This window comes from Cajanus cajan, chromosome 9 (assembly GCF_000230855.2).
Source record: "Cajanus cajan strain Asha chromosome 9, NIPB_CcT2T_4, whole genome shotgun sequence".
Lineage (NCBI taxonomy): Eukaryota > Viridiplantae > Streptophyta > Magnoliopsida > Fabales > Fabaceae > Cajanus > Cajanus cajan.
This window is the reverse complement of record NC_138525.1, coordinates 25,980,001-26,097,112: the sequence shown is the minus strand read 5'-3', so window position 1 is coordinate 26,097,112 and position 117,112 is coordinate 25,980,001. Positions and strand designations below refer to the sequence as shown.

Sequence of the window (117,112 nt, the reverse complement as noted above, 5' to 3'; positions counted from 1 at the left end):
TTTATTTTGAACTTCAAATTTCAAAAATAATAAGAATAATAATAAAGAAAGTTATTCTTTATAATGCAAAAAAACGATAATAGATAATAATTCAGATTTAAGTTTTTTTTTTCATGAACATAGTTTATACAGTATTCTGAAATGAGTTAATCATCTATATATTGTCAGTGTAAAGTTTTTTACACTAGTAATCAATCATATCTTTTAAATTATTTTATTTTATTAAATGAGCAACTGACATGACACTATTAAAAGATATGATTAGTTGTCGGTATAAAAAACTTTACACTAGCAGTGTATAGGTGATTAACTCTTCTAAAATTTATAACTAAAGACCAATATATGCTCATATGTGTACATTTTGTTGGTCAAGCATTATTTTAACATAGATAATAATCGAACATGTAAACACAAGGTCGATCGACTCGTGATTATAGCTGTCAAAGTGGGCTCCAGCTCATGGGTCAACCTGGCCCACCTTAAAAACAGGTCTGGTTAGGCCAAAAAAATAAAAAAAAATTATGATGGGTCAAAAAATGTGACATGGCCCACTTTCAACCCGGCCCACCCGGGTTGAACTCGTGGTGGGTCGGGCAGCCCACCAGACTTACTTACCAACCCATCAACTTAACCCACTAACAACTTACTTAACTATTTATTATTATATATGCATTATTTTAATAAGATATCATTTTTTTATAGATAAAGATAAAATCAATGTTAAACAATATGAAATTGCTATAAATTTATCTACCCAAACCTTCAATAAAATTTAATATTGATGAATAATCACTCTTATGAAAGAATTTTTATTTTTTTTGTTTTAATTTTTTAAAGTTGTACACTTTTTAATTTAATTTTGATGTCGTATCTATGATATTTAGTTTGATAATTTTTACTTTAGATTAGATGTTATTTTATATTAAATTTTATTTTAAATTATAATTTTAAAAAAAATAAGGTGGGTTGGTGGGCGGCCCGTTTAGCCCACCAACCCGTGGTAGGCCAGGACGGGCTAGAAAAATTTGCATGATAAATTTGGTGGGTCAAGCCGGGTTGGCCCACTTAAAAGGTGGGTTGAGGTGGGTTGGGTCAAACGGGCCAGGCTGACCCGTTTTGACAACTCTACTCGTGATATATAAATATGCTTATTTCCCTTTGTTAAAAAGGTAAATTCTTAAAATATCTTTAATTTTGTTTATTTTCTAATTTTTAAATTTTACACCTTCAACATTCAATTTAACATTTTCTCCTTCTGTTTTATACATACCACCTTCCTTTCCCTTTTAGTTTTCACATGTGTCTCCTTGTTCACCTCCATCCCACCTATTTCAGTAGATAATTTTAATTATTTTCACATTATTTTCTTCCATTCTCTCATTTCAATTCTTATATTGTTACTCTCTCCCTCCCCTCTTTCAATTTTCATATGCACCTTAATCGTAAAACATGTACGCATCGACATTGTAGGGGAATGTGTTGTTGAATGTACCAAGCCATACAAAAGCTCATTTTTTTTCTCCAAACATTTCCTCTTCTTTCACACTTTCAGAAAGCACAATATTAAATTTGGGGATGTTTGGTAGAACTGTCAAAACGAATCAGCCCAACCCATTTGGCTCGGCCCACCTCAACCCACTTTTTAAGTGGGTTAACCCAACCCAGCCTACCACGGGTTGGTGGACTAAATGGGTCAGTCCATCAACCCGCCTATTTTTTTAAAAAAAAATCTAATTTAAAATAAATTTCGATCTAAAATAATCTATAATATAAAGTAAAAATTGTCAAATTAAGTATCATGCATACAACATTAAACTTAAATTAAAAAGTGTACAACTTTAAATAATCAAAAAATAAAAATAAAATCATTTCATGAGAGTGATTATTCATCAATATTAAATTTTATTATAGGCTTGAGTAGATAAATTTATAGTAATTTCATGTGTTTAACATTGACTTTATCTTTATCTACAAAAAATAATGGTATCTTGTTAAAATAATACATATATAATAATAAATAGTTAAGTGGATTATTAGTCAGTTGGGTTAAAAGGGGTGTAAGTGGGTCGGTGGCCAGCCCAGCCCACCACGATTTCAGCCCAGGTGAGCCAGTTTGAAAGTGGGTCAAGTCACATTTTTTGACCCATTATTATATTTTTCATTTTTTTAGCCCGACCCGGCCAGTTTTCAAGGTGGGTCAGGTTAACTCACGGCCCGAAACCCACTTTGACGACTTTAATGTTTGGTAAGGGATAAGTTTTTAGTTTCTTAGGAATCTAAGTTTCCAATATTTGGTATCTATTTTAAAAAACAAAATTTTCAAGAAATATTGTTTTCTAAAAATATTTTTATTTCATTTTCTCACAAAAACATTCTCACGAAGGAGTTGGGATTCTAACTTTCCCGACTAGGAGGGAAAGTTTTAATTATATAAAAAAAAATATTCTTTTTAAAATAGAAAATATATAGTTGAGTTTCATCTTTCTAAAATATACATCTTTTTTATTTTTCTTTCTTCATGTTTTTTCTTGTTGTTTCTAATTGTCTTTCTCACTCTCACTTTTTCTCTCTCCTTCTCCCTCTCATTCTCACTCTTTCTGCCTCTCCCTCTCCCTTTCTCCTTCTTTCTCCCTCTCATATCTCTATTTCTCTCTTTTTTATATCTCATTATTTTTTTAACTAGTTATTTATTCTTATTATGCATGAGTAATGTTAAATAATTACCAAAAAAATATAAATAAAAAATATAATTTAACACATTCATTTGTACCTTGTATTGAATATAGGGAACAATGAAGGTTAATGAACAATTAGGGTTTAAATAATTATAGAGTTGGAAGTGAAAAATAGAATTTAAAAAATATAAAGATAATATGTGACTTTCTTGATTGTCAAAAAGGAAAAATCAAGCACAAAAAATGAAAAAGAATAAAATCAAGAAAGAGTGATTAGAGAGATGAACTAAAAGAAGAAGAATAGAGGAAGGGGTGAGTGAAAAGATGATTTTAAAAATAAAATTTAAAATAGAAAATTAATTAGAAGGGCATTTTAGAAACTTTATTTTAAAAAATGGATTAGAGGTGTATTTATAAAAAATAAATAAATAAATAAGAGGTGTACATAACATGAGCCTAATTTTATAGAATAGGTTTGATTTATATATTCAAAACCCAGTCTGAGCTGACCTAACTTATTATTATCCATAATTTTGACCATTATTTTTAATAAAACATCAAAAATGTCATCGAACTTTTTTAAGTCTTTGATTTTGAGTCTTTAAGCATCATTTAGTAGAAACTGATAAGATCATAAACAATAAGCAATAGAAAATGAGTTGCATCACTCCCTACTTTAAACAATCCACTTATTGTATTTCATAAGATTAAACTTACAAGGAAATTTAATTGTATGACTCAATAGTAGGAAGGATGGTAGGTTAAGTTTGATTAGGTTAATGTTGTTTATAATCCACAAGCAATTTCATGTAATAATAATAATTATATATCACTTTAGAACATATTTGGATACAAGTTAAAAGTATTTTTGAAAGTTTTTCTATTAGAAAAACATCTTTTTTTAGTAGAAAAACTATCAAAAACACTTATAAACTTGTATCTAAGCAAACCATTATTCTCTTCAAGCAAGTTATCAAGTTTTTCTTTTTTTTTTTTTTATGATCTTGTACCTACATACATACACATCCTAAATTTGGGTGAATTAACAAACAAACATTCTTTTGTATGTAAGATTACGCTTAAAGCAAAATATTTCCTTTAAAAATCATTTAGCTACCACTATAAGAGAAGTTGAGAGACAAACTTAGTAGAACGTGACAACTTTAACAACTGCTAGATTTGAGTGTATTACTAAACCTATATAACATGCTCACACATCAATAAAGTACAACATTATAACTATTGCTTGTAATTTCCTAAAAAAAATAATTCCCTTTAAACAACTTTAGATTTTATTTGACTTACCTGTTGAGGACTACAAAATGTCATTCATATTTTGTACTAACTCACCCAAATTTTCCTGCTTGTTGCTACATCTTTTTGAACCTTGAATAATGAAGAGTAAAAGTATCAACTTTTGATTTCCTTTGAGTGCAATAAAGCAAACTGCAATTGCACAATAAATTTAATAAGACAATCAACAAAAATTAAAAGATACATATATAAGGGATCAATAAGACTCCATAACTATAGCAAAATGTGCAAGGGCTAGCAAGACCAGCAATAAAGATATCCATTTAGCATTTTCTTGTAGTAACTTGTGAAACCTTTGAATTTGAATGAACAAATCATAATTGTATGTGACCAACTAGAGTAAAAATAAAACAAAAAAAATAACAAATATTAAAACAGAAAACACATTAGAAAATATAGCATATAAGATAAGACACCAATAAAAAAAAATAGACTTGAATGTGTTTTTAAGTCCTCAAATTTAGGATAATTTTTGTTTGGTCCCAAAATTTAAAATTAATCTTTTTAGTCCATATAATTTATAAAATAACTTATTTTAATCCGTCAGGCCATCATTGCATAACTAAAAATGATAGATTAAGACACTTATGCAACATCAATTAGGTTTTGATCTAATGTTTTCACTAATAAAGATACTAGTAGGTAGATTTTGTGCAACAATATTTAACAAATTCACTAACAACATTTGTGCAGAGGGACTAAAATAAGTTTTTTTTAATTATGAGAACTAAAAAATTCAATTTTAAATTTGAGATATCAAAAACAAATTTTAAGAATCAATTTTATATTCTCCAAGAGGAAACAAATTAAGTAGTAATATCTCCAACAAATGGCTTTAAAATGAAAAAAAAGGGTCAATTTGTCAAGAAAGCAAAATAGCAAACATTAAAGCATAAACTACTAATTAAAATATCATGTTAGCTCAATGAATTCATAAAAATCTTAAATATGATTAATCGTCACATTGGCTGAGTGAGATGATGGACCAGTTGTGACAGTAAATCCAACTCCTCCTAGTGCTCACACAGATTCTCTTATTATGACTCCTTGAAATTCTTTAGTACATTGGAGAAAAAAAATAATTAACTTGTATGCAACACAATTGTTAAAGATTTTCGTAGCATAAAAATAGTAATTTGATACACTTTACATTTGTTTTATTTTGAAAATTCAAACTCTTCTTGATTTTGAGATATTCAAAATAAGTTAAAAATGGACTCAACTAATTTGGAGCACAAATCAGTTCCTCTACCATTGATGCTTCTAAATGGGTTTAACCCTACCATAGTACTAAACACACTCTTTGAAGCAATCGTGGAAATTGTGCTAGCCAAAACATTAAAGTATTTTGTTTCTACCAAACAAGAATACCAAATTTATCATCAATATCTATACAAGTTTCATTCAAATATCTCTCAAGTTCATTTTTTTTATCAATAGGGTATTCTCCCCCCCCCCCAAATGCTTCTTAAAAGTATTTGTCAATGCTAAATACGATATATGTTTAGCAAAAATAAATGTTTCTCTATGAGAAGTGCATACTATCGAACCATGAGAGGATTGCATAGATGTATGTCCTTTCTCATAAGTTGTCTTATACCAAATATACATTTTTAGCAAATTATATTTCAAAGAAGGGGATAGACAATCTATCAACAAAGTTTACATCGTTTGTATACATTTCTTTAAATGAGCAATCAACAAACTCTAACTTGTAATGAGGGTCAAAATTAACACCAAAATACAATAATTGATTGATATTTGTTACATTACCCCAAAACTTGGCATACTTTTGTTTCATATCTCGACCTAAAGTGACCAAAATAGTTTTCACATTCATAATTGATTGCTTGAATTCAAAAAAGATTGATAACAATTTGTGAAATGAAATATGTAAGCTAACATGCAATTATGTAGAGAAAGCTTTAGTACCCTCATAGAAAATTTGCAAAAATGTCTCAAATGTTCAAACATTCTCCCAATCAACTATAGTAGGAGAACCAACAATCCCAAAAAGTTTCTTATGGCTTGAGTCCTCAAAGCCAAGCTTTTTAAAGGCAACTTGATACTTATTAACAACATCTAACATCATATATATGGAGTTCCACCTTATGGGAACATCAAGACAAACCAACTTTTTACATTCAATTTTTGGAAATTCAACACTCATTCAACTTAGCAAATCTTTGGGGTGAAGACCTTACAAATCCAACAATAGTGCAAATGCTTACTATGAAATTGTGCACATCTTTTAAACAATTATTCACTACTAGGTTCAATATATGTGCATAATCCATGACACTCTCATGTTCTAAATTTTTTTTTAAAATATGTCACAACTACATCATTAGATGATGCATTTTGAACAATGTCTGTGGACACATTTCTAAGCCATCATTTCTTTAATACCTCTGTAACTTTTTTACCCAAGTCTCCTTTTTGTGGTTAGAAACTATCAAGACTAATAATTCTTTTCTAATACTTCCATTCATTTTCTCTGAAATGTAGTGAGTGTCAAATAGTTTAAGTTCATAATGAAACTCTAATAGTATATGGTGAATGCTACACTAGCATAATTTCACTTGAAAAAAATCCTTCAGCATAAGTTTTTATCCATATACAACTAAAAACAATGTCTCGCTATTATATGTTTTGATGGTAAGATAAATTCATGTTATAATCATCCACATAGATTCTTAAAACCTTCACTCTTAACCACCCTAAAAGGTTGTTCATCTATAATGACAAAAACAACTAACAACTTTATATAAGCTTCAACATTATATCTTTAGCTTGCAACTATAAAACCACTAACCTAAGCCCTCTTCAAGTTAAGGGTTGTTTCATTGGGGTCATTAATAATAACATTTGGAATTTTATTACATCATTCCAAATGGTTGAGTAAACTAGATATTTCATATGTTTTTGGATTACACTTATATTTTTTACAACAATGCTGACATTCTACCATTTTTTCTTTAGATTCATTTTCAATGTGTTGAAATAAATCGTAAACAATAAAAAAATTTCAAGAACCACTGGAATTTGGTTTCCTCTTTGTATTTTTTTGAAAGAGAAGCATTAGGATCAACTCTCACAGCTTTAGTTGTAGTTGTTGGTTGTTTGGTAGATTATGTACCACTATTGTCACCTTATATTGTTGGTGAAATAATTGTGAGATATACAACCTCTTCAAATTGAGACAATGTATGTTGTCTTAGTGTTGTTGAGGAAGTTTAAGACTATATGACTCTATTACTGTTATAATGTAGAATTCATAGACAATAATTACTTACAATTTTAAGAAAGTATTGCTAAAAATTGTAAAGTGATTTTTTATAAACTATTAATTATTAACATGATATTTAATTAAAGACCTTTACAATTCAAATTTCATTTACAGATTGTAATTAACAAACAAAAATATGTATAAAAAAAGTGTTCAAATATATTTTAAATGTTCATAGGTCATTGTCAATTAGAGATTTTTTATTTAATATTTCATTAAATATGTAACTAGTTATATTTTAATAATAATTTTTTGGTTCAAATTTTAATGACAAAGCTATGTTAAAAAAATTTCAAAATAACTTTATCATTAACAATAATTTCACTCTTTTTTCTTAATCTAAATAAAACATACAAACTAGCTAAATATATTTTCTAAAAGAAAACCCACTAGTTTCTTAGAAACATAACTAATATAAGAATTGACAAAATATAAATAAAAAAAATCAATTATAAAATAAAGAATAATAACTCAAAAGTTAGAAACTAAGAACCTGGCAGTTATTTAATCAACCTTTCTTAGGAATATTTAGTGCAACTTCTCCTACATAATTCATAGTAGATATTTAGTGTAAATTAGAAGAAGAAAAAACAATTTATAGATAATCCTAATAAAATATGATGGTGACGACTTTATGGCAAATTACCACACAATTAACATTAACAAACGAGCAATGAGAATATTATAGCAGTAGCTATACTACAATTTTTACTTTGGTGAAGCTTATTTTAAAAATTTGTAGTTGGACATTTAAGAGAAAAGTGTTATTAACTATTAGTACCTATTCTAAAGATAATAAATTCTAATCATGTGCATGACTCTAATGTGATGAGGACTTTATCAAAGGAAATCCCCTTTTTATGTGTTTAATCTCATGGCTTATCTTCCTCACAGGAGTGTGATGCCAAGCATCAATTTTCCATTCCATTTATTTTTCTTTCCCAATCGCATAATTTTGCCTCAATTGTCAAGAAATGAGCGCTGATTTGACTATTTTTATTCTTTTCTTTTCCTTTTTAATTCACGCCTAATTCTGGACAACCTTTGTTTGATTTTTAATTTATTTCCCTTTGGTCTAATTTCCCAATACAACAACTAGAATTCATAGGGTCCTTAATTTAGAATCCTATCAAAGGCTAAGAGGGTTCATATCATAATAAATATAAGTTTGGTTGACAAATAAATTATAATTTATATGGTCGCTATAATTAAAACATAGTTGTAAAGAGATAAATATTATTGTTTAATATGTGATGTAAATTATGTGTTAAAGGTAAGGTGCATTGGTAAAATTGAATTTAGAATTAAGAATGAGGAAAACATGTAAGAAAATATGGTGATTAGTGCCCTACGCAAATAGGAAAAGCTTGTGAGGTGACTCTAGGAAGGACATGGAGCAAATTTTGAGGGTTAAACTTTCGACTATTAAGGAAGAGCCAAAATTATGTGAACAAAACTTAACATCACCAATATGTATATGTATGGAAAAACAAAAAAAAAGCAAGGGAATAAGGTTTAGATAGGAGATAAGTCACAATGTGTTTGGTACCCATATCATATTAAAATAGTCTAATGTGTTGTTTCTTACAAGTTTTTCTCCAAAGGCACCTTTGTTAGTTTCTTCAGTGCTAATTCAAACCAACTTACTCACTTTATTGGAATAAGTATCTTCTTGGCAAAAATCAGATTGCACAATAGGCATATTTTAATTTATGATGTAATGTTGATTACTAATTATACTTGACTATATGTTTTTGTGTGCATTATATGTACAATTTATTTTCTTCCACTAATCTAAAATCACATAATGTTGGCTTATAGTAGCATGTCGGGTAATTTTCCTCATTTTGGCTTAACATTTTTTGCCAAAATAAATAATTTTAATTCAAGAAAAGGGCATAATAATCATTAATCATGGCACTTTAGCCTATTGACTATTGTTCCAGAATCTTCAAGGACTTAAATGTTCTATATCATGAAGATCAAGATCTTGAATAACAAATATGCATAATAAACCCTTTTGAAAAAAAATCTTCATTTGATACTTAAAAACATCTTTATTGAATATTCTTTTAATACTATGCAATGAAAAAAATGGATATGCAAGTTTGCAACAGACAAGGCTAGTAATCATATATCTATTTAAACTCTAATATTCATGATTAAATATTCCATTGTTATTTAAATAAGGTTGGGAAAGTTAACATCTATTTAAAATTTAGAGCAAATATTTGAGAGAGAAAAAGAGCAATAGAAAAAGAGTTACCTTACCAACAAGAAGAAGCCACAATGATTAACATCAAATGACAAACGAAATCACCCTGTAATGGTTTTTCATTAGGGTGTACAACATAAATTCATAAACAAATAGAAAAAGTAAAGGGAAAAAAGGAATGAGAAAGATGAGCAAAAATAAAGAGAAAATAGGAGAGAAAACAATGAAATTAGACTAGTGGATTATTGATGGATAACAATACAAGAACACGAAAGCAATCAAGCAAACGTTGATTAGGAAGCAATCAAGCAAATATTGAATAAGAAGCAAACAACTCTCAACCTCGAGCTCTCAAATTTTAGAATGGGAAGCAAACTCAAGATATTAGGGTTAAGTGTTTGGAAAAATTTTGAGTTCTCTCAAGTCTTAGTAGCGGCGCTAGGTTAAGAAAAGTGAATCCTATGTTTCATTATTATACATAGGGTTTTTAAAAACAATATGTCAGTCAAATCGGGAATCTCCGATTGATAAAATTTGAAATCGCTTGAACCCATTTCAACCCTTTTTTTGTTGACCCAAAAACCCAATAATCCGATTAAAGCCACCTATTGTGTTAAAAATTGTTGAGTTGTCTTAAGTTTGGACGGGTAAAAGAAGTGATCACCCCTGCTCAATAAATTTAGTATTTGTACTCCATAAATATATAAACTATTTTATTATTAATTAATATAATTATTTTATTACCTATATATATATATATATATATATCAAAAGAGTCCACTTACTTCAAGAGTAACTCTTGATTTAGTTACTTCACTCAATAACTTACGATTTACATCGAATTTTAATAATTCAACTGTTGAGTTAATTTTTTTTAATAAATAGATCAAGTTTACAAACTTTTACAAAAATTTGAAAACCATATAATACTTATTTATAAAGATTCAAATTAACATATAATATATTCTTATGAATATACGTCAATTTAAATTAATGTAATGAGCTATTAAATAATTTTTAAATATTTTAAACATTTATAGACTTGATCTATTAATTATGAATTCTTAATTTAACGGATAGATCGTTAAAATTCAATGTTTAATATTAGTTATTGAGTGGAGTAACTCTACCAAGAAATACTCTTAAAATAAGTTGATATTTCCCCGTGTATGTGTGTGTAAATATAAATTTTAGAATCTTTTATAAAATCTTTTAATGTAAGTACTTTATGTGTTTTTGTATAAAGTGTTTGATTAAAACAAATATTTGCAGGGAGAAGTTTTAATGGGTGTTTAAATGATGAGAATTATTCATAATGCTTTGTATATTCAATCCATGGAATTAATCTAAACATCTGTACATTATCAATTAAATTATTTTTGTATTTTTTTGTTGGCATTTTAATTAATTACTCCCTCCAACCCTTACTATAAAGCACAATTTAGAAGGAATAAGTGGTTATTCATATAAAGCATTTTACAATTTCTATGAAACATTAATTTTAGTTTTCATTTTTGTCTTGATTAAAGATTATGAGAATATGTGTATTTTTGTCTCACCTCTTAAACTCTCCAATTATCATCTATTATTTTTATTGGTATTGGTTCATAAATTTTTATGGGTAATTTCTTTACCTTTCACATAAAAATTTATTGATAAGTAAGGAGGGTAAAATTGGTAAATCATAATTTTGTTTTGTAAGTCCAATAAAATCAATAACAAACCTACTTATATTGGCTTGTGTGATTTGATTAGAAATGTCTTATAATAAGAACCAGATGGAGTAACATTTATTAATCGATTAGAATACCATTACACACTTACACGCATTAAAAAGCCATATGTGTCATATTTTCCATCACACCCACAACATAATCCTATATAAGGAGGATGACTGTCCTATATTTTAAACACGACTCCATCCTTCTTTTTTCAATCTTTGGAAAACCACTAACTACCTTTTGCTGGAGGGATCAATGACATAAGACACTTATTTTGCTTAAAATATCACCAATATAAATCCGAGTTCATTAGTTTTGACACCACTATTACTATCAACCAAGTTGCATTTAAATATAAACACTCTAAATTTAGTGTAATCCAACTCTCATATGTCTTTAGTAACTCCAAAGAAGCATATGAATGTCATAACAAAGTCTTTATCTTTTCAACTTAAAAAAGACATAGACTCAATAACAACCATAACCCCATTATTTTTCTTAGTACTATTTTCATCCTACCACATTGTATAAAAGGAAAATTTGTTGATATTTTTGTTAGAAAAGAATGGTTTAATCCAAGAGGGGGGTGAATTGGATTCTATGACACTTTCAAAATTTTCAGAGTATTTAGGATCTTTATTTCAATTCAAACTTTTCTAAAATGAATTTTCAAAGAAGTTTCTTAAAGACTTGTTAATGAAGAATGAATCCTATATGCTTTCTTGATTAACCAATAATGAGATTCAAAGTTAAGAATAATACGTAATGCTTGATTCAATTCAAACCAATGTTGCTCATGCAAACATGTTAATCAAGGACAATCTTTTCAATATACAATCAATATATTACACAAAGTAAAAGATAAGGGTAAGAGAAGATTGTACAAGTCTTTTATCCTGGTTCAGCCACTCCACATGTGACCTACATCCAGTCCTCAATCATAACCTGATCAAGATTTGTTCCATTATCTTAATGAAAAAGTTTTACAAGCATACCACACATGCATATACTCCTACATTCAGGATAACCACTTTCTTGACCTCAAGAAAGCACCCCTTGTAGAAACCCACTACAAGAATTCCTTACCACTTGAGAAACCTACTCAAGATTTACAAGTATTCACAAAGAATTAAGGAACGAATTCACCTGAAATTCAGAAGCAAATCTTAATCTTTTTCCTTTCAAGAATGTGATGACGATGATCTTTTCTCAAAGCATTTAAAAAAACGTTTTTATTCTTGGATTCACAAAGAAAACTCTCCAAGAATGTCACAAAGACTTCACAAACACGTTTTTCTAATTTTGATTCTCAATTCTAACTCTATTCTGAAATTTCAAAATGGTCAAACTATTTATATGTTTTTCAGAACCTGATAATCGATTATTTTAAAGAATAATCGATTATTTTGTTCTTCATGATTTCTGGAAATCAACCAAGAACAGTTTAATCGATTATTTTGCTGGATAATCGATTATTCCAGAGAGTCATTTATGGGATAATCGATTATTTCACAAATAATCGATTATTGCAGCAAGACATCCTTTTTTCCTGTTGCTGGAATAATCGATTATATTTAATGATAATCGATTATTTTGAGTTAGTTTTCAAAACTCTTATTTTAAGTCTCAAAATAACTTTTTAACCTTTTAAACTCATCATCACACACACCTAATCAAATTAGACAAAGATTAGCTTATGCACAAACACACAAAAAATAAACTCAATCAAAGCAATCTAAAAGCTACTCCTATTACATAACATTTCTCTTTGACTTTGTTTTTGACTTCTAAGTTGTTGATGTCCTTGGTCAGCTTTGTCCACACATTTGTTATCATCAAAACTTTTAATCTCCAGAGGTGATCTCAACAATCTCAATCTCCCCCAATCTCAATAATTTTATCCACTCTAATATATGACATTAAAGTTAGACCCATGTGCTAGCCATTTTAACATAATAGAAATAGTTTCATCATTCACAATTTGTTCTTGGAACCATTGTACCAATGTTCTGTTATACTTGTTCAACACCCATTTTTCAAGCATTAAAGGGTTAGCTTTCTTCACAATGTTTTTGTGAGTAGATAAGTAAGGTATAACCTCATTAGTGTTATTCAAGGTGTAAAAATGTGCTTAAAGCACTTCACCTCAACCCAAACACTTAATATGCATACCTTGTATACCCTAGTCAATACATATTCCTAGTGACGGGACTCAATAACCCTTATAGCTTCCTCTTTTGACATGTATTTAGAACAAAAATGAATAATATTCTCTATGATGTACCTTTAAACAATGGATTTTTTTGAAATATGTGGATTCTTCATATATTCTTTCAGAATATTCATGTATCACTCAACTAGAGACATTCATCATAAAAAGACAAGACCACAAATCTAATCTCCCTCACCAAATAAACAATTAAGTAAACCATGATGTATAAAACAAGAATAAGAGGAAATATTAAATCCGATATATTGTTTATCTTAATTGTATTGTAATATGAATGTAATTAGTGAATTTGTTATAAGAAATAAAGAAATTAGAAAGAAAGTTTTAAAGACCATTTGAAACCGTCTAAACGAAGAATCTATTCAACTTCCCTTATAGATTCATGTTCTACTTAGGACCAACACTTTGTTGATCATAGTGAAACTTTTCTTTGGTTTGAATGACTCATTACTTTTATACTTACATTGGGGAGTTTTTCATGTTAAAAATTTCTTTGTCTCTTGTGAGTTTAGATTATTTAATTTTGCTCTATGTTTTTGGTGCTCCTTGTTGGTTCTGGCAAATTGGGGATTTTATTTGAATTGCTTAACACTTTTTTTATTGAGTTGTTGTTATTGTATTGAACTTTTCCCCTTCAATTTCTCCATATCCATGATTTGTGATATGTTATCCATGATTTGTGATATGTGATCATCAATCAATTCATTTAATAGTTTCAATGTATTATTGTTGTCTTAATTAATAATAATACTTGACTACAAATACTTTAAATGAGTATTTGATATGGGAGAAATTTTTTCATACATGAGAATCATGATTCCTAAGAATTACAAATCCTAAGAATCATGATTATTGGGAAATAGAAATGGCTAAAATTCATTTTGTTACTCTAAATTTTTTTAAGAATATTAACATATGTTTCTTGGAAAATAAAAATTCTCACATTTGATTATAATATTACTTTCTTGATTATATAAATATTTTTTTACAAAAATATTTTTTTAATAAAAAATTAAGTTTCTTCTTCCTTGTAGGATGTACTCGTATTATAATCTAACATATAAAAAAACATATCATGTTTAGGTTAAAATAATGTGACACCCTTACTACCCCAACACATATATAATATAATTTAATTATGAAGAATAAACCTTCAAAGGGTTCGTAAAAGGGTTCGCATAAAACATCAAAACTGTTCTTTCTTCAATATAAGAAAATGACTGAAAATTAAAACTTGAAAGGTAAAATTTAAGAGTTTACAATTTTAAAATCATTTATTACAATACCAAATCCATATAAATATTCTGTCCTAGAAATCCTCTGCCCCGATGTCACACTATCATAGCATTCCCATAATTTAACTGTTGGCATTCTAGATGTCACTCGCAGCCGGATCTTCTTCACCTAAAATATCCACAATTTATACGGTGAGAAAAGAAAATATCTATATGCAAAGTACATACAAACACATCACAATATAATCTCATCATAATTCATTATTTAACAAAATATATATATATATATATATATATATATATATATATATATATATATATATATCAATCATTCATCATCTTCACATCTCAATTCACATTTAACATATCTCATTTCACATACATATCTCAATCCATCATAATCCACACCAATTATACAATTTACAACATCATTTCCATATTCATAATTCATGTCAATCTTACAATTAACAATATCATATCCACATCCATAATTCACACCAATCTTACAATTAACACTATGCCAAGACCTCGCCACATCTGACACAAGTGATACGGGTTAATTGCCTCCCACACCAAACCAGGGTCACGCCCTCCCTGTAGCATCACTTACCCAGGGGTCGTGCCATCCCTAGTCATTAAGGAGTACGCTCGTCCCTGAAGCATCACCTACCCAGGGTTCGTATCATCCCTGATCATCCGGGAGTACGCTCGTCCCTGAAGCATCAACTACCCAGGGTTCGTATCATCCCTGATCATCCAGGAGTACGCTCGTCCCTGAAGCATCAACTACCAGGATTTGTATCATCCTTGATCCTTTAGTGTGTGGAACCACAATCACATTACAATCCACACAATCTCTTGCAATTAACCCTATGTCAGGGCTGCCATAATTGACATAAGTGGTGTGTGTTAACTGTCTTACTCATCCCACACCATGCTACGGTCACGCCCTCCCTGTAGCACCACTTACCCAGGGGCCGTGCCATCCCTAGTCACTGATGTGAGGCACCACAGTCACAATCATAATCACATCCATACAACATCTCATCTCATAATTCAAATTGACATCACGTACACAATTCCACCTCACATACACAACAGATAAGCCCAACAAAATAAGGGTTTACATACCCCTCAAGTAATTCACATCAAGATCATTCATTCTTATCAATCAATACAATAATAACATTCATAAATTAATATAATTTTAACACTAACAGTGAAACCTCCAATTGTTCCAAAACCTAACTCATAGGCACTTTTCTACAGTTTCGTTCTCCCTCTCAGATCATCATTCTTACAAATTAAATATGTATTTCTAATCCTCAACACGTACAAAATCTACTAGGATCATCAATTTCTCAAACAAAAATATTCTAATTTTTCCAAAACCTAGCTTACAGGCACTTTTCTATAATTTCGTTCTCTCTCCCAAAGCATCATTTTTACAAATAAATCATATATTCATATTCCTAAATACATTTAGAATCACATAAGATTAATAATTCTCCAAACAGAAATAATTATAAAATTACTCGTAATCCTAAGGGCTCTTCCTCTACCTCGTTCCCTTATGTAACTTTACATATAAATAATCTCCCTTTTCTCCCGTACCTGGATAAATAGGAACTAGGGCATAACCTCCACCTCTCTTTCCTTAAATAGGAACGAGAACTAAAACTAGGGCAGAACCTCATCCTCTAAGTTCCTCTTGGTCTTCAGAGAGAAGAAGAGGAAAGGAAGAGAGAATAGAAGAGAAGAGAGAGTGAAAATGAGAGGTGTAAAGAAATGAGAGGATTTGAGGCCTATTTATAGGATTTTTCGCCCACCTACCACTACGGCCCGTTCCAAAATCAGAACGGCCCGTTCTGGGCCCTTCAAACCTACGTAAATTTTTCAACTGGAACGGCCCGTTCCAAAACCGGAATGGCCCGTTCTAAAACTCAGCAGAACGGCCCGTTCTCCCTCTGGAACGGCCTGTTCTGCAAGGAGAACGCCCCGTTCTCCAAGCAGAACGACCCGTTCTACTTGGAGAACGGCCCGTTCCAAGCCCATTCTGAAGCAACGCAGAATAACATATTTACATCCTTTGGAACGGCCCGTTCTGGCAACCAAAAATACCCCTAAACTTTTAATAAATTTACGAAAATACCGAAAATAATAATAAAAAAAATTGGGGTGTTACAATACTCCCCGCCTTTAAGAAATTTCGTCCCCGAAATTTTTGTAATGGTAGACTCCTCGCTTCTTACTTTCTAATCCTTATGCAACCTCACTACCTTACTGATATACAACTCTATCAATTTCATCAAAGGATTTCTAAGGGTAAGACAAGTAAACTTGGCGAGTCTATCCACTAGAACCCAAATAAAATTCATCTCTTAAGCGTCTCAGACAAACCCACCACTAAGGTCTATCCACTCACCATCTCACTTCCAAAATGGGGCGTCTATGTGCTACAAAATTCCAAAAGACTTCTAGCATACTAACCACGAGTATACAATTGCTTTACTCCTCTCTTCATCTTAGGTCGCTACACTTCCGCTGCGCCACTCTAATACATCATAGTAGCTCTTAAATGAATGCTAAGAGTACTCTTACGTCCTTTTTCTAAGATCATCTTTCTTAATTTGGGTTTACTAAGCATATAGATTTTATTCTTGAACTCCAAAACACCATCAACCTCCACTCGCAAGGGTCTTTTATGTCCTTTCTAATCTCTTGCTCACTTGGATTACTAACAAAGGATCTTAACTCCTGGTTCCTCTAATCTCATCCATTAATCCGCTAGTTACTTTCAACATAAATAGTTCAATGCTCCTAGGGGTAATCTTACACATCAAGCATAAGTTTCTAAATTCTGCAATCAAATTCAATCCTTAAATTATAATAATAAATTGGTGATCATCATAATCAAGATATCTGCCACAATATTGTTTTTACTTCTATGATCATCTATAAAGATCAAGCACCTAAGCATAAGTTAACTAGATATACATATCAGATCACTAATTTTACTATTCCATTTATACCCAATTCAAACTCTTATTCATCTCCTTATCTCATAGTCTCATATCTTGTCACCAAAATTATGTTTCTCCAATTTCCTTCAACAATCCATTCATTACTCAAGTCATACTTAGTCTCACACTACTAAAGGTAACCTTATAAGTCAATCTTAAATCTCTAATTTGAGCCAAAAGGATTCAACTCTCTAATCATAAGGGAAGATAAATATAAAGGTTTCCTACACAAAACATCGGTCACCATAATAACTTTACTCAATTAACAACTAAGTTTGAAATATTAATCCTCTAGAAATTAAACCATCTCTTTTGTCACCTAATTAACTCTTTCAGTCAACAGATAATTAAGGCTCTAACGATCAATAAATACCTAAGCTTAGAATCATATACGTAGTGTCTCCAAATCTTAGTATAAATATTAAAGCTGTTAACTCAAGGTCATGGATAAGAAAATTCTTCTCATGAATTTTCAATTGCCTAAAATCATAGCCTACTACCTTTCCTTCTTGCCACAACACTCCTCCTAAACCTATCTTTATAAGCATAATTATATATCCCAAAAGACTTACTAAAATTTAATAGTATTAACGCTAGTCAATCTTTCCTTAAGAGTTTAAAAACTACCTTCTCATTTGTTATCCCATACAAAGGCAACACTTTCCTAGTCAATCCAGTCAAAGGTAATAGTAGGTGACTCAGAGAAGTAATCGACAAAATGCTTTGGATAGTTAAAAAATAAAATAAACATAGGTCCAGGAATTCCAAATATAAATAAACCTTTCGAACTACTGCTAATTCCAAGGGTAGGCAAGAGACAACCTAGTGAACTGAAACGTCTTAATAACCAGAGGGAAGAAGGCAAAAGCGATTCCCGTAGTGATAGCAGTTTAAACCATGAACAACTATCTTAAAAATTTACTCAATAAATTTTCCTATAAACTATCCAATAAAACTCCTAATTTTACTAATTGACTCAGGTATCTCTCACTTAAGCACAACTTCTACCTTAGGTAGATCTACGTTATACCTCCGCAAGAAATTACATGGCCTAAAATACTCACCTCATACAATCCAAATTCATACTTAGATAATCTAGTCTAAATCTATATTGGATATATCTTCATACTTAACTCTAATATGATGATATCACATCCTAAGGTTAATCTCATTAACTCACAAACATCCACTAATTGATCCATAAGGTCACATACTCGCATATCAAATCATATTAGAATACCTCCTTCATCCCTAAGCATGTATGATCATCGTTTACACCATATAACATGTACATGAATCAATCATATCATTCTAATCAACCTTTCAATGACCAAACCTCAAAACATCACCAAATCCATTTTTATCCTTGTTATGCCTAAAAGCTCAAAAACATCATGACAACATATATCTACCTGACACAGAGTTATACTCATCCAAATGATTTCAAACCTACCTCAAACGAAAGCTAAGTGAATAAGCTACCACTCTTATGAAGACATAAGATTTCAAAAATATCATCTTCTTAGCTAAAAATTCAAAAATCACTTCAAGTATATTCAACGCTTACAACTAAACTTCTGATCACCAAAGCAGTCATAACTAAAGTTCTAGACCTCCGTTTTATCTTTTTCCAGTTCCATTGGAAAGATAATATCCAAAGTCACATTCTTCATGAAGACCACAAAAATCTAATTCTGTTAATACGATACTCATACTGTCACAACAAAACTGCAGTGAAAATATCTTCTACACCAAATAGCAATAGTGTATCAATATATCTAATGCCACAAAAATACCTCAACTCTTCCAGACTCACACCTCAATTTCCATTCAAGCCTCTCATTACAATCCTAACCAAAACAACTCACATGCTACCTAAACCATAAATGGTTAACATGCCAGTACTAACACTCAAGGGAATTACCGTCATTTCAATCTCTCACCAAGGAGACAACCACCTTAGATTCAACCGCTACAACTATAGATGTCAGAAACTCCACCAATCGCAAACTCTTAGTACACTCGACAAATCAATGTATCACTCACATTTAAGGTTCTAATAGTTCTAGTTGGCTTGCACAAGGCTCCGCCCACTATTACCGGCACATGTGCTCGCAACACGAGCGATACTATTCAACCACTACTTCTTACATAAGTAAGAAGTATCAAAACCAATGAGTAATCATCAACTAAGATATACCATGTCTTTCAATCAAATTCTGAGAAAACAATACATAGGTACGACACTAACAACATAAGAGAACATCATCATCATATCATTATCCTCATCCTAAAGCAAAACATTTAGAGTATACAATAACAACAAACATAATCAATCATTATACTAACATATCAATAAGTTTCACAATTCATTTCATCATTCATCTACCAAACAAGCATAGTAGACTCATAACTCACGGTTGATTGGATCAACCTGCTCTGATACTACTAAATGTGACACCCTTACTACCCCAACACATATATAATATAATTTAATTAAGAAGAATAAACTTTCAAAGGGTTCGTAAAAGGGTTCACATAAAACTTCAAAACTGTTCTTTCTTCAATATAAGAAAATGACTGAGAATTAAAACTTGAAAGGTAAAATTTAAGAGTTTACAATTTTAAAATCATTTATTACAATACCAAATTCATATAAATATTATGTCCTAGAAATCCTCTGCCCCGATGTCACACTATCAGAGCATTCCCATAATTTAACTGTTGGCATTCTAGATGCCACTCGTAACCGGATCTTCTTCACCTAAAATATCCACAGTTTATACGGTGAGAAAAGAAAATATCTATATGCAAAGTACATACAAACACATCACAATATAATCTCATCATAATTCATTATTTAATAATATATATATATATATATATATATATATATATATCAATCATTCACCATCTTCACATCTCAATTCACATTTAACATATCTCATTTCACATACATATCTCAATCCATCATAATCCACACCAATTATACAATTTACAACATCATTTCCATATTCATAATTCATGTCAATCTTACAATTAACAATATCATATCCACATCCATAATTCACACCAATCTTACAATTAACACTATGCCAAGACCTCGCCACATCTGACACAAGTGATACGGGTTAATTGCCTCCCACGCCAAACCAGGGTCACGCCCTCCCTGTAGCATCACTGACCCAGGGGTCGTGCCATCCCTAGTCATTAAGGAGTACGCTCGTCCCTGAAGCATCACCTACCCAGGGTTCGTATCATCCCTGATCATCCGGGAGTACGCTCGTCCCTGAAGCATCAACTACCCAGGGTTCGTATCATCCCTGATCATCCAGGAGTACGCTCGTCCCTGAAGCATCAACTACCAGTGTTCGTATCATCCTTGATCCTTTAGTGTGAGGAACCACAATCACATTACAATCCACACAATCTCTTGCAATTAACCCTATGTCAGGGCTGCCATAATTGACATAAGTGGTGTGTGTTAACTGTCTTACTCATCCCACACCATGCTAGGGTCACGCCCTCCCTGTAGCACCACTTACCCAGGGGTCGTGCCATCCTTAGTCACTGATGTGAGGCACCACAATCACAATCATAATCACATCCATACAACATCTCATCTCATAATTCAAATTGACATCACGTACACAATTCCACCTCACATACACAACAGATAAGCCCAACAAAATAAGGGTTTACATACCCCTCAAGTAATTCACATCAAGATCATTCATTCTTATCAATCAATACAATAATAACATTCATAAATTAATATAGTTTTAACACTAACAGTGAAACCTCCAATTGTTCCAAAACTTAACTCACAGGCACTTTTCTACAGTTTCGTTCTTCCTCTCAGATCATCATTCTTACAAATTAAATATGTATTTCTAATCCTCAACACGTACAAAATCTACTAGGATCATCAATTTCTCAAACAAAAATATTCCAATTTTCCCAAAACCTAGCTTACAAACACTTTTCTATAATTTCGTTCTTTCTCCCAGAGCATCATTTTTACAAATAAATCATATATTCATATTCCTAAATACATTCAGAATCACATAAGATTAATAATTCTCCAAACAGAAATAATTATAAAATTACTCGTAATCCTAAGGGCTCTTCCTCTACCTCGTTCCCTTATGTAACTCTACATATAAATAATCTCCCTTTTCCCCCGTACCTGGATAAATAGGAACTAGGGAATAACCTCCACCTCTCTTTCCTTAAATAGGAACGGGAACTAAAACTGGGGCAAAACCTCATCCTCTGAGTTCCTCTTGGTCTTCAGAGAGAAGAAGAGGAAAGGAAGAGAGAACAAAAAAGAAGAGAGAGTGAGAATGAGAGGTGTAAAGAAATGAGAGGATTTGAGGCCTATTTATAGGATTTTTCGTCCATCTACCACTACGGCCCGTTCCAAAATCAGAACGGCCCGTTCTGGGCCCTTCAAACCTACGCAAATTTTTCAACTAGAACGGCCCGTTCCAAAACTGGAATGGCCCGTTCTAAAACTCAGCAGAACGGCCCGTTCCCCCTCTGGAACGACCTGTTCTGCAAGGAGAACGACCTGTTCTGCAAGGAGAACGCCCCGTTCTGCAAGCAGAACGACCCGTTCTACTTGGAGAACAGCTCGTCCCAAGCCCGTTCTGAAGCAACGCAGAATAACATATTTACATCCTTTGGAACGGCCCATTCCACCTTTAGAACGGCCCGTTCTGGCAACCAAAAATACCCCTAAACTTTTAATAAATTTACGAAAATACCCATAATAATAATAAAAAAAATTGGGGTGTTACAAATAACAAATCAATAATTTGCATATGATTAAACCATACACAAAATCTCAATAAATCAAAATATAAAATATAATTTTCATGATTTATAATAATAATTAAAAAGTTAAATTAACAGTCAAAATAATAATTAGAATTAAAATATAAGAAAACTAAAAAACAATAACAAAATATATGGCATTATTTTACCTAAATAATTTGTTAAATTTAGAAATTAAAAATTAAAATAAGAATTTAGGAATTCAATTTTATAATTTATAAATTTTAATTAACTATAAAATGTCATATCTTATAAAATTTATATAAGTATTTAATTTTTATTGTTAGATTATCCAGAGAAAAGTGATTAAAAAAACAAATATTATTTCCTACCTAATAACATAAAATATTTTTTAATAAAAAACACAATAAAATACTTTATTAAAAGTTTCTACATAAATGTTGTATGGATTTTTTTAAAAGAAATTATAATTAAAAGTAATAAAAAATAATTTTTCTAATGAATAATTTAATTTAATTAGTTAATAAAATTAATGTGTTTTCGTGTTTGTTATTTGAGTGATAATAAATAAAATAAATATTAATTAGGTTTTCTATTTTAAAAAGGATACTTTGTTTATACATAAAACTTTCTCTCTTAACTTTGGGAAAATTGAATTTCAACCCCTATGAGAATAATTTTATGAAAAAATGGGATAAAAGTAGTTCTTGGGAAACTATATTTCCTAAAAAAAAATATTTTTAAATAGTTACCAAATATGAAAATTAATATTCCCAATTAAAGATTCAAGAAAGTAAAAAGATTTTGCATATCAAACACTCCCTAAAAAATAATATTTTTTGTTCAAAATATCTCAGAATCAAGTCATATTTGATATATGTTTGAGCAAACATATTATTTTAAGGACGCTATTGTGCTCAATTAAATATTGACAATAACAATTAACATAATAATTAAAATGTATAAGATGAAAAATTATTTGACTTAGATGAAAAGTTTTAATTATATAAAAAAATCAAATATTCCTTTTTAAAATATAGAATATGTAGTTGGGGTTCATTTTCTTCCAAATTGTCTCTCCCTCCCTCTCCTTTTTCCTAGTCCTATAAAAATAGATAATTAACTTTTATTATCTCATAAAGTAATTATATCATAAAAAATTGAATGTCATATTTGTGAGTAAAGCAATATATCAATCGAGGTTATTTTAATAATAGATATTTTCATAAAAAAATATTTAGTTTAAATATGTTTTTAGTTCCTTCAAAATAAGAAAATATTGATTTTATTTTTTTAAATTTTTTATTTCATCTCTCTAAAATTTAAAATTATTATTCTTATTTCTATTATTATGTAATCATTTTTAACTATTTATTTGTTCATTAAAAAAAAAGTGACTATCTCAAGTATTATTCATAACTATTAGTGATAATATATTAATATATGATACCTCTAAACATTACTATTATTGTAACCAAATGTGGAAAGTTTTAGTTTTTGAAAAACTAGATAAATATTCTCAGAATCTTTTATGAGTAATTAAACAAATTTTATCTAGTGGTTGGGTGGGGAAGGATTGTGGTAGTTAGAAGCATGAGGACCTAGGTTCAATCCTCATTGCGATCATCTTTGTAATCTTTCCTATCTTTACAAAAAAAAAACAAATTTTATCTATTCAAATCAATCATGATTTACATGATTTGTTATTCATGAGGATCATAATTTTGGATATAAAAAAACTTCTCCCATGTCAAACATCTTATATACCTATACTTTTAATAAATGCAACATGGAGGAACTTCTTGTGTGTGTGTGTGTTTTTTTTATTTTTATAATTAATTAATTAATTAATTTAATTTTTATAATTTTTTAATACAATTTTTCCATTTAATATAAATATGAAATTATAAAAATTAACAAAACATGTTATGTGTTGCTCTAGATGAAAGTTAGAAGTTATTCTTATTGCAAGTTCATTGTCATCGTTAGAATTATCGCATGTGAGGTATTGTCTGCTTTAGCGTTTGTTGGGTCGTCACAGTTTTATCCTTTAAAAGACGTCTTAGTGAATTAAAGAAGAAAAATGTTTATTTAATTTTTCTAAAAAATTCATTATTGTCATTCGATTCGAATTAACATTAATGATGTTAGTGAAATTAAATAAAAAAACAACATTTAACATATTTTAATAATTAAAGGACTAAATTAAACATTTTAAAAGTAATGAGATGAAATTGATAATTTTCAAAGTAATAGAACTACACCAAATATAAATTTATCAAGTATTTTGAGATAAATTAATTTTTTTGACTTATTTAATAAATTTTATTAAATTGGTAAAAAAAATTCAAATTTACCTATAAAAAAAAGATAAATTTTGTTCAATTGAATTCTTATATTTTTAAATTATTTAATTTGATTATATTATTTTTAAATAATTTAATTTGATTCTTTAAATTTTAAAAGATGTTGCATTTATTGTTATTAAATACCATTAATGTAAATTTGAACAAATAGGTAACATTGGGCATTTTAAAATATTAAAAGATGAAAATAAATCATTTATTTAAAAAAATAAAACTAAATTTAAAAATAAATAAAAGGAAAAATATAATTTAATCAATAAAATAAATGAAAAGCTACAATTTTTATTTATTTTTAACCTTTCCACCTCAAAACACAGCCAAACATTTTCAACCCGTCTCCCAATCGAAACCCCAAGGCCATAAGCAGAGAGCAAAACGCAACAGAACACAGAGCAACAACGTAGTTCAACACTTGCACAACGTTGATGATTCACAGAGTCGAAATTTGTGTTCCGCTTGAATGGTTCTCCTGAAATGAGACCCCACAATGAGTCTGAAAAACCACGCTTTGTTTTTGGGGACAAGTCTTCATGGCTCTCTGGAAAGTGGCGCCACCAAGAGGACCCCTTTTCGTTTGGACAGAAGGAAGGGTCTCTGCAGTTGCAGGTGCTGCGTGTCCACAAAACGGTGTCGTCTGGTAAGCCAAGCATTACGTTTTTCGAATTTTTGCGGGCAAAACGTGGGGTTATTGGGAAAAGACCTGATTTTGAGAAGTGGGTCTAGGTTAGAATGTGCTAAGGAACCCTATTTTAGGAGTGAGACTTTGGATAGTTATTTGACACCTTTGTGGAAAGAGGGGCTTCTTTTGATAAGGGCTTCTGTTTGCACTGCTGTTATATCTGGCGTGTGTATGTTGGTGTGGTATGGGCAGAACAAAGCAAAGGGTTTCATTGAGGCCAATTTGTTGCCTTCTGTTTGTTCTGCAATCAGTGAGTACATTCAGCGTGACCTTGTGTTTGGCAAGGTTAGGCGAATTTCGCCGCTGAGCATTACATTGGAGTCATGCTCGTTTGGGCCTCACAAGGAGGAGTTTTCGTGTGGCGAGGCTCCCACGGTGAAGCTTCGCCTCCGCCCCTTTGTGAGCCTGAGGAGGGGCAAGTTGGTGATTGATGCAGTTTTGTCACATCCTAGTCTCTTGGTAGTGCAGAAGAAGGACTTTACTTGGTTGGGAATACCGATCAATGAAGGTGGCAGGGAGAGAAGTTTCTCGGCTGAAGAGGGGATTGATTATCGAACCAGAACCAGGAGGCTTGCACGAGAGGAAGCCTTTGCTCAGTGGGAAAGAGAAAGGGATGATGCAGCTAGGGAAGCTGCTGAGGCAGGGTACTTTGTTTCTGAGCGGAGTTGTGGTCTATCCCAAGGTGATGATGGTTTAAAGGAGATTGAAACTCGTGCAACTGAGTCAATTGAGTCCATGCCCTTTTTCTGCATGAATGATGGGAAGCATGATCATCGGTTGATGGACAAAGGTGTTAATTATGATACAAAACACGCAGCACTGGAAAAATCATTTGGGGTGAGATTTCCTGATTCAGGGCTTCGATTTTGGTCCAGAGTAATATCAGGGCCTCGGAAACACAAGTTTAAGAGGAAGGCTAATGGGAGTAATATCAGCGCATCTGGTGTTGCTATCAAAAGGAGAATGTTTGAACGTAGTGCATCAGCTGCTCATGCATACTTTTGTGATCAATTGCAATGGAAGCTTGGGGAGCCTTCATCTCCTTCTGAATGTTATGGTTTTATGAGTCATGATATGCATTTGGTGAAAAGTGAGGTTGACAGAAATACAAAGTCTGTTATTGTTGGTGATGAGAATAGAAGTGATGATAATCAAACAGGAACACAATTCGAAGATAAGGGAATGTCCCCCCCAGTGAATGAAAATGTTAACAGTCAGCCGGATTATTTAAAGTTTGTTTGTGATCCAACTTTACAGACAAGAGAGAGCGAATTTGAAAATTTGCAATCTAGTGATGATGTTGCAGAACCTGCTAATCCAAATAGCAGTATAGGGAAAAATGAGGAGCTTGTACCATATGTTGCTGACAATCATATTGATGATAATGATAATACATCAGGGGGCCAACTAGGTTTGACACCTGAAGATTTGGGTTTTGTGAAGCCTAAGTCTCAGTTGGCTACTAATTTTCAAAATCCATTTGAGCCCTTGCTTGTGAAGTTTCGCTTAACCTCATTTATAAGAAATATTGTAGAGTTGATATCTTGCTTTCTTTCTGGTCCCTTTGAAAAGTTGAAGTCTGATGTGGGTCTGAAAGTTGAAGATATTGTTTCAGAACACGTTGATGGGGCACATTTTGTGCAGTCTGAAGGCGTTACAAAGATTCTGCCTGTTACATTGGATTCAGTTCATTTCAGAGGTGCAACACTGATGCTACTTGCATATGGTGACAACGAAGTTAGGTGAGATTAGAGATGATCTTCTCATTTACTAAATCTATAATCACTCTATAGATGAAGTGATGGACACACCTCTTCTCAAGCTTATGATTTTAATATTATGTACATAATTTGAGAGGTTGTTTTAGGCTCTCTTATAGAAGTATAACATATTGACAGTTAACCTGCTAATACTAATAGCTCAGTTTTTAAAGTAGTATGGCAGTGACAATTCTACTAGTGTGGTTCTGTATTTGCATATTTGACGAGCCATTCTTGTAGGAATTTAGAAATAATTTAACTTGGATATTTTTATCACCAGAAACCTAGAAGAATGAGGAATTAGTGTTTTGTATTGATAGAACATATGCTGTAGGTCTCTATTTCAGTTGTTCCTGTGTGTTCCTTTGTAGAAATTATTAATTCATACATTTTAGTTTCCTTTTTATTCTGTGAGTCAAGCATGCACATATTTCAAGGATGTAGGTTTATGTCATATCATTCTGCTTTGACTTATCTAGTTCTATCAAAGACTCATGCTTCTATTGAGCTAATAATATGCTGATTTAAAGTCTTAATATTTGTGTTTATCTAGTAATTAGGTTTCATGGTTGTTTTCAACTCGACAACATTGAGGTTGAATTTTATGTCATTTTAGTTTCTTGAGCTTGATATAATTTTCATATGGAAAAACATTTATCTTTTTTGTATCCCTGAAACTTGAAAAATTTGATTTTAGTTTCTAAAAGAGTAGGTAAACACTTATACGAAGAAGATTTTTTATATTTATTTTTTTTGGATAAAACAAAGAGCCTGTTTGGATAAAGTTTTCCGCAAGCACTAGGAAAAAAGAAATAGGAAGGAAAATCATGATAAGCTTCCCCATTAGTTAAAATCTATGTAGCACATATTTGGACATGACATGGCAAAATAAAAAAAAATAAAAGACATGTGGACAAGGCATATATATAATATGATTAACGTGACAAAGTGATTTAATATATATATATATATATATATATATATATATATATATATATATATATATTAAACATCATGCTCTTTAATATATATATATATATATATAAATATTATTTACTTATTTTATGAAATTAAAGAAATTTTTAAAGTTTGAAAGAAAAAGGAGTTAGTATAAAATTTCAACAATATATTTTTAACAAAGTAAAACATTTCTTTTAATCATTGAATATAATATTATTTTTAATTTTATATGTAAAATTAGTAAATGCTTTACAAAATTATTTTTAATTAAATAATTATTATTAATAGATAAATACTTAAATAATTACAAAACAAAAAAAAATTGGGCCCCAGTTTTTAGGCAGCATCTGTCTGCCTCCCGCCTCCCTCTCTACCTTCGTGCTCCTCTGTCTTCTCCTCGCCGTCCTCCCCTGCTGATGTCGCCTTCTGCCTCTGCGGCTTCCCGTGATCGCCTCCCTTTTGATTTAAAATCCAGAATCCTTGCGTCGGAATGTTGGGTTGTGCCTGTGTCAGTGTTGTGACGTGCCCATGTTATAGTGTTTGACGATTGGCCGTGTCGGTTTTGTGTGGGCCGTGTCCGACGCTGCATTTGTGCCACATTCACGGAGTTTCCGTGTTGGATCCATTTCTGACCTGGGGACGTGGCAGTTGGAGGGTGCAATTGTGCTTCCTTGGTTAAAATTAGCTTATGCACAAGTTAAAAGTAAGATTTTGGAAAAGTTAATAGGAGAGAATTTTTACAAATTAGCTTATGCATAAATCAATTTTGGCTTATGGAGAAGCTTATTTTTTTCTTTATTATTTTTCTTTTGTTTATAAGTGCTTATGGAGAAGTTTACGCAAATAGACCCAAAAGATAGTTTAGTTGCCACTTTTCAACATTGAGGGATTAAATTGAAATTTGCTTTTGTTGCAGGACCACATTGATACTCCTTGTATCTTTGGGGTGAAGTATAATGAGTGTTTAGTTACTCGATGTTATTGAATATTTGTTGGAGACCCCACATCGACTAGAAATAAGACTATAATATTATATATAAATGGGGAGCAATTCTCACCTGATCAACCAGTTTTGTAGGATTCAATTAGGCCTAAATCCACTTTCTTAAGAATCTTAATTCTCTTTTTAAGTCTTGAAACTGTGGCAACTGTGGCTAGGTTTGCTGTTACTTTATGACAAAGTATTTTAATTGGATTTGGCTTAGCTTTTACATATAAATGTTTCTAATTAGCTTGTCATGTTGGTATTAAAGACTATATCATCTAGTTATGCCACTTTTGTATCATAAATTGTACTCATTGAATAGTCTGAACAGCATAAGAAAAGAATATTTCAAGATTTACAAGATATTTAGCCTAATTACCCTAAAATACACAGCTATTAAAAGGAAATATGTACAATGAAATCAATCAAATATTGTGACAGACAGATAGATATAGACACAATTTTAGCCTATTTCTCTTAAAATCTCAATACAATCTTATCGTAATCTCAGCACTTGCATTAAATAAAAATGATGCTTTTATATTGAAAAGATAAATCTCACCAAAAAATGATGATTTATGGGAATTGAAGTGCTTTTTACTCTTGTTTTCAGGGAGATGGAGAATGTTGATGGACATGTAAAATTCCAAAACCACTATAGTCGCATACATGTGCATGTGAGTGGAAATTGTAATACTTGGAGATCAGATTTTATGTCTGAAGATGGAGGCTGGTTGTCTGCCAATGTTTTTGTTGACACTATTGAGCAGAATTGGCATGCTAATTTAAAAGTTGATAATCTTTATGTCCCGGTAAGGTGTATAGTATTTTAAAGTTTCCATATCTCCTCCTTTACATTTTAAGTTCTATAGATTGCTTATGTAGTTTGTCTGGCTTGAGTTTTGTGCAGCTGTTTGAAAGGATTCTTGAAATTCCAATTACATGGTCAAAAGGAAGGGCTAGTGGCGAGGTGTTTTTCTCACTTAAGTTCATTTACCTTTCTATTCTATTTGATGTTTTTGGAAGATTTTTCTTTTTGAGCTGAAAAGTATATTTTCTTACATTTAGCAAGTGTAACTGGTTTTTAGTGGTTCTATAAACCTATGTTTTCCTTTTCCCTCCTGACTGGAACAATTAGTTTAAGTTAGAAACCAAACTGACCTGAGCAATGTGATTAATTGCTTACTGTTTTCCAACTATAATCACTAAGTTCTTCTGTCAAATCAATGTCTAAAACAAAGTAAAAATTGTTGAATTCAATGGGGCACATTGGCCACGCATTCAATTCTGGAATATATCTTAGCTTTTGCTTGGAATATGGTTGAATCCTACTGGGGTTTTACTATACCATACCATCACTTTGGTGGTCTGGTTATAGAATTTTCTCTGTTATAATGTTCAGTTCAAATTTAATGTTATAGTCTATTTCCAGGTTTCTTTTACAATACACATGTCCATTTTTGGATATTAGTTTGGATATGTCAATGGGAGCTCCATTTCCACCTGTTTAATAGATTCAATTCCATAGTTTTAGTACGTACTTAAAGAACTAGTGTATTATTTCATAGGCACATAAGTCCTATATTGTGTCTCAGGTTGTGTTGTGGAACTATGTCTCATGTTACCTTCTGTTCTTCAGACTTTTCTAAATTATCTTGGCATGATGTTAATTTTTCTTGATATATATATATATATTATTTCCTTGGTAATATCTTTTATCCTTTGTTTAGGTTCACTTGTGCATGTCAAAGGGGGAGACTTTTCCAAATTTTCATGGGCAACTTGATGTGACAGGGTTGGATTTCCAACTGTTGGATGCTCCATCATCTTTTTCTGTATGACTTCCTAAACTCTCTGCTTATGACACTTGATGTTTTCTATTCCATTTATTTGGTATTCCTTCTTTAGTTTGATTAGGCTTGGTGTCTTTTGAAATGAAAGTCAACTGTTGCTCACTTGTTGCATTTTACATTGTTCACTAAACATATGCTTTGTTTCAGTGTGAAACGTGAGTGATGAACTTATGTACATTAGGTATCTTATCCATCCTGAAATAATAAGAATTAATAAATATGAAATATAAAAGTGCTATTTATTGGTTGAGTGCAATTACAGTAATAAAATTAATGCCTTTTCTCTTCATTGTTTGTCGGATAAGGATTTGTGTAAAGCTAGGGAGGAAAGTGGCAACTTTTGTTTGAATAATTGACTAATTCTCTTTTCTTGTTTCATAGTGGTGCATTGACTGGCCCAAAAAATGAAAGGTTTTGAGGTTGTCATTCTTACACCTTTAGTATGAAAGTTTTAATTTATCAATTGTTCTTAATTGCATTCTCTTACATATATGTATTAAACTAAGCAGTAACTTCTGTGACTTGGTTTGCGTTCTGTTAAAAAAGAAATTCATTGCATGGTGGCCTGAGGTGATCTTTCATGTGAAGAGACAACTGACAAAATATTTCAGTGAGATAATTTAATCAAGCTGTGTCCAAGTTGTGATGTAGGTGAAAAAATTATTTTTAAACTGAACATGCATGGACATGTCATCAAGTGTGTTTTGGAAATGTGTCCTGCATGTGAACATGGCAGTATGGCACCAAACTTGTGTTTATGTGCTTTATCTCTATATAATGTTATACGGCTTTTTTTTGTCTCAAGACTCTGGATGACTTCGTAGTTGCTTGTAACAACAAAACAGGTTCTAGTTCCAGGATTGTTGAGTGGAAGATAATACCTGGCTTGTTTCATGCGGAACTTGTAGCATAAATATAAATAAATTTGGAATTGCATTTTCTATATGAAAAAATTCCTGTGATTTGCCAAGGGCTTTTTGCAATGAGTTAGTATAGCTGGAGCAGGGATGACAATTCTACCTAAACCCTAATTGGTTACAATAAGTAGGATAAATATCCGCTCAGTGGGATTGAGTCCGGGGCGGGGTATATGCCTGCAAATTTTAGTTGGGATGGGTGTAGTTATGTACAGAATTTGCTCCATACCCGTACCTATTACATATATTAAAAATATTTCATATAATATATTGAAATGATAAGTTCTAGCAATTATTATAATATTCAAGATCTTAAAATTTGTTTAAAAATAAAAATATTGCCAAAGTTACTAACAATAAATAAAAGTTTAATTTATATGCATTATTATTATAAAACAATTTTACATATATATTCAATAGGCATTCACCATATTGCAACATCATATTAATGAATACAATGATATGATGAAATAAATTAAATTTTACTGGACGTATGACTATTTATGATTAATTTTTTTTTGCATTGACATTGTATATAAATTAAATTTAAAAAATAATTCATACTCTGCTAAATATATTAAATTACTGTACGTTTTATAAATAAATGCATTGTTCTAAAATATAATTGACAATACTTGTAAATATGGTTATTGCTTAAGGTAGTTCTGTTGGAATCAAAATTATTCAAATTTTATTAGATATTAACTATTGTAAAGGCTAGATTAAATAAATTTGTTTTTCTATATATTGATAGTGAAGTGTTAAAAATATTTAATTATAAAACTTTGAACAATAATTTCATAGCTAATTAAAAAAAAAGAGACTTGATAAATTATATTAAACTAAATATTAAATATAAATTTTTCCTAAAGTTTTAGACTTTTTCCTACAATGTTGCACTTAAGGAAGGTGCGGGTAATATGTAATGTATCTAACAAGTATGGGGATAAGAATTAAAAGTTGCTATCTGTGCAAGTATGTGCCAGGTGCAGATATTTTTTTCAACTGTGGGTATGGCGACGAGTACTGTAGTACCTTACCCATTGGCATCCCTAGGCTGGAGAGTTGTTTGGCCAGTCTTTTTATTTTTTGTGTTCTTTTCCTTCCTCCAAGTTGTTATAACTTTTGTACTTGGTTCGCTATTGGTATTCTGATAATTTTAGTTTTTTGTTGATTGTGTTTGGTATACGCTCATGCATGGTAATACTTTTTTTATCTGCTTTATTTTATTTATTTATTTTTTGTTTCAGGTTCACAATCTTTGCAATTTGTTTTTTTACTTTGTTTTGAGAGTTTAACTTTGAATTTGTATAAAGTTCATAGTCTTTATAAAGGGTTAAACATATCCCAATTAATAAGGTATTAGGTAGCTTTGCTTACTGATGTTTTCTGTTTTCTTTGTTTGCATTTTCATTTTTAAGAAGGATCTTTTATCCTCATCTTTGTATTTATCTTCTTAGTGAAATACTTCTTTTACTGGTATGGGATACTTAGATATAACTGTTGATTTCTGTATCTTTAATCACACGTGCAGTATTTAGGCATGTAGATATGTAACCGAACTAAATATTTTTCATGCCATGAATCTGAAATTTAGCTCCCCCCTTTTTGTTCTACTTTTCATATGTTGTAGAACATTTCAGCGAGTTTATGTTTTCGTGGTCAAAGAATATTTTTACACAATGCAAGTGGCTGGTTTGGCAGTGTTCCTTTAGAAGCATCAGGAGACTTTGGCATTCTTCCCGAAGAAGGAGAGTTTCATCTGATGTGTCAGGTACCTCTCTCTTTCGCTTTCTCTTTCTCCTTCACACACACACACAGGTAGCTTGGTCAAATATAATATATACTTTGTTTAAGAGTTCATTCTGATAAATTGGTTTCTAGTTTTCTAGAAGTCATCCTTCGTAGCAGGCAAAATTCTCCTGTAATCAGCTGTCATACTAGTTTGTTTTATTTCCAAATGTCAGTTTTTTTTTTTGTCAAGAGTTAACTATTAAAATAATCTAATTATTCTTTTGACATGCTCCTATCACATGCTCTCTGGGCTGCTTGAATTATGGATTGAACATAGGCCTGCCTCACTTTGCGCTTAAGGAATTTAGTTTTTATTTAATTATAAAGAGTGGTGACTCTTGCCCACCTGAAAATGCTTCTAAAGCTTGCCATGGAACCAACTATCCTGTCAAATTTAAATGAAGTCCTTCATATTCTACTCTGTTGTGGTTATTGGTAGTACTGGCAGCATCCCTAATTAGTGTTACTGCAACTTCAGCCCAGGCCAATTAAGCCTTGTGGTGATTTTCTAATGTATTTATTGTAGATATTTAGCTTTTCAAAATCCAAAATAGAGGGTACAACTCAGGGAATAAGAAAATGTTTGTAAATGGGAGAATTTCCCAAGTCGTCTCTGTCTAGTTTCTATATGTATAAAGACATGATGATCATAAGGATTCTTTATAAGAGTTCATTTTACATATTCACACCTTATTCAATTTTGTGGTAGATAGTTGGTATTCTTTTCATCTGTTGTTTGATATTTTGTATGGTCAAATTTACAGGTTCCTGGTGTTGAAGTGAATGCTTTGATGAGAACTTTTAAGATGAAACCTCTTCTCTTCCCGGTAAATTTCTATATTTCAGTGCATTAATTTTAGTACTTTAATTTGATCGAGTAAAATCCAAATGTTATTTGTGAATAGTTTGAAACTATACACAACATTATGGTATATATACTAGGGTTAATTTCTTAAAATAAAGCTCTATATACAATAACTCATAATTTACAAAACGACAATAACTTTATCCTACTAGGTGAGGTTGGCTACATGGATTATATGATGATATTGGGCTCAGGCTAAATGCTATCCACTCTCTTCACCAGTATCTCCAGTGGCTTTCTTAGCTTCTTTGCATATGTCCAAATCATCTTAACCAATTTTTCGTTATCCATTTCTTGGTACGTGTCATATCAATATCACTTTGTATGTTTGTATACAATCTTAACGTTTTCCCTTCTACTCCTATTTTTTTTTCTTCTTGTCCCTTTAAAGCCCAACATTCACTATCACAAAGTATAGTTGGCCATACAAAAATATGATAAAACTTCCTTTTGAGCTTGATAGGTATTTTGTGGTCACAAATGACTCCTAATTTCTTTCTTCATTTTAACCACTCAGGTTGTATTCTATCTATGACATTTTTGTTAATTTCTTTCATTCATTTTGTAATTGTTAGAGATCTCACATTGATCAATGAAATATGATCTAGTTTTTGAGGTTGAGTTAAGCCTAAACTCAAATTCTAAGAGTAATATTGACCCCATTTACTTTATATTTAAGCTTGTAAACCTTTCTTATGACATCTCTTATTTTTCACTAAGTTATTTTCCTCGTTTCTTTTTTGCTAAAATTTCAATGCATATACTCTTTATTGCTCACTGAAGCAAAAAACTGAGTCCACTGTTTGTCTCCGAAGTTCAAGTTTAGAGTTAACCTCTGAATTTGATTCCTCATCAAAAACTATATTACCACAAAAAAAAATGCATTTAATGATAATCTTTTGTATGTCCATGTTAAGCACATCCAGATGTAAACCTATTCTTGTAGGAAACTCCTTAATCTCGTGCCTGTAGAATATAGATAGCTTTTGTTGTAGACAATCCTACTCTCTTCTCTTAATTTATATTTAATCACTTTTTTCACATAATTTTATAGTGTGACTCATAAGTTTTTCCATCTTTAGTTTACACAATTCTGAATACATTGTTTGTTCTTATATATAGGAACCGAAGTGCTCCTCCTTCACCCATTTGACATTTTCTTTTATCTCAAAATCTCATTAAATAGCTTAGACAAACTATACTTTGTTTGCATACACATTTCCAATCTTCAATAGGAATACCATCAATACTGACTATCTTATCAGTGTCTATCCTTTTAAGAGCTCTTTTTACCTCTCAAACTCCAATTTTGTGATGCTAAGATTGATTTTAACTTCTTTTCTTTATTTCTCTCTTTTTTTTTCTCCTCATAATTGTTGAGTGCAGCTTGCTGGATCAGTAACTGCTCTATTTAATTGTCAAGGCCCATTGGATACTCCTGTATTTGTTGGCACTGGAATGGTTTCTAGGACGTTCTCTTATTTACAGACTGAGACCACTGGATCTGTAGCATCTGAAGCACTTGCTTCTAGTAAGGAAGCTGGAGCGCTGGCAGCATTTGATCGTGTTCCATTTTCATATGTATCTGCTAATTTCACTTTCAACACAGATAACTGTGTAAGTTGATTGTGACAATAATTTAGCATTGGTTGCTTTAGAGTTGTAATTCATTGTAAAACAGTTATGTTATACTGTGGTAACACTATCACTTTCTCTGCTTATCGTAGGTTGCTGATTTATATGGAATTAGGGCATGCCTTGTAGATGGTGGTGAAATTCGAGGGGCTGGGAATGCATGGATATGCCCAGAGGTATATGACTGCCTGTTAGAAAGCCTTTTTCTCTTTTATTGTTTTCTTTTTAAGTATTCTGGATCCAGAACTACTTGGAAGCATTAGCATCGTCATTTAAGGTGGATCCACTGTTATATACACTCACTTTTTGGCCCCTTTTTTTTTAGAGGAGGGGAGGGGAGGGGAGGAATTTATCATCAACATTTTCCTTTAGTTTTCTAAGAATACTGATCTAAGCCTCTTCATCAGCTTTAAGTGTCTTATATATGACACAATGAAGTGATAATCACTCATGGAAATATGTGATGCATAGATACAAAATGTGTATCATATACAATGCATTCCGATATTGTGATGCAATTATTTTAAAAATTAAAATATATGCATATCTAAATATGTATAAAAGTTCATAAAAAATAATAAATATATATTTGCAATTATGCAAATCTAAATTAAGAAATATTTCTTGGACATTGCTTAAAACAAAAAAATAAAATTATAAATAATTGTCATTCTGAATCACTTCCTATCCTTTTCTCCTAAGATAGTAGTAGTAACAATGTCATCCCATTTTTTTAGATCATCCATGAAGAGGATCTTCTATTTTTCATTCCCCAAAGGACAATACTTCTATGTTTCTATATTATACATGCTTCCATGTCTCATTAGATTAGATTTTCATAACTTTCTTAAAGATTTGGTTACTTCACAAATACATATTGGTGGAATATTTAAGAGTATCAGTATTGGATACTTGAGGCAAATGAAAGTATCAATTTCATCACACTAATCTAGAAATTAGGAGGTTTCATCCATTTGGCTAAAAGATAGTGAGTGAATATCTGTTCCTATTATTTTTACTTTCCCATAGGAACATAAACTGTTGTATCTAAAATTTCTGTCTCCTACCCCTACTAATGTGTTTCTATTTTGTTCTCAGGGTGAGGAGGATGAGACAGCAATAGATGTGAATTTCTCTGGAAATTTGGCTTTCGATAACATCGTGCTTCGTTATATACCAAGTTATTATCATCAGATGCCACTTAAATTAGGGGTATTAAATGGTGAAACAAAACTTTCAGGATCTCTTTTAAGACCGTAAGATGTACCTTTCTCCCGTTTTTAATAATTTCTCCAGTTTTTGGTAACTAGCTTTCATTGACTAAGATTTAGCATTATTGTTGCTTTTGATAACTGATTACATATGCTTGGGAGGGTGAGCCTTGTGGCAATAGTACTTTTTTTTTTTTTACCTTGGGATGTATTAGGGTATAGGATTTTACTCTATCAGTTTCTGTATTGATTTTGTTTTATGTTTTTGGATTAGCTTGTGGTGTACTCTTGTATTTTTGGTAGTTTGCTTTGTACACTAGCTGGTCAGTTAGTTTCTCTTGTACTCTTCAGCAACTATACATAGGGTCTGTCTGGATAAACTTCTCTAGAAGTACTTTTAGAAAGAAACAAATATAAAGGAAAATTAAAATAAGTTTCTCAATAAAACTAGCTTATGCATAAGCTTATTTGTTATTTTTTTGGGAAAACTATATGAGACAACTTTTACAAATTATCTTATGCATAAGCTAATTTTAACTTGTTGAGAAACATATTTCTTTTTTCCTTCCTATTTTTTGCACCTAGGAGTGTTTTTGGAGAAGTTTATGTAAACAGATTCGTAGTTGCTTTCTTCTATATAAACAGAACTCAGTTTTTCAATCATAACATTTCTCATTTCTCTGAAATATATCTAATATGGTATCAAGAGCTAGGTTGGATCTCTGAACCATATCTTCCTATTTTCCAATTCTATTTTGATACATCTTTTCTCAACTTTTTATATAAAAAAAATTAATGCAGAAGGTTTGATATAAAATGGACTGCACCTACAGCAGAGGGGTCTTTGAATGATGCTCGAGGAGACATCATAATCTCACATGATTTTATTACCGTGAATTCTGCTTCAGCTGCATTTGATCTGTATACGAGAGTACAAACTTCTTATCCTGATGATTTTCATCATAAAAGAGAAGTGTTTAATACTCCACGAGCCATTCCATTTACTATTGATGGAGTTGAGTTGGATTTACGTATGCGTGGGTTTGAATTCTTCAGTTTGGTTTCTGGATATGCCATGGATTCCCCAAGGCCTTTGCATTTAAAAGCATCTGGAAGAATCAAGTTTCAGGGAAAGGTTTTAAAACCAAATGGCAATAGTAGTAAACAAAATATTGAGATGACAAGGCAGCATGTGCAAATGTTGGAGAAAGGAATTGCAGATAGTCTCGTTGGTGAGGTTTCAATCTCTGGTCTCAAACTGAATCAACTGATGCTTGCACCTCAGTTATCTGGGTTGTTGAGAGTTTCTCCTGACCGTATCAAGGTGATGCATAAAATTATCTCTTCCACAGAAATTTTTCATTGTGAAATATTATGGGTTTGTTGAAGTTTACCTCACTGCTCAGCCATATAACATCACATTCTAGTATCATCATTAATGGACATAGTTTCCACTGAAGATGTTTGAATATATTGAATTAATCACAAGAATGAATTCCTTGTAAAACAATTCCTAGTTCAATAATAATTAAACACTCAATTGGTGGCTATGTTCGAAAGACTGAATTTTGAACAATCACCTGAACAGTTTATTTATTATTTTCCATTCCAAAAAATCCTTTTTCTAGTTTCCTTTGTACTATTTTGTTATGTCTGTTAGTCTTGGTCATATTTGATGGATAAAAAATCCTTGGTTCTGGGGTGAATATTTGATTAACTTAAATTATTTTTTGATATCGTATTTTTATTCTTGGTGCTTATGTCAAGAAGTTGATAGGTAGCAATTCTTTGTAGCCAGTGTCAACCTCTTAAAATTGATATCATCTGTCTGTTGTAGATGTAGTATGCCGTTTAGTGGGCACACTGCTTCTGTTTTTGGACCATTCTTCCCTTTATGACATTTGTTGACAATTGATATCAAGAGTTTAAGTTTAGTTAGTTGATTCATCCACTTGTGGATTTTCTTATATGGTCATCAGATTAGTCCTTTGTACAATAAATATAGTTCGATCTTAGACAAGTATAATCCCCCCTGCCCCAAGTCTATATATTATAACCAACAAGTCATTTAACAGGTTTTTATTCTGTGAGATAGGCATGTTTATGTTGTCAGGTTTTTGCTGTGTTTCTATGAGACAGTTTTCTCTATTTAATACATATAGTTGTTGTAACTTTCAATTATTTTTGAAATACAGTTGGATGCCTCTGGTAGACCCGATGAAAGTCTTGCAGCGGAGTTTGTTGGGCCGCTACAGCCCAGTAGTGAAGATGGTCTGCAAAGTGGGAAATTGTTGTCTATTTCCCTTCAGAAAGGGCAACTGAGGGCTAACATTTGTTTTCAACCATTTCATTCGGCTAACTTGGAGGTAATTATATTTAAATTTTAGGTCCACTATTTGAATCTAGATGTGTTTGTTTCTCTACTTACACGATTTAGGTCACTTTATATTTAGACCAAAAGTTGGTATTGAAAATCTTACTTTTCTTTTTCCATGTTTGCGTGGAGCTTACTTGTAGGTACGGCATTTTCCACTTGATGAATTGGAGCTGGCTTCTCTCAGGGGAACTATACAGAGAGTAAGGCATCATATCAGCCTGTTTGAAGTCATTTTTTCCTATCATCTTTTCCTTTGTTGTACACTCTTACACATATCTGGATCATTAAGAAGTTGGTCAATTATATAAGGGGGAGTATCTTCTAGAACGTGGGTTTAGGCCCAACTTAACCTTACAAAACTGGTTTGTAAGGTGAGAGGTGCCTCCCATTTATATACACTAATTTGACTTTATCTCTAGTCAATGTGAGGCTTAGGATTTTCCTGATACACTCTCTCACATACAATATTATTGGACTTGGTACATGATCCTTTTAAAGGATCTATGATAGGTCCATGGGACTTGGAATTGTCATAATATACCCTCTCATGTCAAGTACTATTGGACTTGGTGCATATATAATGGTGATTGACCTAATCTTTTTAATGAATCTAGGATAGGTCTGATTTCATCTTAGAATGTGGGTTTGGACCAAACTCAGCCTTACAAAACTAGTTTGTAAGGTGAGGGTTTCCCTAGGGCCCCTACTAATATACTCTAATTTAGTCTTATCTCTAATTGATGAGACAAGTTTTTTTTTCCAATAGTATCTCTATGAGTAGAGATAGGAATAGGTCAGACCAAATTAGGCTAGACTTTGAATCTAAAGGTCAAACTTGTTCTATAAAATTAAAGTCTAAATTTGACCAATAATTTGTCATAGACTTTTTTTTATAGACTTGACCAAACCTTTTTAAAAGCATGGCTTGACTTATTAGTTTGTTTAAAAGTCTATTTTACGTTAACAAGACAATAAACAATTTTTAAATAAAAAAAATAGTTTACTCCACTATTATTAAAATTTGGATTTTAAAAGAAAAATAAAAAAAATTAACAGGATAATTCATACACGCTCATGTACACTCACACACATACCGTAAAGAAAAAGGGTAATATTATAAAAAAAAAAAAGACTTTCTAAATATTTTCTATATCTCATTTGAAATATTTTAAATAACTAACCATGAAAATGAAGGAAAAAAGTAGACAAAGATATGACTCCTAGTTTCTATTTTCTATTTCTTGATTTCGTACAAATGGAGAATGTAAAATGTAAAAAATACAGATAATTTGATTTATTTAGTATTACAAATTTAATTAATTAATTAATTATATTGTTAATAGTGTAATATATATATATATATATATATATATATTACGTTAATATATTATATAGTTAAAAAGACTGACCTATTAGGTCTAACATATTTTTTTTATAAGCTAAGTCCAGCCTTTTTGAATAAATTTTAAAAGTTTAAATCTAGCTTTTTTACTAAATTGGCCAGGCCATAGGCCTCTATTTAAGGCTTGACCTATTTCCATCCTTATCTGTGTGCAGTCTATCTTGACATTTGACCCCAGATTTTAAGAGGTCCTAATAAGCAAACTCCGATAAAGGGGAAAAATTACCAAAATAAGACATGTGGCTGGTGATTTTAGTTATTGTTTTGTTAATCATTTACAATCTATAAAGTAGGATTGTCCGTTATTTCCAACTTTGGTTAATTCGTCATAAATTGGGAGTTAGTTGGTCAAAATTTCCTGATGTGTAATTCTCCTGTGCTTTTGCTGAATCATATCACAGCCATGAAATCTTTCACTTAAGCATATTGATTATTTGTTTTGGTTTAAGATTGGCTATCTTATTTACTAAAAAATTTTGAAAATTGGTGATGAATTGCAAAATGCAAATATAGCTGTATTTGCTATATTTGTTTTTCTAAAATCACCAATAGTGTTGTTGTTTTGCCACTTTCTATGTAGAAAGTGAAAATTAATTGGCTGAGAAGTCCGAATCTCACAGTGGCCTCAGTAATCAAGCAGTCAATAAATATATAAAGTTATGTTATTTTTTTTTTCGATCTGATTTCTGTTAAATTGGAGTTATTGGGATTGGCTAACCTAGTTGAATAAAACAAGGATCTTCAGATGGCCGATTAGTTTAATAGCAGGAATGAAGTTCAAACGCCTACAGTTCCAAATTCTTAAGCTATTAGGAGAAGGCCAAGGAATAATTATTGATTAATAATATCTCTGATTTCTTCGTCATCTAAAAGCCTTTTATGCCTAAAATGTGGTCAAATCAGAGGCAGTAATGCCATTTTGGGATCAACAATTCTTGAAACTTAGATTATAGAAGATGGCCAGAAAATTAATATCTTTTAACAGAAACTACAGCAATACACATTTAGAGAAGGGATGGACAAGTAGAATAAAATTGAGAGTGGAAAATTCTAAATGCAAATTTGATCTTCAATCAACTTTCCCTCATCTTTTGTCCCTTTTTTTCTATATTTTTTTCAGTGAGAAATGTGAGGAACACACTCTCAAACAGATTCTTTTGAACACAAAATTTTGTGGGTAATACATCCTATTTGATGAACCTCGTGATTTTATAATTTTCAATAAATTATAACCAATAAGAGAAAGTGGTGTTAGGAGGATGTGTTGCTAGAAACAAGAGTGGTGTTTTTCAACTGTCTGTTTCTTTGCTTTCAGGCAGAAATCCAGCTTAATCTTCAAAAAAGAAGAGGACATGGAGTCTTGTCAGTACTTCGGCCCAAATTCAGTGGTGTGCTCGGTGAAGCCCTAGATGTGGCAGCTAGGTGGAGTGGAGACGTTGTGAGTGCATAAGATCATCCTCGTATATGTTTGCACCTGAATTTGTGTTGCTTGATGGTTGCATGACCATAAAAAAATCATGACTTTTATGTTTTAACATTGACCATTGGTGTAAAATCCAATGATTTACATTTGCTCTCTCTCTCTCTCTCCCCTCCTTCGTCTTTCTACATGTATGTGTGTGTACGTGCGTGACAAAATCAATCGACACTGGGTAACGAAGTCAACAAAATGACACCTCTGATAACATTTTAATGATATTAAATTTAATCAATTCAATTGTTAAATCATACTATATTATTGTGATGCTCATGTATACCAAATAATATACTACAGATGTACATTTGTAATCTACTAGTAAAAATTTACTTATCTTTTAAATCTCATTTGTACATTAAAATAAAGTGATGCGATGAAGTATCAATTAATGTTTAAATTATATGAATGTTATGTAGTCTTGAATCTTGATCTATTTCAGGCAGTTGAATTGATAACAATTAACTTTTGTAAAAAGCTACTATAGGTGTCATTTTTCCATGTTTGATGTCTTAATAATCCTTAAGTTGACCAATATTTTTGTATTAGGTTGTTGAAGTTAGTTTTTGTTTGCTTGGAAAAGAGTATCATCTATTGAATCCAATGTTCTTGCAGCTATTAATGATTCTTTTGTCTAATACTAATCCTCTGTTGGTGCATTATTGTTCAGATCACAATCGAAAAAACGGTCTTGCAACAAAACTACAGTTGTTATGAGCTTCAAGGTGAATATGTGTTGCCTGGCACCCGAGATCGTAATCCTGTTGACAGAGAAGGTGGCCTTATAAAAAGGCTAATGTCTGGTCATATTGGTAATGCTATATCCTCGATGGGCAGGTGGAGAATGAAACTTGAAGTTCCCAGAGCTGAGGTTGCTGAAATGCTTCCCCTGGCAAGGCTTCTTTCTCGAAGTATGGATCCTGCTGTTCGTTCAAGATCTAAGGTTGTATCACTATCATTAATTAAGTCGTGGAGGTTACAAATATTCATAATTAATCATCTTAATATAGCATAGTTGATTAAGATGCTTCTCTAATGCCTTGATCTTTTTAATTGTTGGAAATATGTATCATATCTTGATTCAGTGGGAGTGTCTAGGTTTATTTTATCATGAAAATATAGTAATTTAGGTAATTGTATCTTGGTATTTATAATGTTCATTAAATAAATATCAGATTCATGTTGATTGAACAATCAGTTTACCACATGTGCTTGTTTATTTTCTCTCAACATATTATCCAGAATATGAAGAGAGGAAAACCAAAACTGTGCATTCTCAATGGACCCCACTTGTGACTTTTATTGTCAACTGGTTTGTTGACCTCTCTCCAGTCATTCACCAAAGCCCAGCCACAAAGGTCACACACATTGCCCTTGACGTCCCCGTGTTTTTAAATTTCTCCCATGGATCATTATTATGATTTCACATGGTGGTGGGACTGGCTGCTGGCGACATTACACTTGCCTTGACATCCCCTCTTTAGATATGGACTCTACCTTCTCCATTTGTTCTCCGAGTTGTTCAATGCACTTGCTCAAAGCCATTGCAGTACCTTGATGTTTTCAGTTTTTTGGTTTTTGTGATCTAACTCTTGGCTGGTATTGGTTCTTCGGAGTTCCAATTCTCCGAAGGACTCTGTTATGATTTCCTCCACTGGCTACGAATATCGCTAGAACAAGAATACTCCATTTAAGGCATGACATAGGCCTGGTTCATTTCTAAATAGGTATCAGAGCCTATATAATATTGGGCTGCTCTTAGAATTTGGGCTTAGGGGCCTTACTCAACTCCCCAAAACTAACTTGTAAGTTAAAGACTGGTTAAGCCTATATTGGCAATATCTCTCACCATACTACAAATCCAATGCACACCCCCCTCTCCCTTTTCTGCTGTCATGTTGACAGGTAGCTATCTCTCTCCCCCTTAATACTGATCAGATGTATGTCACCTTTTGCCTCTCTTTACATGCACCTAAGTGATCTTTGGCCTTTGGTCTGCATCATTCTGACATCAAGTTATGTAGAGTTCTTTTAGTAAAAAAAATATAATCTAGTTTTTTTAGACTTAAATATGATTTTAGTCCCTACAAAATTATCATGTTTTGATTTTGATCCCATTAAAATTTTTCTGTTTTTCATCTCTCCAAAATTGGAACTATTGTTTTTAATCTCTATTTTTTATCTGTTCATTTTTAACTATTTTTTATTTATTAAAATGTTAAGTGATCATCCTTGGTGTTATTCACGACTATTAGTGATATTATGTCGGTGTTTGACACCTCTAAAAAGTTTTATAAATCCTTAAAATAGTTATTTATCTACCTTAAAATGATGCTAGAGACTAAAAATCGTGACTTGAAATTTTAGAAGGATGAAAATCAAGCAAAAATATTTTATAGGATCAAAATCAAAATTTACTCATTTTACAAGAACCGTAAACAATGTTTATAAATTTTAGAAGGTTGAAAAACATAATATTTTTTTATAGGGAATAAAATCAAAACTTGCTTATTTTACAATGACTAAACATATTTAAGCCTTTTTTTTATTGTAGATTTCACCAAAGTCCTGTATTGATCTGTATACTCATGTTCTTTGTGTAAGGGAAATTGATTATTCATGTTGCTATGACATGTGTGTGCAGGATTTCTTCATTCAAAGTTTGCAGTCCGTGGGATTATATACTGAAAGCCTTCAACAACTGCTTGAGGTATTGTCAAAGGATTGCTATATCGTATTTTCCTTTCAAAAGATGCAATACTTGATGCCTCTGAATTTTTCCCCTAGTGTCTTTGGAATTATTTTTCCTTTATAATATTAATTAGCCTCATAAAATGCATTGGAAAAGTGGATTTTTTTTTTGTCTATTGTCATTGATATATTTAACATGCAGACAGTGAGGGGGCTTCATGCTCCATCAAATGATGTTGTTCTTGAAGATTTAAGTCTGCCTGGTTTATCTGAACTCAAAGGTCATTGGCATGGTTCTCTTGATGCTAGTGGTGGGGGAAACGGAGACACCCTGGTAAAATGTTCAGTTTTTTTTTGCATTCTTGGGAGTTGCATGAATAATCTATTTTTGCATATTGACTGTCTTATAATGTTATTTCAGGCTGAATTTGATTTTCATGGGGAAGACTGGGAGTGGGGAGACTACAAAACTCAGCGTGTGTTGGCAGTTGGTGCTTACAGTAATGATGATGGTATGCACCTGGAGAAACTTTTTATCCAGAAGGATAATGCTACCGTCCATGCAGATGGAACATTGCTAGGACCTAAAACCAACCTCCATTTTGCAGTCTTAAATTTTCCTGTTACTTTGGTCCCAACTGTAGTTCAGATAATTGAATCTACAGCAATGGATGTTGTTCATTCTCTGCGGCAGTTGTTGGCACCCATTAAGGGTATATTGCATATGGAAGGAGATCTTAAAGGAAGTTTAGCAAAACCAGAATGTGACGTGCAAGTAAGGCTCCTGGATGGTTCCATTGGTGGTGTTGATCTTGGAAGAGCGGAAGTTGTTGCTTCTCTAACCTCAACCAGTCGTTTTCTATTCAATGCAAAATTTGAACCTATAACCCAGAATGGTCATGTACTGGTTCAGGGTAGCATTCCTGTTGCATTTGTGCAAAATAACACGCTACAGGAAGATGTAGAATTAGATAAGAGTCAGGCTACTTGGGTTCCTGATTGGGTGAAGGAGAAGAATAGAGGAACTGTTGATGATGCCAGCGACAAAAAACTTTCTAGAGATAGAAATGAAGATGGTTGGAATACTCAATTAGCAGAAAGCCTTAAAGGTTTAAATTGGCAAATTTTAGATGTTGGAGAAGTCAGGATTGATGCTGATATAAAAGATGGGGGAATGACATTGGTTACAGCTTTATCTCCTCATGCCAATTGGCTTCATGGCAATGCAGATGTCAAGCTTAAGGTGGGTGAAATGAATATAATTTTTCTCACATATTTGATATTTACTTCGCTGAATTTTTTTTTGTATGGCTTGACTGAATAGGTCAGAGGTACAGTTGATCAACCAATAATAAATGGACAGGCATCTTTCCACAGGGCATCTATTTCTTCACCAGTGCTCCGAAAGCCGCTAACCAACTTTTGTGGAAATGTTGACGTGCAATCAAACAGGTTATGCATCACCTCACTGGAGAGCAGGGTGAGCAGAAAAGGAAAGCTTCTTGTAAAAGGGAACCTGCCACTCAGAACTAGTGAAGCAGCTCCAGATGACAAAATTGAATTGAAGTGCGAAGTTCTAGAAGTACGCGCACAAAAAATATTAAGGTTGCTTTCATATCTTGAGATTTCTTAAGTTAACATCTTGAATTATTAATGGATCTAAAGTTGCTGATGTGATCTCTGAATTATAAATATCATTGATTTTTGTAACTGCATATTTATTTTATCCCTATATATAGTCTCTTTTGAGCAGATTTTCTACTTGTCAGTGGTCAGGTTGATTCTCAGTTGCAAATAACTGGTTCGATATTGCAACCAAACATATCTGGGAATATCAAATTAAGTCAGGGAGAAGCTTATTTGCCACATGATAGAGGTGGTGCTCCTGCTTCTAGTAGATTTCCATCAAATCAGTCTGTGCTTCCTGCTGCTGGTGTTAGTCGTGTGTTTGCTTCAAGATATGTTTCACGATTTCTCAGCTCGGAATCTACTTCTTCAAGGACCAATGTGTCTCAATCCTCTGGCTCTGGTATTACTTTACTTGTCTATCAGTTTAGCCTGTGATCTATTTTTTGCTTATAAGGTGGTGCTGAATGCTCAGCAATCAGAATGAACTCCCTTAATATTAACTGAAAATGAAAAGCTCTTGCTTTCCTATCTACCTCATTAGATTTACCTCTTGAAGAGTCCCCCCACACCCTTATGTTATCTTGATTCCTTTGGATCCGATTCCCTATATTTTTTTCTTTGATACACCTTAGTAATTGTGGGCCTTGCTGTGAGGTTACCAACATTGTTCAATCCAATGCATCTGCATACTTACAGAAACACTAACCTCTATAGAATGATTCTATATTATATGCATAATGTTACCTACCATGATTTTTTTTAATAAACTATAATGACAACTTTTAGGGTAACTGTCATGATTAATTGATCATAGCTTTTAGGTGGCAATTTTGTTATAATAATTTAGGAGGATAAGATGCAAACTCAATTAACATACTAGCATAAAAAGTTGTCTGCTAGTTTCAGAACTTAAATAATAAATGACACAATTTATCAATAAATATAGCCATATTATAAACTTGCAAGAAATCCATTTTCTAGGGAAAGAAACTCCTTAGACTAAGGAGGAGAAAACAAAAGAAATTCTATTTGGAGTACACATGTACAACTTTTACAATTGAGAGATCGGATGAGAAGAAAGAAAAGCATGTTACAAGATGAGGATGATTGAGAGACTGATAGAACCCAATTCAAAGTAGCAAATCTAGTTTAGGATAATCTCATTAGAAATATGTTATCATAGCTTATCTTTAGGATTATGTTATTTGAATTTGTTATCATAGCTAATCTTTAGGATTTATCATTTGAATTCTGTTATCACAACTTATCTATAGGATTTAGTTTAGAATTATGTTATTTGAATTCGGTTATCGTAGCTTATTTTTTGGATGTCTTCTTTTTAACAATTTTAGGAAGTTACCGAGCGAGATGATTATAAATATAGTAATTTGAGAGAGGGATACAGATTTGGAGAATTTTTATTAGATTGTAATTAGAGCTGGTGCTCTGGGAGAGGGAGGCAGTAGATTAATCTGCCAATCTCTATTTTCTAATCGAAATAATAATACTTCCCATTTTTGGGTTTCCATCAAAGACAGACTGAAGATGGAGCTGTAGAAAGTGTATAGGAATAATGTAACTAAAAATAACGAGTAGTGAATGAAGTAGCTAAGAAAACAACCGCATTACAACAGAAAACAAAGCATATCAATTGTGCGAAACACACCAATCTCTCTGCATATCTATTAGAGAAATCCCTATAAAGCCAGGAATGTCAGAGAAACTAAGGTTGCTTTATCTGGAATAATCGATATTGCTAAGAACCTGTTAGGTTCTTGACAAGGTCCGAAAGAGAAAGGGAATTATTCGTCCCTAAGTTTATTGAATCTTTAGAAAGAAAATGATTACACAAAGGAGACTACTCCTTTCACACTGGAATCAGTCCAGTTGTTCACTTACAATAGTAATTCCTTACCCCCTCAGCCTAAACAACCAAACTATTTAAAGAAGACTGAAAACTAACTAACAGTAACCGTGAACCTGTTAGAGAGTAATATGGAAAATATTACTTTTCTTTGTCTTTTATCATTCTGTTATTTCATTAGAATATTCTAGTTGCCACCTGTCCTATTTTGTTATGGTTTGTTATTTTGTAATCATCTCCTGACAGCTGTACCAGCAGGAGGTAGCTTCTATAAAAGGCTCCTTTGTATTTCTTTACAATACAGTGAAAAATGAAATGAAAATATACTCTTCTCATTTAACTTTTTGATCCTTTCTAACATGGTATCTAGAGCTTACAGCTTTACAGCAAAACCCTAATTCTTTTCTTTTCCTTCTATGGAAATCGTTAATCCCCACCCTTCCGCACCCCAATATTTTTCAACCGCTCTTGCTGAGAAACTTGATGATTCAAATTATCTTCACTGGCGACAACAAATCGAACCTGTTCTCAAGTCGCATAAGCTTCAACGGTTCGTCGTTAATCCTTTGATTCCCTCTCGCTATCTAAATGATGATGATCGTGCCATTGACAAGGTCAATCCTGAGTATGAAGCTTGGGAAGTTCAGGATCAGATGTTATTGACTTGGCTTCAATCAACTTTGTCAAAATCAATTCTCTCTCGTGTCATTGGCTCCGTTCACTCCTATCAAGTCTGGGAAAAGATTCATGAATATTTTCACACGCAAACGAAGGCACGCGCCCGTCAACTCCGTACTGATCTTCGTACTACTTCTCTTGATGGTAAAACAATGCGCGAGTTTTTGTCTCAGATCAAGAACATTGCTGATGAACTTGCTGGCGTAGGACATCCTGTTCCTCTTGACGAATATGTTGATGCGATTTTAGAAGGTTTACCACAAGATTATGCCCCGGTGGTTTCTGTTATTGAAAGTAAGTTTGCTACTCCTCCAATTGCTGAGGTTGAGGCTCTTCTTCTTGCGCATGAATCTCGCAGCAACAGATTTCGCAAACAATCCTTCTCTCCTTCTATTAATTACACTCATGGGTATGCTCGAGGCAGTGTAAATCGTGGTGGTGGCAATAGTGGTCGTCGTGGAGGTAGTTCTGGCAGAGGTCGTGGAGGACGTTTTGCAAACTTTCAATGTCAGATTTGCTTAAAATATGGTCATACTGCCAATATTTGCTTTTATAGAGCTGATGCGAATTATCAACCTCATGACTCTTTGGTTCTATATGATCCTTCGACTCTGCAACCTGTGCAGTTCAATCCCTCTCCATCCATCACCAAAACCTCTAATACTTGGGTGAATCCCAACTCCAAGCAACCCAGTCAAGACACTAATGTCACCTCGGTCACTCCCAGTGCTATGCTAGCTAATACTTCTTCTCAGGGTGCTGTCAACTCTACTTGGATCCCTGATTCCGGTGCTTCCTTCCATGTCACTGGTGAGCCTCAGAATGTACATCAACTTGGTCACTTTGATGGCCCAGACCAAATTTTCATTGGCAATGGTCAAGGTTTGCATATTAATGGTTCTGGTTTCTCCTCCTTCTTGTCTCCTATTAAATCCAATTTTTGCTTTCAATTGAACGATCTTCTTCATGTTCCCTCCATCACAAAAAATTTGTTAAGTGTCAGTAAATTTGCCAAAGACAATTCAGTGTATTTTGAATTTCACTCTCATTGTTGTTTTGTGAAATCTCAGGTGACCAATGAAATCTTACTTCAAGGAGTAGTTGGTTCTGATGGACTTTATTCCTTCTCAAATTTAGAGCTTCAAGGCCCCTCTGTGTTGGTGTCCTCTTCAATGGCATCATCTGTTGATCCTGCTGTGTCTGCTTGTCCCAATGCAGTTTCTAATTCCACTTATGCAAATAAATTTTCTGGTGTATCTCTGACTCCTAGTTCTCACACTTTGTGGCATACTAGGCTTGGTCACCCCAATTCTCATGTTCTTAAACTTGTTCTTAATCATTGTAATATTGCTCCATCTAATAGAAATGTTTCTGAGTTTTGTTCTTCGTGTTGTGTAGGGAAGTCTCATAGACTTCCTTCTCTTGTTTCTGAATCTGTTTACTCTGCTCCCTTAGATTTAATTTTTACTGATTTATGGGGACCATCTCATGTTGTCTCACATTCTGGTTATGTTTACTATGTTTCCTTCATTGATGCTTTCTCTAAATTTACATGGATCTATCCTTTGAAATCAAAATCTGACACTTTATCTGTCTTTCAACAATTTAAAGCTATGGTTGAACTTCAGTTAAATACCAAAATCAAAAGCATCCAATCTGACTGGGGAGGGGAATACAGATCCTTTACTGCTTTTCTTGCAACTCATGGTATCACTCATAGATTAATTTGCCCTCACACCCATCATCAAAATGGTGTCGTGGAAAGGAAACATAGACACATTGTTGACATTGGCATTACCCTACTTCATCATGCTTCCTTACCTCTTACTTTTTGGGATTATGCTTTTTCAACTGCAGTTTACCTAATTAATAGGTTGCCCACTGCCTCATTGAATTTTGACATTCCTTTCACTGTTTTATTCAAACAAACACCAGATTACAAATTTTTAAAGACTTTTGGATGTGCCTGCTTCCTTTTCTTAAGACCTTATACTACTCATAAACTTGATTTCAGATCCCAGGAATGTGTGTTTCTCGGGTATTCAAATTCTCACAAGGGCTATAAGTGTCTGTCTGCTTCAGGAAAAATTTATATTTCAAAGGATGTGATTTTTAATGAAACAAGGTTTCCTTACCTTGATCTTTTCCAGCACACTTCCACTCCTGTACCCTCCCCTTCTCAATACTTCACTCTCAATCCAGATCTGTCTCCTCCATGTTCTCATACTTTTATTCCTGTTTCAGATACTAGTAATCATAGTGGTCAAGATAATATTTTATCTGTGTCACCCACTGTGTCACAGTCCACTTCCGCTTCTTCATCCCCTGTGTCTTCTGCTCCCACCAATACTGTTTCCAGAACTATTAATAATCATTCTATGCAAACCAGGTCCAAGTCTGGGATTTATAAACCGAAGGTGCCTCCTTCTTTATTTTTGGCTCATAGTGAACCACGAAATGTCAAACAGGCTCTAAGTGATCCAGATTGGTTTTCTGCCATGAAGCAAGAATACTCTGCTCTTTTGCAAAATCATACATGGGATTTAGTTCCCTTACCCTCTAACCGACAGGCTGTTGGGTGTAAATGGGTATTTCGAGTCAAAGAAAATGCAGACGGGTCTATCAACAAGTTTAAAGCTCGTTTGGTAGCAAAAGGGTTTCATCAAGTTCATGGTTTTGATTTTCATGAGACATTTTCTCCTGTTATTAAACCTATCACCATTCGCATTATCATTACTCTTGCTCTTACTTATAATTGGCATTTATTTCAATTGGATGTGAATAATGCTTTTCTTAATGGCATCTTGGAAGAAACAGTTTACATGGTGCAGCCCCCTGGATTTGAAGTTGAAGATAAGTCTCTTGTTTGTAAGCTCAACAAGGCTCTCTATGGTCTTAAACAGGCTCCCAGGCAGTGGTTTGACAGACTTAAGTTCACTCTTCTTCAGTTTGGTTTTCAGGCTAGTAAATGTGATCCTTCTTTGTTCATGTACAAGCATCAAGATCAGATTATCTTTCTTCTAGTCTACGTGGATGACATTATTATTACTGGAAGCTCTGCTCAATTTATTCAGCAGATTACTGATCAACTTAATTCAACATTTTCATTAAAACAGCTGGGCCAATTAGACTATTTCCTGGGCATTGAGATCAAACATTTACCTGACCAGTCCCTTCTCATGACTCAAAGCAAGTACATTCGAGATCTTTTACATAAAACCTCAATGGCTGAAGCTCATCCCATTTCTTCTCCTATGCTCTCTGGCTGCAAATTGTCCAAGTCAGGTGCTGATTTGTTTCATGATCCAACACTTTATAGGTCCGTAGTTGGTGCTTTGCAATATGCTACTCTCACAAGACCTGAAATAAGTTTTGCAGTTAACAAAGTTTGCCAATTCATGGCCAATCCCTTGGATTCTCACTGGGTGGCTGTGAAAAGAATCCTCAGATATCTTAAGGGTACTCTTTCTCATGGTCTTCACATGAAATCTGCTGTTCTTGGCAAACCTTTTTCCATTACAGCTATGTGTGATTCTGATTGGGCATCTGATATTGATGACAGAAAATCTACCTCTGGTTCTGCTATCTATTTAGGACCTAATTTGGTTTCTTGGTGGTCCCGCAAGCAGCAAGTTACAGCTCGATCCAGCACTGAGGCTGAATACCGCAGTATAGCTCACACCTCTGCTGAATTAACCTGGATTAAGGCTCTGTTACAGGAACTTCAGGTTCCTTTTTCCACTCCAGTTCTCCTCTGTGATAACCAAAGTGCAGTAGCTATTGCTCACAATCCCGTTTTTCATAGTCGCACTAAACACATGGAAATCGATGTATTTTTTGTTCGAGAGCAGGTTCTATCCAAGCAGCTTTTGGTTTACCACATTCCAGCTTTAGATCAATGGGCAGATGTATTGACCAAGTCTCTTTCTCCAGCCAGATTTCAATTTCTTCGGGACAAACTCAATGTGAAGAATTTTTGTAACAAACCTCCACCTTGAGTTTGTAGGGGGGTGTTAGAGAGTAATATGGAAAATATTACTTTTCTTTGTCTTTTATCATTCTGTTATTTCATTAGAATATTCTAGTTGCCACCTGTCCTATTTTGTTATGGTTTGTTATTTTGTAATCATCTCCTGACAGCTGTACCAGCAGGAGGTAGCTTCTATAAAAGGCTCCTTTGTATTTCTTTACAATACAGTGAAAAATGAAATGAAAATATACTCTTCTCATTTAACTTTTTGATCCTTTCTAACAGAACCTAACTAATAGGTCAAAGGATCAAATAGATTTAATTAATTCCTATTTGTACCCTTCTTCCTATAATACACTCTTAACCCTCTATTTATCTCCTGTGGTTCCTGATGTCTAACAACATCTCCCCCCTCGAAAACCACCTTGTCCTCAAGGTGAAAATCCGGAAACTGGGTCTGTAGGGTGGCTGCATCTTCCCACGTCGCGTCTTCCGGCGTTTTCCCTTGCCAACGGATGAGGACTTGAGAGAGACGCGTCCCATCCTGTGTAATCACTCTGCTACCCAGCACCTCACTAGGTTGATAGGATTCTAGAGGAAGTTGTAACTCTACTGGTACCACTGCTTCCACTGTGTGATTGCCCAAAGCTTTCTTAAGTTGAGAGACATGGAATACCGGATGTATCCGGGCTTCCGTTGGTAACCGCAATTGATATGCCACAGCTCCAATCCTTTTAAGGACTGGGTAAGGCCCGTAATATCTAGCTGAGAGTTTGGGGTGCAGTTTGGTTGGCATGGAAGTCTGTCTATGTGGTCTGATCTTCAAATAGACATAGTCCCCTGGCTGAAACTCCAATGGTTTTCTATGCGCATTCGCGTAATGAATCATTTGGTGTTGAGCACGTTGTAAGTGGAACTTCAATTGTGTTAAAGCCTCATCTTTATCCTGAAGGTCTTGTGCGACCGCTTCTACCAGAGTTTCCCCCGGAACAAATCGTGCCAAGGATGGTGGTGGTCGACCGTAAACTACTTCAAACGGGGTGCATTTTGCTGAAGCCTGAAAACTGGTATTATACCAATACTCTGCCCAAGGAATAAAATCAGCCCAAACTCTCGGTTGCTCGGAACTAAAACATCGTAGATACGTCTCAAGTGTCCTATTTAGAACCTCCGTTTGGCCGTCGGTTTCCGGATGATATGCAGTAGACATCTTCAGTTGGGTGCCTTGTAGTCAGAACAGTTCTTGCCAAAAATGGCTCATGAAGGTAGGATCTCTATCACTCACAATGGAAGTGGGAATCCCATGTAGGCGTATGATTTCCTTCACAAAAATCGCAGAAATAGTTTTGGCTGAGTATGGATGTTTGATCAGCACAAAATGCCCATATTTGCTTAAGCGGTCCACCACTACCATTATAGCCTCAAATCCTTTAGAACGGGGTAAGCCCACAATGAAATCCATGCTGATTTCTTTCCAGACAGCGTTAGGAATGGGCAAAGGTTGCAGCAGACCAGCCGGAGACGACGCCTGATACTTGCTGCGTTGGCACACGTGGCACGAAGCAACATACTGAGTCACGGTTTGCTTCATGCCAATCCAATAGAGAGATTGAGCCATCGTCTATAAGTTCGATAGATTCCGGAGTGACCTCCCGTAGGTGAGGTGTGAAATTCGTGTAATAATTTGGGAATCCAAGAGGATGTGGCAGATAAAACTAACCTTCCCTTGTGATGCAGCCTGCCATGCTCCAAGGTATAGTATTGATAGGAGTTGGGGTCGTGTAGCAAGGCAGTTCTGATTTTTTCCAAATCAGAATCTTTGCGAACTTCCTCGTCAATTTCGGTTATGTCCTGCCAAAAAGGTCTAGTAATAGCCTGCAATTCTGGGTTCTCATGGAGCCTAGATAACGCATCCGCCACTTTGTTGGAGGCCCCCACCTTGTAAACAATGTCGAAGTCATAACCCAAAAGTTTAGCCAACCAGTTTTGTTGGTTTTGTGTGGTGATCCGCTGTTCCAACAAATAACGCAGGCTCTTTTGATCAGTATAAACCGTGAATTTTCTGCCTAAGAGATATGGGCGCCAATGTTGGATGGCTAGGACGAGTGCCATCAATTCCTTTTCATAAATTGATTTAGTGAGACTCGAATCCGCGAGTCCCTTACTGAAAAAGGCGATGGGCTTCTTATCTTGCATAAGCACTGCCCCCACTCCCTTGGCTGACGCATCACACTCGATTTCGAATGGTTTGGCAAAATCTGGCATCGTTAAGACTGGTGCGGTAGTGACAACCATTTGTAATTGTTTGAATGCTGACGTGCTTGTGGCAGACCAGTGAAAACTGCCCTTCTTCAACAAATCCGTGAGTGGCCTTGCGATCTTGCCATAATCGCAAATGAAGCGACGATAGTATCCTGTGAGACCCAAGAAGCCGCGAAGAGCTTTGATATTTTTCGGGAGTGGCCAATGGAGGATAGAATCAATTTTTTAAGGATCCATTGACACCCCGTCTTTGGTGATGATGTGCCCCAAGTATGCCACCTTTGTACACCCAAAACTACATTTGTTTTGATTGGCAAACAAACAGTGTTCCTTTAATTTGGTTAAAACAGCCCGTAAGTGCAGAAGGTGTTCTTCCCACATGCCACTGTAAATCAGGATATCGTCAAAGAAGACTAACACAAACCGGCGAAGGAATGGTTTCATGACGGAGTTCATAACACATTGGAATGTTGCAGGGGCGTTGGTCAACCCGAAAGGCATGACCAGAGATTCGTAGTGTCCGTGATGCGTGCGAAAAGCTGTTTTCTGAATATCTGGTGCAACCATCCTGATTTGGTGGTATTCCGCTCGGAGATCGATCTTAGAAAAGTAGGTGGCGCCTCTGAGTTCGTCCAGCAGTTCCTCTATCATCGGAATGGAAATTTGTCCGGAATTGTGGCTTTGTTGAGGGCGCGATAGTCCACGCAGAATCTCCAACTACCGTCCTTCTTCTTGACCAAGCCGAAAACGGGCAATTACTTGGCTTGATGAGTCCTGCTGCTAACATTTCGTTCACCTATGTTTCGATCTCATTTTTTTGTAGGTATGGGTATCTATAAGGTCTTACATTGTTAGGGTCGATCCCGACTTTGAGGGGAATTCGGTGGTCAGTGTCTCGTTGAGGCGGAAGGCCGTGAGGTTTAGAAAAAACTGGCATAAATTCTGAGAGGACTTGTTGCAATTGTGTCTCTTGATCGGGGGTCAGTTGGTGGGTTGTGTCCCAGTGGGTTTCGCCTATCCACAACATGGTCAGGGATTCTACCGAACGAGGAGTCAATTTCCGCAAAGCTTTAGCCGCGATCATTTCTTTGGAGAGGCTGGGGTCGCCTTGGATGGTAACCAACTGTCCTTGGTGTATCAATTGCATTTGCAGGGTCCTCCAGTTTACTTTAACCTCTCCTAACGTCATCAACCAAGCCACCCCGAGAATGATATCAACTCCCCCAAGATCAAAGATGAAAAATTCTCCTGTCATGGTGTAATCGCCTATGCGAATTTGCACATTGCTACAACTACCATACGTTTGCTTTTGATTCCCGTCACCGAGCCTTACAAAGGATGTCTTTGTTTGGTATACTGTGAGGCCGAGTTCCGTTACGAGACGCTGTGATATGAAATTATGGCTGGCACCGCTGTCGATGAGAAGATGAATGTCGCGATCAAACAGTTTGCCCTTGAGTTTCATGGTGTGAGGGGTCGTGAGGCCTCCGGCTGAGCAAATTGATAGGTCCAACCAGTTGCACTCGCCAGGGGCGGAATCCCCAGCGTCAAGCACAGGGCTGTCTGGGTCGCTACTTTCTTCATTTGCCAAGATGATGACCCGTAAATTCTTCTCTGGGAAACAGTGCCCTGGGCCGAACGCTAGTACACAATGGAAACATCGATTTTCTTCTCTGCGTTTGATGTATTCACGGTAGGGCAGGTTTCTCGTTCCACGCGGTCGGGAGGTGGGACGATGCTTCCACCTTGTCTTGTCCCTGTGGAGCCCGAACTGGGGCGATTTTCACCCTGTGGTTCGTGGTTTGTGCCTTGGGTTTCAACCCGAGAAACTATGGCGTTATTCCCTTGATAGCGGAACCCAGAATTGGAATTGTGGCTTTGGGGTTTTCCGTAACTGCGAATGTCGTTCATGGCTTCTTCTATGTCACGCGCGATCTCCATGGCACGGTTCAATTCTTTTGGGTCATGTGGACGGACTTGGCTGCGAAGGTCAGAACGTAATCCCGCCAAGAAATATCCCAACACCTGTTCCTCAGAGCTGGGCTTGGCTTGGGCAATCAGTAACTCGAATTCTTGAATGTAATCTTCCACGCTGCCTGTTTGTCGAATAGCCGCCAGTCTTTCGTACACCGTACCCCTACCGTTCTCACCATATCGCTTTAGTAGTGCGCGCGTAAATTCGTCCCAAGATGGGTGTTTGGCTTGGTTACGCCAATATTGGAACCAATGACAGGCTTTGCCTTCCATGCTGATGAAGGCTATGCGTAATCGCTCTGATGGTTTAACTTGATGGACTTCAAAGAATCTTTCTGCTCTAGCAAGCCATCCCAGAGGGTCATTGCCTTCGAACGTGGGTAGCACAACTTTCTTTAACCAAGAACGCATCGTGCCATCATCGTCGTCACCGTCGTCCTCGGTGAAACTCGGTTTGGTTGTATTGGACTGACCATCATCGTCAGTGTTGGGTTTGTTGGTGAGGCATTCCATGATGAGATTTCGTATTTGGATCAGATCGGGCAGATGTTCTTTGATGTATGCGACGTCTTTCTGTAATTCTGCCAACTTGATGCCTTGATCTTTGATCGTATTTTCCGCGGAGTGCATATGTGCATCCATCGTGAAGGGGGGGAAGAGCGGCAGGTCGGACCAATTTGTTAGGTTCTTGACAAGGTCCGAAAGAGAAAGGGAATTATTCGTCCCTGAGTTTATTGAATCTTTAGAAAGAAAATGATTACACAAAGGAGACTACTCCTTTCACACTGGAATCAGTCCAGTTGTTCACTTACAATAGTAATTCCTTACCCCCTCAGCCTAAACAACCAAACTATTTAAAGAAGACTGAAAACTAACTAACAGTAACCGTGAACCTAACTAATAGGTCAAAGGATCAAATAGATTTAATTAATTCCTATTTGTACCCTTCTTCCTATAATACACTCTTAACCCTCTATTTATCTCCTGTGGTTCCTGATGTCTAACAGAACCTATCCTTCAGACATCTGGTTTTTCTCTTCAACCAAATCTGGCAAAAATTCACTGCATATTTTGTGCTTCTGCAACAAATCAAATGTCTTAATCATATTATGGATTGCAGTTCAAAGCAAAGCATTAACTTGGAGATCATCCTTCCAAAAGAATCTATAAGAGCTGAATTATGATACGGGTTAAATTTTTTTACAAATGATTAATATTTTAACTATTTTTTACCATGCCACATAATTCATCATAAACCTTGGGAGATTTATGGATTAATCATTTGATTGCTTAATCTTCTACTTTTTCTTTTTATGTTCATAATTTAGTTGAGTTCATTATGTTATATTTCACAATGGCTGTTCGTACATATTATGATATCTTTCTTTCATTAAAAAAATGACATTGGCAGTAAATAAGTCAACTCAGGTTGAAAAGCAGATGGAGCAAGTGAAGATTAAACCAAATGTAGAAATCTGTCTCAATGATTTGAAGCTTGTGCTTGGACCAGAACTGAAGATAGTTTATCCTTTGATTCTTAATTTTGGTGTAAGTGGAGAGCTCGAGTTAAATGGTTTGGCCCATCCCAAATGGATTAAACCTAGAGGCATACTGACATTTGAGAATGGTGAAGTTGATCTAGTTGCAACACAGGTATGTGTGGCACTTTATTTTTATAACTTGCAAATTGTACCCTGTGCTAGTGTGGTTTCTTCTAGGCTAGTTTTCTTTTGGTTTGTCTTGTGTATTTCTGATACAATCCAATTTCAAATGCAGGTGAGGTTAAAACGAGAGCATTTAAATATTGCAAAGTTTGAGCCTGAGTATGGACTGGATCCAATGCTTGATTTAGCTTTGGTTGGATCTGAGTGGCAATTTAGAATTCAAGGTAGAGCTAGCAATTGGCAGGACAAACTTGTGGTGACCTCAACACGTTCTGTGGAACAGGATGCACTCTCACCTACTGAGGTAAAACATATTTTAAGTTCTATAACCTATGCTGTTACTCAAACAAACACTTATGAAGTACCAATAAATAGGATGATATTGTTTAACAATTTGTTATTGGTGAGTCCTTGCTCTTCAACTCTGACATAAAAACATGACCTTTTTTTAATGTTATTATTGTTATTTGGATTTGCAAATTCACATTTTTCTAGCATATAAATAATAAATAAATGAAATGCATTCAATTACAAAAACAATTTCACTCAGCAATTACTAACAGAATGTAATCATGTAAATGTACGAGTTATTTAAGTGATTTTTGTGATATAAGAACTAACTTGAGGATATACACTTTATTCCACATCCAAGTTGTAGTCGTCTCAGGCAAAAACATTTCGAATTGAAATCTTAAATTTCATATCTCTGTTTGTATCTTGTTAGTATTGGATCAGGTCTTTGCTGATTAATCTCTCAATACTAACAGAGGACTGTTATGTGGATTTTAATAGATTTATTATGTTCCAGTCAAAATGTCAAATAAAATCTCCATGTGCTGAATAGTTTTCTTTAACTAATGTTAGTGTGAGTAGTTTCATATGTGAAAATCAATGTGTTATGGCAGCTGATTGGTATCTGTTGTACAGCTTTTATAAAGTTGATTTTGTTGTATCTATCTAATATATAGGTGTCCTAGGTAGTAGTCTCACTCAAACATTTTTTTTCCATTCACATTTCTTTACATAAGTTTAACTCGATGCATTTGTGATATGATTTTCAAGCATAATGGTTCTGTTAATTGTTTTTATCTGTGCAGGCTGCCAGAAGATTTGAGAGTCAGTTGGCTGAATCCATTTTGGAAGGTAATGGTCAGCTTGCTTTTGAAAAGCTTGCAACTGCAACTCTGGAAAAATTGATGCCACGAATAGAAGGGAAGGGGGAGTTTGGCCAGGCAAGGTGGAGGCTAGTGTATGCCCCTCAGATTCCTAGTTTAGTTTCTGTTGATCCTACAGCAGATCCTCTCAAGTCACTTGCCAGTAATATATCTTTTGGTACAGAAGTTGAAGTTCAGCTTGGGAAACGTCTTCAGGTAATCATAATAAAAATTGTTCATCTTTCAAACCTTTGCTTCCCATGACCTATGTTACCATTAATTTCCGTTAATATCTTGTGTCAATCTCAATCATTTAAAAATCTGTATCAATAGAGGGAGGAAAATAGCTATAACATTCTTTATATATAGAGCAACAGATGATACACATTAAATGGGTTTCAGATGACAACTCTTTTCTAACCGTGATGGCTAAATTTGGAAAATTATGTAAAATAAATAAAGGAATTCTGGGTAAAAACCTTTCCAGTTTAGGAATAAGAAATGGTTGGTTACTCGTTAACCACTCTTTGAACATTGTTAACACATCAAGTGGCTTGTTCACTTGATTGTTCCCAAGTAAACTATATACTTTTTTGCAACAATTTATTTTAACAATCCTAAACATAATCTTGTGGTGTATGATCCATGTCATTTTTCTTTTTTTCGCTGTGGGTTTTGTTTCCTCATTCATTATTAGGGAGATATATGGTTTCCATTAAGCAGACATTTTAACATAGAAACAGATCATGTAATTGTTAGTTGCTACATCATATAGAAGCATCTTATTTGTTGTATAATGAAATTCCAAATATCTCTACTCTTCACTGAGAACATATGCCTATGTTAAAGCTTCTGGTTTCTACTATCATTTTTCTTTCAGGCCACAATCGTTAGGCAAATGAAGGAGTCTGAGATGGCAATGCAATGGACATTGAGCTATCTTCTTACAAGTCGTTTGCGTGTGCTCCTACAATCTGCTCCATCCAAACGCCTTCTTTTTGAATATTCTGCTACATCCCAAGATTGACTTGCATACAAACGTTTGCAACGTTATTTTCCCCACCTAGATTGAGCTGTATTGTTGTTTGTAGCAGCAGTTTGGAAATTCCACTTCATATTTACCTTACATATGTTAAAAGGGAAGGGGAATTTTGGGATGGTTTTTGAATGTGAAAAGGTAGTGTAGGTGCATGTTATTTTTTGCTCAATTGAGCCTGTTAATATATAGATGCTTATTCATGATAATTCACCCAATAGTTCTGTATATAAATTCAATTGTAATGAAAGAAAATATAGCATGATTGTTTGATACATGAAGGTAAACTGCATGCATGGGATAAGAGCTGTGCTTTTTCTGTATCAGAATCATCAAATCCTAACTTACATCCTTAATTTGTCCAATTTAATGTCTTAATTGCTTCATTGCAGAACGTGCTAGATTTTGAAATCTTGCTAGTTGCAACAGCCGCATGAAATTTTAATATGCTTGTAGTTTCACAAATATTGTATTTTTGGGGCAAAGATAGTTTTAGTAAATGAGGTATGTGCATAATCTGGAACAGGGTACCGAATGGCTTGTTTGCGAGTATCTAAGCAGTGTTAGTCTACAATACAATTTTATTATTTTTAAATTTAAAATTGTCAAAAGAGCAATTAAGCTTAAATTATATTTTAATTTTATGATAAATAATTTATATTGTGATACAAAATTATTTTCTTTCAAAAATATTGAAATTTCGTTTGAAAATAAAAAGGATAAATTAAAATAGATAAAAGATTAAAAAATTTAAAGTAATCTCATTGAAAAATAGTCTCTAAAAACATTATTGTATAAAGTAAATTATTTTAGTTTATACATAGAAAATTATTGATAATTTCTTTTTTAAGTTAATATTTTAGCTTATGTAATTCATATGAGAAATCTTTATTTTATATAATTTAGGTTAAATAAATATTTTTGAATGTAAAAATTATATTATAATTAAAATTTGTAATAATTTTATTAATGTATACATTATATTTTAACATTTATAATAAATAAATAATATTATAATATAAAATTATTTTAACTATTGATTATTAATATTCCTGTTATAATGATGGTGGAATTCATTATAAAACTACAAGTGGAAAATGATAAATTAAAAGAGACAAGATATTGAAAAAAATATATTTTTATAATAGAAAATCAACTAAAAATCAACTAAAATCACTATTGTGTAAACTATTCTTAGGGTTTGTTGATACTAAGTGTCAAAATTAATGAAATTATACTTTCAATTACTTGTTTTAAAATGTAAATTTATTCTCGTCTATGAAGTTACTGAAATTAGATTATCAATAATATTTTTTTAGAATGCAAGTTTACCTATTCCAACACTTGAATCATAATGTTTATAATCAAGTATATCAAATTTCACATGAGTTAAAATTTTTAAATATATTATCCAGTAATGAAAATTTACATATATTTAAAATAAAAGTTATGTATAGACTACCAAGTACTTTTGAAATTATATAAAATTTTTGTATACTTGATCTAATTAATAAGAACATCAAATATAATAGTTAAATTAGTTAAAAAATTTATATTTTATAAAAGATTAATTAAAATATAATTTTAATACTTTTGACATCTAGTATAACATGTACCAATGAAGATACACACATATTTATATATTCTTTCTTTCTTCTACTTTTCTGTAAATTTTACTGATCAAAACTACTTGTTGTTAATTACTCATTTTTATTAATAAGATAAAGGCACTCTGTGCCTGGATTGTATTAAAAAAATAATTTTTTTAATAATTGTTCATGAATAGTTTCAGAATAAAAAAAATTAAGAGTAATGTTATGCAGACAACAAAAATTCTATAACATTATTTTTGTGTTTATCTCTTTTCCATTATTAATATTTAATAATATCTCTCTTCATAATAAATGAAATAATAGAGATAATAGACATATTGACAAGTTGTTGTACAATTTTTATTGTACGTGTGTAGCGTTACTAAAAAAAAAGATGAATGGTTACTCATTAGTAGTTTTAGAAAGGGAAAAGAAAAAATCAACATTTATTAGTAGTAGTGACTTGTTTCTCTTAACCAAATTGTCCAAAATGAAATATACTATATTAACTTGTTAGGAGAAGAATAATCATTTTGTGTACGCTCATTATTTATGAGAAGTTCTAGAAAATAAATAAAGATAAAAATGATTTTGTAAAAAATGTAAACCAACACAGTTATTAAAAATATATTCTCTTTATTAATAATATATATATATATATATATAGAGAGAGAGAAAGAAAGAGAGACACACCTACATACTAATAATAAAAGAGAATAATCCTATATATATTTTGGATAATCCTATCTCCATAATTACTATTTTTTTTCTCCATTTTCTTATTGAATAAATTATTTAAGATAAAAATATTACATTGCACTTATGTTAAAATATACAATTTATTGAATTAAATATGATAAATAATATTTTATCATAAAATACCAATTTATTTAGAGATTTCTTAAAATGTTTTATTAATAACATCAAATAAATAATATATTAAAACTTATATATTACCTTAATTTAATATATAATTAATAATATTAATAAAATATTAATTTATTTAAATATTTTTAAAGAATTTACATTTACTACATTAGTTAAATACTATCTTAATACATGTATTTGATTTCATTAAAATTTTATATGTATATATTATTTTTATTTTGATAACTGTAAGTATATTTTAATTATTAGAATACTTATGTTAAATATATAATTAATTCTAGAGAATTCATAATAGTTTTTTAAATAATAATTAAATATGTAAATCAAGTGATATTTTTTTTTCATCTAGAGATAAATTGTTAAAGTATAAATTTTGTATTTGTTAAGAAAAGAAAGAGTTTATAAGTATAATATTTATATCTAAGAGGATGTTAATGTAAATAATATTTTCATAATAATATTTTTTTAATGAAAGTTAATGAAATTTTTAATGAAATATTTTAAAAATAGATAAAGTGTTTTGAATTTGTTGAGAGAGCATATTGTAATTTTTAAAATAAGATGGGAGAATAATAATATTTATATCCCTAAGGGGAGGAGTGTGTAATTCACTCCTTTTAAGTTATGTGCCACATACAATACAACAAAAATTTTACAATATCATTTTTGTATTTATCTCTATCCGTTATTAATAATATATCTCTCCATAATAAGTGAAATGATAAAAAGAGAGAGACACAAAAATAATGTTGTAAAATTTTTGTTATATGTGTAACATTACTTTTCTTATTTATTCTTTCCATCTCAAAATAAGTGTCAATTATTTTATACATATTAAAAAAATTAATAAATAGATAAAAAAGAATAGTAATTTTACAAATTTAAGCTTATGATTAATCTGATTTGGTAGAAATGATGTACATATAACATTTACTAGATTAAAAAAGGAATGAGTAATTACTCATTAGTAGTTTTAGAAAGGGAAAAAAAAACCAACATCAATAGTGATAGTGACTTTTATCTCTTAATTAAGTTGTCTAGAGTTTTAATTCTCATATTGAGAAAGAAATATACTACGATCAGTTGTTGGAAGGAGAATACATAATGTAAATAAAAAAAGATATTAAAAACATCTTGTCTTTATTAATAGTAATATACAGACATACACATACACACACATAGGGATGACAAAAATACCTGCACCTGCGGGTATCTGCGGATAAAATCCGTTACGGATAATAAATGGATAGGTTAATTGGGTACCTGCGGATAATGGGGACGGATAATTTTTTACCCGTTTATAAAGGGCGGGGGCGGGTATGATGATATTCATACCCCCGAGTACCCGTTTAATAATATTTCTTAAATATCCTAATTATTATTGTACCACATAACCCTAAAACTACACTCTCTCGTCTTATTTTCTTACAAAAGTGAGGTTGATGAAGTTACCAACATGTGTTAAGCATGTTATGGAATTATGTTGGATATAATTTGTTTAATTTTCTAGCTTTGATTGGACCAATAAAATTTATGTATTTTAAGTTGTTTACTTTCGTTTGGAATTATGAGATTGAATTATTGTAGCTTTGTGATGAGACTTTAACTTACTTGTGAGATTGATGTATTTTAAGTAATTGATTATCTTATATTTTTTATTATTATTTCAACAAAATTAACGTTAAATATAAGTTCAAAATTAACATTGAATTTTTATTTTTAATATTTAAATGACATTAAATATAGACTTAAAATTATTTGTAATATAATTTTTTTAATTTTTTAAAAATTTATAAATATCCATGGATATCCGTGGGTATTAAAGAAATTCATGGATATCCGCTCAATAGATACCCGCGCGGATATGGGTGAGTATGGGGATAATTTTTATCTAGCGGGGCGGGGGCGAATTTATTATTACCCGCCCCCATCGAGCCCCATTACCATCCACACACACACGCACGCACACACACACGCACGCACACACACACGCACGCACACACACGCACACACACACGCGCGCGCGCGCGCACGCGCACACACACACACACATATATATATATATATATATATATATATATATATATATATAGAGGAGGGTTCAAACGACATCGGTGTAACTTTTACTAAGTGTTACACCGCTCAATAACTTAATATTAAATGTGAATTTTTAAAATTCAACCGTTAGATTGAAAGTTCATATCTCTTAGATCATATATGTCAAATTTTGTATTAATCTAAGATGATTTGATACTTCATTCTCATAAAACAAAATTGACGTAATATATACATTTCAAAATATACTAAAATATGAACACTTTGATTACCTTCAAATATTAATCTAAGATGATTTGATACTTCATTCTCATAAAACAAAATTGACGTAATATATACATTTCAAAATATACTAAAATATGAACACTTTGATTACCTTCAAATTGTTGTTCAATTTTAACAAAATTTGACATATATGATCTAAGAGATATGAACTTTCAATCTAACGGTTGAATTTTAAAAATTCACATTTAATATAAAGTTATTGAGCGGTATAACACTTAGTAAAAGTTACACCGGTGTCGTTTGAACTCTCCTCGTATATATATATATATATATATATATATAACACATACTAATAGTAAAGAGATAAACTTCGTGTATATGTTTTTTAGGCAAATTTATCTCCATAATTACTATTTTTTCTCTCCATCATTTTCTTATTGAGTAAGTTATGTTATCTTCCACTTTAAGATAAGGGTATTACATGATCATCATTTTTATGTTAAAATATATAATTTAATCAATTAAAATAATAAAATATTTGATCATAAAACACCAATTTATACATTAATTCTTAAAAAAATTTATTAATAGCATCAATTTAGTAATATTTTTCTTACAAGGAAAGTTAACAAAATTTTATTAAAATTTTAAAAATGAGTAAAATATCTTAATTTTCTTGAGAAGAGAGCTTGTAATTTTTAACATAAAAGAATAGGATAAAATAATTTTTTTAACCTTAATTATAAATAACAATTATTAATTCTAAAATTTATATCTTTTATTTATTGTTAATTTTATTTTTTAAAGTATATTTAAAATGAAATTTAAATTTATAGTAAAACTAATAAAAAAAATAATTATATTAATTATTTTTTTAATATTCATGATTTCTCTTATATTATTTATAAGTTAGATCGAGGTATAGTACCAATGCAGTGTGTATATATAAAAATAAAAAAATTTAAAAGTCGCAGCAGGCACTGTTTTTCTCAATTTCTTCTTCTTCTTCTTCTATAAATTATTATTCATATAATATATAAATAATTATATACATAGTGATTGATCTGTAACCAAATCACAGTTGCGGAAAGGAGAAAATACTTTAACTTCTCTGTCTCAATCATTTCATTATACTTTTTCTCTCCCTTCCAATCACTGCGATCTCCACAATTAGGGTTTCCTTATTTGTGTCTTACTGGTTCGTTCCCATTTTTTTCCCCTTTCTTTTTGTTTTCTGTGCAATTCCAATCACAATTTTATTATTCATTATCCGTTGTAGATGGAAAAGCTAAGATCAAATTATCATTGTGTATTATTGGGTTACAATCAGTAATTTTCTGGATCGATGTATCGCTGCAATTTTTTTTTCTTTTAAAAAAATAATATTCTGAGATTTTATATAAGTTTTAGTTTAGCTTGATCGTGCTGGTGTTTGAAAAGGGATCACTAGTAAGTCAAATTTCAAAGCTTTGTTTTATATGTACCAGTGTTTCATGATCTTCTCGGAATAAATTTTTGATCTGGTGTTGTCGTATGAGTGCTCTATCGAGGGCTGATAGAAAGATATAGGATTGAATCTAGTTACTTACACGTGCACTTGTTAAAGGGTTACAAGAAAATTTAATGATTGATTATTCATTGATATTTTGTGTTTTGGCTTTGTAGGTCTGATTTAGAGCTTGTTCAATCGTACTCTACTCTCTCTGTCTAAATTTGTTTGCTTTTTTTATAAAATTTTTGTATTTGTTGATTCTTTTGGATTTGAAGCTTTGTTGTAGTTTTTAGCTGCTCCAAGAAGAGAATTTACCTTTTGATTGACTTTAGCATCATGTTGACTGATTCTTTCTCTTGTACGTGTGTGAAAGGAAAAGGAAGATCAAGAAGAGGAATAATTGTTTTTCTATATCTGATTCAAGTCCATGAAGCCACAATCATCATCTTTAAATCCGTATGCAGCCTCATATATTCCTCTCTCTAAAAGGGGGGCACATGGAAGAACATCTTTGCCAGAAAAAGATTCTAAAAGTTATGATGGGACTGTTTGGTTTCAGACTCATCAGGCTGCCACAAATGATCAGCAACTTATCAACTCTAGCTTGGAAAGGCTCTCCAAACCCGAAGCTTTTCTGGCAAAAAGCCAGCCTGCTTCTAGTTCTTACACTCCATCATTACAGAATGTGGCAGAGTTGACAGATAATCAGTTACAAGATGAAGATCTTGATATGGATTTGGAATATCTTAGGATGACATTTCCTGGTATATCTTATCAGTCCCTTGTAGATGTCTATAACGTAAACAGTGGCGACTTGGATGCTGCTATTGATATGCTCAGCCAACTTGAGGTATAGTTTTGAAGTTATTAGTTTTTGCGGTTTATCATTGTTTACCCAGTGCTGCATTTTATTCTTCCGATTGATTAAGTGATGAAACCTTTTTTTGTCTTCATATACGTATGTTTAAGTTAAGTATTAGCTTCTATTCATGCAGTGTAAATGTTGAATCATGCAATATGCCATGACATTTGACTGGAAATTTTGGTATAAATGCGATATAATGTAGATGAAATAGTAAATTGACTCTTGTTTCTGTTTCCGTTCTTTTCCTTCCTTATTGTCTCTCTCTCCACATGACATTGGATTGGGGAAAACTTTTCATCTTATGGTCGTTGAACCTCAATGTGATTTAAGATTGCCATGTGAAGCTTGAATTTTTTAAATTCAATTTTTTTTTTTTTCCTGTAAATTGTGTTGATATTTTTTTCTCTAATGTTATGTATTCCCAGTTTTTTGTTTTAACACTTGGTTTGCTTTTCTGTCTTCCCAATTGTATAATTGTCAGTGTTTCATACTGTGCTTTGTTTTCATCCCCTGCACCCCCAATGTTGTGTTTTTGTTTTAAGGGTCAGGAATGCTGAAATATTACATTTCACTAATTGGAAACTGGTATGAAGGAAGGTTTGTTGTAAAAAAGATAATCTGTTCTCTGTTATATATTCAGATGAAATAGGGAACTAAACGTTATCAAATCACCTAAAATCTCCTGTGCCAATTAAATGTTAGTTTCACAGTTTTTGTAAGATGGATTGATAGATTTATCAGTCTAGTTTTGTCAATTGTCAAACATTTTCTTAGGCGGAAATACTTTTTGTTGTCATGTCAAGTGTAAAAGGACCGCTTCTGAAAATCATTAAGTTGAAAATCCAATTTTTGAGTGTTTATTGTTTTGATCTTACAGTTAGAGGGAGATGAGTCTTCTGGAAGTCTTCCAGAGACACTGGATATTGGTGATGTTTCGGAATCTGGATTGGCAGCTGATTCTGCTTCATTAAAACAGAAGAATGTAGCAGAGGAAACCAGTACATCATCTAGTCACAAAGCATCAGCCAATGTCTCGTGAGTTGGTTTGTCATTCACAATTGGTTTGGTTGGATATAATAATAAGTGTAAAAATTGGAAAAAAAAAAAAGAATTACTTTAGGTCATTTTATGGTTTGTACTTTGTATAGTTCTCAGCTTTGTCATGTTTTGGTCATTATGGTCTGAAATGTTTTCTTATAATGAGTTGCTTGTGCCCCGTGCAATTTGGATCTTTTCAATTGTACGAATTGGATGGCCTAGAAAGGGGTAGGGAGGTAAAAAGAAAAACACAAATATGAAGGTGATTTTCAGTTGGGATGGATAAGTGGCTTGTTGACTTGCTTGCTGGATTGTACCGTGGTGAGCTAACTTGGGAGTTTTTGCTGCTGTAATAGATATATTGATATAATACAACATATTTATTGTCTTTTTTATTCAGTTGAGTCAATTTGAAAATCATACTATATATTAAAATAAGACTTACTCTTTTAGTACCTTTATTTTCTTTGAATGTAGATTTGTGCTCTTATAAATCACTTGTTAGGTGAGGATTACTTCCGTTATTTATATAGTTTTTGTTGACCTTATTTCTAATTAATATATGAGTTATATTTTTTTCCAATCAATCCCTGTATAATAAATGTGAAAGACTATCTCGTGCAAGAATATTTTTATGGTTTATTTTTCAACGTGAGTGTTTTAAGATATTCTTTTAATTTCCTATCAAATTTAATTCTTTATTTATCATATTTATTTATGAATTAAATTTTAATATTTTAAAACAAATCAATAATTAAAAGTAATAAATTTATTTATCTTGAATCTAAATACAATTTGTATATTTAAAATATCTTATATTAATTTTAAATATAATTTTTATATTTAAATTTAGTATTTATTTATATAATTTATTATAAATTTTAATTATATATAATAAATATTTAGTTTGTGAAATGTGTATGATAAAATATTATTAAGAAAAAAAATTATAAGTGAAAGGTAATTTTCATTTCACAAGCTGCTTTTCAAGAGTTGTATGGTATAACACTAATACATAGATTATTGACATTGGAGGTTCAAATCCCATGACAAAGGAACTTAAAAGAATATGATATTCAAAGTTGTCGAGTGGGCTCCTTGATAGACAATGACCACTAGTATCCAAAGAACGAACTATTATGTTAGATGGAGAGTGGAGACATACTCCAATTCACTAATAAATTGTGTAATGCATTACTTTGAGGATGTTGATTGATGTAAGTCAACACGTGGATAGACTTGACCTTGTAAGAAATTATTGTCTCTTGTGTGTGGCAAATGAAAGGATATGATTTTTGGAAATATATTATTCAATTATTTTGAATGAAAAGATATGACCTTTGGAAATGAGTTATTATATTTTAATGAAGGAGTATATTGTTTGATGGAAACAATATATATAATGGAAGGATATGAATAGTTCATATCTCTATTTATAAAAGTTTGTCTCTTAAAATTACCATCAAGAATCGAAGAGTACAAAGAAAATAAAAAGAGAAAGAGATAGAAAAGATTCTTCTTAAAAATTCTACAAGGTTCAAAGTCATCAATCTCATCATGGATTAAGATTAGTGTTTCTATTTAATCTTATATGTGAAAATTATGAATTCTAAGATCCTATTTGATCATTCAAATAATGGAGGAGTCTACATGTGGTATCATAGCATGTGTTTGAGAATTTATAGTTTTTCATCAATTTTAATAATTGCATGAATGTTTTCTATCAAGAATTTGAAAAATAATGTTTTCCGCTGCATTATTGTATTGATAATTTGTATATGAATTGAGAAAATAAAATATTTTATGGGCTTGCGTTTTAAAATCAATTTTTCTGAGCTTGTGTTTTAATGAGAACTAAGATGTCAATGTTAGAATTTTCTAGTAATTCAATTATAATGAAAATTTTATTAGAATTTATAGATGCCATCACAGGACCGTTATCTTTTCCATTGCATACGGATTGATTTCAATATGAAATCATAAAAGCTTTAAATTGATATAAAGAATAGAATGCCCCTTGAATTGAAATGCTTTTCTCGTAACAGGAAGATTTTGGAATTCAAATCATATATATATATATATATATATATATCAAATTGAAATCAAATGCTGAATGCTTTTCCAGTTTTCTTGTTATGTCTTTTTTATTTTTATTTTTATTTATTTTTTATTTTTATAAATTTGAAATTATAGCTTATATGTATGGAATGCCGAAATTATTTTTGGAATTGTAATTTACATTTACAATTCTGACATGATTGAAAATTTGAAAGTCCGTGATTGTATTTTATATTTAATTAAATTTTTAATTGAAAATTCTAACTACTTTGTGAATGGCTGCATTAAACCATTATGAAATTAAATGTATGACAGATTTGTAATCACCAAAGTGGTCAAATTTTTATGTTTTATTTAATTTCAAACTAGTGACAATTTTATTTTAATTATCCATAGCATGGATGCTAAATTATGAATTATTTGTTTATGAATATATTGAAGTTTATTATTATATGACAATTAAAAAATCATCCAAAGGTTGATTATTGTTTTTATAATTAATGAGCATAAATGTTGGTAGTGTAAATGCATTATTAGTTATATTTATATATCCAAAGATAATAAATATTTCTAAATTAATGCATATATCATTGCCAAATTATGTATACATTTTTTGCATCATTATGTCAAGTATGGTATATTGATGGATTGCCCAAAGGTGAACATTAATATACAATATATGAAGTTATGTTCAGAATTTATTTGGCATATTAGTATGTAACTCAAAGCATTAATATTTTAAATCTTTATTGTCTGCAATACCTTTTGCCTTGCATTTGCATTTCTCATGTGTACCAACTTTTAATGGACTTAATTTCTCTAAATGGAGTGAGCAAATTCAATTTTACCTTGGGGTAATGGGGTTAGATTTGGCTCTTCGTGAAGAGAAACAAAGTGCTATTACAGATTCAAGCACTGAGGAAGAGAAAGTTCATTTTAAAAATTGGGAAAAGTCAAACAGATTGAGTTTGATGTATATACGGATGAGTATTGCTAATAACATTAAGTCCGCTCTTCCTAAAACTAAAAGTGCAAAAGAAATGATGAAGTTTGTGGAAGAGTGCTCCTAAACTGCTAATAAGTCTCTTGCCGGGACATTGATGAGTACTTTAACCACCATGAAATTTGATGGTTCTTGTATTATGCATGAGCATGTTATCGAAATGGTAAACATTGCAGCAAAACTTAAGTCATTGGGAATGAATGTGGATGAAAATTTCCTTGTGCAATTCATATTGAATTCATTACCGTCTGAGTATGGCCCTTTCCAAATGAACTATAATACCATGAAAGATAAATGGAATGTGCATGAATTGCATAATATGTTAGTTTAAGAGGAAACTAGACTTAAGAATCAAGGAAATAATTCCATTAATTATGTTAACCATCAAGGAGCTAGAAAGAAATTTGGCAAGAAACATGACAAGAAAGGAAAGGGACTCCTAAAGATCAATGAGGCTTCTTCCTCTCAAATCCACAAGAAGGAACATCATGGCAACAAATATTATTTTTGTAAAAAGAATTGGCACTTCCAAAAGGATTGTCCAAAACATAAGGCTTGGTTCCAAAAAAAAGGTAAGCCTATTGCTTATGTATGTTTCGAATCAAATTTAGCTGAAGTTCCTTATAATACTTGGTGGATTGATTCTGGATGCACAACTCATGTTTCTAATACAATGCAGGGATTCCTTACGACCTGAACCATAAAGCCAAATGAAAATTTTGTCTTTATGGGCAATAGAGTGAAGGTTCCAGTGAGAGCAATCGGGACTTATCGTTTAATCCTCGACACTGGACATCATTTATACTTGTTTGAAACTCTTTATGTACTTAGTATTTCTAGGAATTTAGTTTCTTTATCTAAACTTGATGTTAATGGATACTCTATTAAATTTGGTAATGGATGTTTCAGTTTGTATAAACATACCCATTTAATTGGTAGTGGTATATTATGTGATGGATTATATAAGTTAAATCTTGATAATCTTTTTGCTGAAATACTTTTGACCTTGCATCATAATATTGGCATTAAAAATGGTTTAGAGAATGAATGTTCTACTTACTTGTGGCATAAACATTTAGGACATGTTTCCAAGGAAAGATTGAAACGATTAGTTAAGAATGAAATCCTTCCGGATTTAGATTTCATTGATCTGAATGTATGTGTGGATTGAATTAAAGGTAAACAAATAAAACAAAGAAAAGAGCCACGAGAAGTAGTTAGCTTCTTGAAATTATACGCACCGATATTTGTGGACCTTTTGATGTGAACTCTTTCAATAAAGAGAAATACTTTATCACCTTCATCGATGATTATTCATGTTATGGTATGTCTATTTGTTACATGATAAATCTCAAGCTATAAACGCCTTAGAGATTTACATTGAAGAAGTAGAAAGACAATTAAACAGTAAGGTGAAAATTATCAGATCTGATCGGGGTGGTGAGTATTATGGAAGGTATGATGAAAGAGGACAACATCCTAGTCCCTTTGCTAAATTCCTTGAAAAGCGTGGCGTATGTGCATAATAAACAATGCTAGGTACACCACAAAATGGTGTATTAGAAATGCGTAATAGAACCTTGTTGGATATGGTTAGGAGTATGTTAAGTAACTCTTCTTTACCTATTTCATTATGGACTTATGCTTTAAAAACTGCCATGTATTTATTGAATAGGGTTCCTAGTAAGGCAGTTCCAAAGACTCCTTTTGAACTGTGGACTGGAAGGAAACCTAGTTTAAGGCACCTACATGTTTGGGGGTGTCCGGCAGAAATTAGATTTTATAATCTGCAAGAAAAGAAATTGGATGCTAGGACGATCAGTGGATATTTTATTGGTTATCCATAAAAGTCAAAAGGGTATAGATTTTACTGTTCAAATTATACTACGAGGATTATTGAAATTGGGAATACTAGGTTCATTGAAAATGGTGAAGTTAGTGGGAGTGAAACACCACGCAAAATGGAGATTCAAGAAATGAGAGTGCAAGTTCCATTAACTTGTATCTCTAATAAAGTTGTTATTCCTCAAGTTATTGAACCAATTAATAACTATGAAGAACAACAAACTAATGATCCCATTACTCACAATGATGTTGAAGTAAATGAACCTATAGTAAAAGAACCACAACAAATAGCATTAAGAAGATCACAAAGAGAAAGACGATATGCTATTCCAAATGATTATATGGTTTATCTACAAGAGTCAGAAAATGATAGACTATGGCCAAGGCTAAGGAATCCAAGAGGTGATACATTGAAGGAACCAAGAGAAATGGGATGATGGACCATGGGCCAAGGGCCCAATCTCTAGAGCTATGGCCACCTTGAAGACCAGTGGACACCTTGAAGACCAGTGGGCTTTCCAAGCCCAAGGTACTCTTCAATTTGGACCACTCTATCATGAAGAGAAGGCATAGTTCTAGTTGTAAATATCTTGTAAATAGTTCTCTTGTATATGCTTATTTTTGCCTTTGTATTTGTGAGGCACTTTAGTTTCTTTTATTAATCATTGTATATTGATTCTAGGGTGGGTTACTTGGAGAGTTTGACTCCATTTAACCTCCTTTGTTGATACACTCATTTTCTATTTTTTTAGTAGGGAAAAATGGGTGACATTTAGCAATGCTTGAGGGTGTGAATAACAAATGGACCACAATTGGGCCTAGGTAAAATTTTACATATTGGACTCATTTTGCTCCTAATTTTTCATAGGTTTGATCTAGCTAGGTTTCATTATTTTTGGATGGACCTAACTAGACCAAACTAAACATTTTTGCAAATAAATTATGGAACAAATGAGAGCCAAATCCGCCTAGCCTAGTTTCCCTCTCCTTGGTCGAAATTTGTTCTTCACTTAGGGTTGATAAGCTTGTGCTATAAGCTTCTCCTTAGCTTTCTTTCCAAGCAAGCTAAGTGAGAAGCTTGTTCCACAAGTTTCTAAAGTCACCTAGAAGGTCAACTAACCTTACCATGGTTCCTAGTGAACCATGGTTAAGGTTAGCTTGCTCCTTAAGCTACCTACCTCTATATATTTGTAATTTCTACTCTTGTAATCACTTTTGAACATTTTGAGAAATCGAATTCAGAATTCTCTCTCAACTCAAGAGTCCTAAATCCGTGGAGAACAAACTTTATTAGTTCTCTCTCAAAATTCTTCTCCTAAAATCTTGGTTCCTCAAGCTTCCTCACCTTCACAAGAGGTAACCGAACCTCTCTTAGGTGCTTCTCCACCATTGGAGATTTCTCCAAGGTGCTTCTGCCACTTCAAGGAGTTCAACCTCAAGAACATTTCGGTCCTTGCATGGAATGGCTTGGAAGAACAACAATCCTCTCCAAGTAGTTTCCATCATTTTTGGTATCTAGAGCCTAGTGCTCTTGAGGTTTTGTGTCTCTAACTTGTTCTACTTGAATCCGTGTTGTCTTCTCTTCATTTTCTATGTCTTAATTTGTGTTTGTTGTATGGATCTAATTTTTGTTCATATCTTGATGGATCCTATTTGTCACATGAAAAATAATTGATTCATATTTTTGTTTGGTCCTATTTTTCCTTGAATCAATTGTTGTGTGCACCTAGGTATTCATTGTGCTTGTGCGTTTTTCATTTTTTCTTGAGTCTCTCCATTCCTTAACATGAGTCCGTGATTGAACAACATTCATATAGCATTAATTTCGTTTTTGAATCACTTGTTTTGTCTAGAAGTCATGTGTAGTCCTTTTACATGTTGTAAATTCCTAGACTAGCTTGTTTGACCTAATTTTTGTGATTGTTTTGAGTCCTTATTTGGTGCGTCATTTTTGTTATTAAATCTAAACCTATTCACACGTGCTTTTTGATTTACATATTTGAGTTCATGATTTGCTATTAGTTCTAGCAAATTTCTTAGAGTTAGGTTTCCTTTATGTCTTGTTAAAATTTTTGTCAAAAAAAATTGTTAAACACTAATTCCTATTAGGTTTCTTTGAGTCTTGTTTTGTGGTTGAAACATTTAACACTTTTTAGACATTAAAAACAGAGGAAAAATAGAGGTGTATGTGTTCTAAAATGCATGAGAAAAATAAAAGAAAGAGTGCTTAAAATTTGATAAAAAAATACTACAAAATTGTGAAGCACTAGTTGAATGATGCATGTGAACACCTCTTGTTTTGTGTGAAAATTTTTGCAGCAGTTTTAATTCATCAAAACCGAGTTTCATATATGATTGAAAGGAATTAAAAATCCTGATTACTAAAAGAAAAAGAAGTGAAAAATATATTACAAAAACAAAAGTAAGAAAATAGCAAAAGAAAAAGCCAAAAGGAGTGAAAAACTAGTTTACTAGCTCTTGATTTTTGGTGTGTTTGTTCTAAAATTTTCAGTCCAGCCACATACATTGTGTCTTATTTTTATTTTTAATCTTAGCTTTTATTTTTTAATTCATTCTAGTGCCTTTGTTATGAATTCTTTTGTGTACTAGCCTTTCAAATTGTGCCTTAATTGTTGCTTGTCTTTTGTTGGATTTCTTTCTAGTCTTGTCACATTTCTTTCCACCAATTGGTGTAGCTGTTCCTAATTGTTCCTTTTCAGTTTTTGCATTAATATTCCAGCATCTTAAGGTGTGTTGAGTGCCTCTTGAAAGGTGTTGAAGGCCAAGCTCAAGGAAAGCCAACATTGAAGGCTTTTGGTAGTGACCTAGGAGTTTTGCTTCTTCATTGGAGTGGTTTCTTGGAAATTCAAACACCTAGGAAGTAACCATCATCAAGGTTACTTCTAAAGAGGAGTGAAACACCTTTTGAGGACTGCAAATTCGCAGCTGGATTGGAGGAAGAAGGAGCAAAATTTTTGTGAAATTTGTGACTAGTTTAGAGACGGAAATTTCGGTTACAAAATTTTCCTTGAAAAATCCGTCTCTAAATTTGTCACTAAATTAGTGGCTAATTTTTGTTTTCTTAAAATTAAGTGCAGCCACTAATTTCATTTAGTAAATTTACATTTCATTTGGTGGTGAATTTGCATTTCATTTGAATGTGAATTTGCATTTCATTTGGTGTAAATTTGCATTTCAATTTTTGTAAAATTTTCAATTCCTATTATTTTGTACAAGGCCTTTAATAGGAGTGTCTTAGAGTGCCTTTGGTGTATCTCCATCTCTCCTTATTGTTTTCAAGTAGTTAATTTCGTTTAGAACATGTGAGCGTGGTCCTTGGAAGTCTTTGGTACTTTCCAAGCTCTCACCTAGGTTTACTTGCTTTAAACGCCTAGTTTATGTTTTCTTGTTTTTAAGTTTTCAAGCAATTTATGTTTTCTTGCCATTTATGTTTTCAAGCACTTTATGTTTTCAAGCATTGAATAATTGCACACTTTAGACACTTGCTTGTTATTTTTCTTTGGAAAATATCTTTGTAAAAATTACTTTGTGCAAGGCAAATGTACAAGGGAGTTTAGAGATTTTTACTTGAAGAGGCTTGGTTATTAAGTGGCTCTTTAGTAGCTCACCTCCCTCCAAAGTTTAATTTGTACTCTTAGACCTCTAAGTGCCAAGTCTAAGCACTTCCAAAAATATTATTTTCTTTAAAAATTATTTTTGTGTGAAAATCCTTTTTGTCTAACCATATCTCAAGATTCCTCTCATAGTGAAAGTGATGGCTCCCCAAAAAGTCTTTCATACATTACTAAAGAGCTCAAATCACTTAAACTATGGAAAAAGCAAGAGGCTATTCAAAGAGAAAGAGATAAAATTGAAAGAGAAGGTCAACTTGCTTATCTTGAGGAAGAATTGAGAATTCTTAGACAAGAAGAAGAAAAATTGAAAGAAGATATGAAAAAACATAGAGAAAAAAGTAGGAGCTCACACTCCCAATACACATCTCCTAATGAAAGCCTTAATGTGGATAACCATTATCAACCTTCCCCTAGAAGAACTATTAAACCTAGGGAATCCAAGGTGGATCTCCCTCAATTTTTTGGGAAGGATGATGTGGAGGCCTACCTTGATTGGGAGATGAAGGTAGAACAACTCTTTGCTTGCCATAGGGTAAGTGAAGAAAGGAAAGTGCCACTTGCAACCCTTAGCTTTCAAGGGCATGCAATGTATTGGTGGACCTCTTTGGAAAGAGAAAGGCTTCTTCACAATGATCCTCCTATCCAATATTGGAATGATCTTAGTAGTGCATTGAGGAGGAGACACATTCCCTCGTACTATGGCAGAGAGCTTATGAATAAGCTCTAAAGGCTCCAACAAAAAGATATGACTGTTGAAAAATATAGGCAACAAATGGAGCTATACATGATGAGGGCATGTATTAGAGAAGAGGAAGCCACCACTGTAGCTAGATTCCTAAGTGGTCTTGACTTAGAGATCAGAGACCAAGTGGAGCAACTACCCTACATGGACTTAAAATGACTTACTCCAACTTTGTGTAAGGGTAGAACAATAAATGTTAAGAAAATCTTCTTCTAAAAGAGAATGCTCCCACTCTAGATCTCATAAGAAAGACTACATGGAGGAGGAAAAATCTTTTGAAAAGAAAATTATTTTAGAACCCTCCAAGGAATTAGCTAAAAAGAAAGAGAAAAATAGAGATAAGGATAAAGATGTCATCACTCCACACACTAGCACAAAGACTAGTGATATTAAATGTTTCAAGTGTCTAGGGAGAGGCCACATTGCTTCTCAATGTCCTACAAAGAAAGTCATGATTTTAAGGGGGCATGACACTTATAGTAGTCAAGAAGAGACTACTACCTCCTCTTCTAGTGAGAGTGAGGTTAAAACAAAGTTTCAAAAGTCCAAAGTGGAGCCAGTTTATCCTTATGAAGGAGAGCTCCTAATGCTTAGGAGAATCCTTCATAATCAACCTAGTGGTACCCTATCACAAAGAGACAACATCTTTCATACAAGATGTAATGTTTTAAATAATGTTTGTTCTCTCATTGTTGATAGTGGATCATGGTGCAATTGTTGTAGCACTAGGTTGGTTAACAAGTTGAGTTTAATTACTATGCCACATCCTCAACCTTATCATTTGCAATGGCTTAATAAGGATGGTGACATAGTAGTTGACCAACAAGTGAAGGTTAAGTTTTCCATTGGGAAGTATGAGGACCAAGCTTTATGTGATATATTACCAATGGAAGCTTGTCATATTTTGTTAGGAAGACCATGACAATTTGAAAAGAAAACTATACATAATGGTCTTACTAATGAAATCACCTTCACTCATAAGGAAAAGAAATTTGTGCTATATCCTCTCTCACCTCAACAAGTGGCTGAGGATCAAGCACAAATGAAAATCAAAAGAAAAAGAGAGAAAGTAGGGAAGAGTAAAGAGGAAGAAATATCCTCTAAGGGAGTTATGACTAAAGAGAATTGCTTTATTACTAGAAATCCTACGAAAAATATTCTCTTTATTCATAAAGACCTTAACTCTTACCCTCACACTGCTACTAGTCTTGAAAAAGAGATTCACAAATCCATTATTTTTAAAGAAAAAGAATCTCATCTTCAAGATTTAGGATTGAGTCTTTAGTGTGCTATAGTTTTAGTTTTAGCACATTTTTAGGATTTAGTAATATATCTAGTCTATGTTTAGGAGAGGATCCTATTCATTATATTAGAAGGTCTAGTATCATTGATTTCTTTAGGTTCCATGAAAGGATTCCTTCTAGGATATACCTTTCACATTTATTTGTTGAGAATATCACCTCTAATGAATTGTATTATATATTTGTAGGTGTTGCCGATCATCAAGAAGACCCTCGAGATTTGAGGTCAAATCCTTGTCAAGAGGGAGGGGATGATAGACTACGGCCAAGGCCAAGGAATCCAAGAGGTGATACATTGAAGGAACCAAGAGGAATGGGATGATGGACCATGGGCCAAGGGCCCAATCTCTAGAGTTATGGCCACCTTGAAGACCAGTGGACACCTTGAAGACCAGTGGGCTTTCCAAGCCCAAGGTACTCTTCAATTTGGACCACTCTATCATGAAGAGAAGGCATAGTTCTAGTTGTAAATACCTTGTAAATAGTTCTCTTGTATAGGCTTATTTTTGCCTTTGTATTTGTGAGGCACTTTAGTTTCTTTTATTAGTCATTGTATATTGATTCTAGGGTGGGTTACTTGGAGAGTTTGACTCCATTTAACCTCCTTTGTTGATACACTCATTTTCTATTTTTTTAGTAGGGAAAAGGGGTGGCATTTAACAATGCTTGAGGGTGTGAATAGCAAATGGGTCAGAATTGGGCCTAGGCAAAATTTTACATATTGGACTCATTTTGCTCCTAATTTTTCATAGGTTTGATCTAGCTAGGTTTCATCATTTTTGGATGGACCTAACTAGACCAAACCAAACATTTTTGAAAATAAATCATGGAACAAATGAGAGCGAAATCCGTCTAGCCTAGTTTCCCTCTCCTTGGCCGAAATTTGTTCTTCACTTAGGGTTGAGAAGCTTGTGCTACAAGCTTCTCCTTAGCTTGCTTCCCCAGAAAGCTAAGTGAGAAGCTTGCTCCACAAGTTTCTAAACTCACCTAGAAGGTCAACTAACCTTACCACGGTTCCTAGTGAACCATGGTTAAGGTTAGCTTGCTCCTTAAGCTACCTACCTCTATATATTTGTAATTTCTACTCTTGTAATCACTTTTGAACATTTTGAGAAATAGAATTCAAAATTCTTTCTCAACTCAAGAGTCCTAAATCTGTGGAGAACAAACTTTCTTAGTTCTCTCTCAAAATTCTTCTCCTAGAAGCTTGGTTCCTCAAGCTTCCTCACCTTCACATGAGGTAACCGAACCTCTCTTAGGTGCTTCTCCACCATTGGAGATTTCTCCAAGGTTCTTCCTCCACTTCAAGGAGTTCAGCCTCAAGAACATTTCGGTCCTTGCATGGAATGGCTTGGAAGAACAACAATCCTCTCAAAGTAGTTCCATCAGAAAATGACTTAGGAATTGAAAATGACTCAGTTACATTTTCACAGGCCATGAATGGCGATAATGTTGAGAAATGGTTAGATGCCATGAAAGGTGAGTTAAAATCTATGGAACAGAATAGGGTTTGGGAGCTTGTTGAGTTACCAAAAGGTTGTAAGAGAGTTAGTTGTAAGTGGGTCTTTAAGACCAAACGTGACTCTCATGGTAACTTAGAACGTTACAAGGCCAGACTAGTTGCTAAAGGATTTACTCAAAAGGATGACATTGATTATAATGAGACATTTGTTAAGTCAGACGAAGAAATCCCCAATGAGGTTTTGAACATGACAAATATAATACATATTATTATTTCTAACATGTGTGTTAAGTGTTTCAGATAAATAAAAGAGCAAGCAAAAATAAAAGACAAAGTACGTGTTACTATACATACTGTGGTCAAATCAAATGAAGTCTGGTCGAGCTAAATGAAACATCAGATGAATTGATCAAGCATCAACACTAAGCCTGACAAAAGCCATACGGAAATACAAGATAAGGCATACTACAAGTCAAAATCTTGAAGTATCAGACAAAAGGCCAAAACAAACATCAAATAAGGCTAAGTCAAGAACAAGACAAAGTTGGAGCTGAATGATCAACTAGACGAAGATCAAAGCATCAGACATTGGATAAACTAAGACGAAGAAATATTCCAAACAAAATTAAAAGTCTTCAATCTACACAACTGACCAAACGAAAGAAAAAGTCAAAGTCTATCTCTTAGACGTAGACGAAGAGTATTGAAGAGCGTCTGAAGTCCACTACTCACAACGAGAAATATCACATATCATCTACACTCATAGAAGAGCACACAAAGTCATCAAAAGTGTGAAAAGAAGGAAGAAAAATAGATGAGCGCGAATCCACAAGTCAAAGTTACGTGTGTTAGAGCAAGTACACCTATTTTTTAGGAAAAGACAACGCTTCTGCAGCTACACTGACAAAAAGAGAAAAGAAATACCTAGGTTATGATTGAAGTCAGACATAAAAAAGAACAAACAATGCAAAGGACTTCACGTAACATAGATTCAGTAAGCAAACATTTAATGCAAGATCAAATGCATTAAATGAAAGATCTACATAGCCATGAACGAACTGCTATCTGCACCAACGGGAAACTCAGCTTCAACGGACACATTCAAATTCAAGCAATAGGCAGATTTATCACAAGGCTATAAATATCAAGACTGGAGAAGAAAAAGGAGAGAAGAGAAGCAACAAGCCATAAGAAAAAAGTAAACGTCAAAGCAAACCTACATCTCTTGTACAGTCTTGTATATCTATGTAAAACTAAGATAGCTTATCTTAGTGAGTGTTGAAATTATCCCATCCTCTCTGTGAGAGTAACACACACACTCAGAATACAAATCTTTGTAAAACTAAGATTGAATACCTTAACGAGTGTAGAATTTATCCTATCCTCTCTGTGAGAGTTATACACACACTCAAACCATTCATCTATTGTTAAGCCTGGAGAGGCTATTTGAAAGAATACTTGGGGAACCATAAGTAGTTTAAGAATAATAGCGTCGACAAGTGAAGTTGACGAACTAGAAGTGGTTGAGAATACTTGGAGAACCAGAAGTAGTCTAAGAATACTAGCGTCGATGAGTGAAGTTGAAGAACCAGAAGTGGTTGAGAATACTTGTAATCCGTTGTGATTAGTGGAACCCTTCAGTTGAAGGAGACTAGACGTAGCTTAGGTCGAGGGAACCACTATAAAACTCTTTGCACTTCTTATCTTTTCTTCAAACGTAATTTTTGGTTAGCTTGTATATCATATTGAAAATTTTGCCCATTGTTAAATCCTTTTTACAACAACTATTTCAGACAAAAAACACACTTGTTCAACTCATTATCTAAAAGAAATATTTTGCTCATAAGAAACTTTCTCATCAAACAGACAATAAACCCTCAGATGAAAAATCTTTTTCTGAGCCAACTTTACACTGTCTTTAAGTGTTCAAAGTAATATTTTCATTAGACGTAAAGAAGTCCCTTTGCAAAAAAGATTTTAAAATTCCTTTTTTCACACACACACATTCAACCCCCCCCCCCCCTTTTTGTGTGTTTTTTCGCTAACTTCAACATTTTCACCAGTCTCTAAGAAAGATTCTTTCATAATTATCATGGCATTAGTGGCTCATTATGATTTGGAGTTACACCAAATGGATGTGAAAATCACCTATCTAAATGGAGATTTAGAGGAAGATGTATATATGGATCAACCAATGGGATTCATAAAGAAAGGAAAAAAACACATGGTGTGTAAACTTAAGAAATTGATATACGGACTTAAGCAAGCTTCTTGACAGTGGTATCTTAAGTTCAATGATACCATAATATCCTTTGGATTTAAGGAAAACATTGTTGATCGATGTATATATCTGAAGGTTAGTGGGAGTAAGTTCATTTTTTTAGTTCTGTATGTTGATGACATCTCTCTAAAAATTTTGAAATGAAAGATATGGATGAGGCAAGTTATGTGATTGGAATAGAAATATTCCGGGATAGGTCGCAAGGATTGCTAGGCTTGTCTCAGAAAGCATATATTAATAAAATTTTAGAGAGATTCAGAATGGATAAATGTTTGGCATCTCCTGTTCCAATTCAGAAAGGAGACAAATTTAGTCTCATGCAATGTCCAAAGAATGATTTGGAATGGAAACAAATGGAAGAAATTCCTTATGCATCTATAGTTGGGAGCTTAATGTATGCTCAGACTTGTACGAGACCAGATATTAGCTTTGCAGTTGGGATGTTGGGAAGATACCAAAGTAATCCTGGTATAGACCATTGGAAAGTTGCAAAGAAAGTTATGAGACATTTGCAAGGTACAAAAGAGCACATGCTTACTTATAGGAGATCTGATCATCTTGAGGTGATTGGATATTCATATTTAGACTTTGTCGGATGTGTAGATACAAGAAAATCTTCATTTGATTATTTGTTTATGTTGGTTGGAGGAGCTATCTCATGGAAAAGTGCGAAGCAGTCGGTCATTGCTACATCCACTATGGAAGCTAAATTTGTGGCATGCTTTGAAGCCATAGTTCAAGCTAAATGGCTATGAAATTTTATTTTAAGACTTGGTGTAGTTGACAGTATTTCCAAGCCGTTGCAAATTTATTGTGATAGTTTTGCAACAGTCTTCTTTTCTAGAAACGACAAGTATTCTAAAGGTGCTAAACAGATGGAATTGAAATACTTTGTTGTTAAAAAGAGGTTCAGAAATATAGAGTGTCAATAGAACACATTAGCACTAATCTTATGATTGTAGATCCTTTAACTAAAGGGTTACCGCCCAAGACATTTACTGGTCATGTTGTAAATATGGGCATTATTTTAGCTAGCGAATGTTGAAAGTTATTGAAATATCTTGTATGTTTGACACTCTGAGCTCACTAATGAATATGTTTATGAATATTTTCTGTTTTCAAACTTATGTGCACGTGTATGAATGTTAATATTGGAAAAAGTTTATGTCTTTGAAATTGACAGTATTATTAGACAAATTATGTACTTCCTATTAAAGTGTCATGTTTGGAAGAAGACTAATATAGTAGTACATGGAAGGGACTATGTCAAATATGTGATATACAACCGCCATAAGTCTTATTAGTTCTTGTTCTTAATTATGACTTATGATATTATAAATGTATGATACATTTATTCTTGCGCATTATGATTGATATTTTATTAAACTATGATATTGCAATTTGTCACATGAGCCAAGTGGGAGAATGTAAGAAATTAATGTCTCATGTGTGTGACGAATGAAAGGATATGACTTTTGAGAATATATTATTCAATTATTTTGAATAAAAAGATATGACTTTTGGGAATGAGTTATTATGTTTTAATGAAGGGGTATATTGTTTGATGAAACAATATATATAATGAAAGGACATGAATAGTCTCTATCTCTGCCTATGAAAGTTTGTCTCTTAAAATTATCATCAAGAATCGAAGAGTACAAAAAAAATAAAAAGAGAAAGAGATAGAAAAGATTATTCTTAAAAATTCTACAAGATTCAAAGTCATCAATCTCATCATGGATCAAGGTTAGTGTTTCTATTTAATCTTATATGTAAAAATTATGAATTCTAAGATCCTATTTGATCATTCAAATAATGGAGGAGTCTACAAACCTTTCTTTTATATTTAACTATTACTCCTTGTTTTTCAATTGTGATATTATAAATAAAATAACCAATTAAATAATAATTATTGGTTGACGTGAGATTCGGTATATTATAATAATGATAATAATAATAATAATAATAATAATAATAATAATAATAAATTTTTTGTATATTAAATATGGATAATTATTTTATGTGAGAGGATTTTTTTTAAATTTTCTTTAATTTCATATCTAATTTAATTTTTATTTATTATAATTATTTATGAATTAAATTTTAATATTTAAAAATAAACTATCAATAAATAAAAATAATCTTGTGTTATAATATAAATTATGTATCATAATTCTAAGGTTTAACTTATATATTTAAACATAATATTTATTTATATGTATAATTTATTTTAAATTTTAGTTATCAACTCTTATATACTAATTCAAATTAATATCTTACACGAGAGTATTTTTAAGTGTTTTTCTTTGATGAAAGAGTTTGTATAGATTCTTTTAAGTTCTTATCTAATTCAATTTTTTTATTTATTCTAATTATTTATAATTTAAATATTAATATTTTAAAATAATTATCAATGAATAAATGTAATTCTATACTACAATATAAATGATTTTTCGTAAAATTTTAATTATATTATATATAAATAAATGAAGTTAGACGAAAAATACATAGAAGGGAGGTTGAATATGTGTGTGTGTGAACGAAGAAATTTTGACATCTTTTTTGCAGAGAGATCCTTTTTCATCCAATAAAAATTATTTTGAATACTTAAGGACTGTGCAGGATTGGTTTAACAAAAAATTTTCTGTCTGAAAGTTTATCGTCTGCACAAGGAAAATGTTTCTTAAGAAATATTAATTTAAGCACTTGTATTTTGCGTCTAAAAAGAGTCATAGTGAAGAATAAACATTGGATGAAGTTTTCAATATGATATATCAGTTAAGAGAAATTGTGTCTGAAACATAAATAAGTAGTGCAAGGATTTTTACACTGGTTCGCTCAGACTGAGCTACGTCTAGTCTCTTTCAATTGAAGGGTTCCACTAGATATTCAATGAACTACAAGTATTATCACCACTTCTGGTTTGCCGAGTATCATCGGCCATTTCTGGCTCGCCAACTTCACTCGTCAGTGCTAGTATTCTTTGATCAGCCTCTTTAGGCTTGTAGTGAGTATTCTCGACCACTCTTGGTCCCGAGTATTATCAACCACTCCTGGTTCGCCAACTTCACTCATTGGCGCTAGTATTCTTTGTTCAGCCTCTTTAGGCTCGCAATGAGTATTCTCGACCACTCCTGGTCCCCGAGTATTCTTAACCACTCCTGGTTGGCTAACTTCACTCATTAACTTTAGTATTCTTTGTTCAGTCTATTTAGGTTCTCAGTGAGTATTCTCGACCACTCCTGGTTGGCTAATTTCACTCATTAGCTCTAGTATTCTTTGTTCAACCTCTCAGTGAGGATTATCGACCACTCCTGGCCCGCTAACTTCACTCATTAGCACTAATATTCTTTGTTCAGCCTCTTCAGGCTCTTAGTGAATATTCTTTGACAAGTCTCTCCAAGCTTTTACAAGTATTCTTTCCCTAACATCTTCAAGCTTTACAAATGATATATAGTTTTTTTTTGAGTGTGTGGTTTACTGTCACAGAGAGGATACAAATATTTGCTACACTCACTAAGGTGCATGTTCCTAAGTTACACTTAGAACTCCTTAATCTTCAGAGATAACTACAATGTTGTACATTTAACTCTATAAGCTCTGTCTCTGGTTCCATTGCTTCATGGGCTTGATATCACTCTTTGCCAACCATTCTAGGTTTGAAGTCATGACATATATATAGTCTTGTAAAATTTGCTCGTTCCAAATGCCTGTTGAAGCAGGATGTAGTCGTTCATGACTAGTTTAATCTTTCATTTAATGCACAAGATCTTGCATTAAATGTTGCTTCCTGTTTATAGACATTGCGTGAAGTCTTCTTCGTTTTGTTAGCAGCAGTATTTGACTTTAACTGAGACCTAAGAATTTTTTGTCCTTTTCCGGTCGCGTAGCTGCAGAGGCGTTGTCTTTATCTGAAAAAATGATATACTTTTTTTGACACATGCATGCTTTTACTTTTGCACTTGTATTTCTTCTTTTTCTTTTCTTACGTTCAACGCGCGATCTTATTGAGAGCTTTTGTATGATCGTAGATGATGCCTGAGTTGTCCCTTGAGACTTGATTCTTCAAAAGCTTTCATGGCAGTCTTCGTCTGTGTCTGTTAGTCCATGTGCATCTCAAGTCTTGATCTTCGTTTGAGCATTAGTCATTAATGTTTTGACTTTCTTTGGTCTGGTCAACATTGTAGATGGACAGACTTTGTTTTCCATCTGGAATGCTTTTCAGTCTGTATTGTCCTTCGTTTGATATGTTGTTGACTTTCTTCTGATTCTTGACCAGCCTTCGTTTAAGTTCTTATGTTGCGCTCTAGGTTGTCCTTGACAAACCTTCGTCTAATATTTGATTTATCATCATCTGGCGCTCATGTCGTACTCTATCTATCATTTGACTTTCTTTGTCTAATCCTCGTGGTATGCTTTGCTTTGACTAATCTTCGTCTGGTACTTGAAGCTTTTGTTTGTGGTCTATATCGTCTAAAGCTTGATCATTTGCCTTTTTATGCTAGGTTTGTCTTCATTGACTTTTCCATCTGGTTTTTTGATTTATCTTGATTCTGGTATAGGAAGTGACAACTTGCCTGTAGTTATGTTTTTCTGAAGCACTAACACACTTGTTAGAAATAACATGTATTATATTTGTCTCATTCAAAACCTTGCTGGGAATTACTTCGTCTGACTTAACAATAAATATACATATACATTGCATAGACTAAAATATCAGTAATAATAGAAGTTTTTATTAGCAACAAGTGTTTTGTGACGTTTAGGATGTCTTTCTCTCTAAATCTCAAAATTGGGTTGCATTCTTTGATGTTTTGGAACTACAACAAATTTGCCTTTAACACATTTACAAGCAATAGTGTAAATGTGTCAAGCTATGAATTATTTGGACTTGACTGATCAATTTTTTTGTTAAAGTTTTAAAAAAACTTGAACTTGATATTTGGTTAATTTACTTAACTAAGTCCAAACTTTAAAAACATGATGGACTAAATAGTTTGTTATATACATGTGTGTGTGATAATTAAATAAACTTGAACTTGATATTTGGTTAATTTACTTAACTAAGTCCAAATAGTTTGTTATCTCTATGTGTGTGACTTAAAAGTTTTTAATGCATAAATCAAGTTTACAAATTTTTATGAAAATTATTTGGTACTTCATATCATTAATTCAAAATAATGAATAATCATAAAAATATTTTATATGTTAATTAGAATGTATATAACGAAATATCACATGATTTTCAAATTTTTTAAAATTTGTAGACTTGATATATAATTTTGTATATTAAGAAATTTTATTTTAACAGTTGAATTGTTGAAATTTAATATAGAACACGAGTTATTGAGTGAAGTAAGTCTACACTTGGAATAAGTAAGTTCCCCCCCCCCCTCTCTCTCTCTCTCTCTCTCTCTCTCTCTCTCTCTCTCTCTCTCTCTATATATATATATATATATATATATATATATATGCGATAACTTGATTTAGTGTACACATTTTTTAGATTATTTTATCTTTAATTTTTTAAATATTAAACAATAACCACTCTTATAAAGACAAGACTCAAACTCAAGACTTTGAGATTTAAAGACTAAGTACAACATTGATTCATCTAATAAATATTAGTAATTGTTAAATACATTTATTAAATAAAATATGAAGGTATAAAGTACCCCGACTTTAGTAAGAGGGAAGAGGGGGAGGGGGGGGGGGCGAGGGCGGGGGCGGGGGAGCAGAGGAGAGGGATCAAATGATTATAAGAGTAACTCTTGTAAAATTACTTCACTTAAGAGCATCTGCAACGGGGGTTGCTTATAAGCAAGCAACTCTCATTGGAGATGCTCTAATAACTCATAGTGTATATTAAATTTCAATGATTCAACCATTAAAATAAAAATTCTTAATATATAGATTAAATCTATAAATTTAATTAAAATTGATGAATAATTGTAAAAATATTTTATACGATGATTTGAATATATAAATCATCAGATCAATATTTCTCTTTTAGATTTTTGCCAAGTATCCTAAAATGTTACAAAATAAATTAAAAAACTTCAACAAAATATAAGAATTAAAAAATAAAAAGAATTTTATTTTCTAATCTTAAATACTTTTTTTTTGTCTCAGTAATGTATCAGTTTTTGTTTTTAATCCTTAAAAAAAATTTAATTAACTTTTGGTGCATGTAATTTTTATTTTTTGTTTTGTTCATGTCCTTACTTTTTCATTGTTTATACATATTATGTTCAACATAAAACGATTAAAATTCACTTGAAGTAGTGTCTTTAACAAACACGTCATATAAAAACAGTAAAAAAATAAACGACAAAGACGAAAAGAAAGATTACATGAACCAAAAGTTAAATAAAAAAAATTAAAGACAAAAAACGAACAGGAAAAAAACAATAAGCCTAGAAAATAATTTTTTTATTTAAATATTTTATATTTTGCTAGTGTTTTATTTATTTTGTAATATTTTAAGAGACTAGAAAAAAATCTAAAAAATAATAATAATCTAATGGTTGCAAATGGAAAAAAGTCACGGTTTGATTATCCAAACTCACCGAAACCGTTTCCGATTTTAACTTGTCAAACTTACTGATACATCTCACGCTAAACTTAAATAGCAAAATAACCGCAAGACAATGATGCTTATGCTTTTTCGAGATATCATAACTACGAATTTAGCTGTCATCCATACAGAGTAATCTTGATTTTTTATTTATTTAAATGATTTGGAAAATTCAGATTCAATTACTACAACCTCAAAATTATTTAGTGTCATTTTACATTCTTAAATACTCCTTTCTTCTGTAAACAAAAAAAAATAAAAATTAATAGCGAACCTAAATATAACTAATTATCTTATTTAATATTATCATCTATAAAATACCCTTAATTTAGTTGAAATTATATTTTCAATAACTCTTTAATGAAGGATAATATATGAAATAAAATTCTTTTTTTGATTGAAATTAACAAAATTAAATGACATTAACTAACTTTTCCCTAATTAGAATACAATTTAATTAATGTTGCTTAAAATTAGAGGCGGAAGTAATAATAGAACATGTTAATACTACTTGTTTCAAGATTAATTTCTTTAATAAATGAATGATGTCAAATTTAAAATATCCCTAGTAAGATGCCCATTAATAAACCACCCGAATAAAGAAAATGCAAATAAATACATTTACAAAGACATGACAATTGCCAAATAGTGAAAATGGAACTAACCTCAGATTGTATATATTCCTGTGACCCATTTACATGAAATCATACGCTTTAACTCCCAATGTCAATAGCAAACAGCTTATGGCCATGATGAGCGTCCCTTGAACAATCAGCCGCATCACTATGCCTCTTATCGGCCAACTTACAGTTCCAACAAGAAAAAGAAAATAAATCAACAAAAATGATATGGAATGGATGACCTCAATCAACATCCTTCCATAGAAAAAACTTTACAAGTACCAAGTGTGCATGTGTAAAAGGGGCTTCTGATGATTTCTTTTTCCTTTTGAAGACGAGCTTCTTGTTACGAGAGAGAAAAATACAGTTTATTGTATAGGAACTCACATTGCCTGTGCAGGCTTCATCTGTTTCATAAATAGGTGATGAGTTACCCACCATTACCTGTGCAGGGTCCACCAGTTATATAAATAGGTGATCAATTCTCTCTCTCTCTGTCTCTCTTAACTTGCCAGACGAGATTATCCAGTTCTCAAGGAAAATGAGAGGATCCAGATTGTATATTTATAAACTTGACTAAACTGAGGTATTTGTGAGGCCATTATCAGTGCGTTGTTGGCTAGCATCTTCTACAGAAACTGATCCTGTTAAGTTCTCACCAACATCACTCTTGCAAAGAGGGCACAATGCATTTATCTTCAACCATTTATCGACACAGTCTTTGTGGAAAAGATGAGAGCAAGGCAATTCTCTCAACTCGTCGTTATTTTCATACTTTGCCAGGCAGATGCAGCAAACCTGTTGACAACCACAGAAAGTACCAACATTCCCAATCATAATCATCACATAAACAAAGGAACAATATCCTGGTTACAATGAGAAAGGCATATTGTGCTATAGGGTCTTTTAACACTTTCCACAGCATAAATTAAATAATAGTCTTATTAAGCACAACCTCACCAAATCAAACTTCTTTTACATGATGCCATGAATCATGAATGATACATCTCCAATAAAATTTCAAGATACTATGGAAAAAAAATAGTTTTAGACACAAGCTATCCAATCTCCTAAAGCAACAAAATAAGCACTACCATACCAAGAAGCCTACAAGCTTAAATCTATTCCAACATAGCCCAAACAGAGAAGTTTGATTAGATATAAGTACTACAATACCTAGAAAATCTTTCACATAACTGGACGGAGTGTAAGTTGACAATGACAGTGTTAGATATAGTTTTATCTTATAGTTTTTTATCTTATGGGCCTAGGCCCACTGCTTTGTATTTAAACACATCTTTTGCTTTGCAATACACAAGGAATATGTTCTCTCCATTCACCATTACTCTCAACATGGTATCTAAAGCCTATCCTTGACTTTCCGGTGGACCCACTGTTCAACGGTGCCCGAAAAACGTGTCTCATTCCGTTTTCCGGCTATCCACTCAGTCGTGTCTCTTTCCGACAATTTTTCCTATTTTTTTAGGGTTTTTCTTCGCTGCCGCCGCCACCTTTCCGGCTGGCGACCCCCCCACCCAACTCGCCTTCCTCCGATGAACCCAACGCCACCGGTCGCGCGGCAAACGGAGGCCGCACGCGCCCCCACGCGCCGCTTCCGTGCTGGGCGTGTTTTCTCTCTCCTCTCCGTCAGCCGCCGCGCGTGGCGGCACGTCCGACGACTTTTCCGGCGGCGATCACCGGCGCCGGACTCGCCCCGACCTCCTCTACCCCGATCTACTATTTGTTTTGTGATCGGACCTCGTTTGTCACGAATCTCTTCCTTCTCGAGCCGTTTTTTTTTCTCTCTCCTGTTACAGCATCTATGGCTTCCTCTTCCGCTGATCGGCCTAACTCTGCTATTTTCACTAATTATGTCAATGTCTCTCTTTCCATTGACAAGTTAGATGGCACCAATTATGATACTTGGGCTTCGGATATCAAGCTTTGGCTTAAGGGACAGGATCACGTTGCTCACCTTACCCAGACAGCTGCTTCCGTTGATGAGAAGGATCATCCTCGTTGGTTGAAAATTGACGCTCAAATTTGTAGTGTCCTTAAGTCGACCATTCATCCCTCCCTAAAGCAAATTTTATGTGCCCATGAGACATGTGTCGGTGTATGGGAACAAGCCCGAGTGTTATACATCAATGATACTCAACGTCTCTATGGTGTGTGTCAAAATCTCCAGAATATCATCTCCCCACGACGCCTTGGTGGCTCCATGGCTGAGTATTTGGGCAAAGTTCATGGCCTCCTACATGACTTCAATGAACTTTTGCCTCCTGCTGACACTCCTGCCAAGGAACTAGAGCAACGCCAAACATTCTTTATGTTGATGGCATTGTATGGGCTTCCTGATGAGTACTCTTCCATTCGTGATCAGATTTTGGGATCTCCGACCGTGCCTACCTTGAACTCGACTTGGTCCACTCTGTTGCGTGTGCCTTGCAAGTTTCCCCCTGACATACCTTCTTCAGCTCCCACTGGCGACTCCTCTGCTTTGGTTTCTCAACGTGATGATCGTCAGCGTTCTCGCAAACCGGGCAAAAGTCGTCCCAAGTGTGATCACTGTCACAAACTGGGCCACACAATTGACCGTTGCTATGTCTTACATGGTCGTTCCCCTCGCCTACTACTGCTGTTGCCCACATTGCCTCTCCTGTCTCTACTGCATCTGGTGCTACCCCCTCTGATAGTTCTGGCTCTGGGCCCCCAGCTCTCTTCAATGACTTCCTTAAATGGTATGAAGAACGTCAAGCTTCCAATTCCACTGCTTCTGTTGCGCACACAGGCCCTTCGTTTGTTGGTCTCACTCACTCCACCTCTCTTGGCCCTTGGGTCCTAGATTCTGGTGCTACCGATCATATTTCTGGTAATCGGTCTCTTTTCTCATCTCTTTCTACCTCTACTTATTTACCCTCTATCACTATGGCTAATGGTTCTCGTGCCACATCTCATGGTGTTGGTACTGTCCATCTTTCTCCTTCTCTCTCCATTGACAATGTCCTTTGTCCCAGAGTCTCCCTTTAATTTATTATCCCTTAGTCGTCTTACTCGTTCTCTTGATTGCCTTATTTCTTTTACCAAAGATTCTGTTTTCTTACAGGACTGGAGTTCGGGACGGATGATTGGCACCGGATGTGAGTCTCATGGCCTTTATCACCTACGCACCTCTGCTCCTGTTGGTTTGGTGGCGGATTCCCCTTCCCTCATCCATGCTCAATTAGGTCATCCTAGCCTTGCCAAACTTCAACATCTTGTACCACGTCTGTCTAAGTTGTCTCATTTATCGTGTGAGTCGTGTCAGTTAGGCAAACATAGTCGTAGTTCCTTTTCTTCGAGTGTCCACAACCGAGCATCGTCTCCTTTTGCTTTAGTTCATTCTGATATTTGGGGGCCGAGTTGGGTCCCGTCCACTTTAGGATTTCAGTATTTTGTCACTTTTATTGATGATTACTCTCGATGTACTTGGCTATTTTTAATGAAATCTCGTTCCGAATTATTTTCCATATTTCAATCTTTTTATAATGAAATTCAAACTCAATTTGGTGTTTCTATTCGTACTTTTCGTAGTGATAATGCTCGTGAATACCTCTCTCACTCCTTTAAAGCCTTCATGGCTTCCCATGGCATTCTTCATCAGACTTCTTGTGCATATACCCCTCAACAAAATGGGGTGGCTGAGCGCAAAAAATAGACACCTAATTGAGACCACTCGCACCCTCTTACTTCATGGTCACGTTCCTCAACCTTTTTGGGGCGATGCTGTTCTCACTGCTTGCTATCTCATCAATCGAATGCCATCTTCTGTCCTCAACAACCAAATACCTCACTCTATTTTATTTCCCACTCAACCTCTCCACCCTCTACCTCCTCGCGTCTTTGGATCTACGTGTTTTGTCCATAATCACAGTCCTGGTCTTGACAAACTCTCCGCTCGATCTCATAAATGTGTCTTTTTAGGGTATCCTAGGTCTCAAAAAAGGTATAAATGTTTCTCACCCTCCCTTCGTCGCTACTTAATTTCAGCTGATGTCACCTTTCTTGAGTCTTCTCTCTACTTTTCATCTACTTCCTCTTCTCCTACACCTGTCCTTGCCCCTTCACCCTTACCTCTTGTCTTTGATACTCCTCCTGTGTCTGATGTGTCACCCGACCCACCACCTCAGCCTCCACTTCAAGTTTATCATCGTCGACAATGCTCCAGCCTTCCCATTGGACCCCCACCCGACTCTACTTCGGTGCCACCTCCTTCGTCTCCTCCGGCCCAACCACTTGAGTCTGACCTCCCTATTGCCCTTCGGAAAGGTAATCGTTCTACTCGTAATCCTTCCCCTCATTATATTACTCTGAGTTATCACCGATTATCCCCCTCCCAATATACTTGTCTCTCTTCTCTTTCCTCTGTGTCTATTCCTAAAAATGTAGGTGATGCCTTGGCCCACCCTGGTTGGAGACAAGTCATGCTTGATGAACTGTGTGCTCTTCAGAACAATGGTACTTGGGATCTTGTTTCTTTGCCTCCTGGGAAGTCTGTGGTTGGATGTCGATAGATCTTCACAGTCAAGGTTGGTCCTGATGACACCATTGATCGACTCAAAGCTCGTTTGGTCGCCAAAGGTTATACTCAAATTTTTGGATTAGACTATGGTGACACTTTCTCTCCTGTTGCCAAAATGACCTCTGTCAGATTATTCTTAGCCATGGCTGCTCTTCGCCGTTGGCCTCTCTATCAACTGGATGTTAAAAATGCCTTTCTTCATGGGGATTTGCTTGAGGAAATTTATATGGAGCAACCTCCTGGGTTTGTTGCTCAGGGGGAGTCTTCCGGTTTAGTATGTCGTCTCCGCAAATCACTTTATGATCTTAAGCAGTCTCCAAGGGCATGGTTTGGTAGATTCAGTACTGTAGTCCAACAGTTTGGGATGACTCGAAGCGAAGCTGATCATTCTGTCTTTTATCGACATTCCACTGCTGGGTGCATCTACTTGATAGTGTATGTTGATGATATTGTTCTTACTGGTAGTGATCATCATGGCATTTCTCAGATAAAACAACATCGTTGCCATCACTTTCAGACAAAAGACCTTGGTAAACTTAGGTATTTCTTGGGGATTGAGGTAGCGCAATCTACAAATGGAATTGTAATATCTCAAAGAAAGTATGCATTGGATATTTTAGAGGAAACTGGGCTAATGAATTCCAAGCCCGTTGATACACCTATGGATCCTAATGCTAAACTTCTACCTAGTCAGGGGGAGCCTTTCTCAGATCTTGAGAGGTACAGAAGACTGGTTGGGAAATTGAATTATCTTACGGTAACTCGTTCTGACATCTCTTTTGCGGTTAGTGTGGTGAGTCAATTTCTCAATTCTCCATGTGCAGGACATTGGAATGCAGTCATCCGCATTCTGAAGTATATCAAAGGTGCTCCAGGAAAAAGGTTTATTATATGGCTACAACAATCATACCCAAGTTGTGGGATACTCAGATGCAGATTGGGCAGGCTCTCCCTCTGACAGGAGATCCACCTCAGAAGCAGAATGTAGTGGCAAGATCTAGTGCAGAAGCAGAATGTAGTGGCAAGATCTAGTGCAGAAGCAGAATACCGTGCTATGGCCTCTGCTACGTGTGAGCTCATTTGGCTCAAACAGTTGCTTAAAGAACTGAGATTTGGCGAAGTTACACAGATGACTCTCATATGTGATAACCAAGCTGCCCTTCATATTGCCTCAAATCCAGTATTTCACGAGAGGACCAAACACATTGAAATAGATTGTCACTTCATTCGTGAGAAGATTTTATCTGGGGACATTACTACTCAGTTTGTTAACTCTACTGATCAGTTGGCAGATGTCTTCACCAAATCATTATGGGGTCCTAGGATTGATTATATTTGTAACAAGCTTGGTGCATATGATCTATATACACCAGCTTGAGGGGGAGTGTTAGATATAGTTTTATCTTATAGTTTTTTATCTTATGGGCCTAGGCCCACTGCTTTGTATTTAAACACATCTTTTGCTTTGCAATACACAAGGAATATGTTCTCTCCATTCACCATTACTCTCAACAGACAGCATGCCATGAAGTTGAGTAAATTACATCCTCTCCTAAGAGATGCTTAAAATATATTACTCTCCCCTCTATTTGAAAAATTACAATTCCCTCCCCAAACAGGCAGTTTTTTTCTGCAACTCAACATCGTTAACAGCTAGTTTGAATCCCTATAGTGTCAACAACTGTCAGGCTGCTCCTAAGGTGTTTTTTTCCAACACCAATGTGAATGTATCATCAGGCTGGTATCCTGATTCAAGAGCCTCACATCATGTGACCCCTGAACAGTTCAACTTCAAGCAATCCTCCCCTTATGAAGGACTAGATCAGTTGCTTGTTAATAATGGACAATGACTTTCTATAGCTTCTTTATGTTCAAATTAGTTTCCTCTACCTTTACCTAAAATTCAACTTGTCTTTCATAATTTGTTACATGTCCCTAACGTCACTAAAAGTCTTGTTAGTATAAATTTGCTAAATATAACAATGTATTTTTCAAGTTTCACCCTAAATTTATCTTGAGAAATGTCAGGGCACCAATGAAGTCCTTCTTCAAGTTGAACTTGGTTAAGATGGACTTTATAAATTCACAAATATTCAGATTCCTCATAAACAATGTAGCTTCCCTGATGTAAATGTTGTTCCAAATGTTTGGCATTGCAGATTAGGTCATCCTAATAGAGATAGACTTCGCATGTATTGCAAAATTATCACGTATCCAATTTCAATAAATGAGTTAGATTTTTGTTCCTCTTGCTATCTTGGTAAATCACATTGTTTACATTCAAGTATCTCTTTAACTAAATATATTGCTCCTTTGAATTTGATAATAAAGTTATCTTTGGGGATCTTCCCCATTTATATCCTTTGGTGGTTATAGTTATTATATAACTTTCCTAGATGCATTTTTCAAATATACTTGGTTGTTCCCTCTAAAAACCAAATCTAAAGCACTGAAAACTTCCCTGCAATTTAAAAGCATTGCTAAATTACAGTTTAATTGCAAGATAAAGGTCCTACAAATAGATTGGGGGGAGAGTTTAGACCCTTTTCTAATATGCTTCAACTATTTTGTATTTTACACAGAACTATATGCCCACATACACACCACAAGAATGGGGTTGTAGAGAGAAAGCTCAGACAAATAGTGGAACTAGGGCTCACTCTCCTAGCTCATGCTTCCCTCCCTCTTGAAATTTTGGGATCACGCCTTTTCCACAGCAACTTATCTCATTAACTGCTTCTCTCAACTTTGCCATACCACATGTTAGACTGTTTAATACCAAACCAGATTAAAATTAAATCTAAGTATTTGGCTGCACCTGTTTTCCCTTGTTGAGGTCATTCAACCAGTATAAAATGGAATATAGATCTCAAGAGTGTGTATTTCTTGGATATGCATCATCTTACAAATGATAACCACTTGGAGCAAAATAATCTTTTCCAAGGATGTCATTGTCAACGAAATCAGGTTTCCTTATCCTGTGTTATTTCCCACCCAAACACCTTTACCACAGTCTTTCATTTCAGTACCTCCCATTACCATCTTGCCTTCCCCCCATACACCACAAACAAATTCCAACACCTCCTATTACCATCTTGCCTTCCCCACAAACTAGGCCTATATCCTGTATAGCTTTAGTTTTATTTTTCTGCTTTGAGATGTTTAGGCCCAGGCTCTTGTCAGAGACCTACTGTATTGTATCTTTTCCTCATTTTGTTTGATTCTGTTAGAATTCAGTTATAATTGAATTATGTAATCACTTCCTATAAATAAATACTTGTTATCAAGTATTGTAATACATATAAGAAATATATTAGCTTCTTCTAAAAGCTTTCTCTCTCTCTCTCTCTGTTAGAATTCTAATAACCATTAGGTTTCTGCAATAATCATTCAAGAATCTCTTCCAATTTCTGGAGGTTATTCTTGCTTGCATATCTCAATCCCCCCAATACTATTGTCAATCTTCTTCTAATCATTTCATCAACATTTCAAAGGCTATTTCCACATCCAACAGGCGTGCTTCCACTCTTTAGTGAACCATGAGAGACTCCCAACATTTGGGAGCTCCTATAATCAAGGTTGTCAATCTCGAGAGTTTACATAATCTCGTGGAGGCTCTGTAAACTTGTATCGTAAACTCGCAAGAGTTTACTTAATATAAAAAATATGTTAAAAATACTTAGAAATAACATAATAACTACCATTCAACTTCATATTAAAGCAAAATAATAAATTGTAATGATAAAGTAGCAAAGTTTAGTAGCAATTTCACATAAGACACAACTCACAAGTTCTTAAAAATAAAATGACTAGTTGAATTTGATTCAGTCCCAAACATGATAAAGAACAAAGAAAAATGGGACTGGATAAAAAATATATTAGATAGAGAATAAAAAAGGGGAAAGAACACAGCTAAGCTAAGACCAAGAAGAACCTTTGTGTTGGTGGTTGATGCGACTCGCAAAAGAGCACGAATGCAACTCAGACAAAACGTCCGTGTAGAGAACGACGAGTGCGACTGCGACTCTCGAAGATCGACATGCGGAGGAGGAGAAGCGACGTGGCACAGATCCGAACGATGCACGAAGGAGCAGTGACGTGAATGAGAAAGACGCGCAGAGGAGAAGACAACGCGCAAAGGAGAGAAGAAAAGAATGAACGACGGGGGTAAGAAACCCTTAATGAATCGTGTATTTTGGGGTTTGGTAAACTCACGAATCTCATAGTAAACTCACGATTTCATACGAGATTACCCAAGTTTGCTCGAGTTTACTCAAAAACGAGTATTACCTCCGAGTTATCCCGTTTTGCTTCAGTAAACTCGTAATCTCGGACGATATTACGAGTTGTAACTCGAGATTGACAACCATGCCTATAATGATGAAAGTGAAACAAGTAAAGAATAGGATTTTATTGCAATTCTCTCTTGTTCGAGGATCTAAATTTTGATCCTATAGACAAAGTTCTGATGAGAATTCAAGTAGAAGTGTCTCTTCACTCATTTGCACCCCCCCCCCCCCCTCTTCTCGTAATCTGATATATCATGAACTCTCCATCTCCTTTCCATGCTCTTATTTCCCTCCTTTTCCCAACTACTACAATTGTAGGTCCCATTTCCCCTCCTTATACCAACTCATTCATTTAGAGTTTAATAAATACTTGACTACACTAATAGAAACTATCTCTGGCTTTATTCTTCTTTCTTTACCTCTATTTCACCCAAATACACTTAAGAGGGGGGTTTACTAACAATCATCACTCTAATTCAATTATATTTAAATGGACTAAAGTATAGCAAATTTTAATCTCTTAAGCAAGAGGAATGTTATTTATAAAAAAAAAATAGTTGGGTGGAGGGGCAGTGTAATTATGCATTTCTCAAAGGAGTGTAATTTACCTCAAGAATTTTAATTAAGTATCCTGAATATATATTTATAGAGATCAGATGGTACTTACCGCATCTTCTCCAGATATCACACGTTCTTTTTCAGTTCCTGCAGCCACAACTCCACCTTCAACAGCACCTGAGTTGCCTTCGCCATTTCTTTTATTTTTCTTCATCTTGAACTTGTAAGTTGGCAAAGCATTAATGGATTCAGAAGTTGCCCCTCTGTTTTGTGACATATCCTCTCTAACCCCAAGGATGGAAATTATACAAGGGAGACAACAGCAGATTGTTGAACAGAGAATGAAGGGCATAGCATAACCAATACAGCTAAATGCAAGAAACACTATACATAGCCTGCCAACAAAAATGAAGGACATGAAGTTTCAAAATTCTGAATAATCAGAAGATTAAATGTAAGAATGAATGGAAGTCTATACCTGTACAAGTTAGGAGCTTCCTCAGAAGATGAATGTCCCCCAAAGATCCATACATTTCCAACAACAAACCATACAGCAAAAAAGCAATCTAAAGATATTTTGAAGTATTCCACTAGTGTCTTCATTCTGTGGTGAAAGAATGAACAAGGGATTAGCAGCTTTATAACCATAAAACCATACAATAAAATTTTAAATCTTAATGAATAATAATAAACAGTGATATTGGAGTGAGTGGGGTCATGACAACAAGAACCACACAGGCAAAAGAATATTTAAATATTAAAATTCGATGTTTCCTTCATGTTTATACCAATTTTCAGAAGAAAAAAAAACCTTTAACTTCTTTCTTAACTATCACAGGTAAGACCAATCTCAAGAATTCTGTTCGCCAGTAATCAGTAATAGTATCACACCTTCAACTCAAATTGGATTAAAAACAGCTTACATTCTTTGAAAAAATAAAAGAGTGAAATGACTTGGTAGGCATTAAGTGAAAGTTGGCCACAGGTTTTTTTATTGAATATACCACTTGTTGTATTATGCAAGGAAATAGGATAGTCTTTATGGATGCTAAAATAAAATTTTCTATACGTGTGCATATGTCAGCGTGTATGTGTCTACCATAAAAATTTTGTTCTAAATGAATAAACATTAACTTAATATAACTCTAAAGACTAAAGCAACAATTTTGATACAATTTTATTCACCAGAATACACAATTAGTTGCAAAATTCAAACTTCTAATACACCAAAAACAGTGACACAATGCAAAACAATGTCAACAAGACCTTATTTTAATCAACAGTTGAAGGATGATTGAAACTTTAATATATGTTTTACACCAAACAGACAGAGATCATAGTGAGAGTCAAAGCAATAGTTCAAAGCAATCCATCGTTCTCATAGTTTGATTGGCTTGAAAGGGATGCAAGTCATGCAACACGAGAAAAAGACATGGAGGCACAGCAAGAACACTTAGTAATACCTTTTCTGGTTAAATAACCTTTGATCCTCATAGAATTTCAGATGAACAAAACTTAGATGCAGTACGTTAAGTGTTTTTAGTGTTGTTTTCCAGTCAAAATCATAGTTTAACCTCGGTAATCTTTATAATAAAGGTCTGCATTAAAGGTTAACATAGATTACCAAGGTAAAGCTCGAATTTTAATTGGAGATCAGCACCAAAAAACATTTAAGAAATTGTATCAAAGTTAAGTCCATTTTAGATTTCTAGTTTTAGTCCCTGTAAAAGAAAATTGCCCATTTTTAACCCCTTGTTTTAATCATCAATATTAGTCCCTGGGAGAGACTAAAAATGAGCAAAACAATTTACAAGTGTAAGAACCAGAAATTTGAAATTTTATAGGGATCAAAAAATTATTTAACTCTACTTTTTAATTGTTTTGGTTTTGTTACCAAAACAAGGGAAGGAAATAAAGTCCAAACTAGGCTTTCAGGATCAATATGTTCAAATTTCTTAATATATTCTACACTCATTTTTCAAATTTCTGTTTACAACCTAGGCTTTGAAACCAGTTTTCAAGAATGGTGAAGAGGGATGAGGAAATATTAAGCTCTGAGGAACTCACAATATAACTTTCATGAATTCACACTAAAGAAAAAGGGTTCCATTATAACATTGTAAAACAAATGACTGTAGTAACTAATTCACTACCTTCTATTCATCAATACTGAAGTTTGATTGCTTCGGGAGGACACAACAGCAGCCTGACCATCTTCGCCACCACCAGTTCTGGAACTGAAAAGAAGTGTCCCTGAAGGATCATTAATCCGAGGAGAAGTTTGCCGTGATTGAGATGAATCTTGCTCTCGCATATGGTTATGATGATAATACCGCCAATATAGCAAAGGGAGGGTAGCAGCACATCCAGAAGCATAACCAATGATCCATTGAAACAATGGTGTACGCGGATGCTCATGCCTTGACAAGGACAAAACAACGATAGATGCAACTATCTGGCTCACTAAGAGGACCAGCTCAATAGATATCCATAACCCCGAATGCACAGGACTCCTATTCCGCCGAGTATCCCCACGTCTTATGAACGAGGAATTCCTACTATTTGATCCATTAGATACACTAGTAGCTAAAATCGAAGGCTGAGAAAGAGGCATCCTTGCACCGCTCATTCTTTCTTCATGCTGCATTGCATCTCCACCATTAGAATGTCTATCAAGATATGAGGCAGACGATGTGGAAGCATCGGCACTCCCAGCTATTTCTATAACATGCTGACTGCCGTTTAAGCTCCCAGGCCGCTCCATCAGCAACGGCAAACGGCTAAGCGTCGTTCAAACCTTCAAGACACAGTTCTTGTGAGACAACAATAACATCCATACAACTCCACCAACAACAAAAATTACTACCAAGAAACCATAGATTAAGCCAGAAAAAACACACGCATTAATACACAACCTTTAAATACAATATCACTGAAAACAAACTCTTCTTGCACCAGCAAAACCAGGATGCTGCAAAATCAGCTCCAAAATCATACACAGTTCCCATCTTTCACTAATATTGATATTTATTAATTAAGATTTAAGAATTTAGATTTTAAACAACCTTGTTAAAAAATAATGCATACAGTTGCGTGCAAAGCGAGAAAGGAACATTCACCTAACCTAATTCCCGCAAGTGACTTAATCACACACGAAAAAACACCGATTAGAACCTGCAGAACAAGAAAATAACAAAAAGGATCGTTTCAAGGCGAGGAAATTGAAAACCTACGCAATTGAATTGGCGTGTTTGTGCAAGGAAACGACGGTGCGCGCGTGGTTCTCTGGAATTGAGCGATGAGGAAAAGGAAGGTAGGAGCGAAAGGGAGTACCTGAGAGAGTGAGGAAAGAAAGCGTGCTTCACTCTGCGAAGGAATCGGCGATTAAAAGAAGCGAAACGGAAGCGTTGACTCGAAGAATCGCGAGGCAAAGCGAGGCGCGACGAAAACGACAACGCGGAATGAGATGGAGAAACGCATCGGGAGTGAGGGAAGGAGCGAAAGAAACGACAGAGGAAAGGGAAACGGCGTCGTATGGGGTTTGGGGGATTGTGACGGAGGGAAAGAGGAACGGGGTCGCAATCACACAAAGGCTGTCATGCACACTTCCGTTGCTTCCTTGCGGTGTTACTTCGCAGTATCTTCTTTTCCTCTTTATTACTATTTTTTTTTTTCCTTCTTGGAAAATGGTGACGGGGAAAGGCATAAAAGTAAGAACTATTTAGTTAATTTATTAAATTAAATTAATATAGAGTATTATAAATACTTGGGGACAATTTTTGCACTGGTAGTAGTTTTTATCGTATTCGAATATCGACTCTAATAAGATTGCAAAATTGGAAAATATTTATTGAGTCGATAAAAAAATATATCATATATACTAAATTCATTCGTTATATAAAAATCAAAATGTTAATATATATATATATATATAGATATATATATATTAAATTTCTTTTCTCTTCATTTAAACTCGTTTTTAACATTTTTTTAATTTAAATTTTAGAAAACTTGTTAAAAACATGATACATGCATTTGCTTGCAAAGAGAGTAAAGAACATTACCTAGCCTAAATACAATGATTTGAGATTTTAAAATATACAATGATTTTAGATTTTAAAATGACATGATTAATTGAAAAATTGTAAAACCTAATATAAAATTTTGTTTCGATTATTTGCAGAAGTTACATTTTGTAATTTTTATTATGTTTGTGACTCTTTTAGTCTCAACATTAGTTGGATTGCAAAGTTTTCATGAATTTAAAGTGACAAGTTTTATGTTTTTGAATCTTAAAAGTGTTTGTATTCTTTCTAACTTCATTACATTTTAGGATTCATTGAAAAGTGTTTAAAAATTTTGTTCATACATCAGTGGTGCAATCCTATCCTTTAAGGAACTATTTGAAAGGAATGAGTGTCTTTGAGATTCTAAAGGAATGGGCTAGGAAGCTATTAAAGCATATTTCTTTCTTTTATATGTATTATTTTGAGTATATTTTGATAGCTAGAAGATTGGAGGAAGATTTAAAATAACTTGAAGATCCAAAGACTCAAGCTTCTTCTTAAAGGCTTGGATAATGTACCTAGTCTTTCTTGTGGTACCTGGTTCTTCTTTCTTCCTTTTTCCTTCTTCCTTATGGCTTCTTAATTTTGTATTTGTACAATTGTTTTGTGTGTTTGCATTTCATATTTTTGACCTTGTATTTTTAGGTCAAGTTGTATAGGAACTTATTTCTATGTAATTCTCTATTTAGGGGTGTAATTAGTATTTTGGGAAGGGTGTAATTAGAAAATAAATTTTGGACATATTGGACTTAAATGACCCATGAGAGCATCTCTTGGATGCATAGCCTTTGAAGTTAAACATCCATTCATGTGGGAGACCAAGTGGTAGACATCCACTTGTGTGGGAGACAAGTGGTTAGATGTCAACATCAAAGGGAGATGAGATGTCTTATGGTTCATTCAAGGCTCTAACAAATCACATGACCTTGTCTAGTCACACCTTTGGCACCTTGCCATGTGACATGCTCCCGTTGGTTCTTTGAATCTTAGGATAGTGACGTTTTTTAGGAGGAAAATAATGTAACTAGAGTTAATTAGTTTTAGTACAAGTTAACCTAATATTGGTTACATTTAATTATGATTAGTCTAACTTGCATCATAAGCTATAAAACTCTATATATACCTTTCTCCTCCTATATACACACACTTCTGAGCATTTGAGAAATAAAATTTAGATTTCTCTTCCAAAATTCTAGTTCTCTCGGAGAAATTTTCTCCTTGCTTATCTTCACTTGAAGTGACACATACCTCCTCCTTCCTCCTCCATACTTCTTTTGAGTTTTAACATCCATGGAAGAAGATTCAACACACATTGAGGCTAGTTGAAGAGAAGTATCAACCATCTCCAAGCTAGTTTCATCAATTAGTGCTTGATTTTATTCATTTGTTTACTTTTGGGGTTCACAATTAAGTTTTTTTTTTCCTTTTTTTTGAGAGTGAAAAAGTCTAAGTGTAGTGAAATTTAATAGAACATTTTTAGGCAATAAATTGTAATTTATATTGGAATTAGTTGACATATAATTATGTTTAATATTGATTTGATGGATGAGTTATGGATCAGTGAGCCTAAATAGGCTTAACCATTAATCTTTGTTACTTTTTAGATTCTTGCTCATTCGTGACATTGTTATCTTGTGATAGGCATAGTTGGAACTATAAAACTCGTATTCGGACAATTTTGGAGTCTTTGAAAAGTTAAGACAAAGTGCTAAAATTTTGTGTCTTGCAAGATTAGGTCAATTTTCACTATTTTAGGATCAAAATCATGCTTAAAATCACAACCTATGCACCTCACTGAAGTTGGGCTAACTCTCTCATTTGGAGCCCAATTTAGGTATTGATTCCTTGTTGGAAGGTTATTTAGTGGGCCTTCATTTGAATTAAAAAAAACCCAACAAACTAGTTAGATCACCCATGCAATAAATATACATTGAGAGACTTGTATAACACACTTTTGGTCATTTTGAGAAATTCGGCCTTTAAACTTTCTTATTCTCTCTCTCACACACTTTCTCTTTCTCTTTATTTATTCTTGGACATTTCTATTTTTGTTTCTCTGTTCTTTAATCTTGATCAACATCAAAGGCTAAACTCTTGGTCAATTCTATTGACATACATGTAAGACCTCATTTTTCATAAAATATAATATAAGTATTTTATTAATAATTTTGATATTTTTATTTTATTAATAAGAGTTGTTTAATATTTATTTAATTATTTAATATATTTTAGAATATAATATAAAGTTTTTTTATTTAAGGTTTTCTTTAAATGGTTTATTTAATTAATTGAGGGGAAAAGAATTTGAAACTATAGTTAATTATTTTAACTATGAAGTTAAAGGGAGGTTAAGGTTTTAAAAAGAAGGGTTTTTGATAAGTTTTTATGCTTTCTTATTTTTTATGCATGTATTCACACTTTGGAGCTTGGAGAACAGGAGCAAGAAAGAAATTATCCTTAGGAATGTATGTTGGGTAGTGGGATTGATCCCCAATCTTGTCTCTATTATATGTTTATGTATGGGTTTTTTTCCCCTAAATGTGTCTTTCTCTTCTTTTGTTTCTACTTGTATCCTAATTGATGTAATTAGTATGAAGGTGTTGATAATTTTCAAGTTTGACTTGTGATTGTTTATCTTAGTGTTCCTATAGGTCATGTGAGAAACCCTAAGGGAATGTATTAGTGGTTGTACGAGAAGATGGCGTGAGTATATATCTATGTGTAAGTTATGTCTTTTAGAGGCATAACATAACCTATGGAGGGTTGTTACAAATTGGATTTGGGTTGGAGATGTTAGAGAATGGTGTAGGGAAGGTTAAAAACCCATAAAAAATGTAATTTCGCGTTTGGGACTGTTGTATCCCGCTTCAAGCGATCATTGTCTCGCTCTAAGTGAATTTATCTCACTTTAGGCGAATTCAGGCTTGCTCGAGTGAGGCCTAAAATAGAGTTTTGGGTGGTTCTCGCTTCAAGTGAGTTTTATCTCGTTTTGAGCAAGTTTTATCTTGCTCTGGGAAAGTTGACCTCGCTTAATGCTCATTTTAAGTGATCTAATCTCGGTTAATCGAAAGTTTGGCTCAATTAAGCAAGTAGATGGCTAAATTAGCTTTTGTGGTCTGTATGAAAGTTGTAGTCCTGGATTTTAGATTTTAAATACCGTTGAAATCACCTAAAAAGGAGGTCCAAAACTCAAGTTATGATCAAATTAGTGAGCAAAGGTCAAGCTATCAAATTTAGGCTAAAACGTTGCGGTTTTGTATTTTTTTGAAAATAGTAGATGACATAATTAACTCTTAAAGGTCAATATAGAAGTTGGAGATAATTGTCTTATATTTCTAATAAAATTAATCTTAACTAGATAGCATATATATAGCTCTTGTTAAAGAGTTTGAACCACGATATATTGTAAAAGATTAAGTTATGGAAATGTAGTATGTGAGTGTGCTATTGATATGTTAGTGAGCTATGCATGAGTTGTAGTGATGTGATCTCTTATGCCATTGATTGCTAATATTTAATTGATATAGTTGAATTGAAAATTGCTATATTGAGAATGGTTGATGATTTTATGATTTGAGATCAGTTGACAATGAATTAATGAGATCATGTGAAGTGTTATGCATAGAGTCTATTTGACATGCATTATGTGCATAAAAAGTGTTTTTTTTAGGGTACGATATGGAATACACTATTAGGGAAGGTCCCTTGTGTAAAAGCTTGGGTATCAACCTTGAGGATAATTTAGTTTGGAAGTCTTAATCATGCCCTCGTGAGCATGGAATGTATCTTTTGCATTTTAGCTATCCCAACCAAACCTTGATAATATGTCTTTCTAGTGGGAGTGCGTTAGAAGGTGTAACCCGACATGTATTCCTAGACTACTTTAGTGTATTTTGCTAACGACAATGCACCAGTGTGATATTTTTACTAGCACCACATGCATTTTAACATGTAGTTCGTGTCTATTGCATAATGCATTATAATTATATCTTTTGTTGTTTAAATGCCATGAATGAATCAAGTGTGATAATAGTGTATATTTGTGTGTGGTATATCTAATTTTATGTGTTATTTGTGTTTGGCTAGTCAATTTGTATTCCTACATTGTGAGGCACAGAGAGATATTTCTCACTCCCTTTCTTTTTGTTTTGTCTTCTTGTGGTTATTACTAGTGATCATCAATATGGTGTTGAGTATGTTTGTGATGAGGCCTAGTCTTCAATGTTGCGTTTTTCTCTAATAAGACACGTGACACCAGAGTTTAGTTAGGACTAGTTAGGATTTGATTCATGCTATTTATATTGAGTAGTTGATTTTAATTTCTTTGTAATTTTGTTATTTTCGTAAGTTAGTTTATTCAAAATGTGATTCTCTCTACCTATATGAATTTTGAGTTTATTTATTATATCGATGTTATTCATTTTATATTATTTATATGTTATGGCATGTGTGCCAGAGGGTGTCACAATAAAAATTAGTCTCACATCGTTAGACAAAAGGAAAAATAAGATTTTATAAAGCACACACATACTTAAGGGTGGCGAAATAGGCCAGCCCTACTCATTTTGTCCTGATCTGCTAATGGCCCGCCAAAAATGGGCCAGACTAAGCCAGTCTGCCAATGGAAAATGGTGAAGTTTAGTGGAAAACACACAGAAGGGGGGTTAAATGTGTGTGAACGAATGATTTTAAAAATGTTTTCGCAAAGGGACTTCTTTCTGTCTGAAAAATAATATTTCAAGCACTTAGAGACTGTGCAAGATTGGTTAAGAGAAACTCTGTGTCTGAAAATCTATCGTCTACTCGAAAATAGTTTCTTAAGTTAAACAAATACAATTTTGTCTAAATATCGTTTGGAAAATAAGTAGTAGACGAAGTTTTTTAGTGTGATATATCAATATAAATAAAACTGCGTTTGTAAAACAAATAAACAATGCATAGAATTTTATATTGGTTCACTCGTCCTGAGCTACGTCTAGTCTCTTTCAACTGAAGGGTTCCACTAATCACAACGGATTACAAGTATTCTTAACCACTTTTGGTTCGTCAACTTCACTCGTCGACGCTAGTATTCTTAAACTACTTCTAGTTCTCCGAGTATTCTCAACCACTCCTGGTTCGTCAACTTCATTTGTCGATGTTAGTATTCTTAAACCACTTCTGGTTCTCCAAGTATTATTTCCCTAGCCTCTTCAGGCTTTACAAACAATGGATGTTTTGAGTGTGTGTGCGACTCTCACAGAGAGGATAATATGGTTTCTACACTCGTTAATGTTTTCAACCTTAGTTTTACAAGGATATGTGTTTTAGAGTGTGTATATAACTCTTGCAGAGAGGATGGGGTAGTTTCTACACTCACTAAGATAAACTACCTTAGTTTTACACTGATGTTCAAATTTGAACAAGACAAGATGTAAGTTTGTTTTGATGCTTGCTTTTGCTTATTGTTCGTTGCTTCTCTTCTCTCCTTCTTCTCTTCTTAGGTCTTGATATTTATAGCCTTGTGATAAATCTACCCGTTGTTTGAACTTGAATGTGTCTGTTGAAGCGGAGCTTCCCATTGGTGCAAATAATCGTTCATTCATGGCTACACAAATCTTTTTCATTTAATGCGTTTGATCTTGCATTAAATGCTTGCTTGTTGAATCTGTGTTACGTAAAGTCCTTTGTGTAATTTGTTCCCTTTTATTTCTGGCTTCAATCATGACCTAGGTATGTTTGTCCTTTTTCCGTCATTGTAGTTGCGGAGGCATTGCCTTTTTCTAAAAAGTAGATGTACTTGCCCTGACACACGCAACTTTGACTTGTGGATTCGCGCTCTTCTATTTTTCTTCTTTCATATCACATTCTTGAAGACTTCGTGTACTCTTCTTATGAATGTGGAAAATATGTGATGTTCCTTGTTGTGAATAGTGGACTTTAGACGCTTTTCAACATTCTTTGTTTGCGTCTGGAATCAGAGTCTCCGTCTAAGAGTTAGACTTTGACTTTTTCATCTCGTTTGATCAGTCGTGAAGATGGATGACTTTTATTCCATCTGGAATATTTCTTCGTCTTGTGTTATCCAACGACTGATACTTGTTTTGTTGACCTTTATGTAGTTGACCATTAGGCTTCATCTGATGTTTATTTGGTGTTAAGCCAACTTTGTCTTGGTCTAGTTTTTCTTTTCGTTTGATATTTGTTTTGGCCTTGCGTCTGATTTCTTATGTTATTCTCTGGGTTGTCCTTAACACATCTTCGCCTAATATTTGTTATCATCTAGCGCTTATTTGGCTTAGTTTGTTTGATCCTTGTTTTATTTTTTCTTGTTTCTTATATTTATCTGAAACACTAACACATAGATTAGTCATAAAAATGTGTATTATATTTGTCATGTTCAAAACCTCGCTGGGAATTGCTTTGTCTGACTCAACAAATGGGTTGGGAATGTTAATCCCAGTTTACAAGAATCTAGAAGAGGGGTTGGATAGATTTTATCTTAAGATGACTCACTTTTTCGACAATTCTTGATAAAAACCTATCAAGACATATAAAATACAACCTTTACTCAATTTGAATTCACACTAAACAAAAGATTACAAGGTTTATTACCAACATATCAAAATATCAACGTTAATACAATGAAACAATCACTTGTAACCAAGGTTGATTTTGTATTACCAACGTATCAAATGATCAAAGTTGGTACTGCAATTGAAATTTCATATCTCAGAAATCTTTATATTCTTTAAACAAGAAATTAGCAAGATTCTTTAAAGATAAGGGTAAGAAGATATAGAACATAGAAATTTATACTGGTTTAGCCATTCACTTGGCCTACATCCAGATTTCCCTGATTTAGCACCCCACTAAATCAAAGATCATTCACTATAATATTGTTTACAAACACCTTGCACACACAATATTACAAGAATTCAAACAAACATCAATCTTGACACCCCAAGATTGAAAACATACAAAATTTCTGTTCCCCACAGGAATTACTTGAGAAACCCTACTCAAGATTTCAAAATCTCTTATTGAGACACCCTATCTCAACAACAGCAAATTACAAACTTAGAACAAAACTAAATAGAAATTAGTTCATTTACACCAAAATCAAAACCAAAGTATAAACTTACAAATTACTAATAATCTAAATTTTCTAATAGTCCACAAAACAAGTCCAAACACAATTAATCAACTTTGACTTTCTATTTCAAGAACATTAGAAGCTCCCTTGGAAGAAGTTGTCTCTACTTTTTCATCTTGGTCATCTTCATCCTCATCTTGTACATCAAAATAAATTAAACATAAAAAAATTTAAAGTAAGGATGTTGAAATGAATATCAAAATTATATAAATAATTACATTTAAAAATTAAAATTGGATTAAATGAATTAGCCTAATTAAAACCATTCTTCCAACTAGAAACACAAATAATTGTTTCTACATTTTCAGGCAAGAGATGGTTTCTATACTTGTTAAGGATACGAGAACCAGTACTAAATGCAGATTCAAATGCAACTGTGGTAATAGGGATGCTTAACAAGTCCCTAGCCATTAAGGAGGGATCCAGAAAACATTGACTATTATTCTTCCACCATTGTAGTATATCCAACTTCGTAAAATCAAGATCTAAAGTGGGTTCATCTAAATATATATATCAAGCTGAGTCCTTCCAAATTTATTAGCAACTTGAAGCTTGCGCATTTTTAATTCCTTATATGATAAGAAAAAAAAAGTTTGAAATATACATAATATTTACATGAAGGAAATCATGATTTCAAAAAATTAAAGTAAACAAATTACATCAAAAAGGCTTGGTTTGCTATTGAAGGAAGATGAAGGAACATCCTTACGCTTTAGATTTTAAACATTTAATTTAGAACCTTGGCTAGAATAATGGAAGAAAAACATGTAAACTTTTTCCTTGACTTTCTCCAATTTTATTTCCCAAGTAAGTGAATCAATTCTTTCATAGCAATAACCCAATGTTTCCAACTTCATCCTTGGGTCTAAAATTGCACCAAATGCAAGCACAACACTATACTCATCCCAATAATTTTCAAATTTCTCCATCATGAATCCAGCCATATCTCTTACAATGTTATCTTCATATGTTACACTTCCCATTAAAAGGCATTGGATTTTCCAAACTTGTAAAAAATACAAGTTGGAAGTTGGATAACTTGTGCCAGAAATTAATGTTGTAATTTCATAAAATGGTTGCAAGAATTTACAAGTCTTTGTTGCTCTTTCCCATTCTTCATCTGAAGGACAATATTTGTAATTTTCATCAAAAAAAATGTAGACTTCCAGAAACACGTTGATATTTAAGAGCACTTCGAAGCATCAAAAAAGTTGAATTCCATCTTGTAGGAACATCTAGACACAACCCACTTGATGAATTAATGCCACTGAATTTTTGAAGACATTGTTTGAATTTGATCATTCTACTCTCTGAACCCCTTACATATTTGATGCTATTTCTAATTTGATCCAAAGTGCCATCAAGTACCTTTAATCCTTCTTGAACAATCAAATTTAAAACATGAGCACAACAACGCACATGAAAAAATTCACCATCACATATCAACCTTTTTTGCAAAACAATTTTTTTTAATGTCTGTTGCCGAACATTATTAGCAGAAGCATTATCCAAAGTGATAGAGAAATTTTTTCTCTCCATTCCCCAATCTTCTAAAAAGTTCCGAATCTTTTTAGATAACTCAAAACCAGTGTGAGGGGGAGGCATATGATGAAAGTTAAGAATCTTGTTATTTAACTTCCAATTTAGATCAACATAATGAGCAATTAAACTAAAGAAACCCACAGTATTACAAGATGTTCATAAATTAGAAGTTAAACAAATCTTATTAGGAATGGTAGCCAACTCACTTTTAAGTCTTGCCTTGTCTCTAATAAAAATTCTCCGCATATCAACCTTAGAAGTATTTCTAGAAAATGTATTTGCATAGGATTCAAATAAGCTATCAAAGCCCTAAACTCAGGATTCTTAATAAAATTGAAGGGCAAACCACGCCTCATCATTAGATGACAATATAACTCACAAAAAACCATTTGATCTATCTTTCTTGATTTCAACTTTCCTTGCATGTCTAAGATCATTTGACTCACATCTTTAGATTTACCTTTCTCACATTTGGGAATATGACGATTTAAATGAAAAGTCCCATATGTTTTGCCACCAACTACATAAGTTTTGCCACAACCATTACACTTTGCCCTTTCTTTTCCATCATCACCCTTTCCCATCCTAGTAAAAAATTTCCAATAATCTGATGTTGTGGACTTGACCCTTTTCTTATCATGTTGAACATCAATAGATTCAAAATCTTTTTCAACATCCTCTACCTCAATTTCATTATCACAAACAGTAATAGGTTTACTAATTGACTCGTCCATTTCAGTTTCCAAATCTAAATACCCCTGTTAAAGTTATTCAACACACACTACTAAGTACTAATCAACACAACTAAAAATAGATCTCACAAATATCATAAAAATAATAAGTATACCGTATGGTGGCCGACTCGCCCGAATACCCGAGACCATTACTTATGCCGAGTACCCGAACCCGCCGACCACCCCCAGATAGGGGCGAAACGTGTCGGCGGGGTTAGCCGAGTATGTCGGCATCATCAAGATGGTTACGGAGAGATTAATTAACATAATGCATAGGATTAGACCCCTAATTTTCCGGGGCCCAGTCCCTAATTGCGGCCCAATAAGAACTACTATAAATAGGACCCCAACGAGGTATGTAATTAATTATGAACTACCGCATTTATTACGTCAAGCACTAACTTGAGCATCGGAGTGTCTTTGCAGGCACACCCACCCCTGACTTCGGACTACCCGGATAGGAACGAGAAGACCGAGACCCAGGATCAGACTCACTACTACAAGGATAATTAGAGTGTGTATCCTAGTACAGGAACATTTGGCGCCCACCGTGGGGCCGAAGAGACGTTTTCAGCCCCTTAAAACTCTATAGCTGAGACCGAGACATGGTAACAACACGCAAAGGACAATCGACAACGACTCACCCGATTCCTAACCCCGAAAGCAATCCCGTCATGGCCAACCAAGAGCGCTACCCGTACGGGATGCCTCAGACCCAACCGGAACCTGTGATACATCAAGTTCAGCCGAACACCAATCAAACTCAACAGAACTTTCAAGACGACTTGCGAGCAATTCGCGAGGAAATGGCGGCCATCCAAAGGCAAAGAGAAGCCGACGCCCGAGAGCTGGCCGAGCTACGTCGGCAAAATGCCGAGCTCCGGAACCTGAACCAAACATACGTGCCGTCCACTCCCACACTCACGGAAGAGTCCGCCTATCACTCCGCAATAGACCAGGTCACCCGAACTCCGGTCACATCTTTAATAGCCAACAGGGCCGACACCACCGTTCACTCCCTAAGACATCCTTTTTCCAGAAGAATAATGGAGGCAACACTGCTAGACCATTGGAAGAGCATGCCGATCGAGAAGTACGACGGATCATCCGACCCAGAGGAGCACTTGAATGTTTTCTTGACTCAAGCAACTCTCTCCACTCAAGACGACTCGGCTTTGTGCCGAATATTCCCCACATCTCTGAAAGGAAGGGCCCTGGGTTGGTTCACAAGGCTACTGAGCTCTTCCATCGACTCATTCAACGAATTATCGTCCCAATTCACTCTCCAGTTCGTAACGAGCAAGTCGTACAGAACGACCTCGCTAGCCTTAGCGGGGGTTCGTTAGGAGAAGAAATAGAGTCTGAGGACTTTCATGGACCGGTTTAACAAGATCGCTATGGAAATCGGCGACCTCAACCCTGTCGTGGCAATGGACCGGCTGAGCATGGCACTCAGGCCCAGACCCTTCATAAATAGTTTGTGCAAAAAACCGCCGTTGGATATGAATGACCTCCGACGTCGAGCCGAAAAATACATGCAAATGGAGGAGTTGGCGGAGACCCGAAATCAGGCCAGGGCCGAGTAGGGTTATAGCCGAAAAGAGCCCGGACGAGAACCGGTGAGGAAGACCTACGCCGAGCCCCTAAATACTCGCCCCCCAAAAGGACCCCGCTATACAGTATATACTCCCCTCAATGCAAGCAGGGCCAAAGTAATGGAGCAGGCTCTTGCGTCAGAAATCCTCGTTATGCCGAAAAGAACGAACACGCCCCCTAGAGCCGACAAGGCGAAGAATTGCCGATTCCACCGAAACCGGGGGCACTCCACCGAAGAGTGTTCAGCATTGAAGGACAAGATCGAGGATCTCATCAAACAGGGTCACCTCAAAAGCTTTACCACCTCCCAAGACCACCAGTCAAGGGAAAGAGACCATCCTCGTGAAACTCGTCCACCGAGGGACCGCCGCCGATCCCGTTCGGCTGAACGCCGAGACCGATCACAGTGTCCCAGGGAGGACAATGACCGAACACGAAAGGTGATCAATACAATAGTCGGGGGCTTTGTCGGAGGCGGTTCCTCCTCTTCAGCACGAAAGCGACACTTCCGAGCTGTCCAATCAGTGAATAATGTGAACCAGCCGAGAATGCCAAAGATGCCACCCATCACTTTTACTGACCGAGATTTTTGTGGCGTCGACCCTGTACAAGACGACCACATGGTAATTTCGATCGAAATGCATAACTGCATCGTGAAGAAAATGTTGGTCGACCAGGGGAGCTCGGCCGACATCTTATATTGGAACACGTTCGTGCAACTAGGAATCCCAGAAGAAAACCTAGAACCATATCACGAACCGTTAGTAGGGTTTTCCGGTGAAAGAGTAATGACGAGGGGGTGCATCGACTTGTACACTCGCTTCGGTTTCGACAAAAAGTCTTCGCGAGAGATCAAAATCTGTTACATCGTTGTGCATGCAAACACATCCTACAATGTCCTGCTCGGCCGACCCTCCATCAACGCACTCCGAGCCATCGTCTCGACCCCTCATATGTGCATGAAGTTCCCGTCGAGAGATGGACAGGTAATAACCGTTCATGTCGACCAGAAGACAGCAAGAGAATGTTACCTCTCTAGCCTAAAGGTCCGTCCTGTATCCGATCCCCCGCCAACGTTGTCGGGCGTAAATGTAATAAGACAAATGACAGAGGGCTTAGATCTCGACACACGCCTGGGTGAGGAGGATCGAATCGAGCCGGCCGAAGACCTCGTCCCTTTCCAACTCGGGTGGACACCCGAACAGGTCACACACATAGGATCTCAGCTGAACGAAAACGATTCGAACCA

The 117,112-nt window shown here is 33.7% G+C and overlaps 3 protein-coding genes across 8 annotated transcripts; 2 read left to right on the top strand and 1 right to left on the bottom strand.

The window, feature by feature from the left end:
• The first annotated feature begins 25,180 nt into the window (after window positions 1-25,180).
• Window positions 25,181-62,025, top strand: LOC109788835 (protein TIC236, chloroplastic). Its single transcript, XM_020347671.3, has 23 exons — window positions 25,181-27,289; window positions 29,866-30,064; window positions 30,163-30,222; window positions 30,983-31,087; window positions 33,656-33,796; window positions 34,581-34,643; window positions 36,068-36,298; window positions 36,409-36,492; window positions 37,415-37,572; window positions 38,329-38,851; window positions 39,723-39,893; window positions 40,045-40,104; window positions 42,622-42,744; window positions 43,451-43,723; window positions 45,425-45,490; window positions 45,674-45,805; window positions 45,893-46,714; window positions 46,796-47,076; window positions 47,241-47,500; window positions 59,260-59,501; window positions 59,625-59,816; window positions 60,610-60,882; window positions 61,547-62,025. Exons 1-23 carry the CDS (start codon window positions 25,356-25,358, stop codon window positions 61,691-61,693), a joined length of 6,540 nt encoding a protein of 2,179 aa, XP_020203260.1. The 5' UTR covers window positions 25,181-25,355; the 3' UTR covers window positions 61,694-62,025.
• A 5,477-nt stretch (window positions 62,026-67,502) lies between these two features.
• LOC109788837 (polyadenylate-binding protein-interacting protein 5) lies at window positions 67,503-70,252 on the top strand. Of its 2 annotated transcripts, none has more exons than XM_020347673.3 (3): window positions 67,503-67,660; window positions 68,328-68,804; window positions 69,697-70,252. In XM_020347673.3, exons 2-3 carry the CDS (start codon window positions 68,382-68,384, stop codon window positions 69,856-69,858), a joined length of 585 nt encoding a protein of 194 aa, XP_020203262.1. In that variant the 5' UTR covers window positions 67,503-67,660; window positions 68,328-68,381; the 3' UTR covers window positions 69,859-70,252. The 2 variants fall into 2 exon arrangements, with proteins under 2 accessions (XP_020203262.1, XP_029125168.1); XM_029269335.2 differs by lacking the exon at window positions 67,503-67,660 and adding an exon at window positions 67,669-67,911.
• Window positions 70,253-91,399: 21,147 nt separating this feature from the next.
• Window positions 91,400-104,443, bottom strand: LOC109788834 (E3 ubiquitin-protein ligase At1g12760). 5 transcript variants are annotated; one of them, XM_020347668.3, is made up of 6 exons: window positions 104,123-104,443; window positions 103,909-103,963; window positions 102,943-103,586; window positions 101,268-101,393; window positions 100,899-101,184; window positions 91,400-92,179 (listed from the first exon to the last, which is right to left on the bottom strand). In XM_020347668.3, the coding sequence occupies exons 3-6, from the start codon at window positions 103,551-103,553 to the stop codon at window positions 91,958-91,960; spliced, it is 1,245 nt and encodes a 414-aa protein (XP_020203257.1). In that variant the 5' UTR covers window positions 103,554-103,586; window positions 103,909-103,963; window positions 104,123-104,443; the 3' UTR covers window positions 91,400-91,957. The 5 variants fall into 5 exon arrangements, with proteins under 5 accessions (XP_020203257.1, XP_020203253.1, XP_020203254.1 ...); XM_020347664.3 differs by having other exon boundaries at window positions 103,914-103,963; XM_020347665.3 differs by lacking the exon at window positions 103,909-103,963 and having other exon boundaries at window positions 104,023-104,443.
• Between the last annotated feature and the right edge of the window lie 12,669 nt (window positions 104,444-117,112).

Coding starts and splice junctions, on each gene's coding strand:
- LOC109788835 (XM_020347671.3), top strand. CDS start 25,356: ATGAGTCTGAAAAACCACGCTTTGTTTTTGGGGACAAGTCTTCATGGC. Junction 37,573..38,328: donor TCAGGATCTCTTTTAAGACC/GTAAGATGTACC, acceptor AAATTAATGCAG/AAGGTTTGATATAAAATGGA. Junction 45,806..45,892: donor GGGGAAACGGAGACACCCTG/GTAAAATGTTCA, acceptor ATGTTATTTCAG/GCTGAATTTGATTTTCATGG.
- LOC109788837 (XM_020347673.3), top strand. CDS start 68,382: ATGAAGCCACAATCATCATCTTTAAATCCGTATGCAGCCTCATATATT. Junction 68,805..69,696: donor ATATGCTCAGCCAACTTGAG/GTATAGTTTTGA, acceptor TTGATCTTACAG/TTAGAGGGAGATGAGTCTTC.
- LOC109788834 (XM_020347665.3), bottom strand. CDS start 103,553: ATGGAGCGGCCTGGGAGCTTAAACGGCAGTCAGCATGTTATAGAAATA. Junction 101,394..102,942: donor TCAGTATTGATGAATAGAAG/GTAGTGAATTAG, acceptor CTTTCACCACAG/AATGAAGACACTAGTGGAAT. Junction 92,180..100,898: donor TGATATCTGGAGAAGATGCG/GTAAGTACCATC, acceptor GGTTGTCAACAG/GTTTGCTGCATCTGCCTGGC.